Source organism: Ambystoma mexicanum, chromosome 2q (genome assembly GCF_040938575.1).
Source record: "Ambystoma mexicanum isolate Mex_15411 chromosome 2q, UKY_AmexF1_1, whole genome shotgun sequence".
Classification (NCBI taxonomy): domain Eukaryota; kingdom Metazoa; phylum Chordata; class Amphibia; order Caudata; family Ambystomatidae; genus Ambystoma; species Ambystoma mexicanum.
Genome location: NC_090924.1, coordinates 257,065,621 through 257,209,799, shown reverse-complemented (window position 1 = coordinate 257,209,799; position 144,179 = coordinate 257,065,621).

The following is a 144,179-nucleotide window of genomic DNA, read 5'->3' as shown; positions in this document are numbered from 1 at the left end:
TGCATGCTGACATTGCACATACACGTTCAAACGGCGCATGCACTCCCACGAAGCAAATACACCAACTAAATGCACGCACAGCCCCACACCAGAAATATGTCCACACACACTGCACATGTGGTTACTTCATACACATACTGCACATACGCCTACACATCTGAATACACCCATTCAAAATTCAAAACTAGTGGCTGTGCCAATGCGTGTGCTTTTTACCTGAGCTCTCCAGCCCCGTGAATTCAGGTGGAAGTTATAATAACACACCTTCAACTGGTTGTGCCTATTCCACTGAAAGGGAAGGAATTCCATGATAACAGTCATGCTCATTCCAGTCACACGAACAGTGCACGGAATGCTTGAGGGTGAAGGTTCTCTGCTTCATCCCCAGGGTCTTTTTTCTGTGTGAGGAGTCAGCAGCGGCTGGGGTGGGGATGCGGGGTCTGCGCTACAGGGTCCTGGGATCAGCCTCCGGCAACATCCTACGCAGCGGGGAAGCAGCAACATCTACCCGCCGCCCGGCAACACCACTCACTGATGGAGGGCATTAAGGGACTCTCGTGGGGTCTCTCTGGGACTACCTTTCACCCTTGCTTGTCATGTTTCACATAATAAACAGAACCACTCACCAACGTCTGTGCTGTCGTGTCATACCATTGACAAAGAAAAAAGAATCAAAAAATGGTAAAGCCATCTTATAGTGTGATGACTTCTTCCTGCCTTATAAGCAGACCTAATGAGAAATAACTATTATTTGGAAAGTGTTTAATGAATCTTTATAAATATATCCTTTTTTATTAAATTCTGAGCAATTAATTCCTTTTTCACAAAGAAATCAAAATGCAATATTCTAAGTTTGAATGTGATATACCAACATAAAACTCTAAACTACTACATTTCAAGATGGCAGCTCTGTAAGAAAAAAAATGGTTGACAAATTCAGCAAGGTAAAGCGTGCAAAAAGGAGTGTGATTTAAGGTGAGATGGGTGAGAATGGAAGGAAAAATCATATAGATTTCACTTAGAGATGGGACACATAGCCAAACAACACAAATCCATCCTCATATATCATCTGCATTGAAATTCATGAGAGACCCTAATTCAAAGCCCCTATTTGAAGCTTTTATGTTAAAGCTCTTATTTTAATGATAATAGTTTTTGTCGTGCTCTGAAACACTTGTGTATGGGTGCGATACAAATAAAATATCTTATCATTAAAGGTAGCTCTTTCACCGCCACCTTATAGCCAAAACAAAAAATGAGTAGATGAAGTGCAAAATCCCATGGTTGCTGTGGGGGGGGGGATAGCATGAGGGGACAGCAGAAAGCCATCAGCAACAGAACTGACAAGCCACCCTTAGACACAATACCTGGCAAAACCTGTCATTCCTACCTGTTTTCTTTTTGTATTATTCATAACAGGCTGAAAGGCAATGGAGAAACAAAACCACAAGTCCCAGCAGGGACAGTGTTGTTGGCTCAAAAACCCAGAACTGGATAACGGGAACCTAATGCCATGGGACCGTACTTGCAGTTATCGAATTCCCCGCCAATGCTTTCCTCTCACCCCAATCAAACCCCGTGTTGCAGATGCTACAATTTCCAGTACCACGAAACAAACATTTGGCACCCCAGCCTCCTCTTGCATGCCCCTGTTAATGCAGGATGGGGAGGGGGCACCACATAATTTCTCAGTAGGCGCTGATGCGAAAGCATTAGCTCCCTATTGTTAGAAAATGTGCCCTCTCTCGAGCCTGGCACATTTAGGGGCTAACTCACAGAACTTTTTCCAATAGGATTTTGCCATTATAAAACGCCTGTGTGAATTAGGCCCTTAATTTCAATAGGGCGTCTACCGTGCCTTCACCCACCACGCTAGCTTGTGGGAGACCTTGAAAGTCTCCCAGTGGGTTGCGCTGATGGGGAGCTAAGGATTCCCCAGGCAGTTGCCCGGGCGGCCCTACCCTAAGGCTGGCCCGGATCCAGCCTGCAAGATTGTGCCTTAGACTGGATGCCACAATGTGCATTCAAAAACTTGAAGGTCTCCTTAACTGTATGCTTGAAACCCCAATCTGTAAATGAACACATGGCAGTGCGCAATGTTTGCAGCAACAGAGATGATCCAACATCTGCACCACTCTGCCACTCCCTGGATACCTATTTACAGAGGATGCAGATAGGCAAACATAAACACTTAACTTTACTTTGAGGCAGGCTCAGACTGGCCTATAGGGCAATGAGGCAAAGCACAAACCAAAAACTCAAAATGCTGGTGTGGAACAGTTTTTTGGATCAAAGTGGGACACTATTGTACTTTGAGACCCCCGGCCGGACCATAGAGCCGAGGTTTGCTCAGAAGCACATTAAGACAAGATAGCTGCAGAGATGGATGGGGGTGCAGATTTATTACTCAAACACCAATCAATAAGGACAACTCAATGGTTTGGAAAAGGGAGTCCGTTTAATGACAAGTACAAAAAATGGGGAGTTATGGATATCAGCAGTGATGCGATCGTCCATCTCGCTTCAACTCCAACAAACTTCATACAAGTTGTAACATTTATCATCATCATTGATGTGTAACACTCAAAAATTAACATGCAATTCTATTGGTTAGGAAAAGGTAACTTTACTATAGGTACTATACCTGTATGTGGTAACGGAGTGAGGGGATTGGGTAAACACTGTCAGGTGGGCGTCTAAGCTGTTTCTTCAAAAATGACTACTGTAAACGTCACTAAAAGTACGACGTCTCATTGGTTCTACTAACTATAGGACCCTAGATTATTTGCTCCATTGTGATTGGGTTGGCACCAACCCCATGCATACTTTTCCACTTTGTTTAGCAGCATGCAGAATGGTCGGCCAGGTGCGAGGTGCCCCTTAGTTACCCGGCCTTCCTCCGATTATGGTTACAATCAATCATCAATTTAGTAGTGATGTGTCAATTATTTCACTGTGGTTGGCTTCGAGACTGCATCTTCTGTCTGGTAAAAGTTCTGATATCTCTGCTTGGTCAGGTCCCAAGTGTAGGTGTGAGCCCTCGCTTCTTCTTGCTCAGCTGGTCAGGTGATTCTGACACCGTGAATTTGTCTCTTTTCTCTCAATATGTGTGTTTGATTTTCGTTTCACCCACCACCTGCCTTGGCCTTCTTATCTCAACCTTTCAGAGGCAGGATATTCTGTTCTTAGTTTCAATTAGATGTAACTACTGTTTGCCCCTTTTATTGGTATGACCTTGGCCTTCCTGGCACGAGTTGCCTCTGCTGATTTTTGTTTCATCCGTCTCTTCTCGTTTTGCTAAATATGAATCTTTTCTCGTTTGGCCTTTAGAAACCTGGGTTGATTCTGCTTCTTGTGCAAAGTAGAAATATACTTATAATACTGTGCTTCGTTTGAGGTGCATTATGATTAATGGCGCTTGCCGCAATACTCTTCTACTAAGCATAGCAAGCTGCACTGTTTTCTTAGCTTTCTTGCGGTTCCAAGCGTATTTACAGGTGTAAACTGGTCGACTATCTTCATTTTGCCTACAGCTTAATTTTCTTACATTTGGACATTGTTCTGTTACTTTAAGTCACAATATCCTTTCTCATGGCGTTTCGTCTCTGTGTGTCATTCTCGGGTCGTCATTTCTTCTATCTGTGAGTCTGTCCGAGTCCTCGTGATGTCACCATTCGTCTTCCATTAAGACCTTATTGTTTTCTTCCGGGACTGTACTTTGGCAATCTTCATTTTGTTTCATTTGTTGGTAGGGTTTTCTTAATGGATACTTTACTGTCCATGATTTTCTTGGTATTGGTACGTCAATAGGTGATGTTCTTCTAATAGGTACTGGGCAGAGCCCCACTGTGGCTCTCTGCTGGTTTATTTGCTCGTCATATGCCACATGTATTGGTGTGAATGTTCCTGGTACTTCAAAATGGGCGACTGGAGTGCAGACTTTATTTGGGACCTCCTCTACACTCCCCCTTCTGGGGGATTCATCAACCACTTTCACTTCTGTCTTTGGATTCATCTTACTCGGTTCTTCTGTATTCATCTTTACTTCATCGCCCGGGTTCATTCCTTCTTCATCTTCTGGATGATGGTCTGAAGAAGTGTCTCTTTGGAGCCATATTTTTATTACTCCTTTCAGGCTTCCTTCTGTCCTTACATGTTCGTTTTTGTTCCATGTCATCAATTGACATTGTCCATTTGGGCTGCAGTATATCCATCTTCCCACATAGTTTCGATGTTTCCTGGGATAGAGAAACTTTGTTCCTTCTTGTGCGTGAATGCTGGCCTTCACAAAGTCTCTTATTTCTTCATCAGTCAGGTCTTTGGGCTTCCATCCTGGCTTGACATCAATCCTGATCTTCATCCATATGGGTTTCTTTGCAATTTTCTGACATTGGGACATTATTATCTTAATAACACAAAATCCTACCAATATCATCACTAGCAGGGTTCCGAGGAACTTGAAGGCATCTGCTATCCATCGTGGAACCCATGAGAATAGTGATCCGAACCAACTGTCATCATCAACTTTGTCAGGTTCATCAATCATCTGGTTCTGCAATTTTGTCAGCATACCTTTGGCTTATGTTACAGTTCCATTTGCCTCATCATGAGAAGGTATAAATGTGCAACATGATTCTCCAATTTTTGCACAAACTCCTCCATCCATAGCTGTGATCATGTCAAGGACATATCTTTTCTGGAGAATCATCAGTCAATGGCTCTTAACTCTTCCTTGATTGCATTGAATCCTTTTTTGTTGTGTTGATGGTCTGCATTAAGTCCCATCTGGTTATCTGTAACCATTTAGTATTTGCTCCAACTTGGAATCTTGGCATGAAAATTATCGCAAACACTGATGAGGTGAGGCTAAACAGCCTGTGTTCAAATGGGATTGCATGAAAGGCTTCTTCTGATTTGGCAGAGAAGTAATTTTCCCTTTTTAATCGAGTCATCAGTTCCACAGATCTCCTTTTCCTCAGGTGAGAATCTGCTTTCAGAAAACTGTCAATATTCAGGTCACTTTCTGGGATCACCAATTCTGGAACCTGGACATTCACTATGGTCCATATACCTCCCCAGTTTTTCGGCAGTGCGATGTATGCTTTGGATCCACATGCCCAATAATGATCCATAATTACTGCAGTTCCGTGCACCATTCCTGGGGTGTCAAAAACTCGTCCACAGTTCTTATTCTCTCCCATTTTTCTAGTGCTATTATTCCTGAAGCAGAACTTTGGGCTCTCCCGTGGCACTATCTGCAAGGGTCCTTCTCTGTCTTTGACCCATGTCATTAGTTTTGCAAGCTTTGGCCATAATGGCTTGCATCCATTCTGTACGATGTAAATGGTGCCTTGGTAACGACCAGTGACCATCCAGGCTCAACACATTACTACTCCTTTCTCCCATCCGTCTGGTGAAAGAACTGTTCCCCAAATCTGCATTTGGCCTCTGTTCTTCGAACTTTGAGCCTCTTCTGGAGTTTTTCCTTGGACATTTAGCGCCTGATTTACTTTCCATCTAATTTCAGCTCCTTTTACTCCAGGTTTCTCGTACCTGATCACGTGATTTCTAGTTTGAGCTCTATTTCTTGTCTTAATGTCTTGAACATAATCATCTTCATCGGGATATGCTGTTTCAGTTGCCCATATTAGGAAGGCATCACTACCCATGAACTGGCCTCTGGTCTTGCACATGGCTATGTATGGAAGACAGTGTGCTGTCTAGACATCAATTTCTACAGTTACGAATGTCTTGGACTTCCCCATGCTGTATGGTAGGAGTACACAAACAAAGCATTCCCCTTCAGAGTTTCGTCTTCCAACTTCTTTCGTGTGCTAATACCAAATGTTGTTTCCCAAATGTGCTGTGCTGTCCAAGTAATAGTTTAGTTCGCTGTCGTCTCCATGCATGCTTCTCTTGATTCTTAAGGTTTTCATGTAGTTTGGTATAACTATATCCCTGAATGCATATGTATGGCTCCTTCTTGCCGAAGGATTCTCAGGTATCATGGTCCGTGGTGCAGGCCTCCTCATCTGGCCATTTGAGTAGACAAAAGTCTGGCAGTTCTTTCCTTGTCCTCCTACATCTTTTTCCTGCTGGTTATAAATGCCCATCTCATCCACCCTGACATTGGTCCGGTATATGGCTGTACTGTAGAACTTGTACGTGTCCCTTTCACTGGAACATTTGTCACTGATGTCTCTGTGGGTTTCTTCTTCAGCTCCTCTAGTCTTTCCATTTCTCTGGTTTCGAATGGCCATACTGTGTCTGCTATCAGTTGTGCTTATGCAGATATTTTCTCCGAGTTTGCTCTTGTCTTTCTTGGTGTTGGCTCAAGAGTTTCTGATATAGCTGTTTCTGCTGGCTTTTTTTCCAGCTCTTCTTGTCTTTCCACTACATCTGCTTCCTTCATTTGGCTCTTTACTTTACTTGTAGTGATATTTCCCACAGTAGGCAGTCCCTTCTTCTCTGAGGCTCTGAATTGTGGGTCTGCAGTCATTGACACTAGGCCTCTTGTGTGTGCATTCCGTGTTTGCATGTGTGTGGTTGTCAGTAACCTTTATTAATTCACTCTCTGCCGACCCTGTCTCCGGCTTTTCGAGTGTGTGTGTGTCATTGCTAATCACATCCATCTCAAGTTCATTCCTTCCACCATCAGATCGTCTAGGGACTTTAATGACTATGTAAGGTCTGGGTATTTTTGTGGGTCTAATGTGCACATCATTAGGTGGGTGCACTGGAATTGGAACGCTTTGTGCACCAATAAAAAATGCAGTTCTGATCGTTAATGACAGTAAAACAATGATGAATATAATACACAAATACATTACGCCCCTGTATGTCAGGCGGCAGTATTTACTTCCAGAGAAACGTGGACGTCTTTCCTCCGGCGGGAGGAGAAGTTTGCTGTTCTGGATCCCCATCTCTATCAATAGCCAAAATATTAACTCTTATTATACTCCTTTAAACAATATTGTCTTTCAGATTCTTTGTTGTGAGTTTCAGGTGTTACACAATTGTCCCCCCTCTTATGAATAATGAATTGTCTATTATCTTGGGATACAGTTATTTTACTAGGCCACGGAAAGTGTCAACATCAAGCAATAATTCAGCAAGTCTCTTTACTGTGCATGTTCAAAGTATGTCAGCTCCCAGTCTATGCCTCTTATCTGCATCATTCCTGAAGACATATTGCCTATGTTAAAGGAAAATAAAAAAGGAAATCTCTGGCATTGTTCTCTCAATCTGCACCTCGGTGGAAAGTTTAAAATCTTCTCAAATAGTTCTGCTGATGGTTGGAGAGTCCATTGTCTTTGCTCGGGACATTTGGCTTTTCTTCGCTGTATTCAGGAAGTAGGAGGAATTGCTTGGTGATCACAGTAAGCAGCCTCTTTATGATCTTTTAGTTTTTAGGATCTTGAAGAAAGTCAGTGACACTTGTGAGCCTCCCCACCAGTGATGGGTAAAATCGTAACACTAGATCGAAGTATGTCACCACGTCTTTGGTGATGCTGCTACTGCGGGACACCATAGGTAATTCCGAACAAGGTCTTGGTGTGGAATGAGTCTGGACACTGTATTTTCTTCCAATTTATGTGCCCTCGATCAAAATTTGGCATGTTATTTTCTAATCACAGTTTTAGTGTGTCTCAATCCAAAGTTCAAAGTCAACAGACTATGTTGTGGTTTATACTTGTAATTGTCTTCTTCACCCTGCAACTAGGATGCATAGAGTGTCCAGGTTATCTGTCCTTATCCTCCTTTTTGCTCAGAGGAATGTCCAAAGTGGAAACATAACTATCTCACAAAAGTTCCTTTGTCTTTACTTTGTTGTTGCTCATGCGTCCTTTTTCTTTGTCATGGATCTTGTCTGCACATGCTGTGGTTCTTCCCCATCACTCATAGTCTCCTCGCGCTGTGGTGCAGGCAGGGGGCCTTCTCCGATATAGGGTTTGATATCGCCCAGAAAAATCCAAGCTCTCCTGCCTTGTAGTTTCACTGCAGAGGGAGTGCAGTCCTCCACTGTAACGGGAACGTTAAATCTTCGCTCGTCTCACCTTTTTCTCGTATGGTTCTTCACCAGGACAGTATCTCCAGGGAAAACAGATGGTACACAAAGTCCTTGAGCTGTGCCTGTAGTAGTATCTCCTTCTGTGTTCCGTGCTGCTCTGAACCCTTTTTATCGTCCCTGCAGCTGGTCTGAAATTACAGTAAGGCAAGATGTCATGCACTTCAGGTAATTTTGCATTTCAGACCCTAAGATTTCTCCTGTTGACTGGGCATCACATCTAGCTCTATCTCGGGGTGTCAGGGGAGTGCGCATTCTCCTTCCTGTGGCTATCTCGAGTAAGCTTCAACTTGGCTAACCTTTCCTTTAATAAGCCGTTGAGCTTCTCACAGAGACTGTTACCTTGCGGATGATATGCCGATGAGAACTTGTACTTTATACCAAGCAGCAAGCTAATCTGTTCGAAAGTATAATTTACAAAGCAAGCTCCATTATCTGATCCCATGACTTCACACACCATCCACGTGGGGAATACTTCTCTCACTAAAAATGTAGCCGCACAGGTAGAGTCTGGGTGTGTACATGGACCTGCCTCTATCCATCTAGAGAATGGACACACCACAACGTTGACGTAATCGACATGCAAGTGCTGAAAAGGCCCATTTGCATTTGGCCTGGGGATGACTCCTCTCATTACTTTTAATGTGTGCCCAGCTGTGAATTGTTGGCAGATTATACAGTTCACTATAAAAAATGCAACATGCTCGGTTAAGTTTGGTATGAACCAGTCTTCTCCGAGTGTTGCCGCTAGATTGTCCTTTGTCAGGTGTGCCGGATAATGTTGCTGCTCCAGTGCTAATTTTAACAGGGCTATAGGCATCACCGGTTTACCAGTGCTGTCTTGTCACCACAAACTGTCAGAGGGGTTTAAAGAACACCCTCGCCATTTAGATAGATTTTTCTCTTCCTGTGGTGCATCCCCTTGGAGGTCCATCAACTGTGTTTGCCCTAGATTGTTATAGCTTTCAGGTGTAGTCCATGCAACCATCATTCTCTCAATGGTATGGGTGACTTCCACTTCCATGATCGTCTCACTTTTGGATGCCATACGTTTGGCTTCCGTGTCTGCTTCTTGGTTTCCGCGTGAGATAAAATCTGTCCCTTTCGTGCGGGAGGCACATTTCATGACCACTATGCCCACTGGGAGCTGTAGTGCCTTAATGAGCCTGTCCAATAAGGCTGCGTGCTGCACTGGCATGCCGTCTGCTTGGAGGTAATCCCTCCTTTTCCGGCGGGCGAAGCCTATGTCCACTGTTGACGTCACATAGGAGGAGTCACTGTACACCGTTACTTCCTGGTCTGAGTGATTCTCAATGGCGAGTATCAACGCCAATAATTCTGCATCCTGAATAATGTGTATTCGTGCACTAAGGAGTACTCGAAATTCTCTTTTGCGGTGTGTTTCATTACAGCGACGCCTGTATACCTTTGCCCATCATTTTGATCGATTCTTGAAGAACTGTCAATAAAGACAGTTTCTCCTTCTGGCAAAGCATTTTCATTTACCGTGGGAATTTCATCATAGAATTCTTCATAGTTTCGCACAGTCATGTATTGGTTCTCCTTCAGTGACTGCCTCTACTACAAACATAGCTGGGTTCACTATCTTATATCTGACTACCTTATTCGATAGACTCAATATGATCACTTCATAAGCATAAGTTCTGTGAGATGTCAGTGTGCCCTTAGGCTTCTCTAGGATAGCAAATAGCGAGTTCTCGACGTGCAATGTCATTGAGCATCCCATTACAATGGTAGTAGCCTTCCTGATGGCGAATGCTGCGGCAGCTAGACTTTGTTCGCAAGGGAAATAGCCTCTCATCACTGGGTCCAAATTCCCACTGTAATATGCCAGGGGCTTGTACCCCAATGTGGTTCTCTGCCGTCATAACACTGCCATTTGTGTGTGAACACAGGTAAAATTCCTCTGCACAGTTGGGAATTCCTAAAACTGGTGCCGTGCAAATAGCTTTTTTGTGTTCAGCAAATCCTTCCTCCATGGTTTCAGACCATTCAATTTTTTCTTTCGTCACTTGGGCCTTCTTTAAGGCCTGAAGCAAAAGCTTGGTGTAAGAGCTATAGTCGAAGACCCATGCCCTGACATAGTTGCACAGGCCTAAGAAGCTCTGCATCTGTTTTATCGTGTGTGGCTTAGCCATGTTCAGTATGGCTTCAGCCCTTTCTGGGGTCACTCTTTTTCCCTCAAGCGAGATCAGCTGGCCTATGTATAGCACTTCTTGTTGACAATATTGTAGCTTCTCCTTGTCAACCTTATATCCTTTCTCAGCCAGTATAGTCAATAGCTGAACAGAATCATGCCTGCATTGCTCCTCTATCGTGCTGCAAATTAAGATGTCATCCACATATTGTAGGACAATGCTTTCCAATGCAATATTGCTTAGGTCCATCTGCAGGACTCTGTTAAAAATAGGAGACTCACAGCAACCCTGGGGCAGCCTTGTGCTTTTCAGACGCATCTGTCTGAATGTGAATAACGTCAGATCTTGTGAGTCACGGTGCAACGGAATTGAGAAAAATGCATTTTTCAAGTCAATCACCGTAGAATATTTTGCCTCAACAGGTATATTACATAAAATTGTATTGGGGATCGGGACTAAAGGGAATTCAGCCTCAACAATATCATTTATTGGGCGTAAATCCTGGATTAGCCTCCAAGACCCTCCCTTTGATTTTTTGATTGGATAAACCGTAGTATTGCATGACGACTCTAACGTCACTAGGATGCCTTGCTCCATCATAGCCAAGATTGTCTTAAAAATCCCTTCATCTGCCTCTCTGGACATGGGATATTGTTGTACTTTGGGTAAAATTGCTCCTGGTTGTAGCTTTATTTTCACTTCTCCGACCCCTTTCAATAGGCCTACGTAATAGGGGCCTATGGTCCACACTGAGACAAGCACTTGGGCCATGTCGTCATCAAAATATTCAGGACGATTTCGTGCCAACATCATTCTCTGAGGGACTTCCCTTTTGATCATTCTCTCCCAAAAGGTGAGACTCACCTCCACTATTGTCTCTCCCATATCCGCTTGCTCTTCAAACAGATCGTCATCAGTGATGTCAGTTAATCGGTATCCTTCTTCAATAGCGATTACTATGCACCATTGTCCACCTTCATCATCATAACCATCAATCAAGGCCATTTTCCCTTGTACTGCAGCTGTGTGTATCATCAAGGGAAGTACTTGTCCCTTTTCCTCGTGCATCGGTATTCTTGGCCTAAACAGAAACTCATCTGGAGTCCTCATGATTTTGTCTGCAAGACCTGGCAGCCCTGCCATTAGTACATGTATTCCATACGTGAATATTTATGGCTCTAATGGTGCAGCCCTCACAGCTGTGTGTCCTGCGTATGCTCCAATTGCTTTGCATGACTAGTGCATTACTGAAGCTGAACATACTATGCCCTCCTCCGCGAATGAGATTATCATATTTAACTTTGCCATTAGATCTCGACCCAAAGTGTTTACTGGGGTCTGTCGTGAATATGATAAAGGCACATTCATCTCACATTCTCCTATAGAGACTAGAAGTGTGTTTGTGAAGGGAACACAACTTGTAGCTCCTGTGAAACTATAAGTATTTATGGCATCCCCAGACAAGGAAAACATGCTTTCATGTATACATGAACGTGTTGCACCCATGTCAACTAAGAAGGAATATTCTTTATCCCCTATAACGACATCCACCCTAGGTTCCCTGTGAGGGTCTGGTGTCACTGATAGGATAGAACACATCAGGGTTCCGAGTGAGCTAGTTATAGTTTTGGCCCACCTTGTAATGATGGATTTCCCCCGTTCCTAATGTTGCTTCCCATTCCGGGGCTCAGGGTTTGCCCTGTGCTCATCGTTTGTGACGATTGTAACGGTGACTGTTGGGAATGTCCTTGTGGAAAACTTACTATACTTTGGGGTTGTGGGATTTGCTGTGCTCCTGGCGTTTGCTGTTGCACCGTGTGATTCTGTGCAACTCCCTGTTGTACGAAGGTGGGTGGATTTGCCACACCTGCTCCTATTCCTTGACCGTTTAGCATCATGCCTTGATTTCTGCATGTGCGCACTAAATGTCCTGTCATCCCACATAACCAACATATTGGTGGTGGTCAGATCATTTGCCCTTTTGACATATCTTGATTGCCATTTTGCATGTTTTGGAAACCTCCTTGATTATTCTCGAAACCTCCCTGATTACTCTGCCATCCTCTTCCTCAAAATCCTCTTCCTCTGGGGTAAAACCCAGTACTGCCCTGATTATTCTGTTGCGGATTATTGACTTGTAGCATGCTTGCTTCAGCTCTGCTAGTTATCATGGCTCCCTCAAGAGCATATTTTGACAATTTCTTCTGCACCAATTTTGCTTCCTCGCCCTTTTGTGCAGCTTCCTTTTTGCGATTCTTTTCTTGCAGTAGCCTGCAATAGTGTGCGATGGTCAGCTGTATTTCTGACCAAGGTTTAGCCTCGATTCCTACCAATTTCTTGAGCTGTTTCTGTACCAGCTCTGGCAGCCCTTGGCACAATATATGGTAGAACACAGATATAGATTTCCCCCAAGATTCATGAGTCTCGAGTACCCACGCGTCTTGAAAATTCTGTTTGTAAATTAACGAATCCTCAGATTCTTCCATTTTACGTGTCATTATAGCTCCCATATCAGAAGTGTCTGGGTAAAACACTTGTAATGACTTGCATACCGCGGCTCTGCAATTGTTAAATGGAGCTCTGTCATGCACGGTATTAATTGTGGTCACACAAGGGTAACCTGCCCGTGTCCACACATCATCTGCTCTTTCACCAAGTATGGTGATTGGGAGACCCTTGATATCCCCTATAGCTAACGTGTTTCCTCCTGTCATCTTGTCTAACTTGTGTATCCATTTTCCAGCTCCCGATGTCAGCATTGGAAGCTTGTTTTTCAAATTTTCTCGATCCATGTGTGGCCATGGAATATATTGTGGTCTTGCTCCACCTTTCTTCAGTAACGGAAAGTGGGATGCGTAGCGCTCTCCCTCTTCTCTCATTGTTCTTCGGTCTATTGCAGGGGTAATATTCCTGCATCGCCGCCTTCCTGGCAATGTCCTAAGCCTGCACACATAGGGCGGTGGAGACACCCCCCTCTGATCGTGAGATACTTCTTCATGTCGGTCTGACTGTGTGGCTAACTCTGATGCCCTCAGTGCAGACTCAATAATGTCGGACCATCTTATCCCTTTTCCCCTTGGGAATCGTCTTTCACACCTTCTCTGTTCCTCCTTTTCCTCGCGCTCCTCCCTTTCTGTGTCGGACGTTGTCCCCAACTCGTGCAACTTCTTGCGTCTTCTTTGTTCCTACTTATCTCTAGTCTATCCAGAGATAGTTCCCTATTCCCCCTACTTCGGGAGACATCCTTAGTCTCGTAAAGATGAGTGCTCTCCAGGCGCTCGTCTTCTCCCACCCCTTGGAGTGGTTGTTCTAGCCCCATTTCATCATATATTCTATCGATCGTTTCTCCGATGCTTCTGGTGTCAAAGTCATCTTCAATATTCGCAATATACGTGCCTGGTATTGAATCGTACTCAGAAAAGAATTCTTCGATGTCTTCCCAATCTACTACTGGCTCAGGTTTTTTAACTTCTCTCTCCAGATATTCAAGACCGCGTGCTCTCTGTCTTCGCTTACGTTCTACCTCTTCATCGAATTCTCTGCACTTCCTTGCCTCTTCTCTGACCCTATCTTCTTCCCTTTTCTTTTCGTTTCTACGTTCATCTGCCCTTTGGATTTCCTCATCCCTTCATCTCTTTATTCTTTTCTCTCGAATCCTCTGAATCTTCCTCTAATTTACGCTGCTCCTGTCTGTCTTGATAATTGACTGCTCTCTGTTTAAGATCGACCTGTCTTTCTTGCTCTTCGTGATATAACTGTTCTCGTCGTTGCCTATCTTTTTTCCTTATTCTTTCATATCTCAATTTATTCTCTTACTCCTTTCTCTGTTCATTGTCCTTCTCTAAACAGGTCAACACACAAGCGTCATCCACGGCGTAAATGTGTAAACTTATTAGAACAGGTAAACCATTCCTCTCGAACAATAGCTGTACCGTTCTTGCCAGAGCCATCATACTGTCCCGTCTGGATTATTGTAATGCCCTATATAATGGTGCTAACAAATCCATCATCAAAAGAATCTAAACCCTACAAAACAACGCCCTTAGAGCGGCCTTAGGCATCTCCATAAGAGTGCATATATCAAAGAGTAGACGTCAGAACAACTGGCGCCGGACCAATGACAAAATCTTACTAAAAGCTGCCTCATTCACCCATAAATCTCACAACAATGCTGCACCGATCTACCTCTTTGAGAGATTCCACAAAAAGACATCCCTAAAACCATCCAGAACAGTAAATTTGGACTGCCTGTCTATCCCCAGATTTAAACTATCCACGATCGGAGGTAATAGCTTCCCTGTTAAAGCGGCCAAACTATGTAACTCCCTGCCTCCTACACTAAGAGTAGACCAGTCTTACCAGAACTTCAGAACAAATACTATCCTTTGGCTACAATCCACAGATCACTAATCTGCATGATGCAAGATCCTTGCCTGTGCAATTAAAATTGCGGCAATTCCACCTACATGTAAATATCGGATTATCCTACCGTAGTAAATAAATTATGTAAATATCTGTATATCCTGCCTTTGTAAGTAATGTATATCATTGTATGATTGTCTGTAACTAAGCTTTGCATATTCTTGGAACTGCTGCACCCTGAAACCCTTGGGTCTGGAGTGCATTACAAATAATAAAATAAACAAACAAACAAAAACAAACATTGTCTAGCCTCTCCTTTTGTTTTGCATCATCAATGCCTTTGGCATCGAGTTTCAATAAAATGTGCCCTCCCATTCATTCGTCTTTTCCGAATGCTATCTCATCAGTTCTATCATCGCTTCCTTTCCATCTTTTGCCTTCTCTCTCCTTGTCGAGAGATGCACTTGTCTGTGTCTAGTCCCTTTTTTCATCATCGCGTCTCTCCTTGTCCCTCGGGACTGTGGAGGTGATATCCTTATCATTTTCTTTCCCTTGATTTTCGTCACTACTTTGCGTAGGTGACTCATATGCCGGGTTGCTCTACCCTGTAGCTGCTTTAAGTTCTCTCAACGGGTACAATCCCTCCTCTTTATTTTCTTCAATCTTCGTTTTGGCTGGTGCGGGTGGAACAGTAGGAGTCTCACCCCCCTCCGAACATACATTAAATATCCAATCTATTGGTGGCTCCACTCCCTTCTCTTGTTCATACATCTTCCAAAGCTCTAGAACAGCTAGAACAACCTTTTGCCCGTGTATGTGGCATGCAAATATGTCGTCATGTGTTGCAAAACAGCTTTAGATAAGGACCCACCCTGTGGCCACAGCATACACATTTTGTGGGTGGTTCCTTTAACCCACTCTGTACTATATTTTTTCAGTTTAGGTGCATGTTTCGGCAACTGTTTGCACAAGTGTGCTAATGGAGTTATGTCCTCCATGTTTAAATCTGTTCCCTTTCTCCTTATATAACACTTGTCAAAGCTTCACGTGACTTAAACAATTACCACAAAATGTTATATCTTCTATTTTACTCAAAAAACATCAATTTGAATACTATAATATCTCAGTTATTCAATTCCCTAAAATGTAAGTCAATTCTTCTAAAGAAAATTTTCGACTTATGACGTCAAAACAAACAACATGTAAAACAGACGTTTAATAGACTAGACGAACACCAGCTGGTCACATGTATCTCTGCCTCTAAAATTACCCCGACATGGAGTTTAAACATATCCCTTTCGCAGCACCTTTAATCGATGTGTTAGTCTATTCGTTCCCTTTTATTTGGGACTCTGGATACATGTTTCTTCGAGCCACTATATTAGCGTAGGAATAAGGTGAATCCTATCTCTTCTTGGGTGTCCTCCCCGGTAACCTCCCTCTTCTCGGGTGTCCTCCCCGGTATCTTCCCTCTATTTACTTCAATATTCTCGAGTCATTATTCCCTTCCCCCTATATATAAATATATTCTTCTCTACTTCTGGCTATATTTTGTTTTCTCTGCATCCCTCTGTTACCTTTTCCCTTTACTTGTTCTAAAGAATGCACTTTTGTCAAAACACTTTCACTCACCGTTCGCATGTTTCCTCTCTGGACCCTCAGGATCACTGCCTTCATCACCGCCTTCTTCTGCTTTTCTCCAAATCAGCTGCCTGTAGGAATGGGAAGGGGTTAGGTGGGTAACATGGGTTCCTTCAGACCTCGTTCTGCAGATATATTATCTTTAATCTACCACTGTCTACGGGGAGTTTCACAGTCTACTCAGCCGAATGGCAAAGGACTTGTGATATTGCCGAGGACCTAGAGTTACTTTATGTCGACGGTCAATGGGTGTAATCGATAATCAATAACCATCAATCTCTGCTACCAAGTGTACTCCGAGACCCCCAGCCGGCCCATAGAGCCGAGGTTTGCTCAGAAGCACTTTAAGACAAGATAGATGCACCGGTGAGATGGATGGGGGTGCAGATTTATTACTGCAACACCAATCAATAAGGACAACTCAATGGTTTGGCAAAGGGAGTCCGTTTAATGACAAGTACAAAAAACAGGGAGTTATGGATATCAGCAGTGATGCGATCGTCCTTCTCGCTTCATCTCCAATGAACTTCATACAAGTTGTAACATTTATACTCAAAAATCGTCATCATTGGCGTGTAACACTCAAAAGTTAACATGCAATTCTATTGGTTAGAAAAAGGTCACTTTACTATAGGTACTATATCTGTATGTGGTAACGGAGTGAGGGGATTGGATAAACACTGTCAGGTGGGCGTCTAAGCTGTTTCTTCAAAAATGACTACTGTAAACGTCACTAAAAGTATGATGTCTCATTGGTTCTACTAACTATAGGACCCTAGATTATTTGCTCCATTGTGATTGGGTTGGTACCAACCCCATGCATACTTTTCCACTTTGTTTAGCAGCATGCAGAATGGTCGGCCAGGTGCGAGGTGCCCCTTAGTTACCCGGCCTTCCTCCGATTATGGTTACAATCAATCATCAATTTAGTAGCGATGTGTCAATTATTTCACTGTGGTTGGCCTCGAGACTGCAGACTCGCCCTGGCTGACCTGCTTTTGCGGCACTAAATCATAACCCTGCCCCTGAGCCTGTCATCAGCAGACGCGTACCGCCCATTTCACAACGCCAAAGCACGTCTCGTGTCAACATTCGCTGCGCTTCAGCTAATGATGTGTCGCCATGGAAATGGCAGGACGCCTCTTTCCTTAATAAGTATAAACAGACCGTTTCACAACACACAGCAGCAGATTTTCGATTCCATTCCTCTCTCTGTGTTACTTTGAGTATTCTGTGACTCGTTTCACTGCTCTGATCAGTTACCTTCGTTGCTTGTAGCCCATGTGAACAGATACCAGTACCACCGCTATAAATTATTTTAGTTTGTTTAACACACAATGGCTACAATAATGCCCTACATGTACGAGCCCGAGTATACCGAGGAGGAACTACTGGAAAGGGAAACACGCAAACACAATGGGTCTTCAGACGGCAGTTGGGAGAACGATTCAACAGCTGAAGAGCCTGGACCTAGTCGCATGGACGGTGTTTCCACCTGTTGCACATGCAATCGGTGCGAGCTAATGCCAACCGAGGACGAGAACTGCTGCTGCTGTGAAAACTCGGGATGCGTGGCCTACATTTTGGAAGGCGAGCCACGACCGCAATACATCACCGAGCTGCCAGACTTCAGGGCAGCCTGCCTCACACGGTCCGTGTTGAGGATAATGATGGTGCTTATGCACGAACTTCTCGCAATTGTTCGTCCTCGTAATCCGAGTAACGAGTAAGTATACTCTGCTTGTCATGCCACTCCTATTTCATGGTCTTCTCCTATATCCAAAATTACATATACATATCATTCTAACGCATGAAAGTCATTCAATAGTGTGCAGTGTCTAGATAGCATTTGTCCGAGCAGAATGCCATTAGTTACAAGAATTGTCATTGACAACAAATGTTTATTAAACTTATCTTGGTCATTTAAAAACAGTTTGTTTCATTCCTTTTCACAGGTGGTACAGACTGGTGGCCTATCGTTCCTTTACATGGTGGCTTCACGGGAGGCTTGGACACCGCGTTCGAAGAGTAATACCCGCCTGTGCCGTTCGTGCCATAAGAGAAACTTTCTCAAGTGACAGTGGTCAGTACAGGGGATTTTCTCTCGCTGTTCTGCAACCTGACCTGTACAATGTGTAAAGTCTTGTATTTTTGTGTCATCAAAATAAGATACAAAATAAAACACCACATATATTTTAACAACGGTTTTGATTTTTTAAATGAATCAAGTGTGTTTCCATTCAAGGATGGACGTCAGACATCTGTGCTCCGAATGGGTGAAGGTCAGGTCGCTGTGAAGCAGGGTGGTCACTATCTAAACTAACATAATATATTCTCAATAATGCATGCACTAAATAACACTTGTTCAAAGTCTTTCAGTCGGTTATGTCTCTATAAAAGTCACACACATATCTATACTATCAATTAACATTGGATTATACAGGCCTTAGGTTAAGGGTCTTGACCACTATAATACACTGTTTGAAGTGTGGGTCTGTGCTCACAAGAATCTCCGGTATGTGGCATTTGTTATTGATAGGCAACGATATACTGCAGTAGGGGTCTAATGTTAGTTGGGGATCTGCTAGGTGGGCATCATGGCGTGGTCAGTGGTCTGGCACATGAAGAGAATACCTTGCAGGGACACAGGGACAGAATGGCAGTACGTTTCCACTGGCGAGGGTGCGTGGGCAAGGACACGTTTGTGGAGATTAACGAGCTATGTGCTCAGTTCAGGCTGGTTCACATACAGGACAGTCATCTCAGAGGAAGAGTGATGTGTTACATTATTTTAACTGTTGCAAATACCTCTGGAGTTTTCCAGTCAGAGAGGGAACGAGGGTGGGGGCCATGTGCTCTGCGCCTGGTCACCAAGATGGAGTGGAAAGGGGGTACAAAAATGGATGCCCCATGTCCTGCTCAGTGGTCCCATCTACACGAATGTCAACTAAAGTTAAAATCACATAAGGGCAAGGGGCGAACCCACTACTGGAGGCACTTGGTCCGAGTTTCTACTGAGAAGTAAAGGATGAGAGGGGCCTGATGGCCCTCGCTCCCACACACTTGCCTGCACGCCCATCGGCCCATCCATCCCACCCCCCTCTATCAAAGGCGGTTCGCACCCGGGGATGAGTGCTGCCATGGGGGGCTGTCACAGGGGCAAACGGCCAAGGTGCCAAACAGCATGTACACTTCAAAAGGTATCCCACGCCCAGGGGCCATCGCTCACATGGCCTCCTCAGACCCTGTGTCTCCAGGCAGGCCTCGCCTGAGGCAGGCCGCCCCCCTGCAATCCACATAATACCACGACATACACACGTCATTCATTCACAAACACACCCCTGTTTCTAATACTTTATAAACCACTTGATATGTCTCATGAGAACATCTTTGTGCTTTGCAAGTCAACTCCTGAACCTTCTACCTGAGAAGCACTGAGATCTATGCTAATCTGCTCGTCGTCGTGCTATCTGTGACCGCTTCGAGAAAACTCATCAGTGTGCTACCTGTGGCCATCTACCTGTTCTCCTGCAACATACTGCTCGGCCTGCTGAATCCAACTGTTTGTTGGTCAAGGTAAGGCCATGTATCCTAGTCATATTTCGGTCATTTTTACATTTCTATCTATTTGCGATTACAGTACCCAATAGTGCTATGGTCATTGGTCTCATTGCTATTGACTTGAGTTTCAATTGTTGTGCTATCAATAGATCTATTTATTTTCATCTGTGTCAATTGTCATCGAATTGCATCCTTCGGGGGTCCAGTCTATAATGTAAGCATGTTTCCTTCTCGTGCACGACAAAACATCCAAGGGACGAGTCACATGTACAGAATTTAGTCACATCATTTAAAAAATGTCTGTAACTTATGCAAATACTAAGCCGCACATGATGAACTGGTGTAGTTCCGGTGACCACAACAAACCTTGCATTGAACATGGTATGGTTCATTTACTTTATTATGACATTTTTATTCATCAAGGTTTTATAATAATCTTGATATTTACTTTTCAGAATTTTCAACAATGCCTGCCTGTTCCATTAGCGGTTGCCCTTCGAAGACCCATGCTAAATCTAAAGGCACTACAATGCATGTATTACCTAAAACTGTTGATCGAATAAGAGAATGGGTCAGACATTGCGGATATTCACCGGAAGAGCTTGAAAGTAGAGTCGAGCAAGTCTTTGAGAACATGAGGGGTGAGTGATACTGCATCTTCAGCCGGCACTTTTCCTCGAAAATGTACGCCACATCTTGGGTAACAAAGAAGAATAAACGGCGAACGACACGAAAATTGCTTGCAAACGCTATTCCAACTCTATTCGTCCACATTCCGCCACTGGTGAGTCAAGTGTCCGGATTTAGCTTTAGGCCTTGCGGTAGTGTATAGGTAGCTGAATGGATTAATTAATATTTTAGGTGTTGTGTCCCTTGTAATACTTTCGATATTGATATCAGTGTATAGCTTTTTGAATAAGGACATTTATCAATAAATTATTTTTCGATTTTAAAACCCCAAAAGAAAATGTATTTATGGGCAGAGGGAACTGTGCTATATTGCGCATTTTCAATAGCATTATTCTCAAGTATTCTGTCGGTTTACATGGCAATTTTTTAATATTTGCATTTCATTATGAAACAATAATTTACCTTTACAACTGCTTGACTATCCACTGAATCTTAAGCAAGAACATTCTACATCTGTGACATGCCCGCAGTTATCAACTACTTCTAGCGCGTATCAGGTAATCATACTTGGCTATTCCTCTACAGACTTGTTTTATGCATGTCAAGTAATAGTTTTTATGTATCGTGTGATTATTTTACCAATTGTTTGGTTAGTGCTTTCCAATTGATATACACCTTAGTTGTCGTCCCCTGGTGTTTGTTTTCAGTTATAATTAGTGTTATCCATACTAATGCAAGTACTGTCTTTCAGGGAGATGCTGAAGCGTCCACCACATAGACAACAGCCCTAGATGTTCTTCAGCAGCACGGGGTATGGATGCTGACAGCTCTATCGACCGTGATCATCAGGACTGGAACACTTGTCGCTTGATTGTTCTACACCATGTTTCATTCGTGGTTAGCCATTGATATGTACCTGTACGGTCGACCCCAAGTGTGTGTTGTGTTTTCAATATTGTAATCCTTACTAATGAAAATACTATGTTTCAGGCAGTTGTTGAAGCGTTAACCCCTGCACTTGATGCGGAGCCTGACATTCAAGTAATTCCAGGGGAAGTAGAAGCGGGACCATGCGGATACGAATCGGTGCAACAGCTTTCGGAAGTGCGCACCACATTTACAACATCCATAGATATTCTTCAGCAGCACGAGGTATGGATACTGACAGCTCCATCAAGCGTGATCATATAACGTGATTCCATTTGCTATACTTTCTTCGCTATTAACGTAAGTACTGTGTTTCAGGGAGACGATGGAGCTTCCACTACAATCACAAGATCCCATTTAGATGATGCAGATGTAAAGAAATCAGAGAAATAAGTCAATTAAATCTGATCATATTTAAATATTCCTTGATTCTTTTAGACAATGCATCATTTGTGGTTATCTCTTTATATGAACCTCTGCCGTCGGCCCCAAGTGTGTGTTATGTTTACAATATTGAAAACCATACTAACACAAGTACTGTGTTTCAGGGAGTTGCTGATGCCTCTTCTCCAATACATTCATTCATGGCAGTCCATGCAGAGCCAGAGGTATGGATACTGACAGTTCCATGGAACTAGGTCATCAGAGCTCGAATACTTGTCGTTTGATTGTTCTACACAATGTTTAATTCGTGTTGAGCTATTGAGATGTACCTGTGTGTTCGTCCTCACGTGTGTTTTATGTTATCAATATTGTGATGCATAGTAATGAAAGTACTATGTTTCAGGGAGTCGATGGAGCTTCATTCCGTGCTGTCTATGCGGATACAGAAAATATAGTCATTGCAGTGCAAGAGGAAGGGAAGAGATGTGGAAACGAATCGGAGCTACAGCGTGCAGATGTTGAAGTTCGAGTCAAGAAAGTTGCAAAGAAAAGAAACAAAAATAAGGTTAGTTACAAACAGTTCAAATCTTTAGAATTTCTTTGTGCTGGGGACTATTTTATGTTTTTTCCAGTCAATTGTACTATACTTTATCTTATGTTTAAACTGAACATCCCTTTTCCAATCTGTCCTGTAGTTTACAGTGGGTCTACGAACTATACATACACAGACAGTGAAGCGAATGAGAGATGTTGCTTGCCAGACCATTTTGTCACGACTCGCTCCCTTCGCTCCCGTTCCCACCATTTGGGGACATGATTTGGGGTTTATTCCCTACTGGACTTTTCCTCCGAACTTTATGCTCCAGTGCTGTGATGATTTGGGAGCGCTAAATCCCTATTTTTCCAGCTACTTCCCTTCCGGATCCATTCCAGGTTTTTGGCAGCCAGCATGCTTCTTTAACCACATGACTATGCTTCCCAGAATGCCTGGCCCACTGCTCCACCTCCACCCTTGCAACACAAGGTTGGGTGGAGGATAGGTAACAGCTGTGGCGGCAGGTGCAGCAATCAGCACACCCGAGGCGTGTGCTCGTTAAGCAGCTTTAAAAGCCTCAGTCTTACTTCAGTCCAGCGCTGGTCATCGATTGCAGTGTTCCTGTTTTTGACTAGTCCCTGGTTCCTGGTTCCTTGCCTTTGTACCTACTTCCTTGTTCCTGTTTTCTTGTTTCCTCCGCCCTGAATTTCAGATTCATGCGCTAATTGATTTCTGCTCCCTTGATTTCCCTTTTTGTCTTCCTCTGTTTGCAGGCAGCATTTCTCAGTGCTTTCCCCTTTTAGATGCAGCCCAGTTTGTCTGTGTTCTATATTTCTTTGACTCTGTCCTTTGCTGCTGTTACCCATTTGCCTTAGCCTTCCTCTTAGTTTAGTTTCCTGTCTTTTCCTTGGAGGGGTAGGGAGAAGTTTGCATAGGTTATTTCGTTTTTCCCTGCTCCTGATCCTTACTTTCTAGAGGATCCATTCCATGTTTTCCACTGCACTTCTGCATTTATTTTCCCTTTGATTATTAGGTGTGGTGTGCGGTAGTAGCTAGCTCCTGTGTGAATGCTTATGTTTTCCTCACTATTTTGTAAACACTATTCCCACTTAGGTATTTAGTTTTCCTTCCATTGCTGTTCTAGCCTTTCGGGGTCCCAGTTTCTTCAACAGGATTCGTGGGCTAGCTGACATTCAAGAGGTTTATCTCGTCCTCGTGAGTACAGTTCTTAAGTTCCCTTATGTAATACCATCAAGAGTGTTAGTACACAGATCTTGTCATTGCTTGCCCTCCACGTGGGTTTAGCGCTGTCAGTACCTGTAACAGCAATTGGGGGTAAGGCGCTTGCCGACTTTCCTCGCGGTCAGGTGCTTACCCCACATCCCTTTTCATATATTGGTTTTGATGTCACACTCTATTTTGCACTCCTGGGTTCTAGCATACCTGAGTCGTAGTTCCTGGGTGCACATTTCCCTTGCCATATTCGCTGCCTTTGTACTCGCCTGACTAATCCTGACAGTATGACCAGCCTAAAATTCCCATTGAATATGGCAAGTTTAAGAAAGAAGGGCAGCAAGGCCTCTAACAAGTTTGTACAGAAAGCTTCCCTTACATTTACCTGTGACAATCAAATCACTATTCCTGACTCCAATGAACTCCTTGTCACGAATGGGCATTTACGTGCAAAATATTTTTCCCATAGGATGGCACATCCTACATGGCCTGATCCTAGTTCTATCTTTGGTTTTGATCCCGATTCTATGTCAGCACAAGCCTTAGCCGCAGAAAACAACACACTGTTAGACTTATTATACGAGAGTACCTCTGTTATTGAACCCCATGATTCCAGTTGTGCTTCACCTCAGATAGAACAGTTTCATGATACCAACATAAAGAATGGAGGGGTTTCTTACATAACTTCTGTTTTCTACCCTCAGTCTAACGCATACTCCGTTGCACAGGTACATACTGTAGTCCCTAATGCCAAGAGGTCTAATGTCAATAGTTTGTTTAAGGGAAACACAGACCAAGTTGGAAAGATAAACTATAAATCACAGAACCTGCAAGCAGTAGAGGACAATGTACAATCGATGTACATCCAGATTGCTAGTGCAGGATCCAGCCCTGATGCCACTATGCTTCCCCCTGTGTCTACTGATAGTGATTTACAGTTAATGCAGGGCATGCTAAGAGCTAAACTTGAGGAGTTAAGACAAGAACTCATTTCTGCACAAGAGGAAAATGAAACCTTACACTCTTTATTGAATACACCTCAGACTTTATCTGTTGATGTGGAGGAAGTGAACACTGTTCAGCCCCTGAGTGCAGAGACTTTGGTAAACCATGATATTTGTCGATATGTTAGATCTATTGGGAGTGAAGGTCTTACGACTAGCACAGCGCTTAATCTAGGCACAGGTTCTAACCATTGTTCTGCTGTTTATCAGGGATTGCAGTTAGCTGAAGAAGTACAAGCCACTCCTTTACCAAAAATACCCTGTGTAGCAGTTTGTCATAATTCTGAGCTAGCACACATACAAACTTCTGATTTCCAAACACAATCCACAATGGTGGCATACACAGATTCAGTCACTACCGTAGGCTTAGGCCCTGCTCTTGATACAGCTGCTGAGACTGAAGTAGATGTTAAAGCTGATGTGGAAAACAATGTTACCTCTGGGTTCACTCTTCCTTCTGCCACTTCTGATCAATACGAACAGTCAGAGACAGTACAGATTTCATGTTCTGATGGACTCATTCCACAGTATACTGAACCAAAGAACCGTCAGGCGGTTCCTGAACTGTTGATTGTTAATCTACCTCTTTCAGAAGCTAAAACAGAGGAATGGACAATAGACGAAATCCTGATTAACAGAGACTTTACTATGGTGATTCCACTGATTGATTTTGACTTCTACAAAGAAAAAGACTCTGTGTCACCCACTAAAGAAAGGGACTGCAAGGGTACAGCTCAGTCTTTGGTTACTGGTGCCAAGGAGTCTACTGCCCTAAAGGTGCCCTTCATTCCTGAGCCACCGATGGGTCTGTCAACTTCTGAGACTTCTGTCTGTCCTCCTACAACCATTGACTCTTCTATGATTCAATCCACAGCCCTGCAGTCATCTTTGGCACACCTGTCTTCAACCAATGAACCGCTGCCATGTCTGCCATTTACTCAAGAGCCAGTCCCAAAGACCTGGACATGCTTGTATCCAGCAACCGAGATTGCTCCAGCTTGCATGCCTTCAGCCTCAAGGTTTCCCCTGACCTGCCTGTCTTCAGCTACAGTGACTCATCCTGCAGATCATCCTTCAGCTTTAGAGCCTCCGGAAATCCATCAAAAGAGCATGTCTTCAGTCCCAAGTTATACTGAGTATTTGCCTTAAGTTCATGAGACGCCTGTATCCTGCATAGCCTCGCTGCCAATATCAGAGGTATACCTGTCTACACCATCAGATTCTGCTGTATTTTCTTCTGCTCCAGCGATTCCTCCTGAATCCCAACCATTTACAGTCGATGAACGTCTAGCCTGCCTTTCTTTTGCTTCAGGAGGAGCATCAGAATGCCTGCCTTTTCCACAAGACGATTCTCCCAACTGCTTCACTTTAGCATCAGAGCCTCCTAAAGATGCAGCATCAGAGTTTGAGACTTTTGCCAGCTCCCGCTTCAGAGTCATCAAGCTGGACCAAGTGGTGAGTCAGAACCACTCACTTGGGTGTGCACAAGGGGTGGTGCAGACCGGCGTATTACCTACAGGACTTGTGCAACAGAATTCCGCCAAGAAGCACCAGTCGGGTGCTAGTAGCCAAAGGAAGGGAATGACTGCTGCAGTTCAAGATGTGTCTGTTATTGCTCCTTCTGCGAGTCTGCCTGAAATACCAAGTACTGCGTCTATCACTCCTATCAGGATGCCAAACATCCCTGCTGTGGTATCCCACGTGAAACAAAGTGGCTACACGACTGTCACCAGGAGTACTAGCCTTGTACAACCCATTGGACTTTCAGGTCTCCAAGGCGTAGAACATGTGCAGTCAAACCTAAGTCACTTTCAACCAAAAGCCTTTTCCCAGATGGAAGACAGAAGGAAATCTGAACCTCTACCTCAGCCACCACCTTCTCTAATGGCTGAGCATAAACCTTTCCTGAAGCCAGCATTTTCCACACCTCCCGCATGTCCACTCTCGGCAGAAAGGCTAACAGAGCTTCTCCCATTGCCTAAGGCATGTTGCACCAGCCTGCCTCCCTCCTCAAAGACTTATAAGGGTCCACTCCCAGTGACTGAGCTTCCTGGACCTTCCAACTCTGCTTCTGGTCCTGCAAGTCCTTCATGCCTTTCTTCGAACCATGAGTCTCTTCCTCACCAGAAGCCACCGTTTCCATCAGTACCACCTCCAAAGACAAAGCACTCCTATCATGGAAGTCCATCTGCCTTTGCCCACAGGCCACCATTTCCATCAGTGCCACCTCCAAAGAAAAAGCACTCCCATCATGGAAAGAAGATGTTTCGTGCGGGTGGCGGGCACCCGAAGCCGGCCGTAGGAGGGGGTATACTGTCACGACTCGCTCCCTTCGCTCCCGTTCCCACCATTTGGGGACATGATTTGGGGTTTATTCCCTACTGGACTTTTCCTCCGAACTTTATGCTCCAGTGCTGTGATGATTTGGGAGCGCTAAATCCCTATTTTTCCAGCTACTTCCCTTCCGGATCCATTCCAGGTTTTTGGCAGCCAGCATGCTTCTTTAACCAAATGACTATGCTTCCCAGAATGCCTGGCCCACTGCTCCACCTCCACCCTTGCAACACAAGGTTGGGTGGAGGATAGGTAACAGCTGTGGCGGCAGGTGCAGCAATCAGCACACCCGAGGCGTGTGCTCGTTAAGCAGCTTTAAAAGCCTCAGTCTTACTTCAGTCCAGCGCTGGTCATCGATTGCAGTGTTCCTGTTTTTGACTAGTCCCTGGTTCCTGGTTCCTTGCCTTTGTACCTACTTCCTTGTTCCTGTTTTCTTGTTTCCTCCGCCCTGAATTTCAGATTCATGCGCTAATTGATTTCTGCTCCCTTGATTTCCCTTTTTGTCTTCCTCTGTTTGCAGGCAGCATTTCTCAGTGCTTTCCCCTTTTAGATGCAGCCCAGTTTGTCTGTGTTCTATATTTCTTTGACTCTGTCCTTTGCTGCTGTTACCCATTTGCCTTAGCCTTCCTCTTAGTTTAGTTTCCTGTCTTTTCCTTGGAGGGGTAGGGAGAAGTTTGCATAGGTTATTTCGTTTTTCCCTGCTCCTGATCCTTACTTTCTAGAGGATCCATTCCATGTTTTCCACTGCACTTCTGCATTTATTTTCCCTTTGATTATTAGGTGTGGTGTGCGGTAGTAGCTAGCTCCTGTGTGAATGCTTATGTTTTCCTCACTATTTTGTAAACACTATTCCCACTTAGGTATTTAGTTTTCCTTCCATTGCTGTTCTAGCCTTTCGGGGTCCCAGTTTCTTCAACAGGATTCGTGGGCTAGCTGACATTCAAGAGGTTTATCTCGTCCTCGTGAGTACAGTTCTTAAGTTCCCTTATGTAATACCATCAAGAGTGTTAGTACACAGATCCTGTCATTGCTTGCCCTCCACGTGGGTTTAGCGCTGTCAGTACCTGTAACAGCAATTGGGGGTAAGGCGCTTGCCGACTTTCCTCGCGGTCAGGTGCTTACCCCACATCCCTTTTCATATATTGGTTTTGATGTCACACTCTATTTTGCACTCCTGGGTTCTAGCATACCTGAGTCGTAGTTCCTGGGTGCACATTTCCCTTGCCATATTCGCTGCCTTTGTACTCGCCTGACTAATCCTGACACATTTACACTATGGAGGAACTATTAATTCAGACGCCGCGTGTTGAGACTAGAGATGCTCATATCCAATGGCCAGAACATGAAATGAATGTGTTCGGAGAATCCAGTAAAGTTGTAATGGACAATTGCTACAGTGCGACTGCACCAGCACAAGAAGATGATACTGAATGTATTGAGGATAGCTCGGAAGAAGTCGCAGATCAATTCACACAATCTACACCCGCCAAAAAATTGACACCAAAAAAGCTGTCGACAATGTTGTGTTCTCCCATCAATGTTGAAGTAACAGATGTTGAAATGAAAGAGAATGAACCAGCAGCAGCATTCACCGACGCATCAGAACTTGATATCAGCGATATTTCTTTCAGTTGTGGTAAAATATCCTCAACGATGCAGTCCTAAACAAGTGTGACACCGGATGACAGTCTAATGAAAGAGGGCAAATACATAGTATTCGACAGTTGTTTGATGGATATTATAAGCATGCTGAAATGTGGGCATTCCGTCAGAGGGAAAGTATGTCGGAGGCCATTGATTCATGTGACTCGTCAAAAACAAGGCAGTAACGTCAAAATACATGCCGCCTGTAGATTAAATCATGCGTTCTCATGGTCTGCACAACCGATGCTGGGTAAGCTGCCAGCAGGCAATCTACTGTGTGCAGCTGCATCACTTTTTAGTGGGTCCAGTTTTAGAAAGTTAGAGTCTTTCTTTCAGTTTGTGGGACTTCATTTCATTTCTAAAACGCAGTACTACAAATACCAACATGATTATCTGTTTCCGGCCATTAGTGATGCTTGGAAAATTGAACAATTGTCTCTAGCAAGTACATTCGAAAGGAAACGATTCAGACTAGCCGGCGATGGACAGTGCGACAGCCCTGGATTTTCTGCTAAGTACTGTACCTACCACTTTCAGGACCTGGATAGTAAGAAAACTGTGAGTTTGGTGGTCGTGCAGGTAACACAATGTACATCCTCAGTGGCCATGGAGAAACTAGGAGTTATATAAAAAAGCAGTGCAATATCTACAATCGAGAGGAATGCACATTGACCTCTTAGCCACGGACAGACACGTTTCAATTGCCAAGACAATGAGAGAGCAGTTCCCACATATTAAACATCAATTTGATGTATGGCATCCTGCTAAATCAATCAATAAGAAAATCTCGGCTGCAGGGGAAAAAAAAGGTTTGGAAAGTATTTCACAGTGGTCCCAGTCTATCAGCAACCATCTTTGGTGGAGCTCCAAAACTTGTGAAGGGTCAGTGGAAATACTACTTGAAAAATGGCGGTCACTGATGCACCACTGTACCAACGTTCACCGCTGGTCAGAAAACCTACATTTCCACCAATGTGAACATGGCCCTTTGTCCCCGGAGGAGGCAAGGAAGAAGAAATTGTTGATTCCATCTTCACCGACACACAAAGCCATTGAGAAGATTGTTTTCGATAAAACTCTATCAAGAGATTTGAGGGGACTGACAGAATTCTGTCACACAGGAGGTTTGGAGGTGTTCCACAATATGTGCCTAAAGTACAGGCTAAAGCGCTTGCATTTCAGCATACAGGGCATGAAACATAGGACTCTACTTGCGGTCTTGGCCCATAACGAGAATCTCTGCCGTGAACAATCTAGGACTACGGGTACTGTAAGGATGCCTCGCTACACTAAGGTGTTTTCTAAAAGAAGTAAGCAATGGGTCATCAAACCAGTCTATGAGGAAATGGAGTTCGACTTTGTAAAAAGCCTTATTGTTGCTGTACTCAAGAAGCACAGATATGGAATTTGGAACGTTTCTGTGCAGAGCACTGATGCATTGCCACCAAACATTGCCACTGCGCCATGTCCACCCAAAGCAGAGGTGGTTGTTAAGTACAAATCCCGGTTTAAATAATTGTAATATGATTGTCTTTTTGTAAATAAATGTTATTGTACAGTGTACATACAAAGTATGCTAAACCTAACCCCTCCCTTCACCATCCTGGGTGGCGAACAACGTGGGTGTCATGTTTGACTTCTCTCTCTATTCACCTCATATCGCTGACCTTGTCAATATGTGTATGTATATATTTTTGTTGCTGTAACTAAGTTTCGCAAGGCTTGCGTATTGCAAATAATAAAATAAACAAACAATAAATCTCACTTTCAACTCAACTCCTCGGGTACGTTATACTTTCCCTGACCTTCCCCCAAAAAGTCAATGTCTCCATAGTTATGGTTCTCTAGGGCTGCAAAGCTCGCGGACAACGAGGACAAAATTGGGGCCTCAGAACGCGCCAAGCAAGCCGTTGCAGATGGGAGAGAAGCCAGTTCACATTTGCACATTGAGGCCTAGTACATAGATGGATTCGAAAATTCAAGTTCTCACAGATGGCTTTACTACGGGATGTTGTAAAGTAAGAATGTATGCTCGTTTAGAGTGAAGGTCAGCGGCTTTGATTTTCAGCTGACGGCTTGAAGAGGCCCACAACTCACACTGGCAGTATAAGGTTCTATTGTTTTTTGACCTTGAGAGACAGGGACCATGCCAAAAGGACTTCAATTGAAGGAGGGGTGCAATAACGTAAAAGACGATAAGGCAGAAAATTCTGAAACTAGACCGAGTTTCATGTTAGTTCAGTATACGAAAAATCGTTGTCAAGAGCACAGTGGGATTAACGGACTGCATTACGCAGAGACACAATGAAAATTGCAAATATAATGTAAGTAACTCTTTAGACGCTTTTATACCGGAATGAAGAATTAATGAATGGATGGATGAATGAATGAAGAGCAAGTAAAACGTTTGTGGGATCGTCTTTGTACCGGGCACATGGGCATGCAGGTCCACATTCCACATGCATGTAGACAAACAGTTGTTTCTCATTGTGTGTTAACCTCGATTTATTTTGTTCGTTTTCGCATTTATTTTAGAGCTGAACATACTCCATTGCACTATCCTTGAAAGCAAATAGTTTCAGATCGGCCGTAATAAATAAAATAATAATATTAATAAAGATTGGCTGGCGAGACTAATTATAATTTTTATGTTTTCAAAACAGGTATATCCTACCCTACTGCTACTGCCACCAGTTTCATACCCTGGCAGATGGTTTCTTCAACCGCCAGCTGCAGCTTATCGTAAACAACTGCACCACTTTGACGATCTTATGGGACGATCGCCAAGGGCCCATATGCCCTTACGCGGTACTAGCGGCTAGAAGCAACATATCAACCTTTACGCTGGCCTAGTGCCTAGTTGATGGAACAGCCTTGCGGTTCACCGTGCGACTAAAGTGCTTCTTTTAATGAAAACCAACACCCTGTGTACCATAAAGTAACAGCGCGTGACTCACGATAAAACGGAACAGGATTTGCGGATAGAGAGAAAAGAAAAAAAATGACATTCCGATTTAATATGCCAATTGCTGAATGTTCTATAAACATTTAATGTTAAATAAATGTACTTTACCAAATGTACCGTGTTGCTGTTTGATTTGAATGTACAGTTTCATATTCCGAATTGTGGCGCGCTGTGTTGTGAGTTGATCTGTGTTGGTTTCCGGGTTCTGTGTGAAGTCGCGTAGAAGACGACTGGGCGCGTTTGCCTAAGCAGCACAGTAACGTCACAGAGAGAGGCGGGGAATATGAATGTTTTGATAATGTCAGGCTCAGGAGCAGTGGATATGATTTAATGCCGCAAAAGCAGGTCAGCCAGGGCGATGCGGCAAGTGATAGGATTATCACAAAATGGCAGCGCCCTGATGCCTGTTTTCGCGTGCTTTTAATGGACGAAAACTCGGGTAAGGTCCATAGGAACTTTAAGTCACGATATCCTTTCTCATGGCGTTTCGTCTCTGTGTGTCATTCTCGGGTCATCATTTCTTCTATCTGTGAGCCTGTCCGAGTCCTCGTGGCTTCACCATTCGTCTTCCATTAAGACCTTTTCGGTTTCTTCCGGGACTGTACTTAGGCAATGGGCCTCATTACGACCCAGGCGGTAAGTTACCGCCTGGGTCGTACCCTTACCACCATGGTGTAAACTACATTCACACCATGGTGGATGGCGGATTTACCGCCCCATTCCAAGGTGAGTGGGGCGGTAAATCCCCATTTCCCATTTTACCCTTCCCCATTCCCATTTTTGCCCCATAGGGCATAATGGGAGTGGGGAAGGCGCTAATTACGCCACCGTAAATTACGGTGGCGTAATTAGCACCATGGTCCCTTAGCGCCATGGATTTTAACGCCTGCAAAAAACAGGCGTTAAAATCACCATGGCGCTAAGGGACCTTGTAATCAGGCGTTAACCCCTTAACGCCTGACTCATAATGAGGCCCAATCTTTATTTCGTTTCATTTGTTGGTAGGTTTTTCTTAATGGATACCTTACTGTCCATGGTTTTCTTGGTATTGGTACGTCAATAGGTGCTGTTTTTCTAATAGGTACTGGGCAGAGCCCTACTGCGGCTCTCTGCTGGTTTATTTGCTCGTCAATATGTCGCATATCTCGGTGCGAACGTTCCTGGTACTTCAAAATGGCCGACTGGAGTGCAGGCTTTATTTGGGACCTCCTCGACACTATTTTGGCCAATGTGGGCCAGTTTGATGAGTTACTTTACTATGCGCCTAGTAGTTTTGACCAGTGTTGCTGAATAAATATTCTTTAAAATGCACAATTTGCAAAACATTTTAGCCACAAAAAAAACATGGCCACTACTCAAACAGTCTGCCACAAAAGGAATAAATTGCCATTTGCAACTGAAGCCCACTTTTTCATTGGAGCCCGAGACAATTTTATCCCCCATTCCGACCCTGCTTTGAGGCCACATCGAGCGTATATATGCACCCTATAAACGCATTCTCCATTCGCTTTTGGGGCATGTTAATTTGGGGGTCAGCTTGTGTTTCCCTCATTCTAAACCACCGGTGCAGGCACTAAATAATTACATTATAGTCTTCCAAATATTGTAACCGCACTAGGATCCCTACTTGAATAAAGAAGGGTCCAGCCTAGGGGGGAGGGGGCGATTGCGAGGCATGCAGTGTCGAGGAGCAGCAGCGCATTCTTTCCAGCTGCTCAACCGAGCACGCAGTTCAAGCTGAACTTGCTTTTTATAAAAAAACGATTATTTGTGTGTCTTAGGTTTACATTCCCAAACAAAAAGGGTGTGTTGTTTTTTTAATTATTAAATATAAGAAGGAGTATTTGTTCTGCCAGCTCAATTCCTCCACAGGAAAATGGATACAGATAATAAAAGGCGCTGTGCTATGAAAAAGAAAAACACCCCGTCTGGCAAACAAAACATCACCGTTCTGCATGGGCAGTGGCCACGACAGGCACATCAGAAAAGGCAGAGGCGCCTTCCCGTTTCCAAATAAATTATACACTCGCCTGAACTACACCCATTTCTGCCACAGAGCGTTTATCCAGAAGCAGATGTGCCATGCACTGATGAAATGGAGAAAAGGGCCAATTGTGTGAGTTCTGCATTTCCGCTTTAGGTTCTTGTTCTCGGCTGTACGTGTCCCCACGGGGGCATCCATTCTGCAATGTCTGCAAAGCCTCTCAGATTTTAATTTAAAAAAGTGCAAACATGGGACACAGGGCTGTTCAATGCAAGCAGGGCCGGAATGGGGCATACCATTGGCTCTGGCACCAATGAAAAAGTGGCCCAGAGTCGCAAGTGGCAAATCATTCCTTTTGTGACAGACTATTTGACTACCCAAGGGGTTGTCTTTTGGTGATATATGTTACTAATTGTGCATTTTAAAGAATATGTGTTCAGTAGCACTGATCAAAACTACTAGCTGCACAGTGTAGTCAATAATCAATGTGGCCAACTTTTGGTAAATAAAAAACGGGCCCATTTGGATAAAAAAAATGTCTCGCATTAGTATGTTGGTCCTCAAGTTCAGGCTCTGCCCCATTGCCCTAGAGACCAGTCCAAGCCTGAATGGAAGCCTGCATTCGGCTCCGAAGACTAGTATGGGTTGTCAACATAGCTGCACAATTGACGTATTTCGGTTCAAATTATGTCAGCGTCTTGACCGTGCAGCCTGGCTTTCCAGCATACCAAGCTAGCAGGTGTGCTTGTCGGGATACTTATGCCTTCTTCAGCTACCCGTCTCGACGTAGGTGGAAGGCTAGAGACTGCTAATGTCGGCAAGCCTTCCTAGTGTTTGGAGGCCCAGTGCTATCAGTTTGTCGGAGCACTGCTGCATGATGGGTTATAAAAGGCTAATCATGTGGAATCTCAAGGCTTACACAGTTAAGTGTGTACCTTCAATAAAGGTGTAGGCATGTATTTCGCGCATCAGTGGCTCAAGCCAGTTCTGCCCCACACCAAGGCACCGTTAGGAAAGATTTCCATTGATGGGTAAGTTTCCCTCCAGTTGTGAACCCCCCAATGCTTTGCTTTTGTCTGATCATCCTAGCCTGATTTTTACCAGTGGAGCCCAGTCTTCTGCTATACTGCTCTGGGCTTTTGCTCATCTTGTTAATGGGAAATTGACATGCCCTTCAGACTGTCTGTACTGGGAGACTTTGTTTCCCTTAGTCTTTCACTTTGTTGCCATTTCTTGGCAACATTTTATCAGTGCACAATATACCTTCCAGTACAGTGCGCTGGGGTCTCTTTGTAAGGATAGTCTGAACTACCATCCTATTCCTGATTGCTGGAAATAGCTCTGTGCCCTTGTGTAGACCCTCCTTCGAATAGTGGAACTCTATTCTTCATCGCCTTACCCGCCTTCCTCAGACACTACAGTCCCTTGAAGAGACCCGTTTTTGTACTTAAATGCACGATCGAGTGCTGCCGCACTGAACATACTTTTGAGCACAAGGCCCCACACTTTGTAGGGATTGGACTGCCTATTAGTTAGGCTTGAGACTCTTGAAGAATTGCCTAAAGTATATTTGCACTGTCTGATCCTCTTCTGTTATTGGTTGTGGGTCTTTACTTGTTGCATATTCCAACAGTTACTGCATATATGTTCCCTAGTATAGTGTTGTGTTAGTAGTGTTAATATTGCCATGGTTTCATCTTGTGTTTGAGTTAAAAGGCCTTTAATAAATGTATATGTATTATTGATATATACACCTCACTGAGAGTAATTTGTGGTGTTGTTTACTGTGTGTGCTCATTGTGGACTTTCGATCACCCTCACGCCTCCTGAGACCTATTCTTTATGGTTCCATGTAATAATGTCGCTGCAAAAATGTCTCCGTACAAACAAGTCGCTGTTTTTTGCGGCAACATTATTGCATTGAACATGCAGGGGACATTTATACAAGGGGAACAGGGGACATCCCCACAACCCGTCCCCATACATAATGTCACCCTATAAATAATGTTGCCAATGGCTTTTCCCAGTGACATTATGTATGGGGCCATTATTACCTGAGACCACCTTGACTGCCGCCAATGCTACCTTGATTGATCTGGCTTGTTCAGAGGGTTACCCTGTTCCAAGAAATTAGGCTGGCCTTCTAAACATCTGCCCACCATGTCAGAGTTCAGAAGTCCATCTCAACAGGCACTACCGGCTAGAGTCTGGAATGGGTATTCTATTGATTACACTTTTATTGCACGTTTATTGCACTTTTGTTGACCTTTGTGAGCACATATATTTGAAAATGGATTCTCTTACAAATGTGATGTCACTTTGCACCACACCTAGTTTTGTGCTCCCACCTGTGTGCATAAGAGATGCATACATTTAGGTGTCCATTTTGAAATTGTCACCCCTGTAAGGAACTGAATGCAACTGAGAGACAGGTTAGACAATGCCTGCCATGTAGTAGGGGAAACTCTTCAACTAAAGAAGGACGTTTGAGTAAAACTGTTTCAGGATGGGCTAAACTAAATAGTGACCCCTTAATTCTCTCAATTTAATTTTATTTATTTATTACAATTTTTAGATTGCTAGACCCGGAGGTGACACAGCGTTATTTACAGTACAGGTACAAGACAAATATGGGAAAGAGGTACAGTAGAAGAGGACACAAATAGCAGCCACGGACCAGTGTCCGGCTGCAACGAATTACTCATATTAGCAGAATTACACAGTGTTTTAAAAGTAGGGAATGATTGCTCATTTCTGGTCGATGGTGGGAGGGAGTTCCAAAGGGCAGGTGCTGTGACACAGAAACTCACTCCACCTGCTTTTTTCGTTTTGAAGCGGGGAGCATACAGGGACATGCTGGAAATGGATCTTAGGGCACGATCGTGGGCTGTTTTGGAGATGGAATTGTTCAGGTCTTGAGGGTCCACACTGTGAATACAGTGGTGAGTGAGAAAAGGGGTTTTTAAGTTCAACCCGAGCTTTGATAGGGAGCCAGTGTACCACGCATCTAGTAGCCAAGATATCATCAGAGCATTTAAGGAAAAGGGCAGAGCGGAGAGCGGATAGTTTTTGTTTTGAAGCAGTTGTAATTTAGTTAGATTTGCAGAAGAGGTGCCCATTAGAAAGATGTTGCAATAGTCAAGATTGGATAAGATAAGAGCGCAAGCGAGAGTGAGACAGTTACTGGGGAGAGGAACTGTCTGCTAAGCGAGATAGGTCTCGATATGTAGGCCGTGGATGAGGTTAGGGCATTAATATGTCTAGACATAGAGAGGTCTGCTTCAAGATGTACTCTAGTGTTTTTATATTCTTCAGGACCCGGATGGATGTGCCTTCAACACAGATGGATGTGCTTAAGGTGGTGTGGGGTACCTATAATGAGGAGCTCAGTTTTCTTATCATGAGGCATAGGTTGTGTGTGGCCATCCAGTTCTGGATAGTGCTGTGATCCCCTTGTGACCAAACATAAATGTCCAAACCCTTTTCTGATAAGTAATTGTCCCTTCATGGATGCCCTGCTTCTAACAAAGAGATACTCCAAAGGATTTTCCAACATAAAATGTAAAACCTAACTTTATTGACTCTATAGCCACCTTGCTACCTTCCACTAGTAACATAAAGTTCCAGGTGTAAGAGGATTCAATTCAACACTACAGCTAAGTCAACGCCTAGTCTATAATACTGAATGAAAACCCTTATTGATATATCTTTATGTCCAGTTCATGCGTTCTGGATGACTACCCCTATATAACACCCCTCTCTTGGAATCCCCCTGACCCCACTGAGCCAAGAAGTAGTTCTGTTTTGCAAGTTAAAAGGTTTATTTGATAATTTAAACAAGAGATGTATATATCACACCTTATAATAAATTAATAATTGAATAGCACACTTAATCTGATATGATAAAGATCAACAACGGAGAATCTGGCACTAGCACACTTCTTATAATCACTAATGAGTTGACGTGAAATGGATAAGGTAGCACACTGGTAAATAGGAACAAAAGTATAATGTGGTAGAGGATGCTTTATGTAAGCTCAGGTGGATGCAATATTCAATGAATGCAGTACAGAAAATACTCAATATGATTTCAACCAAACAATGTAATCACTTTTCTCTGGCAATCCCCTCCCCCCCTTGATGCAAGGCAAGGAAATGGAAGGAAAACACACAGTTCTCAGAAATGCAATCAATGTAAATCAGTTCACCCCAGCAAGCTTACACTATAGAAAACAGATAGGAGTTTTGAAAACACAGGCAAAATGCTTTGATATGTGCTAGCAATGGATGAGAAATATGCTGGAAATGCTTTTAATTCCCTTTCAGAGGTTCAGGGTGAGTGGTATCTAGTTAATATTAGTCCAGGCTCACACTAGCAATGAGGCAGGGATAGTTAGCAGGTTAAACGAATTTCTGGCAAATGGAAGGCAAGCAGCAGCAGTTTTTACATGTGAAGAAATTTGCAAATCGCGGTAAAATTCGCGAATGCGTGTTCCGCGATTGCGGTAAAACTATAAGGGGTAGGAATGCGGTTCTAGGTTCATAGGAAAGCCACGATTCTAACCTTTCAGATGAAAGTTATTGCAAGTCTAGCCCAAACGGTTACAGAGTTATGAGCGATTTAATAGAGGTCGTTTTTGGTTTTGCAAATTTTAAAAGCTCAAAATGACAAGTGGCAGATTTTGCAGCTAAAATGACAGGTGACAGCTAGGAGGCAGTTCTACTTAGGTTAAATAGATTGAATTATATGATTTTAACTAAGAGAGGTGTTCTGAGTTTTGCTGAGTACTCACAAGAGATTTTGAACCGGAAAGCGACTTGTTCACGGACTTCAGTCTGGTCAGGTCTTCCCGGGTTCTGCTCACAGCGCCTGGCCTCTGGAACTGCTCACAGCATCGGGGTCAGCACTCTGGATACAATGGCCTGGTCTCTGCTAGGCACCGGTTCTCTGGGTCGGGTCCTGCCTTCTCTTTGGATATTTCTGTCACCGGGTTCTTGCAAAAGTTCTTGGCAAAATTCAGACGGCTCGCCCGGCTGTCTGAAGAGTTCAGTTGCAAAAAATATTTTGAGGCCTGCTGACAAATACTCTTGCTGGCAGTGGCCTTTTTGGTTAAGGTTCTGAAGTCTCTGTTTATCTTGGAGTCTAAGTGTTGGCTCTTTGAAGATTGATGGAGGTAAGTATGGATTTTTCCGGCAGAGCGTCCCGCTGCAGATGGAATTGAAGGTCCCTATCTATCCTGTCTGTCTGCTTTTATGTGTTTAGAATGTGGGTGTGTTCTAGCATCACTGACCCTACCTCTCTCTCAGCTTCTAATTGGTCAAACTTCCATTTATCATTTGATTGGGGAATGAACTGTGAGTCAGAGGGATGTCATTTTATGGCTTGCAGATAGGACACTCCTCTGTCAGATTGCACACATTCTATATTTGATAATAAAAGGCATATTTCACAGTTACACAGTTGCTTGAAATTACATATACATGGTGTGGCTGAATTTAGCCATGTCTCTGTCCAAATCTGCTGTTTCTAAGAGCTTGCATTCAGAAATGGCACATAATTGACTTTTTAACTGATTTTTCACTTTCTGACATTGACCCAACTTTACATACATGTGTGCAGGGAGTATGGACATTAACTGATGAAGTTTCAGATTTTTAACATGCATACATTTAGAGTAATATCCACTTTTCCGCTAAAACCCCCCTGAACATACCACCGGTTCTAAAAACCTCTTAAACTGTGGGCAGAAAAATCACAAGAATTATGGTATCATTTATAAAATTTTCACATGTCCGCTCTATGAATGATCCATCTTTTTAAAGTTATGTTCTGGCTCCAAAGGGGTGTGGTTTCCTCTCAGCACAAGGTAGAAATACTGGTTTATCCAGTTCTGCCAAGCCAGCTTGCTCTCACAGGCAGTGCCCCTCCCAGCTTCTGCCAAGAGGAAGCTACATTTTACGACCGCTGTAATAAAACCTTTGCCTGAGTCAAGACAGGCTTTGTTCAGAGCTCCTGTAGAGCACAGGTAATTCAATTATCAGATAGATGGCATATCCTTAGTGTGAGCAGCAAAAGGGCAGCTAGGCCTGGGAACACAGCTGTGACTCAAGTTTCACTCCTGATGGGGGTAGTTGCCAGGCAGAATCAAGTTCCTTAAGCCAGACTTTCAGCTAACTGTCATGTTTTTTGTTGCTTTTTAAATTAACTTGCAATTTTACACATGCAGCTAGAATGCTGATTCTAAGTGCAAAACTATGACATTTCAACAGTTACAAAGGCATGTGACACCAAACATAGGTCACTCATTTAATCTAAACATTTTCGATTTTAGTGTCTTTAAATCCAGTGCAACTTAAACTGCTGACTCCATAGCAGTTTTGTTATAAGCATTGTTTTGGGCTCTTCATTTCCCAGATTTTGTAAGCACACAAAACTCCATTCTGCCAAATGTCTGCTGGTGTTCAGTGAGTTTTTAGATGTGTTGCAATGTTTAAAATAGACAGTTTGAGCATGCCTTCAGAGAAACACAGGGTGGTTTTAAACTGCCGGCTTTTGGATAGTGGTGAGTACTGGTACTGCACCCATTTTTGGGATTTAAGAAAATGAATTCCCAACAGTTATGGGTTTGCTTTTGGCAATCAGCATTGCATCTCTGAACTCACAATATAGGCAAAATGGGATTTTCCTGTGCATTTTCTGGGGAGCTCTGGCCATTATGATGTTTTCAATGCCAGTACTGCACAGTTTTGAGGTAGGGCCCGGATGCATGGGTAAATACATCCCACACAGGCTTGGCCAAAACAACAGTTCACAAACCTTCTCTTCAAAGGTCTTATCTATTCTAATGCACCATAACAGACTTGACCCTTGATTCTCTCAGGAATCATGAGAGTTCCCTCCTAGACCTTGGTTTTTAACAATCACTATGATGCCCGCCTGGACCTCGGATTCAAGATCCAAGACAGGCCCCTCTGGTATCTTACCTTCAGGATCACAACAGGTTTCCCGGACCCTACCTTCAAGATTCATGACCAGCTTCTCCTGTACATTAGATTTGGGATTCAAGACAGGATCCTCCTGGACCTTAGCTTCAGGATTCAAGACAGGATCCTCCTGCACCTTAGCTTCAGGATTCATGACAGATGCCACCTAGACCATGGCTTTAATGGATACTCCTACCCTCTGACTCAGGGTCCTTTCCAGGCAGTCAACGTTCTCTTGCTCTCCTGACATGGGTCTCTGATCCTCCCTATCTTTCACTGGTGGAAAATATTTGGCTCTGGCTTTCCAGTTCTCCCAGGGGCATAAGGGGGTCTCCTGTGCCTTTCTTCTCATCCTTCCTCTTCCAGGGATTCCAGGGCTTAGCAGCTTTCTCCCTATCATTCCAGGGTCTCCAAGCTTGTAATTTCTTCTTCCAGGCAGCAGCCAGTTCAGCCTTATCCCTCCAGAAGTATCCCCTTGCACTGGCAGAGCATTAGAAGGCACATCTGCTTACTCTGGGTCCAAAACACCAAATTACTACCTTCAGCATCATTTATACCCATGAGGCGTGACAGCATCAGAGTCATGAATCTTTCAAAGGCAGCAGGGACCCCTTTCAACCTGGGTTAGGCAGCCTATCAGAGCATTTCCAGAGCTGGGCATACCCCGGAAATCAGGTGAGAGAGTTGAAGGGGACCTCAGTCTGTGTCTGATGTGGTGTGAAAGTATTGCTACCACAGTTCCATGCACAATGCCTATCAGCTTCTGTCCTGGCTAGGTTACGTTTGTTACAATTGCAGTGCTACACCTCCCAGAAGACCTCAGCCAGCAACAAGGAAGAACCGACCACAGCCTCATCAGCAAACGATCCACTACGGAGAGCTTGCAATTAAAGATTCTAGACACAACAACTTTGGATCCAGCCCACCATTGCTAGACAGAACAACCGCAAATCGAGAAAGGGCAACCTAACCTGGTGTGGGAAGATGGCACTACAAAATCAAACTACTTTTCTCTTCTGTGGCTGGAAAAACACTGGAGATTAAGACGGGCACATGGCATATCTGGACATTTAAAACATTTGGCAAGCAAACCCAACTCATTGGGAAAAGAGCAGGAGGAGATTGGCCCAAAAAAAAAGGAGAGCAGGGTGGCCAATGGAACTGAGTGGGCGGCACAAAGAGGGGAACGTTGGGCTGTAAAGGTTGTGAGAAATCAAACATTACATGAAAGGTGTTTGGGTGAGATCAGGGGGGAGTAGGTGGATCGAGAGATTAGAAGCTGGAGAGCAGACAGTGGAGAGGGGCACTGAAGGGAAGAGAGTGCAGGTAAGGTACTGTGTGAGAGAAAGAGTGGCACTAATTGAGTGTGTCATTGTGTCGTGTGTGAAAGTTGTCAGAGAGAGAAATAGAGAGTGAGAGAAGGGGGAGAAAGGTGAAGGGAAAGGAAGGGAGTTGTGGAGAGAGCAAGGCGCAGTATATTAAGAAACATTGTAACTGTCTGAAATAGTGAGAGAATGTGACAGTAGGATTGTGGGCGAGAGAAGGTGGGAGTAGTGGCGAGGACAGAGAATAAGGGAGGAAGGTAGTAAGAGGAGACAAGAGGAGGGTGTGTGGAAATGTGAGTGGACACAGAAGAAAAAGTGTGGAGATTAGGCACTTAGTGAAAAATGTAAGAGAATGAACAGGAAGAGAGGACAGAGAATGAGAATAGGGTGGGGAGAGAGAGGAGGAGAGAAGAGTGCAGCAGTGGACAGTGAGGGAGAGGGGAGAGTGAGATGGGGAGGAGCAGAGGTACAGAAAAACTGAGAGACTCGTAAGATGGAGGGGAAGGAGAACACAGGTAGAAAGAAAGAGGTAGTGACAGGAGAAAAGAGAAAGAGTGAAGGAGAAAGGAGAGAGAGTGGAGCGAATCTGTAAAACTGGCCAGCGAAAAAGTGCTATGGAGTTCCTTGAAAAGGTCCCAGGGGAAGTTAGTTAGAGAAGGCCACAGCCTTTAGATTATCCATATAAATTCTGAAAGACATAGACAGTAAGGATTCCCATTTTTGTAACATCTGGGCCATTGTGGGGTTAGAAATGCCTGGGCTAGGGTGGAGGGAGCCCACAGTAAGGTCAAGAGAGCCATAGGGACTGCCCTAGCTGGCTTACCCAAGTCCCCCCTCATATACATATTGTTGAAATCAAATAAAAGAACATCAAAATCTATTACATTAAGCAAGCATGTCTATCTGTGAGGCTATCTGAGACAGGCTATCTCCTTTCTTGTACGCTGACTTCTTATAAGCTCTTTCCCCAGTCTCTGAGGTTTCTCCATTATGATTTGTTATGTTAACCAGAATGTATAAGGCACAAAGTTCACCCGAGTGTATCTTGGCACTAGCTTGCAGCATAAAGAAGAGAGACTAGAAAAGATATGTTTTAAGTAACCACCTGAAACAAAGATGGTTTACAGTGGCCCATAAAGCATGAGGAAGAGAGTTCCACAACTGAGCCTTGGCTACAGAAAAAGATTGTCCACCAATGAGGGAAGCCCTTACATCATGGAACAGGGGCCAAACAAGCATCAGCTGAGCAGGAATGTATGGACAGAATTTTGTCTGTAAATATTCCACCCAGGCGCCATAAAAGGTATGATGCACCAGACAAAGGGCCTTGAACTGGACATGCTTGACCACGGGGAGCCAGTAAAGATAACTAAAAACTGGGGAAATGTGTGCACATCTAGGCGTGGAGGTGGTATCTCTGGCCGCAGAGTTCTGTAGATCTTGAAGCCGCTGTGAAAGATAGACGGGTTGTGCCAGAAATAAACAATTGCAATAATCCAACAAAGGTATAACAAGTGAAGACACCACATTAGTCCATAGCTGAGATGCAAGAAAGGGGAGGACGTCATGCAGGGTTTTAACTTGGAATAGCCTCTCTGACAAACAGCGCTAATCTGAGATTCCGCTGACAGAAATGCTGATATCTTAACCCCTAAATCCTTCACTAATGGGACCGAGGAAGGTAAAAGACCCAGGTGAGGTGGCCAGAAAGAAGGGGTCCATAAAGTGTTATAGGAGGGAGGTTCCACCACAAAGGTAGAGGAGGGAGCGTCCACCGCCAAGGCCTTGGTTTTATCTCTGTTCAAATTAAGCCAGTTCTTACACATCTATTCTCCCATGGTCTCAAGGAAGGCTCTATCTGGTCGACGTTTTAGGAGGTGAAAGATCAAGATGGACCAGAATCTGGGTATCATTTGCATAAAAATAGCAGAGCAAGCCATGGGAGCAGATGAGCTTAGTAAGAGATTGAATGTAGATATTGAACAAAACCTGAGAGATTGAGGACCCTTGGGGAACTCCACATGTCAAAACAGTAAACATGGAGTGAAAAGGGGCAAAAGAAGGAGATTAAGTACCAGGAAAGAACAGCACCAGATAAGCCAGCCCGGTGAGGCGATTGAGCAGGGCAGCATGGATGATTGTATCAAAGGTGGCCATAGGTCGAGTAATCATAAAGCACAGACGCCCCCTAGATCATGCAGTCGAGCTAGCACATAAACGATGGAGACCAGCACACTCTCAGTGCTGTGTCCTGGACGAAACTAGATCGCAAGGCATAAAAATGAAGATTCCTCAAGAAAGGAACTCAGAAGAGGGCAAACCAAAGCTTCAAGAAGCTTCATGAGGGCGAAGCGAGATGGAATGAAAATTAGCTGGAACAAGAGGATCTAAAGAGGGCTTTTTCAGGAGTGTGACCACCAATTAGTGTTTGAGAGAAGTTGGGATCTGACCAGTAGAAAAGGAGATATTAATGGCTTGTGTAACCAAGGGCCTACAGTCCTTCAAAATAGCTAGAGGGACAGGATCTAAGGGGGAGACTGATCTCAATTTGAGCGTAGCCGCTATGATATCCTCGGGAGTAAACATGAGGAACAAAGACCAAAAGTGATCTGAAGAGAAGGTGATGGCCTCAACCTGAGGGACTGTGGACCTGCATCCAGGGTAACAAATGGTTTCCCGAATTTAATAATCTTCTTGTCGAAATAAGATGAAACTGAAAGATTGAGATGAGCGAATAGGCTCAGGGGGTACTGCAGACAAAGAACAAAGAATGAACAACATAAAAAAGCTCTTCAAAGTAGTTAATAGAATTTTCCACACAATGGGAGAATTAGGCACACTTAGCCTAAAGAATTGCTTTATGGTACCTAGAGGGAATTAGCTTAAAAGCTGATTTGGCAGCAGAGTCATAATTCGAGCAATGTTTGTGTTCTGCTTGCCTGCGTTATAACCAGGTCAGTGAACCAGGGCTCAGACGCCTTAGCATTAGAGTTAAGTATATTAATTGGAGAAAGAATATCTGCGGTCGCCATGAGTGCTAGAGCAATGGTGTTCAGATCGGGGGTCACAAGTCAAAGCAACAGGCTTCCAACTGATCAAGAATGTCTGCACAATACACAGAATGCCAGTTCCGGCAGGGAATGAGGCGAGGTTTAAATAAAGCTTTCAAAGAGACCAGTTTCCAAGAGAAAGGAATAATGGAGTGGTCCGACGAGGAAATAGGAAGTCATGAGCAGACATTAACATCAGGTATGCAGGCAAATAAAATACCCAATATGTTGCCAATCGATGAGTAGGATGAGTGACCATCTGTAAAAGGGCAAGTTCATTCATGGCCAAAATGAATCTCTGAGACTTAGGACCTGATTCACTGAACGTTTTCCAATGGGGTTTTGCCATTATAAAACACTTGTGTGAATTAGGCCCTTAATATCAGCAGGGTCATTAGGTTTAAGGAAAGAATCACAAAATGTAGGATTAGAACTTGGAGGGCGATAGACAATTAAAAAATGGATGGACAGAGTAGCAGAAATACTGAAACGGGTAAACAATGCCTCCATTTGAATATTTTGTTTAAGGATCAACAGGGTTCCAGTAAAATGAGAATTACAAATAATAGCTGGTCCACCAACCGAGTTAGGTGAGGTGCGGCCCACCTGTAGAATACTAAAGTTAGGGAAAAAAAGCTGACCAATAGCAGGGCCAGAGGAATCACAAAACCAGGTTTCAGTGATACACATAAAGTCAGGAAAATAATCACAAAGAATATTGTGGCAGTGAGCAGCATGTGCCACAAGTGAGTGAGCATTGAGAAGAAAACATCTTAGTAAGTCAGTGGATTGAGGGGCAAGGGGAGCAGTCTCAGTAACAGGACAAAGCCCATAGGAAAAATTGTAGGGCAAAGGGCGAGTTACAAAAACATTTCACGAGAAAGAGCATGTATAGGGACATTATCCGAGGTTACCCAAGGAGAAATCTCTAGCACTCCAGCCGCAGCATGGACAGGCACAGATGGGCTTGCAGCTAGGGTGCGTTTGGCATGCCGCAAGCACGCCCGCTGCATGCGTCCGCTCGCCCCGGCACATAAGTACTGTGAGTCATGTGGAACTGTGACAGCAGTAGCGTGCCGCGGCAATGATCATGGAAGAAATACTACCACCGCAAAGGCAGTATCAATAATACCTGATAACATGTTAATTTTTAACAACCTTAATAACACATGATTTAAAACAAGCAGATAAACGCCACGGTTCCTGCTCAAAGGTTCCCGCTAACAGTAATAATTCTAAAACAGTATTACAGTGCAAATAATAAAGCAATAGAAAATGTGGTCAGAATACAACAAGAGCAGCCTCACCACTAGCTGCTGCGCATCTGCTCTCCTGTCACATAAGTGCTGTGAGTCACTTGGGACCATGACGGTGGTAGCGTGCCGTGGCAATGAATATCGAAGAAATACTACCACTGCAAAGGCAGTATCAATAGTGCTTGATAACACATTAATTTTTAAAAGCCTAATCACACATGATTTAAAATAAGCGATTGAACTCCACAGTTCCTACTCAAAGGTTCCCACTAACAGTAATACGTCCAAAACAGTATTACAGTGTGAATAATAAAGCAATAGAAAACGAACCCACATTGCAACAGGAGCTCCTCACCACTTGTTAGTTGGATTTGGGCCACTTCAGCATGCTGGTGTTATCTTATTACCTCTTGGGTGAGGCTTTAGAAAGGCTTGCAGCCCCCCCCCCCAATATTGGTTTTCTTTGGAATCTGTTTGGAAGCTTGATTCAAATCTGCGTAAAGTGCATACTGTGAAGGAATCATGAAGCAAGACACAGACAACAAATTCAAAGTTCAAACAAAAGATGTTTCTTAACTTAAATGACCAGATTTTGTAAGGTCTAACTTGCCCTATGCTAAGCTGGGATTTCCCTACCTAACGAAACTTTGGACAGTCTGAATCAGTAAATTCAACTTAAAAGTCTGTCTGTGTCCAAAACATATACTTGTCCTCACAAATAAAGCTAAACAATGCATAGGGATATCAGAAACTAATTAAATAGTGTTCCAAATAATGTTCTGAGCTTCTTCCAGCTCTAGGCTGACTTTCCAACTCCCCTTCCCCAAGTTCAAAGCAGTTCCAAAAAGAAAGCCTCAGGGTTCCCTTCCCCAAGTTCAAAGTGGTTCCAATCAGCCTTGGGTTCCCTTCTGTAAGTAGACAATACAATTCCAAAAAGAAGACCGCAAGGTTCGCTTCCCCAATGCTACAACACTCTTCCAAAAAGAAGGCCTCAGGGTCCCCTTCCCCAAGCCGACAACACAGTTTGCATCAGCTCTTCCAGCTTGCCAATGTATTATCATTTCAAGCCTCTTAATTCTCACGACCAGGTCCAGGTCACCTTTGTAATCCTTCAGGTTCAGTTCATATAGATTGCTATCTTTCCCATTCACTGCAGCAATCTTAGTCACAAGTGAAGATTCTTTATCTGGATTTTCCCTGAAATTTCCGGACAAGTTATCCTTGATCTAGGCGCAGTTGTCGGACCACTGGGTTCACCGATTACAGGTCACGCAACCGATAACCTTAGGTTTCTTGCCCACACAGGTTTCTCTGTCACCACACCTCTGCTTTAATTTGCATTTATTCTGAATTCTCCTCGACAGTCTTTTGGCCATGCCACAGTGTGCTCATCCACACAACAAGTTCAACGAGTGTTCATAGTATTAAAAACCCTTTCCTATGGGTTCACTGCCACTTGCACATCAGTTTCCATTCAACCGGCATCACCATATGCCTTGCAGTAGCCCCAGGAGCACCCCGGTATGGGTGTTACCATTAATTCACTCACCAGTCCTCTGCAGCTACGCCGAGCGTTCTCTCTCTCGTCTCGTCTCTGCGTACGCTTCTCTGCAAGCAGCGTTCGCCTGCTATGATTCCCGTTGTATGTTGCCGGAAGCTCCATCTCTCCCTTGCGGACACTTCCAGTAGCCTGAAGAACTTGTGAGTCCTCTGTGCCGAACAGCTCCAGCTGTGGGCACCAGACAGAGGGGACTCTGTCAGCCTTGATCCTTTCACGACACGCTCGGGCCCCGCTGTCACAGTCTAGTTCTGGCAAAAGCCGGCTTCCTGGATTGCCTCAGCAGCCACACCCTTTGCAGGAATTCACCCCTCTCAGGCCCAACTCTCCCGGCCTGGTGTCTCTCCTGCTAGTTTCCCCCTCCTGCTTGTCAGACCCACCTTTTAAGCACCTGTGACCTATTAACAGGTTGTAGGTGCGGGTCCTTGTGTGTAATTGCCTGACTACAATCAATGGTGTTCTCTGAACATGCCTGACCCTCACAAGAGTTTCTAGGCCTCTTCCTCGTCTCAGTACCAGAGTGGTGGAACTGCATATTAGTGTGTATAACTCCTAGTCAACTCTTCCTCGTCCCAGTACTAGAGTGATATGACTGAGGAGAAATAAAAGGAAGTTATTGACATAACCTTTAAAGGAAGGGGGGAGGTAAGATTTGCTCTCTCAAGGTAAAGGGGGATACCTTGCCTCGCCTAAAGACATCCTCTTATTGAACCTCTTCTTAATATCACTATCTTGATGGCAGGCTCATCCTCAAAGGAAGAAAAGGGAAAAGGATGACATATCCCATGAAGTCTGCTGGGACTGAAGGTTCATCATGGAAGAGAAATTAGGCATACCGTGTCTCACCCAAGGACATCCCCCTTCAATTCCCCATGTCTCCTCCACCCAGGTGATTCTCCCTCGCATATCCACCCCCAGGGTCAGGATCCAAAAGTGATGGCCCTTCCCAAGCCACCTGAGCAGAGCACATCAGCCCGAAAGAAGTGAGGATGCCCTCAGGTTCCTCACAATACATGGATGGATTCCGTTTTTGCCACTTCTGACAAGGTAAGTGAGCTGCTTGTTTTGGTCTGTTTGATCGACGACTCTCATCCAGTTTGGTGTTCATATTCCAACTTGGTTAAGCATTGCCTGCTCCACAATCCACAATACTGCATGTCCATGATGATAGCTGGGGCTTGGAATTTTACCCTATATAATGTGGTGTGTGCCTCTGACTCACCACACCATACACACATGTACCTTTCTCCATTTATTTGTGCACAGGTGCATTGGGAAGTAGTGACTTTGCAACCATCTTCCCCTGGCCTTGGGAATGACATCCACAGGTCCTCAAAGCCAGCTGAAATCTGGAAAGATGTATCACCAGGTCACGTCAAATCGCCTATTTATGGGGGCAGGAATAGTATGGGGACATTCTGGGATTTCCACAGAAGGGTATTCCATCCCACAAAATTGACAAATATGGGTAACTCACATCCTTTGCCTACTTAATACCACGAGTGGCAGACACATGTTCAGCCCCCGCCCTTACAGCTACTGGACACCCAGTGTGAACTCCACCTTTTCCCCCACACTTAGGAGAGACCTGAAAAGTGTGAAGCTCAGATCTGCCTGACAGCTGCAAGCGCAATGGAGAGTCCCCTAAAGCTGCTCCCTTCAATACTACAGTGATGCTGGAAATGCCTCATCGAGGGACAGGGCCTCCTGTCCTTGTCCTACCACTTCTCTGTGTTTTTTTTCTATGTTTTCTGTCGCTGAGGTCCCACCTGGACCTCTGGCAGTGCAGCTCTTCATTCTTATCTTTTGGTGAACATCACCCATGGGATACCCTTGTGGCACCCATGGGTGGGAGTACACCCTTGTACCACTTATGTGCACTTTTGGACTCCTGTGTGTTGCCCACGAAGAAGGGTATGGGCCCGTGAAAGCCACATGCTGACTTGGCAGTGGCTCCGAGTGTCCTCCATTTTTGGGACACCCAGGCCCTGCCATAGGAATCAGTGGATTCCTGACATAAGGCAAGATGGCCCCTGTGGCATCTTGGCTTCTATTGCCTTTTACCTTGTTTCCCAAAGTCATGAGAAGCCCTGACTGTGTCCCTTCCTCCTGAATGGCTGTTGGGTGGAAACACCAAATATGTATCTGTTGTTCCCTTTATCCCCTGACTGGCTGTTGGGTGGAAATACCATATATGGCTCTGGAGCTGCCTCCTGTCAGACTGCCTGGAGCATGCCCAGGTGTTGTGGGTACACACTAGGGGTGGGACCTGTATGGATGAAGTTGAGAGTCAACTCACATTCTCTGTTGTGGGTGTCTGGTTTCTGTGTGTGTGACACAAGGAATGAGACAGCCCTGACTGAAACTAACATGCATGCAGTGTAGTGTGCCGAAGGACTGGGTACTTGCCCAAATCCAGATCCTTTAATACGGATGTCTGGGTGGAGTGAATGGCCTGAATGCCTGTGAGCCTGATTGGCTGCCTGCCTGCCTGCCTGCATGAATCCCCTACTGTGCAATTGGATGACTGAGCCTGGCTCATCCAGAGTAAATGAGGGACAGATGTGTATATCTGGGGACCTCTCACCAATTTTTTCAGTATCTGATGTCGAAACTTAGCAAGACGAAGCTGCTCCTTGAAGCTGAGCTGGAAGAAAAATCTGCTGCTACATTTTTTCAATCAACAATATGAAAGCTGTTGTGTCTCCCAGGGACTGTACCAGAGAGGACCTGCAAAGGAAACCTTTCCCCGAGCTACGAGGGACCATTGTGCAAAACTGCTACTCTTCATCGAAGTATCCTGGAAGCCAGGCCTGCGTGCCTGCCATCCGGAGAAGGGGTCTTCAAAGTCCAGAAGAGGAGTGATGGACAACTCGATCCAGATAAGTCCATTGGTATCACTGAGGGCCCAGAGGTGTGTTTTTGTGAACGCTGGAAGCCATTGCTGTCTACCACCCAGAAGAGGGGGTACATGGGCATAATACTGCTGGACACCCGGCACTGTGAAAGTTCCAAACTGCCTAAAAACATTTGAAAGAACATCCTTGCAGTCACCACTAACCACTTTTTCCCACCAGAGAGAGCCCAGAGTCGTTGGGTGCCTTGCAAGGTCCGCTGGGGGGTTTCCAACCACCAGAAGTTATCAAAGTTGTCCCGAGGGTCCAGACTAGGTGAGGGTCTGAGGTCCACTCCAGTGCTTGACTCCAGGTCACCAGAAGTGGTCCAGAAGTCTGTGTTCCGGCTGCAGGAGCGAAGAACCAAAAGTCAGAAAACCGCAATATTCTCAAACCCGGCAACAAAAATGACCTATGCACCTGTCAATGCCAGAAGTCATCGAAGGCTCCTTATCTTCATCCACCAAAACTTTAAGGAGAGCGCAGCAAGTTTGTTTTTCCCAGGACTTCTGCAGTCGGAGAAATCGTCGTCCAAAGGAGAGCACCACGAAGAGCCAAACTACCGCCATTGCGAAATACTTTGTTTCCTTTTTATTCTTGGATTCAGCTTCCCAGTGGTTCCATCTTTCAAATGGGGTCCATCCTCAGAGGGAATCATTGAATTAAGCTGAGAAGTTCTGCCACTTCGCCTGTCAGGGCACCAAACGCACTGTGACAAGGAAGAACATCTTCTAGCCTCAGGAGTCCTCCAGGGGACCCAGATTTATCATGGATCCTGTTCTTTTGTGGCCTCTCAGGTACTTTGAGGTGGTAGAACCTTTTAAAAGAAAGCACAAAGTTAATGAACAATATTAGACTGGGCTGTAAAAGACAACATAAGTTACTCCCTAAATTTTCTATTACAGTTTTCCCGGGTGGGGGGGATCCTAACTTAGAATTACTTGTCTAGTAAAAAAAAAAGCATTATGTCCCTGTTCATAACTAACCTGCCTGTCTTTCCTATTCTATGCTGGTTACACCTTGTTTAAGAATTGACCTGCCATTTAAAACTGTCTGCAGTTAGCGCAGTTCTTACTGAATTTAAGTAGTGTGTGGTACCACATAGAGTGTATATATTTACTACCTTTGAATAGGACTACCATGTACAACGTGTTATTATTTATATGTATATCTGGTATAAGTAGCGAACCTTATTTTATAAAAAGAAGCTTTGTTATCACCTAACATAGTGTGTGGACATTCCTTTGTGGGGGCTTTGGGGAAACACTGTACTTAAGAACTGGCCTGCATAACCTCCTGAAAGCTTAAGCCTGGCTGCTCGCCGCGTTTACCAAATTGAGAGCTTTGCTGGGGTTGTTCTGTGCCTTTACCCTGTCATATAGGGGGCAGAAGTACAGATACCCCTTCCAATCTTTACAACAACCAATGGGAGAAACACCAGCATCAGAAAACTGCAAAGTAAACCACTGCACTTCCCACTCCTCAAAAGGAATGCACACCACCTACAAGACCTGCTGGTCATAGAGAAGAAACAAGATGAGCTCCAGAGAGTAGCATCTGTCTAGCAACTTGCAGCGTGACAGAGCAGCAGCTGTAGCCCATGCACCTGTGAGAACATTCCAGAAAGTGATTCAAGATGGATGCTGACCTACTTGAAGACTTCCACCTAAAAGGCAGAATTACAAGGCAAAACAGTGATGGAGCATGCTGAGACTGGTCATGTGACCCCTACAACCAATTAGTTAGGTCAACCCAAGCACCCTATTAGGGCCAGTGTCCATGACAACAGAGAAAGGGATTTTTTGAGTGCAGAGCTGATGACCTGCAGACTGATATTTGGCGATGGTGAGCAAGGAGCGGAGATTGGAGAAAGCAGAGATAGGTGGTGATTCAGAAGGCAGAGGTGGAATGCTGGAAAAATATGGCTGAATGAGGAGAAATGAGTCTTAAAATGAGAAGTGCAGTGAGTGATCAAGAAAGGGGTTGGTATGGACATCAGAAGGGCGGAGAAGGAGGGTATTGTTGGGGAGGTTGAGGAGAGCATCAGAAGATTGGCGCCAGAAGGCCTTAAGGAGGAATGGAGAGGTAAAGAGAGAATGTTCCTTTTTTTTGCATTCACATTTGTATTGAAACATTTATATTACAACAGTGCAGACAAGCAGGCCAGACAAACTAAACATGCTACGCATTTATGTCAGATCCAGGAATCTGCCCCAGATCTCTTCATACAAATTACCCCTCTTCTGCTCACTCAGGTTGACTTGCTCAAGTAGTGACATTTTCCACAGGTCCTCGACCCACGCTGACAGTGATGGGAAGATGGCACACGTCCAATTCTGCAATACAAAGAGAGAATGTTAAGAGGGTGAGGAGGAACAGCCATGGTCAGAATGGAGGAGGTGGAGTAAATGATGAGGGGACAGGCGAGTCTCAATGTTGTGGAGTAGGCCTTACAAGGCAAAACAAGCACCACTTGACTCTTGCATTCAGGTGCCATTTCACTAGCTCACACCGCCCCTGTCAATCCCTCTGCACTCTCTATCTCTCTCTCTCTCTGTCTCTCACACACACACATTGATACATTGTATCCCATGTGCAAGCATCTGCAAGTTGGCAGATGATGGGGTAGAAGTAGTCAAATACCATAAACTGCAGCAAAGGGTTCTGGAAGGCAAGAACATTTGGTACAGAAAAAGGGATACTTGAAATTTGGGGTCACAGTCAGGTGCTGTGCTCAGTGGCCTGCTGAGAGTTCTGCCCATCAGGGCAGGGCCCATCTTCGGCAGGGCAACAAGACATTTGTCATGCATTTGTCAGGCAGTGGATGGGGCATGGACTGCTAATTTTGCTGTATTCATCAAGCTACAAGCTTGTATGACAAAGTCCAAAATGGAAATCCCCCCTCAACTGCCACCAACAGACACAAGCACACCAGGTTTGTGACGTGGTCCCAGGCCTTTGGTATCAGAGTGATGCTGCAACTCTTCAGAGTGATTCTATGCTCTCATGATGAAGCATAGGGCAGAAAAGTTGGAGGTTGGGGTGCAAATTCCTCAAAAATGTGCTGAACCTTGGTGTAAAAAAGGAGACAGGGCATTGCGATGGCATCAGGATGGTGACGAGCAGCGTATCGACAGTGACAGACAAGGTTTATGGGGCTGAGGGTTTCGAGCTTGCAGTTTCTCTGGCCCCTTTCTAGCTGGGGATCTCAGGCGGTGTTCCCTACTTGTGACCAAAGCTAAAACAATGAATGGGATAGATTCATCTTTAATCCAAGTATTTTTCTGTATAGACTTGTACATATTTTGCACATAAAGATTCTCTGTTGTGCTCTTTTGTCCTTCCAGAGAGAATCAGACTGATGTACATATTTTGCCTGATTTTTTATCGTGTGATTCGATGCTTTGCCAGTCCAGCTTTATAGAAAAAAATAGAATGAGTGTTTGTTTTTAAAAGCAAGTAATCAGAAAGCATTAGATGTTGATCTAAAACTAAAGATGGGAGAGGATGTAGTCTACTGACTCAATTATAAACTGTACAAACTGGAAAGTTCAGCAAAAATCCCAGCTTCTACATTTGACCAAAGTATATGATCCTGGCCAAATCAGTTTACATCCCTGTGCCTTAGTTTTCTTTTCCTGGCCGTGTGAGGGCTCCTTTACACTAGAAGAGAAGAAATTACCATTTCTCGGCGCAAGCGCCATTGTGCGACACCAATTTTACAACACTCAGAGAGACGGTTTACCGGAATTGCGCTAAGCGCCCTCATCGCCGCTTCCCGGGCCTGGATGGTGACTCTCCCCTGACAAGCAGGGGAGCGCCTCATCGCTGCCTCCTCAGCACCCTTAGTGTCACTACCGGCCAGGGGCACATTAATTACTGGTGCTCCCCCAGCGATGAGCGCCCAACATGTCTGCTTACTCCCAGGCCACGTGTTTATCATACAAGGGCTCGCCCCTAGTCAGGTGGCCCTTTAAAGACTCCCCGGGCTGCTGCTGGCAGACGTGGCACGGGTTGAGGAGGTTTGAGGGCACAACCGGCTGCTCCTAATGCCGGGTTGCATTTCGAGGCCAGATCAAAGAAAGTGAATGGACTCCCCCATGCTGCTGGTGATTGCTGGGCTGCATTTGACATAAGCAGACCAGCCAAAAAGGAATTTGGACCGTCGCACACGTGTTGCTGCTGTTGATCAGTCTGCCAAGCTCCACCTGGAAGCAAGTAGATTATGAACAGATGCAAGGACCTTGAGTAACTCTGGCCAGGCTGTATCCCAAGCAAGGGTTTTATAAATGAGTTTTACAGTGTACTGAATAGAAACTTTTTATATATTTTAAAAAGTATACATTTTTAACAAACTGTTTAATATATTTTAAAAAGACTATTTCACATTTTTGAAGGTTTATATTGTAAATCGTGTCTTGTGAGTCGCGCTTTTTATACAAAAATTATAAAAACACTGCTGGTGTACTGGAAGAAAGTTCAAGTAGTCAGAATAACAACTAAAGAGACCATATACCAGCATTTTGTTTTGCACCTTTGCTTTTGTGTGCCAATTCATTTTAACCCAGTGTTTTCTACCCTAGAGGTTTTCGGGCAAATCCATGCTGTCCTAACCGTTACCTTTCTGTCCCTTGTCAACTTGAAATAGAGGTCAAACAAGGTGATCTGGAGCTCATGTAAGCAAGGGTTGTAAATGTGGGTTAGTGTTAAAATAAGTGAAATAAAAGTATATTGTTGTGCCCTCCTACCCCTGTCTCGCAATAAGTGTGTGGTAGGATCCCCTGCTAAACTGGTAGCGGCTCAAACCAAACATAGCGCTTGACCCCATAGTCTACATGTTTTGTGACTGCTGTACTTGTCAACAGGTAAACAGAAGCAAGCAAATAAAATAAGTTATTAAAAGGGCCAATTCAAAAAGGCATTAGCAGAGCTGGCATTCAAACACAGCTCCCATTGCTGCACTCATTTGCAGAAGCAATGGTCCAAACTACTTTGCAACCAAAGCCACAACAACAAAGTCCATGGAAGCATACCTAAGTACAGGTAAGCATATTTAAGCATCAACACAGCCAGGCATTTCTTCAAACTGCACTATGTGCTTGGCTTGGCCAAAATCTTACGTCCATCTATCACAACACAGTGTAGAGAGTGGTGAGTCGCCATGTATGTTTCTTTAAGCCTATATGCAACGGAGAAAAGAAAAACATCAATGAACGGTCATACAGAGAGACAATGGGCCTCATTACGAGTCCGGCGGTAACCATGCCAGTAAAACCGGCAGGTTGCTGCCGGACTGTAAACAGTTACCAGTGCCTGGCTTTCAGGTAACACCAGGGTATTACAACCCCGATGGCTGGAAAGTCAGGCGCCGGTAAAATGCTGTTCCCCATTCCCATAGAGACTGGCAGGACTCTATGGGAATGGGGACCACGGAAACACCTGCACCGGTAATAACAGTGCCAGTGCTTCCACGAAACTCTGTGGGCGGGTGCTGGTCCGCCCAGCAAGCCAGATCTGCCAGGCGGGAGGGTACCCGCACGCCAGACTTGTACTTTGCCGGTCGGGAAACAACAGTGCCAGTAAGCTTACTGGCACCATTGTTTCCGGATCGGCAAGATTGTAATGAAGCCCAATGAGTTTTGTATCTGGGAGTAGGGTGCATAATGGGCTGACTGATATTTCAAATGTCTTGGAATTAAAATCTTCACAGATGGTACCACCTGTCTGCCCTTTCTGTATGACAAATGTTGGGATACAATATGGTGAAGTGCAGAAATTGCAGAATTGACTAAAATCCCAGCTTTCCCATTTAACCAGTTTGTATGACCATAGGAAACTCATTTTATTTCATAGTGCCTAACCCTATACAATTGCATTTGCCTAAATATTGTCAACATTTTCAGTGCCAATTAATGATTTAGATCTCAGAACATGTTCTTCAGCAAAGAGTGAGTAGAGGGTCAATAGGCTATGTTATTTCTTCACATACTATAGTGACCATTTATATATTGCACACCACAAAGTCAGTTGTTTCTTAATGGACTCATGGCACCACCCTTTGTAAATCTTGGACCGTTCAGTCTATCTTCAGATGCATGCAGCTTCATGGTCATTTTGAATCAGTGTCTTCCATCAATGCTATGGTGTGTGTTACCTGTTTGCTGCTTCCAGTCTGTCTCCTGTTTCCGTGCTTGGGCACCTGTACAGTCTGCGAGGCTGCTAATCCATGCCCTGCATTTATGATAGGTCTATGCATGCTTTCCTTGTAGTTTATAATCACAGTCCTGTATTTGTGCTGGAGAACGTATACCTTTATTAAGTCTCTCATATGTTATGTTGTAATCGCTGTTGCCACTTGCATGGTCTCTTGGCGCTCTGGTGGATCTGCAATGGGAGGGAGTTGGATGTTTGTTAGTGGGGTTGACAGGGAGTGGAGCAAGAGAGCTTTGATGTGCTGTTGGCATCTTCAGTTCAGAGAAACCGGTCACTGAGCGTTGGTGCATTTTTTGTCAGTATCCGTCATGGAGTGTTGAGGTTTGGTAGTGTATGGTTTGGTTTCATGATGGGTGTTGTGAAGTGCGTGTGGTTTGTGGTGTGGTAGAGGTGTGGCTGTCTTTAGTTCAGACTTTGAGGGTGAGTATGCAGAATAGTGAGTTTTTTAGTAGTTCTAGTGACTTTGATAATTATTGAGCCCCCCCCCCCCCCAGGCACAATAGGGTCATCTCCAGGAGCCCTTGTTCATAATCTAGTTACTAGCAATACATTTCCTACTGGCAACCAACTTAATATGTGTCAGTGCATCCCCACTAGGGGACATTTTGTGTCCCTGTGGCTTCTAAACTCATAACTCAAAATATATGATCTGGTATAAATTATTTTCTTGTGCTGTTTAATCTGCTTACCTTCCTCCTATGGATACAGAGTTGTTGCCGCCTGTATATGTACTAGAGTCTATAGTCTTTCCTCAAAGCTACTATTGTTAAAATGTGTCATGTGCCTATGCTAGAGAGCGAATTCTTTCATTGTGGACTGCTAAAGGTATCCTAAAAACACCCTTTGTTTAGTTTTCCGATTGCAACATGGATGAAAGGCATCAAGAGAGTTCAAGAGTTTTCTGACTGGGAAGCAGTGCAGAGTTGGGCAAAAGAGATTCTTTGCTTTGCTTGAAAGTACAAATGTCTCTGTGCTTTGAGTCCAAAGAGCTCTTAAATTGGCTTTGATTCCCCTAGATGAACATGCAAGCATGCTAGAAGTAGGCACACTTAAATGAATGTGCTCAACGTTCTGCGCGGTCGTAGGGCCTCATGGCATCAAAAAGGAATCCCGCAGTAGTACTCCTTTGGTAGTGCTGAATATATCACTATAGTTGATTGCATCTATTTAGATAGTAGTCAATGAACCCGACTCAGAAGAATGAAAGTCAGCACTTCCAGACTTCACACGTGTGACCAGCAAGCTAAATGCAGCTGTCAACAGTGGTTGTTAAGTCCCTAAGCTCCTAGTCCACCATATACGCGTCTCAACTAAATGCTGAGTTCACCATTTAAACATTCTGAACACCAAAGAAAGACAGTTCCAGGTCATGCTCTCAATGACAGTGAGACTGGGGAAAAGATCTGGCAAAAAGTGTTTTATTGACACTGTTTCTGATCATGCCTGGTTTCCATATTTCTTGATGTTGTATTTGTATTTTTTTATTTGCAGAGTGCACCAAGCCCTGCGGCATCTGGTTGCTTTTCTTACATAGGATACGTTACATGGTTACATACAGGTTAGTGAAGTACAGCAGGTTCAGAAAGTGCAAAACAACAGTGAAGTCAAATAAAGAAGAGGGGGAAAAAGGTTACTAATCCTCTAGTGAGAAGAGCCACGTTTTTGCATTATTCCTGAATATATGGTAGGAGGATTTTGTTCTTAAGGTTATGGGTAGAGAGTTCCGCATCTTGGCTGCTAGAACAGGAAAGCTACTACCTCCTGCCTTCTGTAGTTTGAACCTCAGGATCTTAAGGCAATGTGACTGTGCAGATTTAGTGGGCGGTCTGAGATGTTGCGTGTGAAATGGTTGGTGAGATATCTGAGCGCTAGGTTTTCAAGGCATTTGTGTGTTAAAGATAGGGTTTGGAAGGCAATCCTTTGATTGACAGGTAGCCAATTCAAATTGCATCTCGATTCAGAGATGTGTTGTAATTTGGGGTTGTTTAGCGCCGATCTAATGGCGTTGTTTTGCAGCATCTTATTTATTTTCCGTTGGCTGGTTCCCAAGTAGAGAGCATTACAATAGTCTAGTTTTGATAAGACTAATGCTCTGGCTATGGAAATGCAGTTGGCTGTGGTAAGGAACGGTCTACAAGCAGTCATTAATTTACAGGTGTAAGCCGTAGAGGATGCTATAGCATTAATTTGTCTTGATAGAGTTAGTGCAGATTCAATATAGACACCTAGCGTTTTCACCTTCAATCGGGTTGAAGGTTGATGAAATAAATCCAGATTTGGCTTGGTTTACATTTGATATGTTCAGGAGGTAATGTCAGGAAGTTTGTAGCAGCTGAAAAGCTGTGAAGGTTTTTTCCTGGCCCACTCTGCTGTGAACAGACTAACCCACTTGTTTCTGACAAGCCGTAATGTGTAGATATGGTGCGGCTGTCTGTGCTGGCACATTACACCACTAACTAATTAACTCATCCCAAAAGAAGCCCCTTCTTTTAATAATTCTATTTGTAGTATACATTATATATATGGCCAATGTGTGATATGCTAAAGGCTCTTAGTTGATAGCAAGTAAATGAAACTATTTCACAGTAAATGACGCAGCCAACATGGTGTATTGTAGCATGTTATCTTGTTAGGTAGCAGAATTAGATGTTACTTTTCAGAGATTCTCAAAGTTTCTAATTGTGACATGTATTCTTATTTTCGAACAGTAGTCCATTAATGTTTCATGGGTTTGTGAGTTTTCATGAACATGGCTATCCTTTTGCTACCATATCAACCATTTAGTATCTGCAGGCCACTTTGTCATGGGATCCTGGGGCCCCTTGAAACCTTTGCAAAGACCAAATGTTCCTATGGGAGGGACAAGGATAACCAAAGATGTCAATATTGATCAATGTGTTGTTGCTGTCCCATAGATTTGCCCAAATGTTGGCTTCAAACTGAGGGTGATGTCAGCTTTGATATCACAGAGCTCTGATCATATTATGTCTGTTGTGAGAAGTATGCACATGTCCAACCCTTTCTCCATAAAGTTCTCTCTGTATCTTCCCCTGTGAACTGAGTAGAATTCAGAGGGATATGAGTTATCATGGTCATTTTCTCTGATGCTAATGGTTGTTTCCCAATGTCAATCTCTATTCTGGTACGAGTGACACAATCTTCTCCATGATGGGTGTGTAATAATTAATGCTGATGATCAGACATCGTTTCAGAATGTCGAAACATATAGTGGCTGTAAAATATATCTATATAATTCTTATGAGGGACCCTGACTTCTGTTTTTAAAAGCAAAATCTCTGTTCCCACTTACTTGAGCTCTGTTTAGCATGCTCCTTTTGATTTACATCCACAATCACAGTAAATATTATGTAATTCTGATTGCAAATCTGCTCCAATGAAATGTGATATCAAAGAAGTACTCATGTTGATGGGATGAATACAACTCCTATCTTCTCCAGTGCTAATCTTCATCCGTTCCATCGTAAATCAAATGTACTTCTTCTGGCGTGGACATGAAATCATGTAGATGAAAGTCTGTGAATGGCAATTAGTAAATACATTGTATTTACACAATGTATCCAGACCAACATCTATTTCCTCATTATGAGAAGTTACCCATTACACAAGATCCAGATGGAAAATGACCCTTAGTGTTGGGTAAATCTAAGATGTGCGATATAATAAAATGTCTTCCCACGTCCTTCTTTTTCATGTCAGTGTGAACTATGATGTCCTGATATTTCTACTGCTTTTATACAGAAATAGTAGTTGGCCATGATGACAGGGGCCACACCAATGACATAGCATGACTTTCCTAATCTTCAAAGATACATTTGAGAAGGTGCCCAACATATATGTTTGATCGTGTTCCATCAATCTATTACTGGTTTCTAAAAGGGCCTCCATTTGGTTATTCCTAACCCTTTTCCATGCTCTTTTGACAATCATTCTTGGGTATGATAATTTCTCTGCCAATCACAAAGATTCTCTCTTAAAGTCATATATGATAGTACTATTCCGTCCTAGTTCTAAAAATTGACTAACAAGGAGATTCTCCCTCAAAGACTTAGGATGAAAAGAGTCCAATCAGAGTTAGTCATTTTTATCTGTGAGTTTGTTGGAAGTTTTTACTTGTAGCAACACCCCAACTTCAAAGATTGTAATATGCAAAACATTGGTTTTCGTGTTACTGATATTGTATGTAAACTCCAACTGTGAGTCAGGCAAGAGGAGCAATTTACAAAACTAAAACTACATTTTCAGTTCCTTCCCATATTGGCAGGATATTCTCATATACACTTTGCCAAATAACAATATATCTCTGCGGCAAATTATCGACAGAATATTTGTTGGTCTTTTCAAAATGTTCCATATAAAATGGTGCTGCTTTGGGGGCCGTCGTACGACCTGTATGTGTGCCCTCAATTTGATGATAAAACACCTCTATCTCCAAACCTAAAAAATGCATTGTGAGAGTCATACGGTCACACAACTCAATGAGCTTCCTTCTGGAATGATCAATATCGGAATGCTATTGCTCATTATGGTCTTACATTAATATAATGGATGCTTCTTGAGAAACTCTTGTATACAAGGATTATAAATCTTGGCCTATGAGCCAATGCCTCTCTTGCTCAAATTGCACACATGCAACAATACTAATAGTGGGGGTTGTGTCCTTTACATATGATTTCATCGATGGAATGTCTTGTTTCAAAAATAAATATGCACACTTCGATAGGGGTCTGAGAATGGAATTCACCCCTGTTAAAATTGGTCAACCTTGTGGTTTGTCTAAATGTTTAGGTATCTTAGGTATGGTGTACACAATCACTAGCCTTTGGATAAAGGAGTTAGCAAATCACTTTTCTGCTTTGGCAAAAACCCAATATTGCTATTTTCTTTGACCTTGTCCTTTATTAGCTGCCTTACAGTCTTTGAAGGATCTATTCTGACATTCCCATAATGTCTGCAAGTCCCCAATAAAATACAAAGAATGCATTTCACGTCCCAGAATTCAGACTTTGGCAAGCCCACTGAAGTGGCCACTAGGCCATATATGAGGCCAAGTTAAGTGGCCATTTTACCCCCATTGCAGAACTGCCCCATTTGCTGTCATACCACACAAAGTTGCCACTGCACTTGGTTTTGGGTTAGGTCAAGGGGATATTTTGTCTTTATTGTTGATCCATGGGTATTAACTAACACAGATTGAAAACATGGCATATTAACTTTTAAATGACACATATGTATTTTAATAATGCACAAAAACGTCTGGGGTTCCCTCTGCTGAGAACAAGCATGGCCAAATAACCAGTCCTATGGGAAGGTGCCCATTCGGGAGGGTCTACAACCATGTTTTAGCTCACTGTACCTTTTACAGAGTAGAGATATCCATTTGCATATCAGTCTGGTCCCACGCACTTAGGCAGTTCAGCACCAAAATGCTAGGCAATTTTGCTCTCAACAAGAGTACCAACAACAACACAAGACACCTGTTTCGGCCTAGTCGGGCCTCATCAGTGAGGTGAAGCTGTGCCTCTCTAAGCACAGTGAGAAAAGGGTCCATGTTTGTATTCTCCTGGGTAATTTAGGGTGAAACACAAAGTTCCTAAAAATGCACCAAAAGGTCTGGGAGCCCCTATACCGAGAACAAACACAGCCAAATAACCTGTTCTATGGGAAGGTGGCCACTTGGGAGGGTCTACAACCACGTTTTAGCTCACTCTACCATTCACAGAGTAGAAATATCATTTGCATATCAGTCTGTTCCTGCCCCTTTAGTCAGTCCAGCACTGTCCAGTTGATGATGTTACTCTTGTTCAGAGGAGAATTGCCTAGCATTTCGGTACTGGACTAACCTTGTGGGTGGTACAAAGATTGCTATGCAAATAGATATTTCTCCTCTGTGAATGGTACAATGAACTAAAGCGTGGTTGTACACCCGCCTGTTTGGAAGAAATTCTATAGAACCGGGTTTTTGACCCGTGTTCGTTCTCAGTAGAAAGGCTCCCACACTCATTTTCAAATATCTATTTTAATACTTTCACGTGACTTTAATTAACATATCTGTGTCATATTGTGTCCAGTAAAGAGGGGAAGGAGAGGACAGGAGATGGTGAGTTGAGGGAGCACAGATCATAATAGATGTTCTTGACCTTGAGCTAAGTGATGAGCCTGAGCCACAGACACATAAGAAGAATAAAGTATTTTAACACAGTTTTAACTTCTCCATGATATTGACCAATAACCCAGGTATTATTTATCCAAGCATGACATGCAGTTGGAGCAAACACACACACACACACACACACACATGCACACACACACACACACACAGGGCATCCATCTCTGCACTTATAAACACACACAAATATGCCTAGCACTGCACAAACTGTCCCCAGCACAACACTCTTCATGAGCACCATATCATTACATAGGCACACCACACACACATGCACCCATTCTTTCACACATATACCTTGTATACATAAGGGAAACCTCCATCACTTTCGGGAACTGAAGAATACTGAGGCATATAAACAAGATATATTCCCAACAGGCATGATTCAAGAAAAATTCCTTAGACCATAATGTTTTACAATTTACATGAAGTTCATATAAATTCCTGTGCTGTGTGCATCTCTATTATATTCATTAGTTGGCTTAGTCCCCCATTTGAATTTTGAAGGACTACTTTGAATAATACCTTTTGAAGCAATTCCCCAACACCCTCAAACTCAGTAAAAAAGCTTGGATGCACCTTAGACTCAGACCTAACCCTCTCGCTCCAAGTCAACAACGTCTCCAAGTCCTGCCACTACCACCTAAAAACCATTAGGTGCATTTTTCCATACCTCTCCTTTCCCAACAGGCTCTCCATGGTCCAATGAATTGTTATGTCAAGACTAGACTATGCTAACCCCTTCTACCTCGGGGGAACTGACTAAACTACAAAGAGCACAAAACACTGCTGCCAAACTGCTACTAGCACTTGGCCCAAGAGATCACATCTCCCCAGGAATCAAAACTCTGCACTGGCTTCCGGTTCCCCAAAGGGTGACCTTCAAAACCTTATGCATCTCTCACCGAGACCTCAATATCTTCAAGACAAACTAAAACCCTACCATCCTCAACGCACTCTAAGATTAAGCTCTGCCGGCCTCCTAGTCATACCAAAAACCAACTCAGTCAGGTTAGGTGGATGATCATTCTCAGCCCTGGCACCCACTCTGTGGAACGCACTTCCACCCCACATCCGACTCACCGAGGACCTCATGTCCTTCCGCAAATTACTGAAAACATGGCTCTTCCCTTAAAATCGACTCTTAACTCAAACTCGATAACAGCAATCAATAACCTTAGCCCAAAGCTGCATTATCATAAATAACAATCCAGCAGCGTGATCCGAGCGAGAAATCGAAAACTAATAACCGCTAATGTAAACTAAAACGGATAAACTGAATAGAACGAGTGAAGTGGATGAAAGCAGTGAAGTCGATGAAATTATGGAAATGGATGAAATAAATGAAATGGACTAGAGGAACGAAGTAGACGAGTGGAGTAAAGTGGACAAGATGATGGAAAGCAGGAGTACATGATACGGGTGGAGTGCACAGAATAGATAAAGTGTATGGAATGGATAGATGGCATGAAATGACAAAGAGCATGGAATGAAAGGAACGAATGCAATAGATGAATCAAGTGCATGACATGGACGGAGTGCATGGGACGGATGGAGTGGATGGGACGGATGGAGTGCACGGGACGGATGGAGTGCGTGCGATGGATGGAGTGCGTGCGACAGATGACGTGGGTAGAGCGGATGAAGAGTGTAGAGCGGATGAAGAGTGTAGAGCGGATGAAGAGCGGATGAAGAGTGTGGAGTGGATGAAGAGTGTGGAGCGGAGGAAGTGTGCGCAAAGGAGGAAGTGTGTGAACGATGAAGCCAATAGAACGGATGAAGTGCATGGAACGGTTGGAGTGCATGGAACGGTTGGAGTGCATGGAACGGCTGGAGTACATGGAACGGTTGGAGTGCATGGAACGGTTGAAGTGCATGGATCGGCTGTAGTACAGGGAACAGTTGAAGAGCATGGAATGGTTAGAATGCATGGAATGATTGGAATGCATGGAATGCCTGGAGCATGAAGGCGCTCGATCTCAAGCACCTACTGAAAACCACCCTATCACATCACCACGCTTACTTTCTTCTATACACCTCCACTCATCTAGAACACATCGATACTATGATACATTCGGTATAGCTGTTCTCATACCAACACCTGCCACATAATCCACATCATCCTAAATAAACACGGATGGTTGCTCACCCTCCAGCCTAGGCATTCTCCTCAGGCCTAACGCAGCCAGAATCAGTCTGGTATCACCCTTCCAGAACAAACACATACTCCTGATCTCCCAACCACCACACCTACCGCTAAGAAGCAGCTATCATACAAGTGCTACACCTGCTGCACACATATCCGGTGTACACACGCACCTTATGACTTTCTCTCTCTACTGACTTGAACTACGGTTCCCGAGGGCGTTCAACCTACCAGCGCCTTGAGATCATACCAATGGTACATAAGGCGGTATGTTAATGCAAAGTAACATAACATAACATACACCCATTAACATATTGGACACAATTTGGAAATTATTGTGTAATTGTGTATAACATTTCATATTTTCCATAAATGCTAGGTTCAAAGCATATTTGGTTCATGGCAGACTTTCCGGCAGAGTTGTAAGGTAATTCACCTTCACCAGGGCCCCAAGGATACAGAGCTCAAAGACAAAGAGAACTTCTAGGAGACATAGCATAGTAATCTGTCCGAAGTCGGACATTTTTGGTACTCGCAGCATACGGCCCTGTTCACTCCCCAAGTCGCATTAGCGTAAAACTGCACTCGAATATAATGGACAGTGTCGTAGTAGACAAACAGTGGGTGCGTATGCAGGGGGGAGTAGGAATCTGCAAAGCAGCTACTCCGAGTGCCTTTGACATGCCGGTGTCCGAGCAAAGCCGTTCTACGTGGCACTGGCCACAGACGTGTCTCTGAGCTGTTATCACCACACTTAAAATGTCTATCACTCCAACAATGTAGTCACACAGCACACAGACATGCACACACACAATCTGACCGAAGCTCAGCTCTGCACACAAGCACACACAATCCACCGCAAGCATACACAGACTGCTCCAGCACAAGATACACACTACCCCATCTCTACATACACCTGCCCACAATACTTACTGCACGGAAACACACACATGCTGTCCTAAATAATGTGCACACTCCCCAAAACACTGCACACAACCCATCCACAGCTCTGCGTGTGCACTGACCCAGCTCCACAAACACACACATACAACCATAATGGAATCTGCACTTAAAGTGCTAACTGGGCCTTATGGGATCTGGTAATGCTATTCTTTATGAACTACTGAGAACTTGCTTTACTGAGTTATTTCAAGGTAGCCCTTACCATGGTAACTCTGCATAGTGGAATACTGATTTTTGTAACTGTGCATACTAGTATTTGACCCTAATGTGCTCAGTAGATAGCAACAAACATGGCATTGATGTCCTAATTGGGCACACTGGACTATGGCTGTATTATGCTAGCTGAGCACATCTGATCCTGGTACTTATTAGCTAACTGGATATAAAAGAATCTGCCACTGCTATGCTTACTGCACACATCTTTGACAATGGCTTCAGCACCTGGGAATTTGATGGCAATGATGCATATACTTGGGTTTTAATGACAATACTGCAAATTGAGAAGTTTTAGGATTGATGGCATGATCAGCACTTCTTCAAAAATCACAGTGCTTCCTGCACATATGATGGCAAAAGCTGGCAAATGATGTCAGTATCTAGGGACAGAATACCAATGCTTACATATCAGCCCAAACTACCGAATTTGTCAATACGTGTCATTTGGGGTCCTATTGTTGCCGGACCATGGACGCACAAGAGAGAATTCCTTTTTGTTAATATCTTTTCGTATCTCCAGGACCAGTGGAAATAAAGCCACTGTGCCCTCAGCAAATACACACACATTTTGGTGGTGCACGTCTGTGTTCTCATAGCAATGAACTGCAACGTTTAGATGCAGCTGTTTAAAGGCAATCCAAATCAACAAAGCGTGAGTCACCAGGAAGCATCTGGAAGCAATAGAGATGAAGTGTTCCGCTGCAATGTATGGCTCGCTTTGTACCTGTTGAGAATCTTTTCTACATAAAATCATATCACGAATGCTTTCGCTCTAAGAAAATGTGGAGCCGGTGTTGTCTAGAACAAATGCCAGCCAATCAAATACCAATCTGGATCTGAGCTGCGTGGTTTGACTGTGATTGCCCACTGACCTTGTCATGCCGTATTTACCTGTGTTATTTTGTTTTCATTTAGTGCGTAATGCGCGGCTCCATTTCCCTCTAAAACGGTCACGAAGCAGCTGTAGGTTCCGCTTCGTGTGAAATGGCCGCCTGCCTCAGACGTCTGATGCGGGAGGGCCACTTCTAGTTCGCTTCGAAAATATGGACAAGACCAGGCAAAGTCCTCTCTGTTAAAACTATGTAAGGGGTCGAGATCAGCACGGATTTTTTTATCAAACTTTAAATATAAGAAAAACGTCAATATGTGCCATAAAAGGACCAATGATCGTCTTTGATGTCTAAAGAATAATAATAAGACGTTCCCAGGTCGAGCTGTATGTCGTTATTAAAATATGGGATGGCTAGCAAGCAGTGAAACAAAAAAGTCGCGCCCCTGGTCAATGCCGCGGCGGCGCCAGTTTTTTTTGTAAGTCCCTGCTCCTGGGCAGCAGCAGGGAGTTAATCACTGGATTAGGGTGCCAATGCTAATATCAGCACCCTATTCTAAAGAAAACTGCCCGACTCCTGCACTGGAGCGGGAAGGTAATCACTGTGCAATAGGCACAGGCGTGAAAGCATCAGCGTCCTGTTGTTATTAAATGTGCCCCCTTCCTGTCCTGGAAAGCCCGGCACCAGCACAAGAGCAGAGTGCACTTGATTTCAAGAGGGCGCCTGTCGCACCTTCTCCCACCACACCAGCTCGGGGCAGCCATTGAAAGACTCTCCTGAGCTACTGTCGTGGGTGGCTAATGACGTGCCGGGAAGTCGCCCGGACGGCCCTGCTCTAAACCAGCCCTCTGAGCAAGTCACAGCGACACTCAGTGTTAAGGTCATGAACTGGAGTACATTAGACACTAAGGGCCTCATTACGACCCTGGCGGAACGGGTTAAACGGCGCCGTAACAGGCTGTGGCGCCGTTCAACCCGTTCCGCCACATTACGAGGTCCCCTCGCGGGACACGTTAAGCACGCCTGGGAAAACCAGGCGTGCATACCGGGTCCCGCGAGGGGAAGAGGGAGCAAACAACGGGCCATCTCGTAATGGCCCGTTGTTTACTCCCTCTCCCATTCCCATTCAGCCCTATGGGGGCTGAAATGGGAATGGGGATGAACTGTGTCCGTGTCCTCGAGTGAGGAATTACCGGGCCATTCCGAACTCGGAATGGTCCGGTAAGTCCTCATTCCGAGGATACGGACACGGATGCGGATTTGCCGGCAGCCATGCCGCAAATTGCGGCATGGCTACCGGCATAACTTGTAATGAGGGCCTAAGTGAATTACCAAAGCATTTTATAATGGAGCAACCCCATTGAAAAACGCTTTAGAAAATCAGGCCCTTATGCCATAGAAAATGTTAATCCTGCAGCAGGTGGAGATTCTCACTTTGGCATGAAGATTGAAATAAGAGGCACTCCTACGGATCCACTTCACTATATTCTCACCTGCATTGCATATCTAAAAATCTAACTGTATTTTGGCACGGGTTCTGACATTTTCAATGTCAACAGCCCATAAGCCATTGTAAATCACTTCTCAGGGCTTCTTATGCTGGAATATAATTAATTAAATTTACCATGTTGGGTGTTTAGGTGACAATTCACCATCAGTGCCACCCCCTCCTCAGTGCTGTTCCCCCTCTAGACAGTTTCAGTATTTGGTCACACCACGTGACATCAAATCTGATGAAATGATGACCTGACAAACTCCTCATGTTATGCTGACAACACGCAATGGCAAATACAGAACACTATTAAAGCATAGCAGTCATATGTGCCTATAAACATACGTCCTTAAGCCTCCACAAACAAGGGAACATGTGAGCGTTAAGTAGTGCATCTTCCCATTTTAACAGTACGCCTCTCCTGTCATTTCGGCTGTGCAGAGGGTGGCATTTAAATGATCTCAGAGAGTAAATGCGCTAGAATCTGGGATACCAATTGAGATCAGGATGCGCAACACCACACATAGCCAAAAATCCCTGTGCCAACCCCATGCCCCACTGCACAATGCTCGCAGCATCAAAGACCCATGGGATAACCATATTGGTGTCCCTTTTTCAAAATGTCCCATAACATTCGATCAGGTGTGAGACCGAAAGTCCTAAGACACAGCTCTGCAGAATCCTTGCTATATTTTTGTCACCTTTGACCCTGTTGGAACTGACCATGACCCAGCTGTTGACCTAATCCTAACACATAGTGAAAGATCGGCCCTCCCACCTGAAAACGTGTGACTTTATTCATTTAGCACTGAGTTTTTCTGTATATACGTAATGTAGGACATTAAAGAAACATAACATTTCTAAGGCTCCTGGAACCAACAATAAAACGGTATTACCCAAATTGTTCGTTTACAATTGTTCGAATGAACAATTGACCGAATTTAAAGGGTCACAATTGACCTTTTCACAACTGACCGCATATATATATATATATATATATCGCTTTTATATATATATATATATATATATATCGCATATATATATATATATATATATATATATATATATATATATATATATATATATATATATGGGGTTTTGGGCGGGTTTGGGTTGGGTGAGGGGTTGCGGGGGGTTTCCCCCGCATATATGTTACAATTGACCTTCACAATTCGGTCAATTGTGAAAAGGTCAATTGTCCTTCGAACAGTTGTAATACGAACAATTCGTATACAACCCAATAAAACAACCATGTTGTTCTACATATTAACCCCCCTGCTCCTCGCTCCTCTGCAGCATACCTCTCACATAGCACACACACCGTAATGGGTTAGCCTCACTACACACAAAACACATAAGCCACACATGCGCCACAAGAACAAACTGCCACAAACAACAAACAACCCAGACACTGGACGTTGCCCCTCAGGACACAATAACCCCAGTGCACATAATCCAAGCACACTCAGAAAGTCGACAAGCACAGATGCCAGTTTCTCGTGGTTCTACAAGCACCAACAGAAGAGCACAACCTCTATCCTATGCCTCTTCCCACCCAAACCCAACACCGCCTTAATCAAAGACTTAACAGACCTGGTCACCACCATGTCCCTCACCATGAAAACAACATCTTTGTAGGCTAATTCAACCTCCCAGGCAACAAGGCCACCAAACCAATGAAAGCAGCTGTCCTCAGCCTTCTCGACACCCTCAGCCTCACACAGTACATAAAAGACCCAACACACGAGAAAGGTAACATCCTCGACCTAATTATCACCACACTGTCTTCCCTCCACTACAGCTCACCTCTCCCGCTTGACTGGTCTAACCACCTAGCCGTCCCTTTCAACATCCTGCACACCATCTCAGTCAAGCATTCCCAGTAGACAAACCTTCAAGTCCTTCAAGAACTTCCCAGTGGAAGCCCTCACAGAAGACCTCGCCAGCCCACACCTTACATAGAACGAACACCCAAACTGAACTACGACTCTCTATTGGAAGTACTCAATGACACCCTCTCGGCCTTCATTGACCGACACGTGCCTCTGAAACAACGCATCTGCAAACCAAAACCATCAGCACCCAGGTACGCGAAAGAACTCAACCTAAGCAAAAGAGTCATCAGGAAACAAGAGGCACTGCTCCAGGATCACATCTGACCTGGCACTCCTCAAGGTACTCCGAGGAACCCGCTGACAACTAATCAACACAGCCAATGGCTTCTACTATCAGAATACCATAACAGAAGTCAACAAAAAAAGCAGAGCCCTCTTTAAAGAGGTCAAGCACTGTGTCTACCCACTACCCAACTGTCATTATGCCTACCCCCGGGGACCCAGACCAAGTCCAGCAAGCCCGGAAGCAGGCATCAAGTTACCCCAAGCAAGCCCAACAACCCCCGCTAGGGGCTATTTGGGTGCAGTCCTGGCACCTATGGTGCCAGGCTCATATGGAGAGTCAGTCCTGTTGCCATAGGCGCCAGGCTCATAGACTAACACTTACCTGATGCAGACCATGCTGCAAACTTACCTGATGCAGACCATGCTGCAAGAGCTCCAAGCCAAACGAGGCTTGGAAGGGACTATTTTACCTAGGGACTATTTTTTTACTCGGGTGGGGCTGGGGAGGAATACTTACCTGGGTCTACTTTGGAGGCTATTTAAACCACGCCCCAAGAGCAGCACACGCTTCGAGTTATTCTGCATCCAGCAGCGTAACGCTCACCGTGCCTGCAAGTCTGCATCCAGTCTTCTGCTACGCCTGCCTCGAGTTTGGAGCTCCTAGAAAAAGGGAGAAAGAAGGAGAAAAGGTTAATACAAGAGCAATACCTTTGATCCTAACTTGAATTCCCGATCCATCGCGCCTTCGAGCTGGAAGAAAGAAGTTATTTTATGCGCGTTGACTCGCCTGCTGCAGCGCCGCGCTGAACTCACCGGCCTTCGCAGCATCTTCACATTTCACCGCATCCTCCTGCATATTACCGCCACACTCCGGCACCTAAGGAGAAGACAAGAACAGCAAGGTGAGCCAAGGCAATACACAGATGAATACCCCCCATAGACTTACCTGATTTTACCACCGGGGGTACTATTCTTCTTCACGGGTCGGCGCAGCTTCCACTGCATCCTAGCCGTACCCGGCCCCTAAGGGGAAACAAAAGGACAGCAAGGTGAAACAAGGGACTAACAAGGGGAACCCTCCTCACCACAAAAGACTTACCTAATTTTTCCGCCAGAGGCATTATTCCCCGAGACTTCATACTCTCTCTCAGCGCCTGAATAAGGGAGATAGCAACAGGTTACATATGGACTTTATTCTATCGAACTGTGTTGGATAATACAAATCCTACCAGAACATTACCGGTTGCCACGAGGAACTCTTCATTAGGGTCAAGCTGCAACCTGCAAGGAATCGGACAAGAGTGAAAGTCAGGCATTTGAGCTCTTACGAACTACATACTTATGGCGTCTTGCCAGGAATATCGGAGTCAATATTGTCCTGGAACTCACCAATTCCTTCGAGCCAGTGAAGCAACTGGTTATCTACGCACCCCTGCGCTCGATGCAGGATGGAGAGCTCATCTTTTCAAATCATCAGGTGAGGCTATAAGAGGGAACATCCAAGGTGATCAGTGGGGAGAACAGCGGGGTGGGGGGAATTTACGCTCAACCCCACAGGTGGTTAATTCCCTTTCTCCACTTGCAGAAGAATATTCCTACGGGCCAAGCGAACGAAGCTAGGTGGGCCAGTCCAGTCCATCATCTCGGCCCTACGCGTCGCATTGGTGGAGACCGCAGCAGTCCAATTTAGATTGACGCCTCTGTGGGAGCCAGGTGAGCGTAACACCAACCCTGTCATACCACACACCATTGAAAATTCCACGGCCATCAACACCTTCATTGTCAAATTCAACAAGATACACCAGCACATAGACGTCAGCTCTGCATCCACAGACCCACCTCACGTCCCTCCTTGTGAAATCTCCAAAGCATGGACAACATTCAAGAAAATCTTGAGAGAGGACCTGGTAGAAACTCTGGCCTCCCTCAAAGCCACATTGCCATCCATCCTCCCCGCAGAAGCTCTCCTTTCCTACCTGGAGATAATCAACAGCACCCTAATTCAAGGCACCTTCCCATCAACCCTAAAAACAGGACAAATCCTCTGTCTACTTAAGAAACCGAATCTGGATCCTGACAACCTAGATAACTTTTGCCACATTACCCATCTTCACTTCCTAGTAAAGATTATTGGGAAAGCAATAGCTGCACAAATTGCAGCAACACATCGAGAAAACAATCTCCTCCAAACCTATCAATCCGGATTCAGACCCAGATGCAGCATGTAGACAGCAACCATACAGGTCCTCTTTGATGCCCTCAACATCCTTGATGACGGCCACCTGGTTCTACTCGACCTCTCAGCTGCTTTCGACACAGTAGACCACCAGGTGCTTACTGACACTCTATACCGGCGCATGGGGATCATCAACCTTGTCCTACGCTGGTTCAAGTCCTACCTTGTCAACCGCAAGCAGCTTGTTCAGATGGACTCATCTAGATCGCCAATGCTACCCAGTAGTACCGCAGGGTTCCATCATCTCCCCAGCGATCTTAAATATATAAATGGATCCGCAGGGAGCCCTCCTAGCCAGATGCAACATCCACCAATACGCCGATGACACACAGTTATGCCTCAAGATCAACTCCATAAAGGACATCCATAGACTCAAAACCTGCCTCTCGCTGATCCAGTGCATACTTGAAGCTCAGCCCATACAAGACCGAATTTCTACTCCTCACCAAAAACACTGACCAACCAGACATAAGAACCTGGCTATCAATCATGAACTCTGAGGGCTTCACACCCAAGCTCACCTCCTGCGCCAATTCCACATCGACAAACACCTCTCCTTCAAGACACACATAGCTAAGCCCTTCCTCCCAGCGTACAGCTTTAGATCCACTGCTCAGGCACTGGTCCTATCCCACCTGAATGGGGACAATGCACTACTCAAAGGCCTCCCATTGTCCTTCCTTGTGCCTCTGAGAGGTGCTCTACAGCAGGCCGCACGCCTTATCAAGGGGCTTCGCAGATCCGACCACATCACCCCGGCCCTCATCGACCTTCCCTGGATCCCACTGCATGCACAAATCACCTTCAAGTCTTGCTGCATCATCTATAAGTCAGTGACCCTCAAGTCACCCAACTACCATGCCGAGAAACTCAGCATCTCTGGTGGACATTGCATCCCCGGAAGCCAGGACACGTGCAGACTTGAAATCAGCTGCTGCAAAAAGGAAAGGACCAGAAAACAAGCTTCTCTGCCTTTGCCCCAAACCTATGGAACCTCCTCACTGTCCGCATCAGACTCGCCCTCACGTTCCTACAATTCAGAAAAGAACTCAACACCCACCTCTTCAAGGAGTCGCTCCTCCTTAATGCCTAGGCCATCATGTCATTCCTTGTGACACCTGATTCACCAGATGTGGCCTGCCTCTCTCTTCCCCACCACCCGGTACAACTGTACCCCACCTCTGTGCCCCTCTGTATCTAACCCCCCGCCCAATGTAGATATCTTCTGTTGAAACCTCTGAAAAGCACTCCGTTATGCATCTGTAATGTTGTACACCTCTGTAAAGCGCTCCGTTATGTATCTGTATTGGTGTACACCACTGTATAATGCTCCATGGCTTCTTGAAGCAAGGTCTCCACTCAATTAATCCCATAATAATAATAGTAATAACTAACCTACTCCACCCACTTTCTTACAGAGCAACGTGAGTGCCTGGATACCATGCAAATGGTAGCGGTGCATGGGATAAATCAACATAACATAAGGAATACCTTTGTGTAGACCTTCCATGTAGTGCTTTCTCTCCTGAAAGCCTGGTACTTAATACTTGACCACTGCTACCAAAAAGTCAGCAAAGGTCATGCAGTCAAACCCATCCTGCTCCACAACCCTCCTCAAACCCAACTCGAACCAACCAAGCTTCCCCACTGCTCCTTAAGAAACTTCTCAGTGGATGCACTGCAAGGAAACTTCATCCCTTTGGACTCTTTGTCTGATACCTCAAAGAATGTCAACTCCAAACTCATTGTACTCAACTACACCCTATATGAGACGACCATCACCCATACACTATGAAACCTTGACTCAACAAACATAAGTCTTTCACACCTTGGCACATAAAAGCAAGTGGATCATCTGCAGAAAAAATTATTTCTGGAGAAAATCTCACCAACAAGAAGGCCTCCTCACCCCGAGCACACTCCATTCAACATGCATGACTTTCATCACTGCAAGCAAAGTAAACTACTGCACAACAACCATAATGGAAGCATTCAACAGGAGACCCATGATCTTTCAAGCCATGATGCACTGCATCAACCCGCTGCCAGACAATACAGTAATGCAATCCAAAGACAAATTCAACACTAGCAACAACTTGTATATGGGAGCCAAATCTGACCCTCATGCCCCCCACACGACTCCAGCCACGAAAGCAGAGAAACAACAGATATGCCTCACTTTTAGGCCCATCAACGCAGTTCTCGATGTATCGCAGGTCTAAGAAATGTTACGCTATCAGAGAGACATTCAGGCCGTACCCAATCGATGATTTGGACTGACTGCATAACCAGAAATCAATGACATCATCACTGACATCATGATGTAGCTGCAAAATATATGTAGTACATATTTATCCATTCATTAAGTAACACGAACATGCACTCGTTTATTGCATATAGGCATGAAACACATGCTTATGACCACAGAGGTAGAGGACGGACATACATATATATTTCTATATATTCATATCTTCCACCAAAGCTGAAACCACAAGATGCCAAGTGTGATGCTGGAAATGCCTTATGGAAGGACCGGGCTTCCTGTCCCTGTCCGAACACTTCTCTGTGTGTGTTTTCTCTATGTTTGCTGCTACTGAGGCCCCACCTGGACCTCTGACAGTGCAGCTTTTCATTCTTATCTTTTGGTAAACACCACACATGGGATACCCTTGTGGCACCCATGGGTATGTACACCCTTGTACCCCTTATGGGCACCTGTGTGTTCTCCACAGAGCAGGGTATGGCCTAGTGGCAACTACATGCTGACTTGGCAGTGGTTCTGAGTGTCCTCCATTTTTGGGACACCCAGGTCCTGCCAAAGGAATCAATACATTCCTGTTAGGAGGCAATATGGCCCCCGAGGCCTCTTGGTTTCTATTGCCTTTTATCTTGTTTCCCAAAGTCCTGTAAGCCCTGACTCTGTCCTTTCCTCCTGAATGGCTTTTGGGTGGAAACACCATGTTAATGTTAAAGGATATTTGGGTGGAAACACCATGTTAATGTTAAAGGATATTTATACCGTGCACTATCACCACCAGAGTGGTCCCCTGGCGCTCTGGTGGATCGGAAAAAAAGGAGGGGGTGGGTTGTGGTATGTTAGTAGGACAAAAGAGCAGAGAGCTGTGATGTGCTGTTGGCAGCATCAGTTCGATTAACATGGTTCGCTGAGCTTTTTGTTGTGGTTTCCGGTCGGTATCCATCGTGTGCTGTTTTGTAAGGCCATGTGTGGTTTGTTTAGTTGCTGCAGTGTAGTGAAGTGCGTGCGGTTTGCTGTGGTTTCAGGGGTATGGTTGTGTTTAGTTAGAGTTTGAGAAGTGTATGCAGAGGGGTGAGGTTTTGGTAGGGTTGGTTATTAGCATTGTTGTCTGACAAGACGCACAGTCATTTTGTGATCATACAAATCTTCTGTTTCTTCTCCATTGGTTCCTGTGTTATCTCTTTGATCTACTGCTTTGCCTTCTGTACTTGGATGTTGCTTGGCTCCTTAGCTGCCTTCAACCATATATGTATCTGTTGTTCCCTTTCCCCCTGACTGCCTGTTTGTGGTTGGAAATACCATATATGGCTCTGGAGCTGCCTCCTGTCACATTGACTGGAGCCTTCCCAGGTGTTGTGGGTACACTGTAGGGGTGGGACTTGTGTGAGTGGAGTCAAAAGTGAACTCAAATCCTCTATTGTGGGTGTCTAGTTTCTGTGTGTGTGAGACACAATGAATGGGACAGCCCTGCTTGAACCTGACATGAATGCAGTGTAGTGTGCTGAAAGGCTGGGTACTTGCACTAATCCATATATTTTGTTATCGGTGTCTGGGTGGAGCGAATGTCCTGAATGCCTGTGAGCCTGATTGTCTGCCTGCCCGCAGGAATGCCCTACTGTGTGATTCACTGACTGAGCCTGGTTCAGGCAGAGTGAATGAGGGACAGATGTGTATATCTGGGGAACTCTCACTTACCAATTTGTTCAGTAGCTGAAGTCGAAGCTTAGCAAGAAGAAGCTGCTCCTGGAAGCCCAGCTGGAAGAGAAGTCTGCTGCTGCATTTCTTCAACAATCCAAAAGCTCTCGCCTATCCCAAGCACTGATCCAGAGAGGACCTGCAAAGGAGACCTCACCCTGAGTTACGAGGGACCATTGTGCAAAACAGCTACACTTCATCAAAGTATTTGGGGATTTGGGAAACACTGTAATCAAGAACCCGCCTGTATCACCTCCTGAAAGCTTAAGTCTGGCTGCTTGCCACGTTCTACCAAATTGAGAGCCTTTCTGGGGTTGTTATGTGCCTTTACCATACCATATAGAGGGCAGAAGTACAGATACCCCCTCCAGTCTTTGCATAAAGTATTCATATATTTAGCTTGAACATCAGACTGAACCATCTGATAACCACGGCACTGTTATGTTCCTTGATTCAATGCAGATCTAGGATTGCATCAGTGCATCTTGCAGCCCACTCATCTACACAGTGGCATCCTAGATATTGTTTTTACTAATGGTGACTCTAACATCTTCACGGATATCCCCATCCCAGTTTTATGGTCTGATCTCTACTGTATATCTTTTCATGTTAGGGATTCGATATGTCTTGAGCCGCTGAGTTCTACAGTTATTCTGCGCCGTAACAGGCAGGGTGCAGATCGGAAGCTAATTGAGACATCCATTATCGAAAACAGTACTTCTACTATGGTGCTTGATTTATCTTTTCTGTCCCAGACCCTTCAGCAAGTAGAAGACACAGTTGCATCCCTCAAACCTTTCTTTCCTCACAAACACCCTTCCACCCCTTGGTTCTCAGCAAAGCTGAAAGTGGCACGGTTGGAGATAAGACAGGTAGAGCGGAAATGGCAGTGGCCTTATGATGTAACAGAGAAGATCTGCTTTCAGAAATTAACATATAACTACCACTTGGCTATTAAACTGGCCAAGCAAACTTTTTTCACGGACGAAGTTGTGCCTGCCCTTAACCAGTCTAACAAGCTTTTCTCCGTGGCAAAATCTTATATTTTCACGGATCGAATCTCTATGAAGATAGTTCCTTCACAAAGCTTGTGTGATTCCTTGGCAAGCTTCTTTACCACTCAAGTCTCGGGTATTCGTGACCAGATCCTTGCTAATTCTCTAAACACCGTATGCTCTGCTCTTAGCATGACATGCACCTCACCTGGGTGAGCTTGGACAGTTTTTCAGATTTTTCCGTAGATGATGTGCTTAGGGCTATCTCTAAATTGAAATCTGTGGCCCCATCTGATCAGTTTCCAGTCGATGTTTTGAAGGCCTTTTTTCCGGAAATAATCTCTAAGGTGACACCCGCCGTAAACGACTGCTTTCGGCAGTGTATTATTCCCCCAGATCTTAAACAAGCTATTATCCTTCTACAGAACCCCCAATTCTGGCTAACCATTGACCTATTTCACTTCTTTTTCACTTCTTCCTTTTTTCACGGAGCTATTTGAATCTTTATTGGCTCCTCTTCTATCTGCCTTCTTGGAACACTCTAATGGTCTTGATCCTTTTCAAGCAGAATTTCGACAAGGGTGGGTACCAAGAGTGTACTAGTGGCGGTTATGGACAATCTTACCTTGCTGGCAAACCAGGGAGGAGTGGGCGCCCTGATTTTGTTAGCTCTATAAGCTGCCTTTGGCACTGTGCCTAGCCTCAGCAAGCCTCTCTGAACTGTCCTGGCATGGTTTTCTTCTTTCTTATCTGACCGGGGGCAGTCAGTCTCTCTTTCTTCTTTCCTCTCGCTTTCTCAGTCCCTTTCCTGTGGTGTACCTCAAGGGTCTGCCTTGTCCCCAATGTTATTTAATATATATGCTCAGCCTCTGATTGCTCTCATCCGGTCTCACAGCTTCAGATGTTACTCCTACGTGGACGGCACCCAGATTTTGGTATGTTTAGATCTTAACCAGTCTAGGGTGTCGGCAGAGTTGGGGGAGTGCCTGACAGCCATGAAGGGTTGGATGGACAGCAACTGGCTTAAACTGAATGGGGACAAGAAAGAGGTGATGGTGGTGGGTTCTTCTCCTGGGGTTTCTATTTGGACACCTTCCCTTTGGCCACCTGCTCTGGGGGTACCCCCCTCCCCAGTGGTGACAGTAAAGAATCTTGGAGTATGTCTCTAATCCACACTCTCCATTGCTATGCAGGTGAGTGCTGTCTGTGAGATGGTCTTATTCTCCTTTAAACTCTTTGGTAAAATGCTCCCCTTCCTCCATGAATCCCTACGGCCATAGGTGGTTGCTTCCCTGATCATCAGCCGCATTGACTACTACCATCTTGGGGCTGCTTTTCTGCGGGATACATGTCTGCCCTACATCCCGGGCCGGGCTCTCCGTTCAGAATCAGCTAATCCAGTCATCATTCCGAACATCCAGCAGGCCCATTTGGGTGGTCGTGCCTTTTCTGTGGCAGCCGGAAAGCTTTGGAATGAGCTACGCACACCAATGCCGAAGTTGGAGATTCATCTTCAATTCTGGCACGCTCTTAAAACCCTATTATTTTAGTGTGGAAGCTAACACTACTTATTGTTGATATCCTAGCACCAAGATGCCTTTGTTGTGAAAGTGTGCTCTGTACATTTCAATAACATAACATAACAACACATGCTTGACTGCCATTAACATGGAGCAGCCATATGGGACAATATGACAGCTATCGGTCTCTGAAATGATTGACAAAGGAGAAACAGGCTTTGGTCACATGGAAAGGCCGACATGATTGCTGCAGCCAGAGGTGTGCCGCAATGCTGCACCCAGCCAAGGACAAGTAGAGACGGCAACAGTTCTAGTAACCAAGACTTTGAGCCACCTGCAGAAAATTGGACTGAAATCCTCATAATTACAAGCAGGGCAGCTTCATTTTGTGGTCTCAACACACATGACCGAGCCAAACAGGACAATGGGCCTCATTACACGGAAGGCGGTGATCCAGGGTGCTATTAGCACCCTGGACCATGCCGGTAAATTACCGGCACCGCCTTGGCGGAAAGGGGATTTACCGCCCCATTCCAAGGTTGGTGGGGCGGTAAATCCCCCTTCCTCCATTGCCCTTCCCCATTCCCATTTCTGCCCCATAGGGCTCTATGGGAATGGGGAAGGCGCTAATTACGGCACCGCAATTTTGCGGTGCCGTAATTAGCTCTGAGGTCCCTTAGCGGGTTGGTTTTTAACGCCTGCAAAAAGCAGGCGTTAAAGCACCAACCCGCTAAGGGACCTCGTAGTAAGGCGGTAATGGTTAACGGTCACCGTTACCATTAACGGTGGCCGTTAACCATTACCGCCTTCCGTGTAATGAGGCCCAATGCCCATTCAGACAAGGTAGAAGGAGAAGGCTATTCCCGTCGAACCTGAGGTGAAAAGTTGCAAGTGCTGTCTGCAAACTGCTAACTGAATGCACTCAGGCTTAGTTGATCAGAGGTGGCAACATTAGGGAACACACAGCCCCTCCATTCTCATCCCCATTGCCTTGACTTGGTGCACGCAGTCTGGTAACTGTCCAGGGTCCCAAGGATGGGAGGACACATTCTACCCAATCCACAGTCACCTTTCACATTGGTATATAATTTATTGTATAATCTCTCTGCGACTCTGCAACATTGTAGATTGATATTAGTAGGGGTGGTCCAGAGGGGCGCCACCAGATATGGCTTTCCATTAGTAGAACTAACCCTTATAGCTCCTATATGTAGCTCAGCCAAACTGACCAATGGGAATGTCTGATAGATTTCTGGGATGGAATCTGAATTTGTGATATCAGACCAGGATAAAAGCGGGTGACACAGGTTTAGAAGCGGAGAGCTCTGGAGAATGTTTACTTTCCAGGTGTGATAACTGTAATTTTTTGTTTGCTTATAAAAAGTCAGTACTTTGCCTCGTGGCTGAGTGTTCTGTTCTTGTGGCGGGAAGTCTCTGATGAGCTCAAGTGTTCTCTGCTGATAATTGGGGTGACTGCTAGAGAGACCCAACCACATCTATACAAACTTCTTTAAAGATAAGATAGATAAGCTAAGGCAACACATTCATGGCTCCAAACACACCACAGATGTCCTATTCATATCCACCGGCGACATACAAAGATGGACTGTATTCATGACAGTTACTCTAAAATACCTCATCAACACTCTCACAGCCTTCAAGCCCACCACCTACAAAGATGACATTCCCCACTCCTCCATTTTGAAGGTCATCAGAGTTGAGGCACTTACACCACTCCTCAAAATGATCAACACAATCCTCATGGAATACACCTTCCCAGGTGCACTGAAAATTAAACGGATCCTTTCCCTGATAATAAACCCCACCCTCAGCCTACACAATGTGGCAAACTATCACCCCAAGACAAATCTTTCCTTCCTCAGCCAACTGATCAAAAAGGGCATCTCCAATGAGCTGCACAAAAGGATGAGACAGCTCACTCTCCTACAGGACTACCAAAATAGATACTGACTACGATTCCGCATGACAACTCCTTCCACATCCAGGAAAAAGGGTACCCTGCCTACTCATCCCAATTAAGCTATCTGCTTGCTTTGATGCCGTTGACCAGGAAGCCCTCCTATGCTCCTCATGACACACATGAGCTTCAATAGAATAGTCGTGTAGTGTAGATTTGCCGACCTCTCTAACAGTTACCCACTCGTCCACATGGGCCCCAACCGATCCCGGTACTAACCACTAACGTGCAGAATTTCACAAAGCTCTATCCTGTCCCCTGTCATTTTCAACCTCTGAGGAAACTCTTCACCAGCACAGGCATCAAGATACATTGACAAACATCAACTCAAGTACTGCCTGTCTATACGCAAGCCTGGATATTAAGCGCCAACCTGACACTGCATCTGACATAGACCACAACTGTCTCCACAGGAAATCACAGCAAGTATACTCAAGTCCAGAATTCTCTGACAGAAATGAAGCTCAATGAATTCATGCCTCAACTGTCACCCAGAGATACATCTGAGATTTAGTATCAACTGTGACCCCAATTTTTTATTTTTTTTTATTTTTTATTTTTTATTTGGTTTTGAAATAAACCTTTAAAATGTTTCTTTCTCAGTCACATTACTATCGTTTTACAAACCCACACGCTTACGCAATAAGTTTCTCAGACATCTTCCGCCATGTTCATAGATTCATTTTGGCTAGATTAATTGCGAAGCAGATGTGGGATTTGCCTCGGTTAAACAAGTTTTTAGATCCTTTAAAAACATTACCAGTCCAAACATGACTTTTCGGTTTTAGCCATCGAACATGGTTTTCCACCAGTCCATGGCACTATAAGTTGGCATTCTTTAAAGAGTGGTCTGAACAGTTTAGTTCGTAATGATCTGAACTTTTTACAAAATAGAGTCAGATGTTTTAGAGTCTCCACTGAGTGATTACAAAAACGACATGTTGTATTTGCACTTTTGTTCTGCTTCCGAGATTTTGTACGGTCTTTGGTCTGAAACAGATTGAGTCGGAATTGCAAAAAAGGTAATCTGGTGTTTTGATCAGGTGATTGAGTTAAGTAAGACTGTAGTTTGTCATACTCTCGGGCTTCTGGTGGAACATCCTTCAATAAACGTGAGCTTTCTCGCTCTATAGAGTCCTGCGTCCTGGGCGAGGCACAGCCATACTCACAGGAGTATCAGATTCCACCTTCCATCTCAGACAGCAATACCTTCACCACAGAGCTGGGAAAATGTGATCACATCACACCTATTCTCACGGATCACCAGTGGCTACTTGTAAACCAAAATGCCACTCTACATGGCTAAGAAACCCCCATTCTGTGGAAGTCAAGGCTTCACCAGAAGCCATTATATTGCCATATTCCAGATCGCCAGGATGCCAGATTGCAAACAAAGAAATTCAAAAGGGAAAAGGAATAGGGAAAACACATTTTCCCGTCTCTGAAACAAGTTGCCAACTGAGATCAGACTGTCCCCCACCATCCTACACTTCAGGAAGGACTTGTAAATCCTAGTCAACATAGAAAATCTGGTGTCTGGTCAAAGGATCGAATCCAAAGGGTCGAATGGTCAAAGGATCGACATCAAAGGATTGAAAACCAAAGGATCGATTTTTATTTTTAATTATATATTTTTTGGGGGTTTTTCGTTTAGTGAAAAAAAGTGGTTTTTACCACAAAAACAGGGGTTGGGGGGAGGACCCCCCCGCCCCCAAAAAAAAATGTAAAAAAAAAAAACAATTCGATCCTTTGGTTTTCGGTCCTTTGGTGTCGATCCTTTGACCATTCGACCCTTTGGTTGTCGATCCTTTGACCTACAACCAGAAAATCTCACATGCAAAAGCATTAAACAGACTGACATACTTCCAAAAGAAACACATGTACTAGTAGATAAAAAAAAGAATACATGATTCAGAGTAGAACACTTCTGGAACTAGAGAGGTGCTTTTTCCGTCTGCAGAAAGCCAGATGTAATGACCCAGTGTCATCTTAATTCGTTTTTCGGTTCACACTATGGCTCATGAGTGCTCTGTTCCTTTGCAGAAAACGAATCGAGCAAATCAATAACTCAGGCTTTATTGAACAGCACGTGGGGCCTCTAGTGCCTAAATACTCTACTTGCATGCCCAGGGACATCATTATGTATCCAGGTGCTGTCATCATATGCTAGGTGCACTGGCGCATGCCAAAGAATTGCCCTCATACAGCAGGTGCAGCCACAATGTGCAGATCCTGCAACTATATGCAAGGTGCCCAGATGTTGCCAGTACACGCCCAGGTCCCGACTTATGCATGCGTGTAACCATCATATGCCAGATACATAGCATTTAATAGATACAGTTTCACAGGTGAAGGATCGACCACCACAACCCTGGATACATTTCCCAGAATGCACTCTGCCTCACTCACTATGGTTACTTGAATGTGAATATATGCCCCACAGGCCGCTATGCATAACTGTTGCTAGGTTAACCCAGAGGCCCACATTATCGAAAATGTAGCGTGCCTAACTCTGGAAAGAAGCCCCATATGAATAGATTTCCCAGAATGATTTCTGATTTCTGATCTATTCTGTCCAAAATCCTCTACGGGACTATGTGCATTAGAATGCACTCTACCTCACTCAGAAGAGACTGCATGTCAGACGACTATATATCCCATAAAGCACTGGAACCACTGCTAATGTTTTCACTTCTGTATGCCTCCCAGTTCTGCTCCTAAGCCTTACATGGGTGATGTTGAAAATCCAGAGAGGTGCTCTCTTACTCCAGAAAGACAAGAGAAACCAGACTGCCCTTGGAGAGGCCATAGCTGACCACCACTTACTGGCTTCATACCTTTCCACATAGAGCCTGATTCATGGAATGCTTTGCACGGTGCAAAGTGACTTTACACTGGTGCAAACAAACACCCCTAGTCACTGCAAAATCTATTTCTGCAGTGCACTGTGCCAAAAGTTCCATGAATCATTCCCTTGGTGTCCTACATTGAAGAAGTATTCAGCACTGCTAATGTAATCTCGCAGTGTGCTGCAATTAAAAACAGGCGCACCTGACTCTGGTATCACGCGACTGTCCTTGTGCATGCCTCACAGCCTTTTTTGTAATCAGATGGACTAGCCCTGACTGAGAGAGGAAACAATGTTTAGCCAGTCCAAAAAACAAGAGATCTATTGTTGTTTCATGTCAAACATGAGTAGCTCGTGCAGTCCTGTTTTTGTTTCTTTTGGATTCGGGCCCATGTAAGAGTACCCCCACAGATCCAGGGTGGCAGCTCATTTTTCACATCAACACTCAAAGGGCTAACACAATAATTAGTAGACCAGGGATCGCTGGCAAACTTTGGCAAGACCATGCAACCAAATTGTATTACGGAATCAGGGAGACACATTGGTCTCAGCGGGCACATACATGGTGAGACCGGGCTCTCCATGCACAGAAAATAAGCTGTATTCTTACCGGTGGGATAGACATGACTGCACGCCACCCCAAGCAGGGCATCTCCGTACTGGAGGCATGTGTCATGGAATTTACAACTGAAATGAGGGTCAGAAAGGTGTGGAACACCAGGAACTAACCAGTTCCACCCTCACCAGACTCGCAGCGGGCAACTGCAAGGGAGTATGAGGCTGGGCCCAAGATTGTGGCTGGGCATAACCTAAGCTGGGTTGGATTGGCCCATCGGGCGTTCAGCCAATGCCTGGGAAAGGTTTGCAGTAATGTGAGCCAGTTTTTCTGGATGTTGTGTGGGCCGCTTTTATTATCATGCTGAATGCATGCTCCACATTGCACCAACATAATTTAAGTGCAATGTGGTTAGTTTGCATTCATCGGCTACACAGGGGGAACAAATAATCACTCATACCACCACTGTATGGACTCATTGTTATGCACGACTGAGGACGCTATGACGCCATTCCTATATTTTTTGGGTGTGTGTCGGCAGACGTAGTTTCAGGAGTCAGGGGAACAACACTCGATTAGTAATCCAGGCTGTGATTGGGAAGATCGTCTGCTGCGTGCCACTTCACTTGACTTTTCGGACTAATTTGGTAACACTGCCTGCTCTCCAGGGACGTCATTTCACCAAAATGCCAGGGGTAGCGCAAGTGACATCACAAGACCCTCGACCTGTGATGACATCACAGGAAGTTATGTCATTTGACCACACCCCGAAGTGACATCGCCGGAAGCGATGGAACACAACCTTTCACCCCCTTTCGCCCCATGACAAAAAAGGAAGTGGCATTGTTTCTGAGTACACTACGAAAAATATGGTTATATCACTATAATGTGATGTACATTTCATACAAGAATGGATCACCATATGTATTGTTAATATCAATGTGTATAGGCCCATATTGCTAAATCACTTTGAATGCAAGCAGGCGCTCATGGCCTAATAATAATGATGTGTTATTATATAGCACTTACACTTAAGCGCTTCATATAGAACAAATATGCATACAATATCACCCAACCTGTGTTGGTACTCATTTAACAACCTCAGCAGGATGAAAGGCGGAGTTGACCTTGCTGGGAGTCGAACCTACATCCTGCAGACCACACACACATTGCAGCAGCCAACACTCAACCCACTGAGCTATTTTACCGGCTAAAGCCATCAGAAAACCAACCAGCCACAGCCAATGAGCCTCAATGTAAGAAAAGTAAAATTGAAAACAATTGTTTTGTATTGTTTTTTTAGGGGTAGCAAGGGAGACCACAGGGGTAGCAATAGAGACCTCAGGGGTCACAGTTGCAACCCCTGGTGACCCCTAAATGACCTGGCCTAAAAGCATCTCCGAATAGCATACCTTTGAAAACTGGTGTGTGTGCTTGTCTTCAGGGGTGCAACAAAACCTACATTTTGGGGGGCTAACCCTTTAAATGTTGGGAGAGGCGCTAACTTCACAGGCGGTAGGGAAGGTGCAAATGTATTTGTGTGGGGGCATCTAACTTCTTTATGCATTTTGATGAGACTATTCTAGTGCAGCTTCAATGTTCCAATCAATTAACCCTCTCCTTTAAGTCTGAAAGCGCCCACTTATGGACTGCTGTGAGAATTAACAGTCGCCTGTTCCCTCTCTACCCTTCCAATAACTCCCCTGGCATGCAGGCACTACACCCACATCACAATTTTAATTGTCTAAACAATTTGCAATTTGAATGCAGGTACTAACAGTGAAACGCTTTACGTTAATAATTGGTGGGCCATTGTTAACAGCAAAACCCAGGTGCTGTTTAACATGTGTCCTGTTCTGTCCGGCAACTGCTCTGTAGATCAGCCAGGTCGGGCCAACATAGCCCAAAATTTCCAGGGGCAGTGGGTAGTGCTGAAGCCTAGTCAGCTCAATGGTGTTGCGCCACTACTTGTGTCTAATGCCTTAATTACTTATTGGTAATCTTCATTACTCCTAGCCCTATTCTTCCTCTACCCAGTACCTGTGTATGAGGCAGTACTTGTGTATGAGGTATTCTGCCTCATAAACAAGTACTGAGATGAGGCAGAGGTACATGTAGGTAATGCCTGACTCAGTTACCTGTAATCTTCATTACTCCTAGTCCTACTCTTCCTCATCCCAGTCCTTACCTATGATGCAAGGAGCCTCATACGTGAGCACTGGTATTTCTGGGCCAAGGAGCTGAATTTGGAGGTTGGGGTATGGGTGGAAGGGAGAGGGTATGTGTGGAGGCTGGGGTTGTGTGATAAATCGTAATGGTCGTCCATGTCCAGGCTAAGCACGCATGATATGTGGTATTAGTGGCTACAGAAGCATTTTGGTGCAGACAGTCTAGTCATTCCTCAGTTTGGTATGACATTTATTTAACTGGGCATGTCTGATAAAGCAGTCCTGCTAAGTATAATGACCTGGCTATACTGGCATTTGGGTGCTGCCAGTCTAGCCATTTCCTACTGCGGTATTGTATATTTTTCTGGGCACCTGTGATAAAATAAGTCATTCATAGCGCACCTGTACACAAGTGTTTCTAGGCGCGATAAAACAAGGGAGGGAAGACGGAGGGTGGACAAGACAAACAATCTTACTAGTCCTTGCCTCATTCAGATCATGCAAGTGCGAGAACGAGAAGTGCAAGGTGAAAGAGGGAGGGGAAAACAGGGCAGTAATGCTCTGAGTAAGTGCACTCAGGGCAGCGTGGCTCTGGGTAGTGCAAGGAGAACAAGGGACTGTAGGGTTACAATTACAGCCCCTAAGTGCGAGTAGGCCCAGAGGCAGTGCAAGGGTGACTGATCAAGAAAGAGACTGGACTCAGTGAGACTATAAGGGAAGCCAAGCAACCAGTAGGTACAGCTGACAGGTAGGTCAGCAGGGGAGAGAAAGAAAGCAGAGGAGAAGAGGAAAGTTTTGAGCTGCTTCCAAAACTTCAGGTGGTCGAGCTAAAGTTTGAGAGGGGCAGGGAGGCCATTCCAGAGGGAGGCACCGGCAGAGGTGAAGGATCTATCCCCCACCCTCTGCCTGCAGAAGTGTCTAACCCTTAGAGAGTTTGAGGTAGCCGAGCGAAGGGCTCAAGAAGGAAGGTATTTTGGAAGAGAGCATTGGATGTAGTGCAGGGCCCTATTCGATAAAGCCTTGTGAACAACGCAAAGTGTCTTGAACTTGATCCTTGCAGCCACCGGGAGCCAGTGGAGATATTTAAGGACTGGAGGGATACAGTCCCTTGGCTTGAGGCCAAGGATACGTCTTGCAGTCTGGTTCTGGATTAGTTGCAGAGGGCAGAGAGTAGAGGAAGGCAGAATGAGAAAAAGGCAGTTGCAGTAGTCCAGCCTATAGAGAACCAGGGCTCTGGAGATAGTGGGCTTCTGGGGGAAAGTGAGAAAGGGAAGATTCCCTTTGAGGAGGTACAGCTGGTATTGGGACTTCTTGGCGACGTCCGAGATGTAAGGAGAGAAAGAGAGAGTGGAGTTGAAGATGACACCATGGTTTTTGTGCCTCGCAGGAAGGTGAAGGAAGAAGGCCCAAGGCGGGTGGCCAGAGTGAGAGAGGGAAAGCAGGGGCAGTGGTCCCAATGAGAAGGATCTCCGTCATACTGGCATTAAGGCAGAGATCGTTGGAGGGGCACCAATCCTGAATTGCGGATAGACAGTCAGGAATGCGTGAGAGAGGACAGGAGGCTGAGAGGAGCCTGAAGGAAAGCTTAGTGTCTTCTGCATAACACCGGAAATTAGAGGAGAAGGTAGAGATCAGGTGGCCCAAAGGGGCCAAGTAGAGGTTGAAAAATCAGGGTGAGAGGTTAGAGCCTTGGGGAACGCCACAGGTAGAGAGGTGGCAGAGAGAAAGGGGCAAAGTTGGACTGGGAGGGGCAGTCCAAGTGGAGGGAGGTCAGCCACTCCAGGGCCTGATCTGTGATGACATGGTTCTCACTGAGTCGATTGATCAGGATGGTGTGGTTGACCGTGACAAAAGCAGAGGAAAGATCAAGTAGGACGAGGACTGAAGGAATGGTGGAATGAAGGTTAGAGAGCAGATCTTCACGGGTGTTCAGGAGAGCAGGGATAGTGCCTCTGGCAGCTCTGAATCCAGACTGATGGTCATGGAGACAACCAACAGATTCAGTGTGGAGAGTAAGATGGGAGATTGCAAGCTTTTCCAAGAGTTTGCCCAGGAAAGGGGTGATAGAGATTGGGTGATAGTTTGCCGGGCAGGTAGTATCGGCAGACGGCTTCTGGAGGAGTGGGTGCACAAGGGAGTGCTTAAGGGGAGAGGGGAAAGTTCCAGTGGTGAAAGAGTGATTACAGAAAGCAGCCAATGCCGGAGCGAGGGTGTCAATATGGTCCTTGATGGTTCTGCAGGAGCAGGGGAGCACCTGTTTGAAAGACACTTTCATAGATCTGACTTGTCCCGAAACCTTGTCAGGTGTTGTCAGAGAGAAAGAGGAGATGGGAGGAGGAGAGGAGAGATGGCCAAAGGGGGCCGAGAGAGGAAGAGGGAGAAGAAGAGGAGATAGAGGACAGAATGCTTAGAAGTGAGAGGCCAGAGCTGTATAGAGAGCCTGGGCGGGAACATAGGAGGTAGAGACTGCAACAGGATTGGCCAGTTCCTTGCCGATCTTGAAGAGTTTGGCTGTGTTTTTAAAGGCTGCAGAGATGCAGGCTTGAATGTGTGCTCTCTTCTTGATGAGTGTTATTGCTTCGACTGGAAATTTGGTGCAATCAGTCTAGCTATTTCTAAATTTAACCTGGCATGTTTTACTGTAATGTTATTAGGTAACTACACTGGTCTACATTGTGCTTGCATGTATTGGATTGGTGTTACCCTACAAAACAATTGCGAACACTCTTGCATTTTTGCCAATTTTTCTCAGAAAGTATGCTGTATATTGAATTAAAACATATTTATATCTTTCTCCTAGTGCAGTCTGCTCCATACCCCTTCTGCAGTACGTTTATGAGTATTGTTCAAGAGTGGTAATCTAGACCAGCCCAGAGTGTGGCGCGTCCTGTGATTTGTTGCTGAGTTGGGGGTGGGCCCTTCAGCATGGCTCGCAGGGGGGCCCACAAATTTTGGGTTATGCCACTGGTCCCCAGACATCTTTCGCAGACAAAACTGCACATCTTCAGCGATGGTTTGTCTTCTTTTTTAGTGTCCCACTTGGTTGGATAAGTTGCAATGGTTTTGTTTATTCTTAGTGTAGACGACACTCAGGGGTCTTTCTCAAGGCTAAACATCTTATGATCATTGGTCACACAAAATTCGAAACACCCAGGGATGTGAGGTGCCCGACAGTGATGTGTTAACAGAATTAAAAGAGGAGATCAATCATACATATCACAATCTATGTCGCATTTGAAATGCATGGCACAAGTAAATTAGTACAAAAAACATAATGCAACACTTTCATAGTAAAATTACAAGAAGGTTAAACAATTGTCCATGAAGTATAAGGATGCTCTACAAGATATGTGGAGAGAGAGGGAGAAAAAGAGAGGCATAGAAGAGGCCATTAGAAGCAGGTAATGTGGCTCCCATGGTTGGGAGCAACGGATACTTAATGAGTGAGTGAAAAAGGTCTTGCCTAGGTAATTAATGATCAAAAAATCCAGATGGGAATTCCGGGGAGAAGCCCCATGCACACATAAAGTGGAAGATCCACAGAATAGACGATAAGAGGCCTGTAAGTAGTGGGAGAGGAAGAAAAGCCAATGAGGCAAGATAGCTAGATACAAGAATACAAGAATAGGTGGCCACTGTGGTCCCGAGGACTAATGGGTGTGTTGTGCATTGGACATAGGGTTGGTCGAACCATATATGGAACACATGTGGTGTGAGCAGAGAGGGTAGCCTAGGTTAGGAACCCGGCACACCAGGGTAGGTTGTGAGGCGAGGCTGGGTGGATGAAGGTGAAATCCGGTTGAACAATCCGTATGGTAAAGGTGAGAGGGGTGGGAAGCGGAGACAAGGGGATACCCAACCCACTACAAACGTGTACAGGTTAACACCCAACTTGAGAGGGTGTGAGTATGGGTTATGCATAGCCCATGGTCTGAGCCTAACAGAGTTCCTCAATGAAATAATATATGCGTGCCATGCATTGTCATAGCAATGGGATAAGTGTGTGGGTGTGGCTCACAAACACGCAAGAGTCATTGAGGGTGAAGGACACGACATGTGGTGTTTGGTGAGCGGATGGGGGAATAGAGCCCCGCTGACGAGCTCTAAGTGTTGGTCACTATGATGGGTGTCATATAAAAAAAGAGTGCTAGAACCTTAAGTTGCAGTTGGACCCGAGGAAAGTGGGCCCGCACTAATAGTAGGCTTGATTCCCAACCGCCGTGGCATCATGGGGAATTACGGGGAGCTTGAGGATACTTCTCTGTCACCTCCTCGGACATCAGGTGGTATAGGTTTCAATCCTGTGAGGCGGATGTGCCATTTGTTGTACAGTTGGTGTGCAGATTGGCAGTGGATGATCAGTGGATATTTATGGACCTGGGAGCTCAATGTGTTCAAATGCCTCTGGATCCTGATGCGTAGTTCCCTGATGGTGCTGCCAATATATTTTTGACCACAAACACAAATGATGACATAAACCACAAATTTAGAGCGACAGTTCATGAATTGATTAATGCGATGTTGGTCTAGGTCCCCAAACTGAATCGTGTTGGTGGAGTGCGCGTAGGCACACATGGTGCATGGCCAGCATTTGCGAAACCCACCAGCTTGAGCTGTAAGCAGCCAGTTGGCGTGGGTGGTTGTTGGTGGTTCCATGAAAGATGGGTTAAGCATGTTTTTAAGTGTCTTGGATTTCGTATATGAAAATAGAGGAGTTTTGGAAACCAAGGGTTATATGTCTGGGTCTAATAAGAGAAGGTGGCAGTGTTTTCTAATGGCTTTATGCACTTTGTAACTATACTGACTGTATCTGGTTACACATCTGGTTTTCTCGTCATCTTGATTTATTGCCCTTGATCTTGGTATCAGTATGACCCCTGAGTGAGAAGGAACCCTGACGGTCGACACACGTGTCCGCTACACTAATCCAACCATGTCATAGACTCATCAATGAAGATTAGATATTGATCTAAATGCTTTCGAGTACACAGTGTGATTGTGAAGCGTCTCCTACCACCCATGTTTACCTTCTAGGACAGTGGGGCACTGTCCTAAGAGACACCAGCACACGCAGCAGTGTACAGTCCTAATTATTGAACAGGCGCGGGAGTCCGACCCCTCTAGTGCTCCCAAATTATACTCTTTCTTAAAAGCATTACCCTTAAGTTAAGACACATTTGCTCTCTGTGTTTCACACAAAAATACTACCTGGCTTCAAGGTTATGCTTGTTTTTTGCTTACTAGGAGGATGAGGGTAAAGCACCTCTTCTGAACCTAATTGGGAGGAACAACATGGTGTTGAAAGTCTACAAGAAAAGCAAAATCTAATTAGGTTCATTTAAAACAAAGACAGAAATACACCAACTCCAAAGCCTCCAAATAATTACTCAAATGTGCTATAATTAGCAATGGATAAACCACTGATGTAGAAGGCAAGTCCAAGCACGGAGAAAGGACTTTGGCTCATCATAAGGGCTTTGGTGGCCAACATGACATGGAGGAGGATTGGTGAAGCGGGTGGTGAATGAGTCATTGTTCTGGCTTAATTTCTGGAAAGTCCATGCAACTTATTTCAGGGGAGTACGTCAAAAGGTGTAAGAGGATTCTATTCAACACTACAGCTAAGTCAATGCCTAGTCTGGGATACTGAATGGAAACCCTTATTGATATATCTTTACGTCCAGTCCATGAGTTCTGGATGACTACCCCTATATAACACCCCTCTCTTGGAATCCCCCTGACCCCACTGAGCCAAGAAGTATTTCTGTTTTGCAAGTTTAAAAGGTTTATTTGATAATTTAAACAATATATATATATATATATCACACTTTATAATAAATTAATAATTGAATATCACACTTAATCTGAGCAGTAATCACTAATGGATAGTCCGGTACTAGCACACTTCTTTATAATCAATGATGAGTGGTTATAGGTTGGATACGATAGCAACAATACTTTTATGGTTTCAAATGGATGCAATGTGGAATGAAATGCAGTACAGAAAATAACTTGATAGGATTTCAGCAAAAGACAATGAAATCACTTTCTTGGACAATTCACCCCCCCCCCCCTTAATGCAATGCAAGGAGATGAATAGAATGGGACTCAGTTCTTAGGAATGCAATCAAATAGAGTTCAGTTCAATTCCCCCCCCCCAGCAGCTTATACAACAGATAGGAGTTTTGAAACACAGACCCAAGTGCTTTGAATATGGTGACAATGCAGTGAGAAATATGCTGAAAATGCTTTTAATTCCCTTCAGGAGGTTCAGGGTGAGTGGTATCTAGTTAATATTAGTCCAGGCTCACTCTAGCAATGATTCAGGGATGGTTCTTAAGAGGCAAACGAAATTTAGTAGTTCAGGCAAAAGCAGCTATCTTTTTACAAGTAAAGAAATCGGGCTAAATCGCAAATCGCGGCAAAATTTGCGGGTGCGAGAATCGTGATTACGGAGAAAGTATAAGGAGTAGGAAGTCGGTTCTCCAGAGATACGGACGATTAAATAAAGGTAGTTTTTCGGATTTGAAATTTTAAAAGTTCAAAGCGACAGGTTACAGCTTGCAGCTAGAAAATGACAGGTGACAGCTTTGCAGCTAGAATTGACAAGTGACAGTTAAGGCAGTTCTAATAGTTTGGATTAGATTATTTTAACTAAGTGATTGGTTCTGCACAGTTCTGCTAGGTACTCACAATATATTTAGAAATAGGCCTCGCCACGGATCTGGTCAGGTTTTGGACTGGACTCCGGTTCTGGTCTCGGCACTTCACAGTGACCTGGGTCAGCTCCCTGGTTCTGCGAACAGCGGTCTGGGTCAGCTCTGCTCTGCTGGTCTAGCCTCTCTGGATTCTGGATACTGCTCTGCTTTCTAGGTACTGCTACAGGTTCTGGAGATTGATGGATTTGAAGTCTGGATCTCTGGATGTGAAGTCATCGATCAGCATGCTCCGCAGCAAATGGAATCGAATGTCTCTCTAGCTTCCAGTGGCTCTTTTTATGTCTTTTGAAAGTGGGTGTGTGTGCAGCATCACTAGCCAGCCCCTCTTTCAACTTGTCATTGGCCCAATTCTCCCCTCTCCCATGATTGGGGAAGGAACTGTGAGTCAGAGTGATGTTGTAGGTTTTATGGGTCAGTGGATCCTCCCCTGGTCAGTTTGCCCACAAATCTATATTTGATCAAAATACACATTTCTCAAATACATAGTGGTTTGTCATTGCATGTACATATTACCTATCACATGAGGTAGTCTCTGTCCCAATCTGCTCTTCCTGAGGGCTTGCATTCAGAAACGGCAACATTTTCGATTTTAGTGGGTTATGCAACGTAGGTTCTTCATTAAAAATTATACACATATACACGGCCTGTCCATACATACTCCAGTAAATTCCCATGTCTCTAGCTTAAACACAGAGTCTGTAGTATCCACAAATAGCAGGGTTTTGCCCCAGAGCATCACACAAATTCCCAACGCGTCTTAAAACGTGCACAGAAAATTCACAAGAATTATGGTATCATTTAAATAATTTTGACAAGTCCGCACTGTGAGTTATACATCTTTCTTAGAATCATATTCTGGCCAACAGGGGTGTGTCTTTTCAGGTCACATGGTGTAGAAACCAGTTTATCCAGTTTCTGCCAAGCTCAGAGACCCTGCCCCTCCCAGCTTCTGCCAAGAGGAGGCTGTTTTACGGTCCCCCCAATAAACCATCTGCCTGGGCCCAGGACAGGCCTTTGTTCAACTCCCTGTAGCTGCTCCACCCCTAATCTAATCAGAGAGGTGACAACTCCTTTTGGCAAGGGGAAGAGTGGCTGAGCAGGTTTTAACACCTGTGGGGGTAGGTGTCAGGCAGAATTCGGTTTCATTAAGCCAGGTTTCAGATAAAATGTCACTTTTTGTTCCCCAGTTTAAGTCAAGACAATTTTTACATATGCAGCTAGAATGCTGATTCTAAGTTCAAAACTATGACATTTCAACAGTGACAAACTATGTGACACTCAAAGTAGGTCACTCAGTTAATTTAAACATTTTTGATGTTTGGTAGTTTTAAATCCAGTTTCAGTTAGGCTGCTGCAGACCTGCAGAGCTCAGCCAGTCTTGTTATGAACATTGTTTTGGGGCTCTTCAACTTCCCAGATTTAGTATGCACACATACTTCATTCTGCCAGATGTCCGCTGGTGTTCAGTGAGATTTTTGGATGTGTTGCAATGTTTGAAAATAGGCATTTTGAGCTGGCATTCAGGGAAACAAAAGGTGATTTTAAAGTGTGGTTTTTCCTTTGGCACACATTTCACTCATGGCACCCCGGCCCATCCTGCTCGCACTGGTGGGTGGCAAGTTAGGCAACCATTTTAGTGTGCACAAACTGCGTGGGTCTCCTAGATTCTGGCGCACCTGTGGGCTTTTTGGCCATCTTGGATTTTCTAAGCCCACAGCACCAAATGTTGCAGCATGATAGCTCAAACGTGGGTCAGGACACCCAACAAAGTCCCCCCACGTGACTGCCCTTTGAATTTGAGTCGATGGGGAGTCGGGTGCACAAGGGTTTTGACCCACGCACTGGTCTGTCCGCATAATCTTCTTCCAATTCTGCAAATGGCACAGTTCAGCATCTTTTCCTCCATCCGGTACTGATCGATTGGTTCTCCTCGCCGGTCCTGATGGGAATATTGGGCGGTACCCTGGGCCCCTCGGATCATCCTCCCAGTCTCCGGATCGTTCTCCTTGGCCAGTCTCCAGGTTTTCTTTCTCCTAGGACGACAAAGGAAGAGCGGCAATACCTATTCATAGACATTTTTCCCCCACCATTGATATAGTGGGGTGGCATATAAATTTATAGTCAAAACATATGAACATGCACATTTCTTTTTGCATTCAAAAACGAAAACACCCCCATTGAGAAACTCAGAATTTGATAGGCGATATGTAGGATATTTTAAGTTAGAACTGAATTAATCTGAGACAGTACCCTCTAGGATTCCAGAGGATTCCTCCAGTTGTTGCAGAGTGTGTCTGGGATGGCAACACTTCAACTGGTTAATGTGGACCCAGTTGTCTTCCCCCTCTGCCAAACCGCCTTTGGGGATGCAGATCTTGTAGGCAACAGGGGAGATTTTGTCTATAATTTCAAACGGTCCCTTCCATGTAGGCAAACATTTTCGCTGTTTCGCCTGGTTTCTTTGGAAATTGTATAGATAGACCCGGTCCCCCACCTGATATTCCTTCCTGGAAGTTTTCAGGTCATAGTGGGTCTTCATGCTATCAGCCGATCTTTCTAGATTCCGCTGAGCATAAGCAAAAGCATGTTGAAGGTGTTTCCTTAAATTCTCCACATACTTGTGAGTTGTGGAGGCATTTATTAGTGTCTGCTCTTGGGTCCTGAAGTGCAAATGCTGCGGAAGAACCATCTTGCGTCCAGTCATCAACTCGAATGGTGACATTTTGGTTGCAGATGAAGGGGTAGATCTGATGGCCATTAGGACCAGAGGTAATCGGATATCCCAACGTGGCCCAGAATCTGCCACAAACTTCTTTAATATGCTCACAATTGTCCAGTTGTAGCGTTCTACTGCTCCAGAAGAAGCTGGCCTGTAAGCAATGTGTAGCTTTCTTTTGACCCCCAGTATCTCCCACATCTTTGTCATCACTTCACTGGTGAAGGGGCTACCTCTGTCTGACTCAATCCTTTGAGGTAGACCAAAACGGGAAAAGATGTGGTTAATCATCAAGGCAGCTGCCGTTTCTGCCTTGCAGTTTGGGGCTGGGAGACATTCCACCCACTTGGTAAACAAGCATGTCACAGTCAACATGTACTTATTCCCTCTAGACGAGCGGATTACAGGGCCTACGAAGTCGATTTGCAAATCAGACCATGGCAGTGTCATTCCCCTCTTTTGGAGAGGTGCCCGGTGTGTGAGGGATGTTGGCTGAAATTGTGCACACACAAGACACCCCTTCAAGTATTGGTCGAGGTCCTGCCCCATGTGTGGCCAGTATGCAACCTCTCTTAAGATTTCCAGTGTTGTGTGAAACCCCCTATGACCGGCGGTGGCCGCATCATGGGCGTGACTTAACATCAGGCTTCGGAATAAGGTAGGAACCACCCACTGATCATGGCCAGCTTGGGATTTCCTGACCAGCAAACCGTCTTGGATCCGGAACATTTTTGGACATTTCATCAACACTCTTAGGTCCTCTTTCCCAATGTAATCGGTATCCGTCAGGGGAAAGTTCTCAGGGTCCTCAATGTGTTGGTAAAATTTACCAATTATTGGATCCCCCTTCTGAGCGGTAATCAAATCAGCATCAGGGGTCTCCTTACTCTATTGTGCAATTGAAAGATCATTGTGAGCATTTGTCTGGGACCTAGTGATAACAGTGACCTGGATTTCCCCCAACAGGGACTCAATCTCAATTAGATCCCCTTGGATGGCCCCGGTTTTGGCCAGCTGATCAGCTAAGTCATTTCCAGTTTTGTCTGGTCCCTCTACTTTGGAATGACCCTTGATCTTTTTCCAGTAGATGGTCATCCCATTCGATGTGACCAGATCATCAATGTTTTGGATCAACTTCCCATGTTTCAAGGGTTTTTTGTTAGCACATAACATGCCTCTGGTTTTCCAATTAACGAGGTGCTCCACGAACCCGTTCCGTACATAGTCAGAATCTGTGATTATGACCAGTTCGTGGAGTTAATGCTGGACAGCAGTGTGGATGGCCTGATGCACAGCCATCAATTCTGCCACCTGACTACTTCGGGGACCAATTTTGTATCCAGCGGAGGGTTCTGGGAACTCCTTCACCCATGCATTCCCTACGCCAGCCACCAGTTCTTTCTCCCCGTCGTTGTCAACATGGTAAGAGCATCCATCCACATAGACAGTGGGCATTCCCTCACACTTGTCCTCTTCAAAGACTTTGTGTGGAGAATTAAGGTATGCCTCCGTGTTGTCCTTGATTTTTAGACTTTCGTCCTCGAGACAGTTTTCTCTGGCACAATCATGCAAGTCAGCCAGACCTTGCGCGAGGGGACTCTTCTTGTTTTGGCCATATCTGACCTCCACAGGAGCCTTGCATTGACAGAATCCAGGAAGTAATTCGGGAAATACTCACATTTCCGACCCGGATTCTGTCACTTTGGAGATATTGCAGAGGCTGGTGTGGAGTCACCACTATGATGTGTTCCCCCTGGATGAACGGGCAGTAATTCTTCAATGCCCACATCGTTGCCAGGAGTGCGTTGAATTTTTTCTCCACAGAGGATAAAGTTTTGCTCGCATAGGAGATTACTTTATTAACCTTGTCATGCTTTTGGTATAATACTGGCGTCAAGCACGTATTAGAGAACCCTGTCTCCAGGAAGAACTCCTTGTTTCTGACAGGGTAAGATAGGCAAAGCGCTTGTGAGAGGCTTCTTTTGAGCTGCCTTACTGCCTCGGATTGTTCTGGACCCCATTCCCACTTGACCCCCCCTTCAAGAGATGAATCAGGGGTCTGGTGATCTCTGCGTAGCCCTCAATGAACTTTCTGCTGTAATTAGTCAGTCCAAGGAGGGTCCTTAGTTCCCGCAGAGCTGTGGGGTCTTTCAGTTTTTGGAGGGCTTCCACTTTCTTTGCCTGGGGACAGAGACCCTGAGGAGTAATCTCATGCCCCAAGAAATTAACACGGGTTCGACACCACTGTGCTTTCTGAAAGGAAAGTTTTGCTCCGGCGGCCCTCAACTGGGTCAGAACATAACGGATCTCCGCTATGTGTTCCTCCACAGATGAACTTTTGATGAGGACATCATCTACATAAGCCAGGTTACCCCTTGCACCCAGGTCGGGCATGGCCTTGTGTAGGAAAATGTTGAATTCATTGCCGGAGTTGAGGTATCCGAAGGGAGTCCGGGTCCATGTGTACTGCTGGCCCCCAAAGGTAAAAGCCAGCTTGTATTGGTCCTCCCTACTGACAGGCACAGTCCAGTATCCATTGGTCAGGTCTATTGCAGTGAATACCTGTGACCCCTGGATCTGGGCCAGCCCTTGGTCAATGTAGGGCAGAGGCCATCGGGAAGTATGGACACGTTTGTTGAGCTCCCTGAGGTCGGCGCAGAGTCTCCACTGGCCCTTTGGCTTCAATATTCCCAGCACCGGATTATTGAAGGTGCTGTGAACTGGACGGATTATTCCCCGGGACTCAAGGTTCTTAATTATTTCAGTAAGGACTCCATGGATGCGAGAGGCAAACGATATTGCTTCACGAACACTGGAGTCATGCCAGGGTCCGTGGGGTTTGTTGTTGTGTGGATGTCGGTGCGGCCACAGTCATATGAGTCTACCGCAAAGAGATCTTGGAAATCCAAGAAAACTTGTTTCAACTTTTGCTTTTGTTCCAGAGTCACACAGGCATCAGCTAGGTTGACTCTCTCTTCCACCATCTGCCTGAAGCCTGGAAAGACTTCTGATTTGGCTATCTCAGCGGCCTCCTCCAGCTGGGTGGAGAAGTCCCTGGTCAGAGTGCTGATTTGGACTGGAGGCTTCAGGTGGGAAAGGCAACCCTCATGGACCTGGAAAATCACCTCATCCCTCCTGAAGTCACAAGTCACATCTTCCTTACCATAAGGGCAGGAAGTGTACACCAGGAAGTCCCCCCCATGCCGGGTAAAAATCCTGTCTGGTGTTGTATTGTCCTCACTGTCACTGTCAAAACAGTCCTTGGGGATTGGTCCTAACAGTTCATTTCCTAGATCAATGGAAAAATGTTGGTCATCACCCGCCATTCCAATAATGGTGCCTGCGGCTAGAGTAATACTCTTTAAGTCGCTGTTATCCACCTCTATTGGAATGGTGTCATGTTCTATGTTGACTAATGGAGTTGGGTTTACCCCCAACCCTTGCTGTTGGAGAGAAGCATTTAGATGTATATAAGCATCAGGGTTTTGCAAATATTGTCCTCTTTTAAATTTCACTTCCAGGGAGAATTGTCGGGTCCTTTCTGGGATGGTGACTTCCTCTTTGATATGAATTTCAACTGCATAAGGTAGCAATTGAGCTGACCTAAATGCTTTTTCTGGATCATCAAAGCCCATGGGATTATCCGCTAATCGGGACCAAGCTTTGAAGTTTATTAGGTCCAAACTAATGGCAAAGCGATTGAGGATGTCACTGCCTAAGTAAAAGGCGGCAGTGACGTCTCGCACGACCCAACAATTATGGACTATGCTCTTGTTGCCAATGGAGAGTTTGAGCATACACCTGCTTGGCAGGAGATGTTTGGAATTGGGTGCTTCCAGGTCCATTTCCCATTTGTCTATCAGTTTGAATGTGGGAATGGCTGGATCTTTTGGGAGTTGGCGGAACATGGCTTCGCTGGTGAAGCTCTTACCGTTGTTCACACACACTCGAGCGAGAACAGAGTCCTTCCCATCATTTAACTGGACAGGGATGAACAACTGCTCTCCAATTTGCTGAATATCAGCCAGGCTCTGAGCTGATTTCACATCTTTCTGGACTATAGGAGTGGGAGTTTCTGATTGTGGATTAGTAAAGAATTTCAGGGTGTTTCCTTCCAGTGTGGAATACCACTTTAAACTGGAAGGAAGGTTGATTTTCAGAAATAGATAGGACCCCCCATCACCAGTCTGTTGTCCTACTGCTATTACTGTCACGTCTGGAATTTGGTTGTTCTGGAAGTGAAATTGTACTTGGTCAGATTTTTGTTCAACCATGTGGCAGGTGCCGTTTAAACTAACATGGTTGACACTCTGTTTTAATGTTATTGGTCGGCTAGTCTGGGTCCAGAGGACCTTGTTTACACAATCTATTAGGGGTGACAACCTTCTCAGGAGGTCATTCCCTAGTAAACAAGGGGTGCCCTCTGGAGTCACTCCTATGACCGGGTGTTTCACCTTGTGTCGCCCAATTTTAATGTCCAAGTCTGCAGTCCCCTCAACGGGAATTTCCTTCCCGTCAAAGTTCTGCAGTTGTCCAGGAAGAGAGGTGAGAGGAATACGGTAATTCTTCCCCCTTCCTGCATTTAGTTCCTCAAAGGCCCTTTTGGACAGAAGGGTAGCTTGGGATCCAGTGTCCACCAGTGCCAAAATTGTACCCTGCCCCTGTACTTGTACCGGGGCATAGTATCTTCCCTCCTTCTCCTCAAGGGGGCACAGATAATGCACATTTTTGGACAACTGGTGTGCTAACTTTCTGGTTTTGGACATTGCTAGAGAAGAGATTTGGGCAGAATTCTGTAGAGAGTCTTGGGAATCTGAAAGAAAAAGTTGGCAACTGGAGATCAGAGCCATTGTGGGTTCCCCTGGTTCCGGTTCTGGGCCCCCCCCTTTTTGGAGGCAGTCACCAGGATGGGTTTGAACCAGGGGATTTTGGTATTGTGGGTTCTGGGATGAGATGATGGGCGGCGGTAGCTCAGTCTCTATATCTCCCCAGTCTGGATTGGAATCCCTTGGGACCCATTTTTCTTTTCGAGGAGTTACCCCATCTCTGAAGGAGAAGGTCCTTTCCCCAGGATCCTCTGAGGATCCCTCCCCCTCAAATTGGAAGACCTGTACCTCCTCCACAAAGTGGGTCTGTTTGGGTCCTTTGTTTCTCCTACCACCCCTCTGCTCCTTGGGAGGCAGGCTTTCAGGGGTAGGAGATTTTGTTTCCGGTTCCTGGTTTTCCAGGGGCTGTTTCCAAGTTGGGAAGGAAGCTTCCTCCAAGGCTTTACACCCCCCTTCCCCTTGTGCCTCCTCCCTGGGAACCGGTGTGTTATCGGGGTGCTGCCCCCGTCATTGTTCTGGAGTACCAGGTCCAGAGTTTGGGGCATTCTGCGGTGGCACGCTCATCTGAGGGTTCTGTTGAGCCCTCAGTATGTGACCCAGATCCCGTGCCATATTTTGGACCTGGCGCTCTAACTGGGAAACCCGCTCAGGCTGATACGGGGCTCTATTTTCTCCCCTGGGCTGATCCCGGGAAGGATAGCTATCCCTTCTCTGGTAGTACCCCTGGTTGGGAAGATTTTGGTACCCCTCCACCCTTGGCCTCCCCTCTCCCGGATTAGGTTGTCTGGGCTCAGGGAATTGGGGAAAGAAGGATGGATGATTTTGGGGCTGGAAATTGGGCGGATACCTGGGGAAAAAGTTCTGCCCAGGATTTGGAGAATTTCTGCCCTCCTGTGGGAAGTTGGGAGGGAAGTTCCCTGGGTTAGGTGCTTGGCCGGACCCCCCCCCCTTGGGCTGGAGGAGTCCACACATAACCCAGGATTGGTCGGTTTCCCTTATAGCGGGGACTTACATAGTCAGGGGAGCGGGGGACCCCATTTGTGGGACTACCTCCTCGACTCCCTGTCTGTGACTGGCCCGAGGGCCTTCTGGGCTGTGAATTATTAGGTGCAGGTAGGTTTTTAGGCCCCCCCATCTCCAAATCCAAAACAGGGGTGACCTTTACCTCTGCCACCTTGGCAGCAGCAGGGGTGCTGTTGGTTTTGGGGTTTTTCTGCACATTATTTTTATTTTCGATGGGCTTCTGCACCTCATAGATCCGGGTAGCCTGTTCAATGACCAAGTCTAAAGATCTTTTCTCATGAAAATCTCTCACGAGTTGGGTCATTATATATTTGGGCAAGGCATGGAAAAATGTATTGACAAATTCTCTGCAGTCTGTGCGCACCCTTCTGGTGGTCTGTGCAAAAACACGCTTTAATTCTTGCACAAACTCTTGTGGGGCCTGATCCTCCCCACACTGCAAACTGTAGGCTGCCTTGCGAGCCTCTTGGGGATTTCTGTGAACAGAAAAATGTTTTAATATGGCTGCCCTATAGGTGGACCACCTTGAATGATTTTGGTCCTCCAGCCCCGCAAAGAAACTGGAGTACTCTGGGGAGAATGTCCACTTTACATATTGGATACAGCTTTGGCTGTCCTTCAAATGAAAAGTCTCCATCATTTGCTCATAGAGCTCCAAGTGTTCCCAAACCGAGTACTTGGCGTTCTTATGATAAGGCGTGATGACACTCCTGATTGCCTTAATCTGTTTCAATGGCTCCTTAAGCAAGTCCCTTTTTGCCTTATTGGCCTTTTTGGTTCGAGTAACCCTGGTCCATTCATCCTCTGACTCAGAGGCACTGCTCCCAGAGGTTCCTGTCTGATCTTCCAGGTTTTCCCGGATTCTGCGAGCCTGGGAATGGCTGGCAGAATGTGGGTACCTGGTCTCCTGTCTCCTGCGCAGTTCAGAGGAGTCTACAGATCCCTCATTGCTGCCAGGATTTGATGGGTACCCCCCCACTGACCTAACTGGGCAGAAGTTTTCAGGATGCCCTTAATGGGCCTATCCTCCTGGGGTTCCCCACTAAATTGCACTGTGTTTGGGTGCCCATACCCGGATGCCCGCCCATCCATTCCTGGGAGGTACTGGCCTATGAGCCCCATGCTTCTGGCTGGATAGTAATCTGCCATCCCTGTGGCCCGGTGCTCATGTGCGCCAGGGGACATGGGGGTGGCAGAGTCCAGGGACTGAGAGAGATAAAGACCTCTGGTACTAGGGCTCCTGAGGTTATGCTCAGGAGTCTCCCTCTCCCAGCGAACCTGGTCTCTATCCTCCCCTGCTCCCTGTTGCAATGCAAGAGCCTGCGCTTTCAGTTCCTCAGTTAAGGCCTTACTCGATTCTATCAGTCTCTCCTGCATCTCTACCTGTTGCTGGAGCCTATCATTGTGCTGACAGAGAGCCTCATGTTCTCTCTGTGCCTCCTGATTGGTCCTGGAGTACTGGGCCAGTCTCTGCTGCAGGAGGGTTACCTCCTGAGCTGTGTCCCTATTGGCCTGCTCCTTTCTTGCCAGAGCATCCTCCACCCTCCTGGTGTGCTCTAACAAGTTCTGGTGTTCTTTTTGGAGGTCACCCAGTCCCTGGAGGGCCAGGTGATTTTCTTCCATTTTCCTTTTTTAGTGGCAGACTTCCTGGCCTAAGGTGTCCCTTTCCTGACCAAGAGCTTCAATTTGTGACGCCAGGTCGTCCCTTTGCCTTTGGAAGGCACCAGCTTTCTGGCGCTCCTGATCAAACTCTGCCTGGGTATCGAGGTCTTTCAGGATCAGTTTATTGCTCTCCTCTTTCTCTCTGTCTAGTTGGATTTGCAGGGTGGCTACCTGTTCTGTGCATGCCCTGTTGAAATTGATCTGTTGCTCCAGCTTTTTCTGGCTCTGCAGTAGGGAGTCCAAACTTTCTTGGCGTTCCTTCTGCAAAGCCAGAATTCTGGTATCCTGGTCAGCCTTTTCCTGTTGCAGGATATCCATATCCTTCTTTATTTTAATGATGTGCTGTCTACTCTCGTTTTCGGACTCCTGGCTTCTGTGCAGCCTCTGCTCAGAAGAGTCCAGATCAGATTGGGCCTTCTGTAATGCCAGCAGTTGCCTACTCACCAGATCTTGGCCTTCAGCACATTTGTCCTGCATGGCTCCCATATGTAAATATAAATATGCCGCTACCCTGGCAATCTTGTGGTGCTCATCCTTGGCCTTAGGGGCCATATATAGTCACTCAGGGCCACATGTAGGGGACCCTGATCTCCCCATATATCTGACCCTGTTTCAGTGATCTGGGGTGCGATTGCCTGCAACCAGACCGTCTGGTCCTGATAAGTCCACTCACCTCTCACAAATAGCTTATGTAAGAAGTGCTCTCTGGCTATTTTCATATCTACCAAGGTCGTCATTCTGGAATTTGAGTTCCTTCCTGACTTACAGAAATTTGTATTTTATTTTTGCAAAACAGACCTTTTCCTTAGAGCGTTCCTTTGAGGAGTGCTTTACAGCGTAACACAGCGTGGTGATCGACCGGATATGTGTATCTGGACAGCTGGCACGCTGTATTAATCTGCACAAGTGATAAATCTAACCCAAACGTCCGGCTCGAGCCCCCAATTTGTAAGAGGATTCAATTCAACACTACAGCTAAGTCAATGCCTTGTCTGTGATACTGAATGGAAACCCGTATTGATATATCTTTACGTCCAGTTCATGAGTTCTGGATGACTACCCCTATATAACACCCCTCTCTTGGAATCCCCCTGGCCCCACTGAGCCAAGAAGTATTTCTGTTTTGCAAGTTTAAAAGGTTTATTTGATAATTTAAACAATATATATATATATCACACTTTATAATAAATTAATAATTGAATATCACACTTAATCTGAGCAGTAATCACTAATGGATAGTCCGGCACTAGCACACTTCTTTATAATCAATGATGAGTGGTTATAGGATGGATACGGTAGCAACAATACTTTTATGGTTTCAAATGGATGCAATGTGGAATGAAATGCAGTACAGAAAATAACTTGATAGGATTTCAGCAAAAGACAATGTAATCACTTTCTTGGACAATTCACCCCCCCCTTAATGCAATGTAAGGAGATGAATAGAATGGGACTCAGTTCTTAGGAATGCAATCAAATAGAGTTCAGTTCAATTCCCCCCAGCAGCTTATACAACAGATAGGAGTTTTGAAACACAGACACAAGTGCTTTGAATATGGTGACAATGCAGTGAGAAATATGCTGAAAATGCTTTTAATTCCCTTCAGGAGGTTCAGGGTGAGTGGTATCTAGTTAATATTAGTCCAGGAACACTCTAGCAATGATTCAGGGATGGTTCTTAAGAGGCAAACGAAATTTAGTAGTTCAGGCAAAAGCAGCTATCTTTTTACAAGTAAAGAAATCGGGCTAAATCGCAAATCGCGGCAAAATTCGCGGGTGCGAGAATCGTGATTACGGAGAAAGTATAAGGAGTAGGAAGTCGGTTCTCCAGAGATACAGACGATTAAATAAAGGTAGTTTTTCGGATTTGAAATTTTAAAAGTTCAAAGCGACAGGTTACAGCTTGCAGCTAGAAAATGACAGGTGACAGCTTTGCAGCTAGAATTGACAAGTGACAGTTAGGAGGCAGTTCTACTTAGATTAAAATAGTTTGGATTAGATTATTTTAACTAAGTGATTGGTTCTGCACAGTTGTGCTAGGTACTCACAATATATTTAGAAATAGGCCTCACCACAGATCTGGTCAGGTTTTGGACTGGACTCTGGTTCTGGTCTCGGCACTTCACAGTGATCTGGGTCAGCTCTGTGGTTCTGCGAACAGCGGTCTGGGTCAGCTCTGCTCTGCTGGTCTAGCCTCTCTGGATTCTGGATACTGCTCTGCTTTCTAGGTACTGCTACAGGTTCTGGAGATTGATGGATTTGAAGTCTGGATCTCTGGATGTGAAGTCATCGATCAGCATGCTCCGCAGCAAATGGAATTGAATGTCTCTCTAGCTTCCAGTGGCTCTTTTTATGTCTTTTGAAAGTGGGTGTGTGTGCAGCGTCACTAGCCAGCCTCTCTTTCAACTTGTCATTGGCCCAATTCTCCCCTCTCCCATGATTGGGGAAGGAACTGTGAGTCAGAGTGATGCTGTAGGTTTTATGGGTCAGAGGATCCTCCCCTGGTCAGTTGGCCCACAAATCTATATTTGATCAAAATATACATTACTCAAATACATAGTGGTTTGTCATTGCATGTACATATTACCTATCACATGAGGTAGTCTCTGTCCCAAATCTGCTCTTCCTGAGGGCTTGCATTCAGAAACGGCAACATTTTCGATTTTAGTGGGTTATGCAACCTAGGTTCTTCATTAAAAATTATACACATATACACGGCCTTTCCATACATACTCCAGTAAATTCCCATGTCTCTAGCTTAAACACAGAGTCTGTAGTATCCATAAATTGCCCCAGAGCATCACACAAATTTCCAACGCGTCTTAAAACGTGCACAGAAAATTCACAAGAATTATGGTATCATTTAAATAATTTTGACAAGTCCGCACTGTGAGTTATACATCTTTCTTAGAATCATATTCTGGCCAACAGGGGTGTGTCTTTTCAGGTCACATCGTGTAGAAACCAGTTTATCCAGTTTCTGCCAAGCTCAGATTCCCTGCCCCTCCCAGCTTCTGCCAAGAGGAGGCTGTTTTACGGTCCCCCCAATAAACCATCCGCCTGGGCCCAGGACAGGCCTTTGTTCAACTCCCTGTAGCTGCTCCACCCCTAATCTAATCAGAGAGGTGACAACTCCTTTTGGCAAGGGGAAGAGTGGCTGAGCAGGTTTTAACTCCTGTGTGGGTAGGTGTCAGGCAGAATTCAGTTTCATTAAGCCAGGTTTCAGATAAAATGTCACTTTTTGTTCCCCAGTTTAAGTCAAGACAATTTTTACATATGCAGCTAGAATGCTGATTCTAAGTTCAAAAGTATGACATTTCAACAGTGACAAACTATGTGACACTCAAAGTAGGTCACTCAGTTAATTAAAACATTTTTGATTTTTGGTAGTTTTAAATCCAGTTTCAGTTAGGCTGCTGCGGACCTGCAGAGCTCAGCCAGTCTTGTTATGAACATTGTTTTGGGGCTCTTCAACTTCCCAGATTTAGTATGCACACATACTTCATTCTGCCAGATGTCCGCTGGTGTTCAGTGAGATTTTTGGATGTGTTGCAATGTTTGAAAATAGGCATTTTGAGCTGTCATTCAGGGAAACAAAAGGTGATTTTAAAGTGCGGTTTTTCCTTTGGCACACATTTCACTCATGGCACCCCGGCCCATCCTGCTCGCACTGGTGGGTGGCAAGTTAGGCAACCATTTTAGTGTGCACAAACTGCGTGGTTCTCCTAGATTCTGGCGCACCTGTGGGCTTTTTGGCCATCTTGGATTTTCTAAGCCCACAGCACCAAATGTTGCAGCATCATAGCTCAAACGTGGGTCAGGACACCCAACAAAGGGCAGGTATGCCGATTCCTCCAGCTGAAAGTGCAAAAATCTAGAATTTTGTGGTGAGAATGTGCTCCTTTGGGAATATAGCTGCCTTGGTTATACTTCATGCGTGCAAGTGCAAAAACAATTTCTGTATGGACGAATGTCTTAGGACTCAATGTTTCAGGATGTACCTATCTATCTATCTATCTATCTATCTATCTATCTATCTATCTATCTATCTATCTATCTATCTATCTATATTCTATCTATATTTATTTTTATATATCGCTGTTCGCCCACAGGCCTCAGAGTGCTCAAGTTCTTCATGGAGGATTTTCTCTGAAAGAATTTTCTTTGCACCGCACATCACATAGGTCAGAGGTAAGAATCTTGCCTTCGGAGGTGGGGAATTTGAAATCTCCCAGTTTTGTGCTATTTCTGCTTTTTGAGGGCCGAAATAAATGGGTCTTTTTTTGTGTGCAGCCTTCCAAAAGTGGAAATATCCCATAGAACCTATAAAACCGATCATAATGTCAGATCTTGAAACCCACATATTCACAAATAATGTTATCTGCTGTCCAAATTGAGCTGCAGAACGATGTGGTTACGTGTGTAAATTGGAGACTGGACTTGTATTCCGGTTTCCACATTTTACCAACATGTGTAATAATGTGTAACTCATTTAAACTCAAAGTACATTACATTCCAAAACTGTTAGTCGCGAGAGATGATTTAGATGGTGTAGAGCGTATGCTAACCAAAAAGGTTTAACTCGCAGTTTACAAATGTGGGCCCTTTTTTTGGGGGTAGTGGGCCGCTCTAGAATTTTATGCCAGGGGAATTTGTATGCCAGTCCGACTCTTAGCCTAAGACTACGGGGCAGTTACAATGAGTAAATAATGTGTTACAATGATTTTTTTTGGAGCCCTCTGGCCCCTGGTGGACACATATCTGTTGATGAACAGAAGATATACATTTGGGGCTTCCAAGCTATCCTTAGCGGAGGCCGTGTCAGGCTATCAGTTGGCCAAGTAAGCAATAATGGTTCTACTCTTTGGAGTGCCTTGGGATCACTCAGGTATTATTAGTGAATGGCACGGATACCCAGCATCCTTAACAACCACAACCAACAGCAACCGCAAGCGCCTCCACTAAAACATTCTGAAGTACCGTGCATGGTAAATGCCAGCGACAGGATAAAAAAATAAAATCATAAATCAATGCTGTTGCATGCTCTACAAATCCAAATAAATAAATAAATATCTTCTTTTGCTGCTGATTTTCCGCCCGGCTAGTCGTTGAATGAAGCCCCCACACCTGAGAGGACTTAACAAAAATGCACGAAGAGCCACAGCAAAAAAGAAGGCAAAAATATTCTAAGAACTTTTATTTCTGTCCTATTTCCCTTATTTAGGAGCAGCTGCTCCCAATATCCATCGGCAGCTTAAAATAATAATGAGGCCAATTACCAAATACAGTACAGACTGTATAATTAATTCATCAAACTGCATTCTTTTGAAATTCATTTCGTATTCATTTCTGTTCAAAGTCTGCTTTTAATATCTATTGGGCTCGGAGGTACCATTCAGTCTTCGCCCTTCCAGCAAGTTTTGGCTGCTGTTGCCGTCCCTGTGCAGTATTAAATTATACCTTTGTTTGACCGTGTACACGTTTTCTTTTAACTTTTGCCAATTCTCGCGGAATCTCACGTTTTCCACCTTGGACCGTCAAGGAAGGGCAGATGTTAAGGGAACCTGTCAGAGCAAATAAAGCATGTCTTTGTTTAATGCGATTTAACTCTTTTCTGTTTAATATTTCATCCTCTGCTACTATACTTGGCGAAAAAAGAATCAGTTTGCCAGTTGTCTGACAGATAACCTCGGATCAGGAGCTCGAATGAAGATTTTGTTTTTGTTGATGGCGGACATTGGTGCTTAACTAAGAAAAAGTGAAAAGCTTTGTTAACCAGGCGCAAAACCAAAATCGCACCAAAGGTGAAATACTGCCATTTACTGAAGGGTGAAGTACCACCGGACGTTAAGTTTACAGTCAGTGGTATAATTACTGCTGGTGGACAATGCATTACAATTGACAATCCCCAAAACAGTCAAACATGATTTTTTTGCAATGGGGGCAAATATACATTAAAATCAGAGCAACATAGAGCTAATCTAAAAACGTGAATATTCATAAGCATAATGAGAAATGTGTGTTGTGCATTGTGAAAGGCCACTCTTTTAATGATAACAACATATTTTTTTGTCAATGTCATTATCTCTGCACCTAAATTAAAGGTGGCGCTTGTGGTATATTTTTACACATATCACCTTATACACATCAATCACTGGAAACCTCGCATGCACAAACTCACTGGCGAAAGCCAGCTGTTATTGGGGTGGCCAGCCCTACTAACTCAACCCGGGTCCACGCTTTGCACACGATCAAACATCGCCTTTAGAGCATATACGCCTTATAATGTTTAGCCTGCGCTGACGCGCTATGATATAGGCTGGTAACCCTCGATTGCATTGATAACTACTTAGGTTAACCTTTGTAACGCACCGCAATAATGAACAGGTTTACCCTTTTGGTTAACATATGGAAAACCCGGAAGATATGAAGTAAGACTATAAAGGTAACCAGTCTCTTGCACTTAGAGAATCCCATTGCCCTAGTTTCTGGGCCTGTCTGTCCCACCTACAAGATGTTCTAGGGCAACCAGTTATTTGCACTTGTTTGCCGTGGATAGCTGTTAGGCAGAATCCTATGCAGTTCCCTTAGGGAGCACTACAGAAGATTAAGACTACACGTATGAGCAATAAATCCCTTTGGTATCAGTCTGTACCACAAAGATTTAGTTGGTAGCTGTGGCTAAGCAGTCAGACTTATCTCAAGAGGGAGATGAGCAGTATTCAGGGTTTACACAATAGGGCTACAGTTCTATGGCACAAGGAAACCCTGACCAAAGCTTTGTATTAAAAATAATATATATATGTTTAATTTACACACTTCTAGTTCAACACATTAATCACACTTGATAAAACAAGTTAAAATCAGTCAAGAAAAGTATGCACGACTCCCTAGTTAAATTGTAGACAAGTTTGAGCAAGAGTGAAAACTGAGCAAAATGGCACAGTGAAAACCAAACGCAAATGGCACTCTAGCAATTTCTCACAAGGGAGGGAAAGAACAAGTTATCCAGAGATATCTTCTTACACACCCTAGCAACACTTCCCATAAGTTTGTGAACAAGTTTAGGCAAGGCAGCACTGTAGTATAGAGAATACTTAAATGAAAACCGAGCAAAATGGCACTTCACAAGTTTAAAAAGTGGGAAGAAAAAGGTGGTTTTAAGAAGTAGGTGCATCAACAGTTCTAGTTGAGAAGCAGTCTAGAGAAGGCAGTTCTAACAAATTTAACCAGAACCAATAGGCCTGTGCCAGAGTCAGTGGTACAGGGCAAAGGGCCCAGGAGCAAAATGTTCTTGTAGCTGCAGTCAAGTCTTTGGTTAACGATTCAAAAAGGTGGATGCAGAAGGTGAAAGACAATGTTTAGAAGATAGGGGCGGCCAACCCAACAGGTAGGTAAAGGATTTAAAACACCTTTAGCACTACCACACGAAAAGGGCAGCCTGGCGGAACAATGTACCTTAATATGAAGAAATGGCTCCTGCGGTGGCGGTTTTTCCTGGTGGTTCCTGCAGTTCCGGGGATCCAGCAGAGGAAGAGAGGCTCTCGTCATGGAGGAAGGTTCGAGTTACTGCACTACCCAGGGATGAAACCGGCCGCGGTGCTGCCCGACGAATAAAAGGTACGCTTCCTTAAATCGTGATCCAGGTGGACGGGTGCATGGCTATCCGGCCTCCAAGTACAGGGTACTGGCGATTCGACCAAGGAAGGTCCGGGAAATCGATTGGCAAACTGGTTGGCCCCACCAGCTCAAGGGAAGAAAGCTCTTGCAGATGAAGATCTTCTCTCGTCGTGTGGAGAAAAGTGGTGAGACGCTGCAGCAGGGCTTCACCTGTGGTTCAGTCATTGCAGATGTCTTTGGCTTCTCTCCTCTTCGGCTTCTTAGTTCCAGTGGCAACGTCTTGCCCTTCCAGTCCTCAGGACCCGGCTTGTTATATTAAAGTTCTGGCAAATAAAACCTACTGGAGTAAAGTTAATATTAAACTAAACCGGCGGTATGTTAGAGGCTGTCAGAAAATGATGTAGCCTCGAACAATGGGAAAATCCCATAGGGAAATATTTGCGGTCGAATATTTACGGTAGTAACCACTGCCACCAGCCAGAAACTTTTGAGAGAGGGACCCTCTCGAAAATGAACACCAGGGAAAAACTATTAACCCTTCCCAGTACCTCCATAGTAAGATGGGTTGTACTGGTTTAGTTCATAAAAATGGACTAGTAAAGTCAATGGGGACTTTACATGTCCTGGGAGACAGTAGTCAGTCCCAGGGTATAGAGTCTATGTTTGGGGGTCACTATGACACCCCTGTGTCACTGCACTGAGGGTGCTGTGTAACACATGTGTATAAAGATGCTTCCTATGGGGGTGAGAAGAACCCCATGGACATTAACACAAAAATAGCCTAGAACACACTTAGCAAAAATGCCTAAGAGTGGGAAAAAGAGTCTCACTCTTAGCAGGAGAAAAAAACAAACCCTTCAAATCCAGCAAAGCTGCTGGGGGACTCTATAGGTAAGGGAAATTAGCCATAAAATGAGAGTTGTCCCTAACAATAGCACTGCCCATAATGCCCAGAATAATCTACGAAGGTAGCTGGCTTTGCTTCCCCACGGAAGTTCCGACGCAGTGACACAAAAAGATAAGCTCCCTCTGAGCAGAGGCGTAGCCAGGATTCTCTAACAAGTCGGGCCTGAAGCTAATGTAGTTTGGCCCACCGCAGTCACATTAACGTCAGTAAATGCCACACAGTGCTGCTGAGTGGGCATTTACAGATTTAGGGTGTGCCTTGTCCACTCAGGCCCCACCCTGTCTACGCCACTGCCTCCGAGCTCAAGGTATGAATAAATGCACCACTTCTGTGGACATCTTCCACAGGCACAGCTATTCATCCTAACACTTTGAAATGCAGCTATGACTATGACAAATTCGGTATAGCTGGACACTTAACCTTTTTTCACACTGAAACTCCAGACTTGCCTCAACACCTATGCCACTAGAATACAGCCATGACCTGCGACAAATTTCGGTCTAGCTGTGTACATATATCGTCTCTTGAACTAGCGCTCTGTCGTGACCGCCCCTCAGCACCCATCCATGTGCCTGACCTCTAGGGTTGCTTACTGGAGCCTAGCCAGCCGCATATGTCCCTATCTTGGCCAAATGCACACGCGCATATTAATCCTTCACTGAGGACTTTCCCCATACCTGTACTTCAGTCTTCAAAGGCGTTCCTACAACAAAGCGCATTGAGGCCATACGTAGTGGGAAAAGATGCTATGATAAAGACTACTACAATACAATACTAGTTGTCTGTACGATGTGCAACAGTGGTGTTTCACATCCAGAAGTGATAACCAACTGCAGTATTATCCCGCGGTGGTATTGACATGCTACTTTTGGAAATATGGAATCTTGATAAGCATAAGGTTACCCCCGGGGAGAGAAGTGTTTTGTGGCAAAATAGTAATTTACTGCCATCAGTATTTGCTCTGTAATTAGGCCCAATGTGACTTAAAAAACTTGGAAGGGGATTTGCCAGAAGGAGGTAAGGCAATAGAGCAGAAAAACGCCCCAAACCTGTCTCCACCTCAAAACTACAAGGGCTGGTGGAATGGTATATTTCCATTGCCACCACTAAAGGACCACTGCGTAAGAATATTTCACCTTTAAAAACTAGTGGTAAACGAAGCTATGGCAATCCCAGCATTGCAGAGAAGCATAGTACGCGAGCAGAGATTGAGCACTGCTGGCTATATCACAGCCCTGTCCCATCACTCAAAAAAGGCTTGTGGACTGGTCTTAAATATGCCTAAAACACACTTTGGCACTGGACGCACATGAGATCAACGGTGGACATGGCTGAGCAATAGGACTTGATCAGGTAGGCCAGGCCATGTGCTGTCCCGAGGTAGATGATCGCCACAATACCCAGGTCTTTAGCATGGCCAGAGCATTCAATATTTGTATAACACATTTTCAGATCTGGTTGTCTTTACATTCACAAAGCATAACATTGTACATTAAAAATGTAGGGAACAATAGATTATAAAGGTGGAGAGAAAGAGAAATAAGGCGAGAAAAGAAAGAGGGTAGATGAAGAAGGCATATTCCAAATTACCTGCTTTACAACCAAACACGTGACATGCAGTCTACAGAAATGTGGTATCTTTCACAAAGGTTCTTCTTTGAAATGGGAGGTAGGCCTGGGCACCATTTAGGGCTCACCAGAGATTCCAGTTCTGGACCCTGATCGCTCCTTGCAGCTCTTATGATCCTGGAGCCTTCAGGTTTCAGTTGACCCATCTCTTGAGCCACAGGCAACAAATCCCCCACGCCGAGTTGCACTACCAAGGATCATTGGTCTTTCAGGAGTACGCTGTAAACGTATCTGTTCTAATTTTACGTGGTTTTTGGTAGCTTTCCTCCGAGTGCTGCTCACTGCCAAGATGCCCTTGGGCGAACTTTGAGCTATACCAGTGTAACTACCATACCATAGGAGTGTTTTATGCACTATCTTCCTGACACAGGAATGCAATCAATGGTCAGATATTCTGTACCATACTACTTGATAGCCAATGTTGGTCATCTATTATTTTTAAATGTATTGTTGGATTTCATAATCCACATTCTTATTAAAGGATGCACTTTCTTGTGAAATAATACTTCATCAGTTAATATCCCTTAAGCTGGGTCTTTGCTTTAGTAGACCAATGCATCTACACTACAGTGATTTGTGAAATGGTCCAATCCAGGGAAGGTTCACTCAGCCTTTCATGCTCTCAAGGTTGATAGCATGTGCATCACTTGGTTTGGTAGCAGTGTGCATCTTTCATCTGTCTACAGTGCCAGTGCTCAACATGCTCTCGATAGGTACACCTGTCCTTCCTGTAAGGTAATCACGTGTCCATGTCGCCTATGCTACCTCAGTGATTTTGGCGAAATGAGCCCTACGATTGACTGAGGTTTCCTGCTCAAAATCAAAAGGTGTTAGAGCGGACGACGGAGGGCGTAGGTGCACCTTTGCAAAAAGTGAAAGGATGGAAAAGGATGGTTACTGGGAGAATGACTCTGGCTACCAAATGGAAGAGCCTGGATGCACCACAGGGAATAGGAGCGCAGGAGACAGGCCTCCAGAAGCTTAATCAGAACCACAAAGAGAAAATCACCTCTCCCTTGTGGCACCTTTGGTCTGAGTAAACACCAATGTTGATGTTACAATAAAAACACAAATCACCTGTTTTGTAGTCTGACATGTGAAATTGGTTATTATAGCACACGATACAAAAGAGGTCATCTATAACTTGAACATCCCAATGAAAGGCACATCATTTGGGGGTTTACAGCATTTTTCAAAAATAGACGATCAGTCGTTAGCCTTGAATAGGGTCATCACGAGACTTTTCTATTGGTCTCTAATATCTAGGTACCAATGGCTCTTTAGCATTGTCTCGAGTCTCTTATATTCACAAGTTCAGGGTTCAGAGACCATTATTGTCTTTACTATAAAGCTTCTTCTGAAACCCCAGCAATTTAATGATTACACTGCAGGTGATAATTCCAGTCTTTCCTCCTTAGAGTTGCTTTAAAGGATGGGGACAAGCAGCTCCTTCGGGGATCTTTCATGCGTGTCCTAAACTGCCCGACTCCTGAAGCTCCTATCTCATGCTTGACTGCTTGTTCACTGGCAAAAATGAGCAGGTGCGTGCCCCTTGCATCTTGGGAGATGTAGTTTGCAAAGAGCCTCCCTTTACTCACATGTTTGCATTCTGAAAGATCCTCCATGTTCTTCTGCCTGCTACTCTGGGACCTCATCTCATCCATTTTACTGAAAATTGAAGCACACCAAGGGGACCCACAAAGGGAGGAACATCCCCGTCTAACACTCCAATAGGAGCAGCCACAGATGATCTTCATGGTCTTATTGTTTTGAAACAAAAGAGGTCTGAAATGCAAAACACTCTGCGGTGACCTGCCTGAACCATTACTCTTTTTAAGTCAGCATTAACCTTGAGAGATCTGAGTAGAAGCCTATTGTGCAACCACCTTATCAGTCTTCAGTTGTGCTTTCCGGGCTAACTGTGCTGGATGATATAGGGGAGTAAATGGGGACCATTTATAAAGCGCAAACGATCTTCCAAGAGTAAGGTTGCTAGTGAGGCAAAGTGAGGCAAACGTGTACGCTAGCAGGGAATGACAGGTGTGATGCAAAGAAAGCCAATATGGTGTGATTTAAGAGGTGTTGCAGAGGATCTCTTCCCTATCAGACAGAACTGTCAGGGAGGGGGTAACATTGTACAGAAAAACTGAGCTACAACCAAGGGATTGGAAAAAGCAATGATTTAAGAAGTCTGTTGTCTACTTATTGTTAATTTCTATTTAGAACCCACACAATCAACAGGAAGGGTGTATGTGGGGTTAGCTGTGTCAATGCCAACACATTTACCAGCTGTCAGGGTTAGTTCATTACGTTTACTTCATTACCACGATTTGGATACAGTCTGCAGTGGAAATCGGTGTACTATAAAGAATCCAATTTGATCAGTGAGTACATGTCCACAAACATGTTACAGGCAGGACAAGCCCACACACATCATCTAATAGGCAATCAATGAAATGGATCAACATGTGACAAACAGAACTCATGTGGACTGTGTTGTAACACACAGACCCGCAACGGTGTGCACGCCGTGTGTATAAGAAGGACACAGTCATTTCTGGGATATGTGGGTGAGGTCAATTAAAAAGATGCAGCAATATTACATATGCAAGGAAATGTGTAATAGGAATAGTTTGAGGAAGCCTCCATGCATGTTGCTCAATCAGGGAGGCAGAACTTTCAGGTGAAATCATGTACCACATGCCCACCCTCTCCCAGTGGTACCATTATCACTGGGCTTGGCCACACAAGCCATGTTCCTATTTAACCCCATCAAGTCCCTCTCCACCTGCACATGTGTTCTGGTATGCAATCAGATCAGCACCTGGCATCTTTTGCAGTTGGTCATGTGAATAAGGCGCTACATTTCTCCATCTTTCCTGTTAGCTTCCAACTCACAGCCTTCTCAGCCAACCCATTCAATAAGAGGTTCTTTTAAATGAAATCGTTATGAGTTTAAATGCTAGGTAGATAAAAAAGGTGACACCTGTCACAATACAGTTGTCAGTTTAAATGGAACGAATGGTTTCCCTACTTATCATTGCGGATACAGAGGATAAAATGAATATACTCATGCGTATCGCAACCTAAATGTCCATCAGTTTAACATTTATAACATAGCATTCCCAGAACGGGAGGTAAAGTGGGAATTTGAATCCCTTCGGTACTTGGGAGTACAGATATTTCACCATATGGAGGAGACCTTTGTGTACAATACGGCAGGGCACTGATGCACACTAGGAACGCAGTGGATTACTGGAAGGTGTTACCACTGTCATTACCACTGTCGTTAAGGTGAGTTTGCGACCCTCGGTCGCAACCTCACCTGCACCACCCCAGGTACCACTGCCCCCAGAAGGATTTGAGAGTGTCGGAGTGGGACGCCTTGAAGCTGTGCCCAAAGTTGGAAAGACCAGCTACCAAAACGCACGTGATCCAGCCCTCCAAGCATTTAACTGCAATGTTATTTGATATGACTAGCTAGACTACTTGCCTTAAACACTATACTGTATTGTATTGTTTTTTGCACAAATGTATTTCAGTAGAACCCACACCACAGCACCACCTCACCAGTGCACCCCTCCCAACCTCACCTGCGCCTCCCTCTTTATCATCACACTCACCCTCTGGTCTACCAACAGTATGTCCCCCTCACCTACTGACCACTCCCTGCCACCTGACCCCCATTTCACTACACTCCAATCCAACAACTATTTCCACAACACCAAACTGACTGGACAAGCATACCTCCAACATAGGCTCTGGCACCTCAGAACTCGCACCAAGCCTCACAGCACCCACCGCAGCTCCCCACCTACCACACACTTCAGGAACAACAGACTTACCTCCTGCACACCCACACCATGCACTTACACACAACGCTCTTTACAACTCACACACACATCCCTCCAACACTCCACTCCCAACCCATACCGTTCACCGCCACACACTCTGAATACCCCTTTCACCGCCACCTCCAGCACCCACAAACAACTTCTGCTGACACCCGCTCACTATGACCTCAAATGCGCTCTCATCAACGCCCGTTCCATCCCTGCACATGCCATTCAAATATCAATGACCTTATCACCTCCAACAAATTGGACTTACTAGCCATACCCAAAACCTGGCTCCATGAAGCCTCCAGCCCCGCCATCTCCCTTGCTCTCCCCCCAGGATACACCATCCTGAGGCAGGACCGCAAACCCACTAAAGGCAGAGGCATAGCCATTATCCACAAAAACACCCTCTCCATTAGAACTGGCAACCATCAATGGGAAAACAATGCTGACCTCCTCACAGCCAAATTTGCACTCTCTCCCAATTGTATCATAAACCTCATAATCACTTACAGGCCACCAGGTTCTCACCCCAACTACCAAAAGCAACTCCTGTAAATCATAGGCAACAACCTCAAGAGCTCAACTAAATCCATCTTACTCAGTGACCTTAACTTAGGTCTACTCGACCCTAAGGATAAAGCAGCCGCATCCCTGGCCAAAGAACTCACCCACCTAGGGTTCGAACATAAAATCTCAGCCCCCACGCACTGTAAAGACAGAACCATTGATAGGATCGCCGACCATAACTGCTCATCTTCCGTCACCGACATTTTAGCCCTCCCTTGGACTGATCACCACTATATACAATTCCCTATTCCCACCTCTGCCACCCACAAGACCCTCACTCATGCCTCACCAGCTAGAGTTAGAAGTTCAAAAAAACTCACCAAAACCAACCTTCCCCCTTTTATCCACGAACTTAAACCTCTATTCAGCAATGACCCTACCTCTCTTGCCAAAACCTATGCTCATGTCCTCACCCAAGCCATTGAAGCCATAGCACCTCTAGAAGAAAAAAAAAAGAAAAGAAATCCATACACTCCAACTCTTGGTTCTCAGAAGAACTATTGGCCCTCCGTAATAATAAACGCAAAGCCCTCACCAAGTGGCAATCTGCGCCCAACCAATCCTCCCTCCGCGAATTCAAAGAGATTGCTTCCATTTTAAAAAGCCATCTTTAAAGCCAAATCAGAATCTTACAATCAAAGAATCTCTAACGCCAGCTCCAAATCCAGAGAAATCTTCTCCATCTTCAAAGAGCTCACTTTACCTATTTCCAGCCCAGATGAAATCGTTAAGGACGAAGCCTGGTGCTCCAGCATTCAGACTGCCCTCCTCACCAAAGTAAAAACACTCCAAGACAAAATAGCATCACAGCGCAGGGCCCTCGCCAATAAAGGCACCCCCCCACATCCCTCCTGCACAATCCTCGCCTTCAAACACCCCTCTTCACCTTTAGAGACGTCACGGAGATGGAAGTCACCGACCTGCTCAAAAAAATCAAACCCTCCACATGCAAAGGGGACATATGCCCTCCTACTATCATCAAAGAATGCGCAGACTCACTGGTTCCAATCATTACTGCATTCATTAATTTCTCATTCTCAACAGGCATCATACCACAAAGCCTAAAAGAGGCCTGGGTTCGTCCACTACTATAAAAGCCCTCCCTTGACCCCTTATCACCCAATAATTACCGCCCTATCACTACTGTCCCCTTCCTCCTCAAAATCCTAGACAAAGCCACCCATAATCAGATCCAACAATTTCTGGAAACCAACGCCATCCTTGGCAGAAGACAATCAGGCTTCCGCAAGGGTCATTGCACAGAAACAGCCCTTTTAGACTTAAAGAACCAAATCACCAAAATAATGGACAATGACAAACCCGCACTACTGCTCATCCTCGATCTCTCCGCCGCGTTTCATCTGGTTGACCACAACATCCTCACCTCCCACCTTTCTAGAGCAGCACACTTTTCGCACAAGGCCACCACCTGGACTACTTCCTTCCTAAAAGGTAGGGCCACGAAAGTGTACTCAGATCTGGCCAACGCTGCCCCTGAGACCATCAACTGCGGAGTCCCAGAGGGATCCTGCACTGCACCCACCCTTTATAATCTGTTTATCAAACCGCTCTTTGACTTGTTGGATGCACTTGGCATTGCATACGTCAACTATGCCGACGACACCCAAGTCCTCCTCCCCCTCACAGGGGAGTACTCCCAAGACACAGAAGCCCTCCTCCAAATATATGCTACCATTCAAGCATGGATGGCCACCAATGGCCTCTGCCTAAACAGTGAAAAAAACGAGATCATCATCCTAAACCCCCAAGGAAATTGTAGCTAAACTCGGCCCTGAATACTCTCACTTCCCCATTGACAACACAAACATACCAGTTTTCGCATCTGTAAAGACTCTAGGAGTCTATTTAAATTCCACACACTCAATGATGAGCGCTCACCACTAAACTCATATATGCCATAAAACCATTCCTAACGTCTCAAAACAGCCTCTCCATCGCTAGGGCCTCCATAGGAGCGAGGCTAGACTACTGTAATGCCCTCTTAGCAGGCACCTCAACCAAAAACCCATGCAAACTCCAAATAGTGCAAAATAATGCACACCGAGCTGCCCTGCACATTCCTAAATACGACCATGTATCCCAAGCAAGACGAAATGCACACTGGCTCCCAGTTAGGGAAAGAATCAACTTCAAAATCCTCACTATTACTCATAAATGCATTAACCTCACCGCACCTACATACTTATCCGAAACCATAGTCAAGAACTCAGACCGCCCCAAAAGGAGCCATCACACGAACCAACGCATACCCATCATCAGAAGAGCCAAAGCTGGTGGCATTGGCTTCCCCCACATTGCACCCAAGCTCTGGAACGCCCTTCCCAACATATTCAGAGCAGAACCATCCCTGCTTGCCTTTCGCAAATCACTTAAAACTATCTTATTTACCTAACCCCTTCCTCCACATACACCCTTCCACTTCACCTCAGTCCTCAAGATGTTCCTTATCTCAATTACTGTGTCTCTACAATCTGCTTATAAATGTACATTTCCATGTAACCATCCTCCTCTCCAATGTAACCAGCAAGCTTGTTCACCTCTGTAACAGCGCCACAATGCCCACGGGCTGTTGTGCGCTTTAAAAATATGAATAAATAAATAAATAAATAAATAAATAAATAAATAAATAAATAAAGAAAGAAATAAATAGGAAGAATAGCTCTCTGTAAGATGGTGGTCCTCCCTATGTTGTTCTATTACTTTGTAAATATCCAATATATGATTAAAAAGGTATTTTCTTTGCATGGTGGACGCAAAGATAGGGGAACTACTATGGGGGACTGGAGATGCTCCGACGACCACATCAGGAGGGAGGGTTATCCCTTCTGGATTCTGAATATACTTCATAGCGGCCCCACTACAGGCCGCACTCTGGTGGGAAGACTCCCCACAGGGGGTATTGGCAGGACTGTTGAGCACTCTCCCATGACATAGGCAGGGTATTGAGTAGCTATGGGGCCCGATGGGATGTATTAAGACAGAGAACATGTTTAATGTCCCATGGGAGGTATGGGGTAAACTAATGCGCAAGCTTCACATGGAAGGAATGTATAGCCCAGACCTTCCCTTAGGGTTTGATGTGGATCTTTGGAACACATTGAGAAGTATGGATCTAAAGATATCTCGAGACCAGGGGTGCTCGAGGATTGGGGACTTTGTTATCACAGGGACAATTGCTTACCTTAGAACATGGAGGGACATGCAGAAGGGCTCCTTCCGTCTATATGCATGGGTGGTAAAGAGGTTACCCGCACAGAGAGGCGATATCCCAGAGGGACCAGATACAGACCCAGTACTAAAGATGGTGCTGACACTGAATGAAAGAAAATTGACCATCTCGCGACTGTATAGGGGGCTACAGGAAAGGGTACCACGGCAGGAATTGGGAATCAATGCCAAATGGGAAAGGGACATGGGGTTTGTGACATCCGAGAAGTCATGGGTTCGCATATCGGAAAAGGTAAATTAAAGTATTGAGGAATGCAAGGTTCTGGTTGATCTAATTCAACTATTTACACAGGGTATATATGACACCATCGAGACTCCAGCTTGTTAATCAACAGGCATCTTAATGCTGCCCATGATGTGGGGCGGAGTTCGGCTGGGTTTTGGCACTTTGTGTGGGAATTGCCAGTGATAATAATTTATAGGGAAGCGGTGATAACCAGGGACAATTCTTTAGTACATGCATCTTATGAACATATGCCATCCGTTTGTTTGTGGGGATTGGTTCCGGGGAGGAAAAGGGACAAGACCCGGAAAAAGATGGTAGAGTTTCTGCTGAGTTTATCCAAGAGAAGGATGGCAATCCCATGGAAGTGCCCTAAAGGCCGTGGTGATACAGCGGTGGGCTAGAGATGCTCAGCGGTGGGGCCTGGCCGAGTCAGAGATTTTACACACACAGGGAGAGACGGAGGAGGAAGGAGGAGAAGGGATGATTTTGGGTCAGAATTTTAAATGCGTTTACATTGTCGCCAAATTTCTGACCACCCTGAGGGGAGGTGCTTCAAAAGGCAGAAAGGATGAGAGAGGGGGAGGAGTGAGTGGAGGAGGGACAAGGAGGGCTGATATTGGGAGATGTAGATGACCAAAGAGAATGGGGGAAGAGAATGGGGAGGGGAGGAGGCTGGAGGAGGAAGAGGTCTGAAGCTCAGGTTGGAATGGAGAATGCGTGGAATATATTTGTGACATGGGGGAATTTGTTTTGAAAGGCCGTAAGAGATTGTGTGTGCTACTAATACTGTGAATAATCTGTCTGTTGTCATTCACTGTGATATGAAAATAAAAATAGATTTATGTTAAAAAAAAACAATTATAACATGAGTTGCCCATAGTTCTTGTGACAGAACCACGCTTGATTGCCTGAACATATCTGTTCATGTCCACTACCATCTCAGTGAGACACTAGCTGGCATGCGTTCACCGTCACCATGGTATTCTCAGTCACCTGGTTCTTGAATATTGCGAGCAGGATCTGCAATTGGTTGCAGTGTTGCTTAGTGATTGGCAGCTGCTTGACATGGTTGTGTGTCTTCTCTGAATAAGGCACCGCACGCGGAGGAGATCCTAAACTGCTGCCCGCTTCCCTGCTCCATGGAACAGTCTGTCTGCATCCTTCCATCTGCTCTGCTGGTTTGGTGTTGGGTGGCATTCTCATGAAGATGGTGTCCTTTTTCTTATCGTTTGCATTCGTGAGGGTTCACCCCTGCACTTCTCTTGCAATGAGCTATAGATGGGCCACAGGTTTCAGTAGTTGTGACCCGGTCAGCCAGACATTTGGTGATCTGCCCCCTGTACGCCGGCCAAAACCTAATGCATACCGCACACAGAGCACGCTCACACCCGTAGGCAGGCATCACCATAACGTAGTCTGCCTTGCACCACCAATCATATCAGCTACCTCTGCACTGTCCTCCCTCGCCCACTAACTTTTTTTTTTCTACTTACAGAATCCAAACTGCCAAGAGACCGCGTAAAAAGCACGCTTTTACCATTGCAAGACCCAGTAATCCAACATAAGAAAGAGCAATGCTTGGGAGGTGCATCGTGTGTCAGCATGTGCGCTACAGCTCTGCAACATGGCCATACTGTAATCTGGCACTGCACTGTCCCCTGGTAGCTCTGGTAGCTTTGGTCCACTCACATTATTAGCATCTGTTTCTTTGTTCTTCTTTGACGAGATGCAGCTGTTCAACCCTCAGGGTCTTCGATTCTACCCTCCCTCCCTCTGCCGAGCCCCCGCCAGCTCCCGTGACCCTCCTTTTACTACATGTGGAGGTCATTTGACCTTTTCTTGATGTTCTAGATCTCCCACCCAGAGCATTCGTCTTGGCCTTGTGAAGGTATCTACGGCTTCTAAGCATGGTGGCCCTCCTCCTCCCACCTCGCCCTGCCGGTGGAGTGCATCGTGGGTGCATGCTGTGCCGCAGCCTGCTCTCATTCCCCGGCGCATCCCACTATGTGTTTCTCAGCACTGTTGCCCTCTTTGGATGGTGCCCATACGTTGTTTGGCCAGGATCTTGTCTTGTACCACTTACTAATTCCTGTAAGTCCTACAGCAATTTGTATTTAATTAGGTGGTTTATTTTACCTTCACAATCTGTTTTAAATCTGTTAATTGACCATAACTGCTGTTCCACGGGTGTCATTACTTTTACCACCAGTAAAATCACATACCATCATCATTCGAGAGCCCTGAGGGTGAAGTCCACAATCTGGAGTTAATCAACGGTAATGCAAAATATCAGTTACACTATTATTACAGCTCTGGAGCATCAATAGTCATGGCACTTAAGCAGCGCCTATGGTTCTGTGTGATCTGGTCCAATCTTTTTTTTTTTAAATCAATTTCATCTAATATAATTTTCGTTGACTTTGCTGCAAATATGAATGCCGGGGGGAGACCCCCCACAGCCCTTCCATAAAACCCCCAAATTAGTAATTGACCTAAACCCACCCCCAACATATATTTGGAAAAATCATTAAAACAAATGACATGAAATCGAATTCGACCATTTCTACCTTGGCCAAACCTTCAATTTTCCGCACCTTACGCTAGTACTCTTTTTTTTCTTTTTCACATTGAAGATCCTGGGCTGTGGCCAGTGCCATGTGGCTCTTTGTTTTTGGAGTGGCTGGGATTTATGTTGAGGACTCTTAAAAAAACAGGGGGTTCCACAAGTGTAACGCTCTCAGTAGTGACCCTAATTAAGAAAGAGTAGGAATAACAAATAATGTGTCTTTCTGGGATTCTATACAATAATTGCTAGCCTCATTAAAGGGGTGAAAGGCCATGTTCTATCGCTTCCCATGATGTCACTTCGGGGTGGGGTCAAATGCCATCACTTCCTGTGATATCATCATAGGTCAAATTACATGTGATATCACTTCCACTACCCCTGGCATTTTGGTGAAATAACGTCCCTGGACTCTCCTCTAGAATTTCACCACAGAAGTGGATTGCACAGTGACAGAAAGATAGTAAGCTGTGCCATTCTATTTCAGGGTTAATGTCTACCGTGGGGGCTACTCGAGCCAGTAATAGCCTGCTACGTTAAGGTGAATGCAAAAGCCTTCACTGAGCATAGATGGCACCTTTTCACAGTGGTCTCGTGGGTCACCTGGGCGTTGCCCACACCCTTATTGCTTGTGCTCCAGATATTTGCATATTTTGCTCATTAGCATAGAATCACCCATCACCCCAAAGGACACAAACCACTGTGAGCCCACGACATTTAGGCAACTGCATCAAAATCACAGCCGAGCACAGTTCACTTTGACGTACCTTTTGTAAAGTTGATAATAGTGAATTTGCCCAGATACAGTTGACAGTTCCTTAGTTAACTCTGATTTGCCATTAGTTGGCCAGGCGGGCACTAGCTTTGCATTTGTAGTGGAAGTCACCACCGAATCGTGCTTTTGCGTTACCCTGGAGCCTGTGTGATAGGAATACCAGATGGGAAGATTCAGCAAGATGTGGCGGATAGCCCAGGTGTAAGAAAGCAATCAGCACTAGAAAGCAGTGTGGATTGCATTGCAGTGCCTTGTGATCTTGGGCAGCTCTGTGCGCTCTGAGAGTATGGGCCTCATTACGGCCCTGGCGGAATGGGTTTAACGGCGCTGGTAAAGGTGCCGGCACCGTTAAACCCATTCCGCCTCATTACGAGGTTCCCTCGCAGGACCTGCTCTGGACGTCTGGTCAGACCAGACGTCCTTTGTGGGTCCCTCGAGGGGACAAGCATGCTCACAATGGGCCCGTTACTAACGGGGCTCGAATGGGAATGGGGATGGTCAGGTCAGGGTTCCCTGAATGGGGAAATACTAGGCCCTCCCAGGTCGGAATGGCCCGGTAATTCCCCATTCAGGGAACCTGGACCTGGACCCGAGTTTGGAGGCAGCCATGCCCTTATTAAGGGCATAGCTGCCTCCAAACTCGTAATGAGGCCCTATGTGTTTGATAAGAATGTCTTTGCTGACACATTGAATCGACGTTAATTTATTTTAGTAATTGAGCAAACAGTTATCAGGACTTAAAAATAACCAATTTGCAAACAATTGTCTGCCCAGCCCTTCAAAGCAGGCTTATCTTTTGAATTTTGAATACTGAGCCTTAACTTTAAGTGCGCTTCAGCAAGACACACTTCTGGCCAGGCTGACAGGAGAGATGGTTGAAAACTGTAAGTCGCAGAAGATCTTTTGGTGTTAAACAGGACCCCAGACAGTGGAACTAAACATGTCATAATTTGAGCAACACAATGACAATATTCCATTATTCCACAGTCTGCCCTGCTTCAGGGTTTTCAAACAACTTTGATGAGGTAATTCCAGGCTGTGTCAGCACCCTCCTCACATGGGGGCCATTAATGCGATTAGCGTCCAGCATCCAACTCATTAGAATACTGCGGGGAGGGCGCTGTGCCTCACACACAACAGTCAGAAGGTCAATCAAGAAAATCAGCTATAACCCCAACCATGGGAACACAATTTAAATGGAATAGGTTGTACTAGAACCGGGATACACACCCCACTAACCCAACTTTCAAATCTCTGCATACCTAACCCACCTGAAAATACACACAACCATCTCTCGTCCAGCAAACCAAACACACTTTACCACACTGCATCAACAACAAACAAACAATACATAAACAGCACCAGGTTTGAATTAGCACACAAGGTTTCGCCCGATCCGATACTCACACCAAAGCTCAGCGCACAGTGTATACCGAACTGAAGCCGCCAACAGCACACCATTTCTCCCACTCTCCAACTCCCCCTTCACCCTACTAACCCTACCCATCTGCCTTCTTGTTGTACAGATCCGCCAGAGCGCCTGGGGACCAGCTCCGTTGGTGACGGTGCGCTGTATAAATACCTTAACATTAACATCACCATAGATGCCAAGTGGCCCCATGTCATGTGTAACACCATGAGCTAGGCCTGTGAGTATGAACCTAGAAGTCCTAGCATGCAAATCTGAAAGCTACGTAAGGTGTATTTCTGTATTTTCCACCAGGTTTGAATTAGCACTCTTTCCAGAAAGAGCCATCCCCTCATGTTTTCCTCTGAACCTTTTTTAATAAAAGAGTCTTTCCCTGGCCCATTGCCCTACAAACGACAGAGTAACACAATAGCAAATCATTCGGCCCTTTTTCCTTTTCATCACATGCCTGCCTGTAATCCGTAGAGTGGGAACTCCTAAATCTAACCTGTGTACTTTATTCGGGAACCCTGACTCCTCACTCAGCGTTCAGATCCCTAAACCCGGAGAATCATCTGCTTGGCTACTGAAATAAGATATTGTCTGTTATAGTAATATATCAGTACAATGGGATTTGTAATATTTGGAAAAGAGTCTGTAATGATTTAACCAAAGCCGGGGCGCTGAGAGCCAATTTTTACATCTGAACAGTTCATCTGAAGCTTTCACTGAAGGTTGTGGCCTTGCCATGTGCTTCTCGTGTAATAAACAACTTTGTGGTAAAGCCGGAAGACATTGCAACAGGAGTCTCGTCCATGCAAAGAAAAATCTCCTTTTACTCTTTATAATTTGTTGCTGTCTATGTGGAAACAGCCCCAATACTCTTCTTTTTCTAAAGTCATATTGCAAATTAGCACCCTTGGCGGGGGAGCAAGCCAATCAGGAGGCACGGAAAACAGGCTGAACCTGCTAATCTCAGCACACGTTCCAAGCCGCCTGATGGCCCCTTCCCCCGCCATATTCTCCCCACAGACCCAAAACTAATTTGCACTAACACACCCCAGTCCCCACTTACCTGATTGCTGTGGCGGCGGGAACCGCCGCAGTAGCTGCAGTTTCTATCCCTGCTCCATTTGGCTACCATGGAAATGCAAGAGGGGCTCTGTACGCAGCCCCGCCTTCTTATTCCATGGCGGCCATGTTTGTATAGTATTTTCTTTCCATGAACAGGAAACCGCAAGGCGGCCCCTTCACAGTTTCCAGTCTGCCCCGTCCTAGCTCATGAGATGGGTGCTAATTGCGTTAAGCACCCGTCCGAAAGGGCTGGAACAGATGTTAACATCCCGGGGCCCTCGTTAAAAATGCCCTTGCTTCGGGGGGCGCTGTTGCACGCACGCAAATGGCCGCCTGATAGCCGAGCTCCTCTCCGGCAAACACCCTGATTAGCTCAATATCCTACTTCGGGGCTACCCAAGACACCCAAGCGACACGTACCTGTTGCCAAAATCTCAGAGGACCTCCTGAAAAAATTCCAATCAAAATCAGATCAGCCCTCCCGAGATAATAAGCAGCCAGGTTTCAGTGCTCCGACCCGGGGAGGCGACCCGAGGACGAGATCCATGCTGTGGCCATGGGAGCCTGCTGTCTCGGTAGCCCGGCAGGGCCGCAAAGGGGTCAGAGCTGTCATTCCTGCCTGGTTGCATCCTGCGGGCTCAACTCCACCCCTCCATAGGCTGACCGACTACCTGATCCGTGCTGGTGCTTTTTTTCTGCGGCTCAAAGGCAGGCACTGTGGCCTGAGGAATGACCCTGAAGACTGTCGGCTGATGTGGAGAAAGAAGGGCAGCAGACGCGCAGCAAACCCAAATACCTGCCCCGCCGCTGGCTCAAAGTGGACCACCTGCTGGGCGCTGCAGCGTGCCGACCTGTTGTCCGCGGCGTGCGGTTGCAGGGCTTACCTGAACCCCCCACTCCAGAACTGCCCTGACAGACTGGTGATATCCAAAAAGTGGGCCTTGACAGACGGCGCTGTAGAGTGACCTGAAGGGAAGACCTGGGACAGATGGTTATACTGGTAGATGGTCAGAAGTGCAGGCAACGTACCTGAAAGACGAGCCATATTACAGGACCCGAGAGACCGGACGCCGCTCACTACGACTGCATCATTTAACGAGATAAGTGCACCTTGATCTCCGGCCCGCTCACTCACCGCCCATATACTATATAACTTGACACCACCTCCCAGCCTAGCCCAAACGCAGAGGCAGCATGGATGTGACCGGGGAACGCGCGGGCCGCCAGAGTGGCTTGGCAGCCCTGACCTCGCAGATTACTGTAGCCAGTACTGAGGGGAAGTTGGACAGTCGAGTATGGTGCACCTTGGCAAAATAGCACACCGTGGGCCTAACTTCGCCCCCTCATGTGGAAAATCTGCCCAGCCCTGAGGTGACTTGCTGCAGCGACTGTTGCTGGCGCCCACTAAGACCCCCCCACTGATTGCTGCCAGACTACAGTGTATACTACGGAGACACATGGGACATCAGTGCATTAACTTCACGCAATCCTAACATTCTGGGCTCGCTGTGTGCGCTGCAAATGGGGCGGCCAGGTTGTGTTGTTTTTCCTGTGTTTTTCCTGTGAGAAATGAGGGGTGAGGCAATACGTGAGAGGGCACAGTCCATTCTATAAGATTAGTGGGCTACATATATCACAAAGTGCTTGGAAGACATGACAGCCAGCAAAACTATACAAATTTGAATACTCTGCACAATCCTGCGCGAGAAGCTCCCTGCACACGTGCTATACATTGTGGCCTTTGAAATGATCGCACACATGTCCTAGCCCTGTGGAGACAAAGGCCATATGCACCAAAACCTAAGTGGGGTGTCCCGGCACATAGGCCCATCTAACCTATCCAAGATCACACCGGGATCACGCGCATTGACTCAAACCTGGCAAGGGTACCTGTGCCGTCGGTCAGATGATACTGACCACGCAGGCAGCCGCTGGCTGCCTATAATGTATAATATAATATGCCAAGGGGGACTAACGCCAAGAAGAACAAAACCAGCCCGATGGATTCCTTCATAAGCACCCAGACCCCGGTCAACATGCCGATTCCAGTGGCCGAATCCCCCATGACTTCATCCAAAAACACCAAATTCGAGCACCTCCTTACCACTGTACAAAATGGCTTTATGTCAGTAAACATCAAATTAGACGATATCGTCGCTACCATTGGCTCACTCAAGGCCCGAGTAGACAAGGAAAGTGCAAGGATCACAGAGGGAGAGAGCAGGATCAGTACCAACGAAGACTCGATTAGCCAAAACACTCATGATATAACTATCTTGAAGGGCAAAATGACCAAACTATGTGGCAAATGCGACGACTTTGAATCCAAGTCTCGACGCAACTACATCCGTATAGTGGGAATAGCCGAATCCTTCTGTAAAGGTCCCATGGAGCCTCATGTCGAGAAGCTGCTGAAGACCCTGTTTGGAGACAACTCCTTTTCGGAACACTTTCTGGACGAGAGAGCACATCGCACATTGGCCCCTATGCCCAAACCAGGAGCTCCTCCCCGCACCATCATCGCTAAATTACTAAATGACAGGGACAGAGATACGGCACTTCATCTGGCGAGGGAGATGAGACCACTCTACCATGACGGGGAAAGCATTCACATATACCCTGACTTTGCGGCAGGGGTGTAGGCGCAAAGGAGGTCATATGACCCAGTCAAGAATCAACTCAGACTGAGAAAGATCCCATATGCATTGATATTCCTGGCAAATTTGCGCATACAGCATGGTGGCCGTGCACATTTCTTTGGGCATCCAGCTGCGGCCATGGATTATATTGAAGCCACTATTCCACTTCCACCGCAGGGAAGGGACCCAGATCAAAACGATCTCCTACAACCAGTCATGGACAGGAGCGGCCCTGATGATTGAATGAATGTACCACAATATCCTTTTATAAGTTTGCTATAGGAGATATGGGGGTCTGGGTGGTACCGACCTATGTGAATTGGTTATCGTCGGATGAGTTGGGTTCGGTTTCGTTGGCCCTGGGCCGCAACGCATGCACCTCCGGAAAGTTCCACAAGTTAATGAGAAGGGTTCATCATCATGTTGGGGTTGATGGTGCAGGGGGAAGTGAGGGTTGGGTACGAAGAAGGGTCACCCTTGGCACTTGCCCGAGAATTGTTGCGGAGGTTAAATGTTTAAAATCAGAGAGTTGTGTTACATCAGACACCGCCGATTGGGCAAGCGCACATCTGTGCTCAGAGAACAGAGCTAAGATAATAGATGATTATGACGCAGGTTGATGGGGGATTGACGATCAAACTTCTCTCCTGGAATGTCTGGGGGCTTAACAACCCTATCAATGCCCGAAAACTGCTGCTATGTAGCCAGGCACAATCCCCAGATCCTCCATTTACAAGAAACACATACTCTTAGACATGTTTGCACTAGTTTTCTCTTACGCGTAGGACTACTTAAGTACTACACAGAGTACTCGGCCCAGTCTAGGGAGTGCTCACATTGATCCACCCAAAACTGGGAATCCCTTTCCTCAACAGTAAGATAGATGTCCAAGGTAGACATGCATTGGTCTGGGGGGAGGTGGCAGGTCGACAAATAGTAATAGTCAATACCTATGGACCGAATATCGATGATCCTGAATTCTACAGTGCTATACAAGATATGCTGGTCACAGCCGACTATGCGCTAGTAATATGGGGGTGGGGGACTTCAACACAATCCTTGACATGTCCCTGGACCGATCTTCGGTTGTCCCGCGGACTCCCACAAGAGCTGTACTTACCCTAAAACAGATAGTGCAGCAAACATCCATAATTGATAAATGGCGGGAATTACACCCACAGGAAAAACGGTTTACTTACTACTCATCTGTGCACGACTCAGAGTCGCGCATTGACTACTGGCTCATAAGGTCAGCTCTTTCAGATGCAATGTCCAACTGCGAGATTCATCCCCGTACTCCCTCAGATCACTCTCCAATATCACTCACCCTAACCTTACGAGATGCTGCACCACAAGCCAAACATTGGAGGATGTCCCCCACCATACTTAGGGACCCCCTTGTATGCGAAACACTTCACACTGAAATAGAAGAATTCTTTGAATTAAATGAGGGGTCGTAGATAATCACGCTTCCCTATGGGAGACGTTCCGGGTATGGGTGCGGGGAGCCATTATGACAAAATCTACTGGATTGTTGAAAACTGTCAGGAGAGAGCTGAGTATAGCGGAAGTAAAGTTGGAACTGCTTGAAATTGAATACAGCACTACACACAGTAAGGAGTCCCTCTCTGTTACACATGCAACACTGAACGAGTTCAGCAAACTTGCAGATCAGGAAATCCTGTACATGGCCACCCCAGCCCAGGCCCATAGATATGGGGAAAGCAATAAAGCTGGTAAAGTTTTAGCTAATATGCTTGAAACAGAGAGCCACCATAACCCCATCACCAACATCCAAACACCTAGTGGGACAATTGTGACCCAAGATCAGGATATCAATGTCATGTTCGCCGAATTTTATAAAGCCCTCTTTTCCAATCATGACATTAAATCAAAGGAAGAGATAACTAACTACTTATACGAACTTGACCTCCCAACCCTAACCCCCCGATACACGCATGGCACTAGATATTCCCATTACACTGGAGGAAATTATCAATGCAATACAAGCACTAACCTCCCGCAGAACCCCCGGCTTGGATGGTCTGGGCCCCGAGCTATACAAGGAATTCCAGGATAAATTGGCCCCAGTATTACTAAGGGTTTGGGAGGAGGTAATGAATAGGGGCATGCTACCCGAATCTATGCACGAGACAGTTATTACGGTTCTCTTTAAGCCCCGTCGCCCTGCACAAGACATGGCCTCTTATAGGCCCCCCTCCCTGATCAATACTTTGCAAACATTTTTGCTAAAATCTTCGCGACCAGACTCCTACCGTACACGCCCATCTTGTTCAACCCCGACCGAGCTGGCTTCATTCCCACTTGGTCCACGGCTTTAAATCTACGACAGCTTTTTGGAGTAATGTTGCAAATAAACCCAAAGGCAACTGCTGCCATTGCGGTGGAAGATACCGAAAAGGCCTTTGATTCCGTCTCCTGGTCCTACCTAATCTTGGTGCTGGAGCGGTTTGGTCTAGGCTAATACTTTGTTAAGTGTGTCTGCTTACTTTATACCAACCCAGGAGCGAGAGTTCTAACTAACCACACCATGTCACCTTCTTTTTTATTAAATAGGGGCACCCGACAAGGATGTCCTTTCTCCCCTATTTTGTTTGCACTCACTTTAGAGCCCATGGTGGAATTTGTGCGGACAAATCATGCACATAGAGGGCTCAGAATGACTGGATCCCTGCAGATAATTTCCCTCTATGCTGACGACACCCTGTTATACATCCAGAACCCAGAAGAAAATCTAGAACCTATCATGACGGACATCCATGTGTTTTCTGAGTATTCTGGTTACAAGATTAAGGTTTTGAAATCTGAAGTAACTCCCAGTACCGGAGATCTATCTGGGGTAAGTGGGTTTAAATGGTCCCCTACACACGTCCGCTATTTAGCAGTAATTGTATCTGGAGATAAGAATACACTGTATTCCGAAAACTATGGGGAACTACTGCAGAATCTGTCTATCAAATTACAACTGTGGTTTAAGTTCCCTATTTCTGCCTATGGACGAGTGGCTCTTCTTAAGATGGTGGTCCTCCCCAAACTATTGTATTGCATTGACAACCTTCCAGTCTGGCCTGGAATAACCTTTTTTGCGAAACTTCAGACATTAGCTACCTCCCTTGTATGGAGCGAAAAGACGGCCAGACTAAAATGATCCAAACTGGCAGAACCATTCTCGAAGGGCGGCATTTTGACACCCGACTTTGAGTTGTATTATTTTGTGCCCCAGCAGGCACAATTCGCAAAACATTGGTTTGACCCTAGCGACACAGCCACACACATCCCTCTAGAGAAATATGCTGCCTCCCCTGTGATGTGCGGTCGGTGATCGTTGACCCCAAACACAAGGACTCTTGCGAATTTGACCCTGTAAGTGCCACTACACATGCATGGTTCAAAATATATAAGAGGATTGGGCTGACGACCCCAGACGACCCGGAAATCCCGCAAATTTGTAGATGGCTGCACAGGGAAATGCCTAAAGTGCGACATATCAAATGCAGACGCATATCACATGAACTGGGCATGTCCCTTAGTGGCAGGATTCTGGGGGGAGGTTGCAGACGTTCTGGAAGAGATCACGATGATCCCTGCGTCCCCTTCTCCATTGAAATACCTGTTTAGAGACATTGGTAAGGTGGCAGAGACCACCAGACGATTGTTTAACATTGCATTTAACATTGCATGTGTTATTACAAAACGGTGTATTTCGAAATGCTGGAACTCTCCTGGGGCACCCAATAGGAAGACTTTCTCAAAGACTTATTGATGGTAAATGAATGTGAGGAACAATTTGTGCTAACCGTGCCATCAACCTGCCGTCCCAAAGACATTTGGACCCTATTCCGACTTTATCTATGTAACATGCTACCTGAGGACGATACGACACATTTGACACCACTCTAACTTGCTATGTCTATTGTGAAATGTGTAAATAAGTGTCTAAGTAATGCCTGTCATACTGATGTGCTAACTGCTCTGGGCTCTGTCCCAATGTAACTCTCTATGAAAAATAAAAGTTTAAAAAGGCTTTGCACAAGCCTTTAACTCAGGCCCAGGCTGTTAAGACCCGTTCCAGCCCTTAGAACAGGTGATTAACACTTAATTAAAGACACAACAGTTAACACCTGCAAAATAAACTTCAAAAGTTCATCAAATTACGACATACAAAATGCATTTTCCTTCAGTAAACAGTGTGGATCTTACCAAAGGCAAAGCAAACCCTACTCAAAAAGGATCTGGGAAATCAATATCGTACAAGATTGTCCCTCTTGGGAATCGATAGTCAATCAAACAATTAATGAATATGGTACAATAATCACAACGTATGTAAATATAAAGGCAATCAAAAAATGACCCAATATTGTGAATAATAGTGATTATGAAGTTGATATTCAATATCGTTTCATTTATTAGGAGAAAAAAAACATTATGTAACCCTATTTTTCATATATGTCTTTGAAATGTTGACTCATTCAATGTTACATTAAAAAGTCACTAACGTCATTTTACAAATTCCAAGAACATCAGAAAGGAAAAAAGGGAAAAAAGGAAAAAAGAAAAATGAACGTGGACACAAGAAAAACAAAACAATTTTATAATACAACTGAACGGGTACAATTTTTGATGTAGAAATACATCAAAAAGGTGATAAAGGTGGGGGGGGAGCTTGAGAGCCAAGCAAGATGACCATGGGCTAACGTCGCTCTGAGGCGAACAGACAGGCCCGTCCGGATTATGCCTGACACATATCGCCACTGTGTGATGTGAAATCAGGCCAGGGTTGTGTGTCTCGCTGAGCTTCTGTAACCTGTTATCCTGGAGCTCTGGGCTCACAATCGCATACGATTTTTCTACGTCTCAGTAACTCTGACTGCTTTATACCTATTTTCCAATCTCTATTTTCTTATTATAAGTTCTATTATTATCTGGCTTTGCCTTGACATTCTTGACATTCTTCATCCTACAAATATGTTTAATTTGGCTGCCATTTTTATATAGATTCAAATTATACTAAGATTTTCTGTGGCCCCTCCTGGTCTGCCTACTCTGTTTTCAGAGTGCTGGGGTCCTCCACTGAAGTCCTTGTCCATCTAGACCGGAACGACAACTCTCCAGCTTATGAAATCAGAGCTCTACCCAGCAATGGTCGAAAGGATGTGGCTGTAACCATTCTTTGGTGATTGGACATCACAAGTGAGTTCCTTCAATCTTGTTCATGATCTACTTTTAGCTCCTTTGGATTCGTGGTGAGCTCTGTGTGAAGTCCCTGCATCTTCGGCCACAGAAATGTGTTGTGCCATGGAGTAATATTGGGAACCGCTCAGTAAGTCGCAATTGTGGTTTATTATTAAGGGACCAACTCTCTGTCTCATTTAGAGGATTTATTGTAAAGGGAAGACTGTGAGTTTCTTTAGCTGGCCTGTGTGACTTTGTCAAAACAGTTCAAAACTTTGGCGTGTCTCCTTTAACGTGATCTCCCATTTCTAAAAATGTATATGTTTTCCAGGGACGTCATTTCACCAAAATGCCAGGGGTAGAAGAAGTGACACCACACGGCCCATGACCTCTGATGACATCCCAGGAAGTGATGTAATTTGACTCCACCCCGAAGTGACACCACGGGAAGTGATGGAACACAACCTTTCACCCCTTGACAAAACAAGAAGTGGCATTACATAACATTGTTTCTTAGTACACTACAAAAGATATGGTTACGATATCACTGTAAAGTGATATACATTTCATACAAGAATGGATCACCATATGTATTGTTAATATCAGTGCGTATAGGCCCATATTACCAAATTACTGTGGATACATGCAGTGTTATTTTATAGCACTGATAGCACTGATGCTTAAATGCTTCATATAGAACAGATAAACATACAATATCACCATCCTGTGTTGGTACACATTTATCAACCTCGGCGGGATGAACGGCTGAGTTTACCTTGCCGGGAGTCAAGCGCCCAACCCAACGGGCTATCTTACCAGCTATAGCTATCAGAAAACCAGCCACTCGAGACACAAAGCCACATGCTGCTGGTCACAGCCCAGGAGCACCAATAAAAAAAAAAAGCATAATAAAGAAACAGTTATTTATTTTATTTTTTTAGGGGTTGCAAGGGACACCAAAGGGGTAGCAAGGGAGACCACAGAGGTTGCAGGTGCAACCCCTGGCGACCCCTAAATGACGTTGCTGATGTTTTCCTGTACTTGTAGATTTCTTCTTTGAACAACTTTTTGTATAAATAATATATATGGCAAATATTAAAATGTTTACTGTATCTTTTCCTCGCCCTTATCTTTAAAAGAGTTTTCGTTGACTGTTCATTTTGGAGAGTCAGGACCACACAGCAGAGACATTATGTAAGCCAAGTAGATTGATATATCTAGGCCCTTGAATTAGAGCCTAAGAAAAATCTCTGTAACATGATCAAGAGAAGAGAAGATAGAAATGAGCGGAGTCTTTGATCTTGGAGCGGAAGTAGAGAAAAACATCATTCGCAACGAGAGAGAGGAGGCGATGAATTGTGGTTTGGAGGGGTAGCATGAGCATCTGGGAGATGACAGTTTTCCATAGTGCGAGCAGAGGGATCAGATAAACTAAGTATCATAGCTGATTTTGACTATATCTAGAGAAGCAGACATAGCAGAAAGGGAGCCTTTGTTCGAGGCAAGGGGAGAAAGAGAGCAGGTGCCATAAATGGAGTCTTGTGTCAGTCTTGGGTTGTTGAATTTCAAGGGTGAATCGTTGCTGAAAGCCGCAGAGGGATGGTGTGAAGGAGCAAGCTTGCTAATGTTCAAAGTTGGAGTTTGCGAGCAGAGTTGACAGGTGGTCAATTAGCCTGCAAGGGCTAGACTTCACCATAGAGCACAGACCAGGGAAGAGTCACGATAATGCAGATGGCTTTTCCAGAAGGTATGTTGACCGTCTGGATGAGGGTGTCTATCCCGTGGGAGATTAGCCACCCTCCACCTCAGTCTGGGGGGGGCGATTGTGATGCTGGAAATGCAATGGAGGGACAGGGCCTCTGTATCCTTGTCCTTTACTGCTTTTTATCGTGTGTTCTGTCGTGTTTTCTGCGCAGGAGTTCATGTGGGACTCCTGGCGGTGCAGCTCTCTTTTGGTTTGGTGAACAGACCCGTGGGATACCCTTATGGCACCCATGGGTGGGGGTACAACCCTGTGCCCCTAGTGCATGTTTTTGGGCACCTGTGGGTGGCCCACAGAGCAGGGTATGGGCTGGTGGCAGCTCCATGCTGAATTTGACAGGTGCACGGAGTATCCTCCATTTTGGGATACCCCGGCCCTGCCATTGGGATCAGTTGATTCCTGATGGAAAACAAGATGGCCCCGGTGGCCTCCTGCTTTCTATTACCCATTACCCTGTTTTCCCAAAGTCCTGGGAAGTCCTGACTCTGTCCCTTCCCCCTGACTGGCTGTTGGGTGGAAATGCCATATATGGTGTTGTTGTGAAGGCCCGGCCAGACTAGCTGGAGCCTTCCCGGTGATGTATGTTGTGGGTACCTCCTGTGGGTGGGACCTGGGTGAATGGAGTGTGTGACGAATATGCATTCTGTGTTGTGGGTGTCTAGTATCTGGTGGTTGACACAATGACTGAGACAACCCTGCCCGAAACTGGTATGAATGCAGCTTGGAGTGTTGAATGGCTCGGTACTTGTCCCAATACACATAACTTGTTGAGAGTGTCTGGAGAGAAGTGAATGGCCTGAATACCTTGTGTGCCTGATTGGCTGCCTGCCTGCATGAATGCCCGTAGTCGTGATTGGATGCTTGAGTGTGACCCAGCGGAATGAATGGGAGATCAACAGTATATCTGGGGACCTCTCACTGCTAGGAATCGTTTTCAGAAGCTGAAGTCCACTACGATGAGTAAATGGATTAACTGATGCTTGACCTTGAAGCCCTGCTGGATGAGAAGGAGTGCTGTGGCTCTCCCTCGCAATCTGAAGGCTGCTGTGTTTCCAAGGACTGACCCAGAGAGGACCTGGTAAGGCGTCCTCTTCCCGAGCTACGAGGGACCAATGGCACAGCTGATCTTTGCCAACGCTCCCTGGTAGACAGACCTTCGACAGGCTGCCGACCCGATACAGGGACTGCTGCGGAACTCCAAGGAGAAGCACTCGGACTGTTGTCCACCACTGTCCGCGGATAGATATAGTGCCAGAGTTTGAATTTGCTTTTTGTCAATGGAAAGGCAGGAAGGAGATAAAGAGTTGGAAGGACAATGGTACTGAGATGAGGGAGGCATTAGAGGAAGATGGGTCAGTGTAGGGTAAAGATGAGATGAGGGAAAATGCCTTCGACTCAATGACATGATCCTTGGTAGTAACATCAAACACAAATTATTCTTCATAGAAAGCCATAAATGTATTGACTTGGCTGGGAACATCATTTTTTCCATCATATTAGCTCTCTGTTGCATGTACAATTCTTCTTTTTTCATTAAGATATTTTTCATTAGTGCCATGATTTATTAGCTTCCTATGCTGTCAGGGTCAGTTAAAAAAAAAGGTGGTCATTGTCTGGAGGGGAAAGCCAACTTTGGCACTTAAGTTCTGTTGAGTCTTCTTCACAATGCAATTTTAATCATTTGCAAAACGTAGACCAAAAAATAAGTGTAGTAACAGGCAAAATCACCTTTACACCTTGTTTTGACACTCTGTTTTGCAAAACGAGGAAATGCCCCCTGCCACATGTTCATGGCCAATAACATCTAGAAGGGATTCCTTTGGAATCTGCCTACTTTTAGTATGTCTATAAATCAACAGATTCTGTAGGAATCCATTCACTTTTGGCCAGCACAAAAGAAAACATGCTGATGTCAAACCATTTGGTATTTAAAAGTGCAGGAGGAATGCAGGACAGTAAACTGCATCCTGTTCCTTGCCCCCAATCTGCGCGAAATAGAACGAAAAGCACCCACGGCTTAACAGCAAGGCACAAACTGCTCATGTCTTGGCTTTACGAATTGCTTTTACATTTGGGGACTTAGAAAGTGACAATTCCATGAATCCTTTCTGAAAACTGAAAACCAGCAAATTGCAAGGAAGTTTGATTGTTCCAAAAGACAACCTTTTACAATACAGAAAAGGCAGAACTACAGAAAGGGTACCTCCTAGTTGTCACCTATCACGCAGCAATAACTCCACAAACAACTGAAAATTTTCAGTGAACCCTCCTTCATTGCATATGACCAATCAAAAAATCTCGTACAGTCCTTGACCAGAATTGCATTTCCAATGGATCAAGAAAAAATTGAACTGGAACATACCTAGCCAATATGAGGAAATGCAAAAATTGCCTGACATTGTCGACATTATGCAATGCAAGAAAGGCTTCCATGGAAAGTTTATATGTGAAGCCTACCATGAACTGAACGAAAGAATGAACCTAAACAGATATTCCATCCGAAACCATAAAACAGATACACCAATAGGACACTGCTTCAATTAAGATGGGAACACATTAAAGGACCTGTCAGTTTTGGAATTTAAAGGAGATTTCCCAAATATAAGACACGCATTGTTGTCACCCCAAAGCTTTAAAGATTTTGATGCTTTTTATTGCGGTTGGCCTGAGGGCAACTAATCGGAGGCTTTCGGGTGATCAATCGACAGTCCCAACATTGGGAAGAGGCACGGTTGGGTTACACTTAGTTTGTATACGTTTAAATCTAGAAAGTTGGCACTTGGCAGAGTGGCTTGGAGTCATTATAAAACTAGAGAGTGACCATGATCCTATTCACTTAACATTACAACCAGCATCTAAATGTGTTTGCTGGCTTTATAGTCTCGTTCTGCATGGGAAGAATAATGGTGCCATTAAGAATTGGGAATGATTTTAACCTGGGGACTGTCATCCCAGGAAAATAAGTTGAACTATACATTGTAATTGAGACCTATGTCATGAACCTTACCTTAGGCAATACAAAGGTTGAGCAATGTTATAACGCCATTTGGAACTCAATCACACCTTTTGAATCGAGTTTGGTATTTCCATCTTGGGCAAGAAAGATCCATAACTTAATTAATGAGCAATATGATCAGGACTCTGAAGTTTAGGCTACTTTCTGAGATCAAGAAGATCAATTGTGGTAATGAAAACACAATCCGGGACCTTTGTTCAGAGTATAAGGCTCTTGCAAATAAATTAAAAAAGGCTGATTTTAACAAAAAGAATTGGGATGAAATCATGCAAGCAGCATTTGGCAAAGACACTGGGACATTTTGGGGAATGGTGTCCCGGTACAGTGTAACTGACAGCTTCTGGGATTCCACAATGTTGATCCAGGAATCGGAATGGCTGAGGTACTATTCCAATGTATACTATGATCATTTCACTCCAAATAATAATATTCCGACATCATCAACTTTAAAATCTAGAAATGAAGAGCAGTTGCTTTAAAGTTAAATCTCCTTGAGGTCATAAATGCTAGATACAAACAAAAATGTGGGAAGGCCCCAGGACCTGACTTTTTTCGAGACAACTTAATGCAGAATGAGCGATTAATATGGGGTCTCTTTTTAACATCTTTTTTAAACTTTTTAAATGTAGCTAAACTCATGACATACAACCAAATGTATCCCGATATTTAGGAAGGGGAATAGATCGTCCCAACAAATGATCGATTTCATTAATCATTAATGTTTCCAAAATATATGCAAGTGTCATTTTGGCCCGGTTGAAACACTGGGCAGCTGAGCAAATTATCATATCTGAATGTCAAGGATGCTTCCAGCAGGGTAGGGTCACAATTGAATAGGCTTTAATTCTTGTTGCATTCATTTTTAAATCGTTCAAATTTAAAAAAAGAACTGCTCTATATTGTTTTTGTTGATTTTAGATCTGCCTTTGACACTGTTGACTGATCCAAAAGCTGGCAGATTTTTAATGATTTGGATTTACAGACTAATTCATTTAATGCACTCCCGGCACTTTATTCTGAGATTACTTCTGGAGTCAGTATCAGCCATAATGGCAAATGCAATTTTCTTTTCTCCGGTGAATAAAGGAGTTTGCCCAGGATGCGTATTGGAACCCTTTTTTATTTTTGATCTTCATTAACAAATTGGCTAACTAACTTGATAAAAAATAAACGCTGATGGCGATGTCTCGAGCATATAAGGGAATCAAATTGGGATCCTGCTCTATGGTGACAACGTTGCTTTAATTTCTAAGACACTCGGGCTCATCACGAGTTGGGCGGTAGCCCTTAAATGCAGCAGTAATGCTATTACCACTACATTTAATGGTCTGCCCAATCAGGAGTCTGGCAGCATTTACCCCAGCTCTAAGCTGGAGGTAAATGCACCAATTTAACATCCATGTTCGGGTGCAATTAGTGCAGCTCTATTAGTGTGTTCTATTTGCGCAAAAAATGCCCCATTGGGTCCATAGGGGAATGGTGAATACCCATTACTGCCCTTCCCTTGATCTTGCGCTAATAACCCCAGACTGGGTGGCGGTAACGCTATTAGCCATGGCAGGACACTGCCCAACTCGTGATGAGGCCCACTGTCTGGTAGTAGAAAGCAAAGGGGGGTTTAGAATCATTCAGACAGGAATTTAAAGTTGTAGTAAACAATAATCAAACAATGGCAATGGTCTGTCAACTCATCTGTGCAAGGAAACAGAAACTTCATTTGGATCTGAATAACAAAAAGATGGCTTAGTTGAGTAATTCAACTATTTAGGTGTATGGATCTCCTCTAACAGTGATTGGACCGATAATTTGAAATTTAGCAATTGTGTCTTGAGACAAAGGGGAGCAGCAAACATTTCATTAAAATTGGGGACAATGCCACTCTTCCTGGCTTGTACATTTATAAAGCTATAATGCAGTCAGTAAATGTGTATATATGGGCTACAATTATGGGGCCATTTGGTGAATGATAGCCGTGGTTTGGTTGAGTGGAAATTCTTACAACAGATTCTGGCTCTTCCACACTCAACCCATCTATCCCAATGTATTCTGAAGTAGCAATTCACCCGATTATGTAAAAGACTTATTTGAAACCCCTACTTTTTTGGGTTTGCATGAATGGTAGTGCTGACTTGTTACTTCGCTAAATCATTTTGAGCTCCATTACTAATGATCTCCATGGCAATAACTGGAGATGGCTTACATTCATTAAAAATATGTTGATGGAAATTGGCCTTGACCATTTCTGGAGAAACCCTACTAGCATTGATATCTTAACCCTAACTACAGTGAAGGGGGCCTTCAAACAAGGGGTATTTATCCATTTTAATAATCATCGGAATATCGGCCCCACAGCCTCTTTGTTTCTGACTATGAACAAAATTGGGGTGTTGAACAGTATTTTAGCTGGTTGAGAAAACAGCCCATAGGGCTTTGCTTACCCATTCTCTTGTTCACCTTCTTCATATTGCAGCTTTTACGTGGAAATGGGTGCAAGGCAACCCCTTGTCTTGCCCGCTCTGTGGTATTGTAAGGAAAACAGTTATCCATCTTATATTCTTCTGCCCAAAGTATATTAATTTGAGAAACTAATAACACACCGTCTCAAAAAGCACACTATTAGACACTTGGACGATGCTAGGTGTTTTTTTAAAGCATGTAATAATAAGAAAAGCTCTGTTGCCATAGCAAATTACGTATATATATAACCTTTATAACAAGACAAGGCAGCTTGCCACTGTAACTGAGCTTTTACCTATTTTTTGTCTTGACACTATATAGTATTTATCTGTGATGAGGGACTCCTGCTCTTAGCCTTTTTCATCTTGATGATTTCCCGTGTCGGGTCTTTAGTAGTTTTATTCTTTTATGAGTTTTTCTTTTAAAACATTTGAACAAAATGTTTGGTATACGATGCACTCTGAATATTTTTTTTTTGTTTTTACTGTGATAGTTATTTTATTCTGAAATGATACATGATTCTTGTTTGTCGGTTTTTATTCTGTACTTTGAAGGCTTGCAGCCAAAATAAAGTTAACATAGAGGCAAGACACAGAAGAACATTGGAACTAGAGTTTTTCAACACGTTCAGTCTAGTTTTGAAGAGAGACGTTGGAGTCATGCCTCACTGTGGTGAACTTTAAACCTTAGATCATTGGGCAACATACCATGTGGAGATGTGTAAGATACCACTTAGTTCAGTGGTCAAAGTGTACGAAAAGAAGTAGTGGAACTATGTTGCCTGCTGGTCTGCCCACGCCCTCCACAAACCCCATTGCTGCACCCCCTCCCACACACAATCCAAATCCCCAAACAAACATACCTGCTTTTTATGGGAATGTGCAGTGCAGTGAACTGAAGTGCAAACTTCAACTTCTTCCAACACTTTTATTTTAAAACTAAACCATTCCGGAACGGTTTCTTTTTATAATAAAAGTATAGGAACAGTGAAACTTAAAAATAAAACGCACCACTCCTGACCGCTCCCGCCCACTTCGACCTCTGACTTAGTTTCATTCAAGTTGTAGAAATTATACTCCCCAGTGAAGATACAAAGGTCACACAGCAATTTCCCATACCTATGAAAGCTGACAGATATGCATAGAATTGTAAAGTGCTTTTTGCAGACTATTATTAAATGGTAGAACCACTGCAGTCAGTCAATATTGGGCCTTCAAAGTAAGCAGCCAAGATTTGAAAATGTTTACATTTTCCTTTCAGATATTTTCAGCAATGCAATTATACCTGTGAAATGAACACACTATGACACAAGCTTTCTCTTCTTTCTTAAACTGACAGGTCACTATGTAGAGTAGTGCAAAGTGCCTTTTGACAAAGTATTATTAAGGCTG